At 40.5% G+C, this 124,180-nt stretch overlaps 3 long non-coding RNA genes and 1 pseudogene across 5 annotated transcripts; 2 read left to right on the top strand and 2 right to left on the bottom strand.

The window, feature by feature from the left end:
* The first annotated feature begins 2,566 nt into the window (after positions 1–2,566).
* On the top strand, positions 2,567–37,636 carry LOC140633683 (uncharacterized). 3 transcript variants are annotated; one of them, XR_012031270.1, is made up of 6 exons: positions 2,567–2,911; positions 2,997–3,085; positions 11,674–11,727; positions 15,394–15,473; positions 29,609–29,790; positions 32,331–37,636. It is a non-coding gene; the product is annotated as an uncharacterized lncRNA (long non-coding RNA). The 3 variants fall into 3 exon arrangements; XR_012031268.1 differs by lacking the exon at positions 29,609–29,790; XR_012031269.1 differs by lacking the exons at positions 11,674–11,727; positions 29,609–29,790.
* Positions 28,639–50,137, bottom strand: LOC140633684 (uncharacterized). The gene is made up of 3 exons (XR_012031271.1): positions 49,854–50,137; positions 30,937–32,511; positions 28,639–30,306 (listed from the first exon to the last, which is right to left on the bottom strand). It is a non-coding gene; the product is annotated as an uncharacterized lncRNA (long non-coding RNA).
* On the top strand, positions 49,688–59,198 carry LOC140633687 (uncharacterized). Its single transcript, XR_012031274.1, has 4 exons — positions 49,688–50,472; positions 51,755–51,952; positions 52,030–52,249; positions 55,696–59,198. It is a non-coding gene; the product is annotated as an uncharacterized lncRNA (long non-coding RNA).
* A 4,951-nt stretch (positions 59,199–64,149) lies between these two features.
* On the bottom strand, positions 64,150–65,484 carry LOC140633682 (nucleophosmin pseudogene; annotated as a pseudogene).
* Between the last annotated feature and the right edge of the window lie 58,696 nt (positions 65,485–124,180).

Below are 124,180 nucleotides of genomic sequence, written 5' to 3'. Positions count from 1 at the left end.
CCTTGCTTCAAACCAACTAAATTAACCTCTCTGCCTCAGTTTCCTCATCTGTAAAATGGGAACAACAATAGGAACCTTCCTCACAAGGTGGTTATAGGAATTTAATAAATTAATACACGTACAGTACTTAGAATACTACCTTGCTCATAGTAAGCATTCAGTGAGTGCAAGCTGCTATCACCACCCCCACCATCATCACAATCATTATCTTTATCTCATGTGTATCCTCCCTGGTATGAAAGTAAATTGAATTTTAATAACTATGACTCCATTTGACTTGTACTCCAACAGAATGAAGGAGTTCAGATCACCTAAAGTGATCAAGACTTCCCATAAATGATTTTTGTAATTATTAACCACTTTTCTTGTATACTTTTCTTAATACTATTCCTGAAAGAAGATTATGGGTTGAATTCCATCCTCAGAAAGATATGTTGGAAGTCTTGACTACTTTCATCTCAGAAGATAATCTTATTTAGAAATAGGGTCATTGCAGATGTAATTAGTTAACTGAAGTCATGCTGGAACAGAATGGACCCCTAATCCAATGTGACTGTGTCCTTATATATGTGTCCTTATAATTTCTTATGTCCTTAGAAATTTGGACATAAGAATGCGGAGGGATGCCTGTGTGGCTCAGTGGTTGAGCATCTGCCTTCAGCCCAGGGTGTGATCCTGGAGACCTGGGATTGAGTCCCACGTTTGGCTCCCTGCATGGAGCCTGCATCTCCCTCTGCCTGTGTGTGTGTCTCTCTCTCTCTCTCTGTCTCTCATGAATAACTAAATAAAATCTTAAAAAAAAAAAACCTCACAGGTGGAAGATAATATGAAGACACACTAGACAAGATGGCCATGTGATGATGGACACAGATTGAAATGATGCATCTCCAAGTCAGGGGATGCCAAGGATTGCTGGCAGGTACAGAAGCCTGGGAGGATTCTTTTCTACAAGTTTCAAGGTAGCATGAATTTTCTGATATCTTGATTTTGGACCTCAAGCCTCCAGAACTGTGGAACAATATATTTCTGTTGTGTTAAGCTACACAGTTTGTTGTACTTTGTTATGGTAGCCCTAGGAAATAAATACAGAAGGGAATGGGAAAAAATGCCACTGAGGGGATAACATATCATTTGGACTTAACCAAACAGGTCACTGGAAGTTTAAGGTGATGTTCAAATGTGTAAGTTGTCACGTTATGTACTCTCTGACTATTTTGACAAAATGCTACCAATCTAATCTTTTCACCCCTCTAATTCTAATCTATTTCCAAGATCTGCTTTCTGTAGGAAGATTTTCCTTGCCCTGTATAAGTGATAGGCTTATGGTCATATGTGCTTTCCTATCAGACATTTGAACACACCTCCTCAAATTCTGTGCCTTATCAGTTCATTTGTTCATTCTTTCATTCATGGGTTTTTGTTGTTTATACAAGACAGCTAAGTGCCAAAGGAACAAATACTCTGTTTAGATTGCCCAGAGTCATGACCATTCCCGCTTCTGTGGGTCTTTAGAAAAGGGGACATTCCTGGTCCTCTGTGATCTTTCCCCATCATGATTCTTCCCTTCTCTCCCTCACTCAACTCTAATATCATTTATCTTCAGAGCAAAGGCAGCCTCTCTTTGCTGTAGACATCAACTAGATTCTGCACCCCCCCCAATATAGATACTATTTTCCTACTTCTAAAAACAGCTATTGGACATATATCATTCGTCAGAGCAAGTCTAATCTTTCCACAGTTATCATCTCACATCCAGGGTAGCCAGGCCAAGATTTATTTTCAAATACTTTTGTCCTGATGACCTGGAAAATCCTTCCAGAATCACAAGTCCTATTTTTACTTTGCACAAATGACCATAGAGTCAAATTCAAAATTCCACAGATGCCTAACCTGAAAGTAATGGAAGAAAGAAGCAAAATTTATAAAAGTATCTAGAACTCATTAGCTAATTTTCTTCCCTTGAGCCATGATTGCTATCCCTCAGTTCTATAGGATGGTAAAGTTTTGTCCAAGTCAGCAGGCGTGTGTGTGTGTGTGTGTGTGTGTGTGTGTGTGTGTGTGTTTCATAACTGTTTCCAAAAATACATTCTTTAGAAAACTTGAGGTAAGCATTACATCATTTTCTTCAGTAAAAATGAATGACCACTTATCTTCCTTATTCCACTGTGCTGTTTCATAATGCATATTAAATACAAAAGTAGCTTTAAAAATATGCAGTGTGCTTTTTCAGAGGTCTCAAGCAAGGGCATGAACAAGCGTACATGCTTATGCATCAAGCAGGATCCTGCTTTGGATATTTTTAAAAAAGAGCTGTTAGAGTAGCTTTAGTTTCTTCTGGTCCTTGATTAAATCTTGATTAAAATCAGTGCTGCAGTTGTAGAATGGGAAGCAGTCTTCTCTTTCCTTTCCCCGCTGTAGGTAACATCACTTGATTGCTTGAGACAGTTAAAGGTGCTTTGGTAGTAGAAGGACAACAAGATTAATGGGCAGGCATTTCCATAGTAACAGCAAAGCACTCTGGGAGACAGAGCCATTTGGGGGCGGAGCTACATATGCCAGGATTTCGGCTCCCATGGCAACAGCAGAATGTGGGGTGGGGATGAACAGGCTACAAAACTTAGCAAAGGTCCATTTAGTGGAGACAATATATAATCAGAGTTGTCATCTATTTTAAAACCCAAAGTTAAATAAATCAAATTTGAGACCACAAGCTGATGCAAAACATTTAAAATACACTGTATATCCACTGAAAATTTCTGAAGCATAAGCACAAACAGTTCAAGAACTATCCAATTGTGACGACTTGTTAGTTTAAAAAAATCCAATTACCAAGATTTTTGTCCCAGAGTAGTTGCAGAAAATTACACAATTAGAGCAATTTTTCTCAGCTGCTCCACTACAGGAAACTCAAGTAATTATACAAAAATAGTGTAAAATAGTTTTCACAACTGTAACTTAGATTTCTGCTTTCTTTAGAATTCTGTTTTTCTCTGTAGATAACCATCTCAGTCCAAAGTGCAAGACAGACCGCAGTGAAAAGAGAAAGCAACAGCTAAAAGACGATGAGTAAAGAAACGAGCAAAAGGTGAGTGAATGACTAAATGACTGGGAGAAGCTGACAAAATTCAGAAAGACCTAAGACCCAACATTCCAACAAAATGAGTAAAAGAAGTTTGACACAAAATCGTATTACTCCTACTTTTTTTAACCTCACAGTTAGTGTTTGAAGGTCTCTTTTGACCTACACAAAATTATAATGTATTCAGGGAGCTCACCATCCACTTAGGAATAAGCATTATTTTCTATCTAGGCTGTTTGAGTCATTCTACACATGAGAGGGAAGATTGGAAATCTGGTGAATTGGGGATAGGTTAATTACTAATCAAGTCCATTAAAGTAAATCTTTGTTTGTATCTGCACTTTATTAAGAATACTTGTTACCTGGAAATATTTAGCCAAATTTTACTGAAGGGTAACTATGAATTTGGAAAACAGATACTAATGATTCAACCCAGTTCTATTCTCTAATTGAACTTTGAGTCCAGTAGGGTTTGGATGTCAGATGTCATTTAAGCTTGTGGAGGATCTGACCCCAGTGTCTCAGAAGGAGTGATGCCTATTGCTAAGCATCCTACATCTGGAAAAGCTTTGCTCGCAGGAACATCTAAGGGATAGTCTCCCTAGCATCAGCACCATTAATCTGGGAGCTATCCTCCTTCCCTATCATCCATACAGTTAGCGTTATTGTTCTGTGATCCTGATTTCCTGTCTAGAGTTGACTGATCTAAGAATTGACACCTGAGTCCAGTTTGGCTAGTCACATTCATTACCCAAGATTTTGAGATTCTGGATTCAGAGTCGATCTTTTACCGGTGACTACAGTTGCAAGATGTGGAACTCTGGAACTGTGAGTGGCTGTTTTTTTGTTTGTTTGGTTGGTTTTTTTTTTGTCATAAGAAGAAACCTCAAGAGAAAATAATAAAAGCACCAGAGAAGAGCAGAGACAAGAAGTGGAGACTTGATTGACATGATGTTCAAGCCCCAGTCTAGTTGTTTCTGAATTCTAGTAGAGTCTGCATGTCCTATAACTTGAATGTATCTGCTAAATAAATCTTCCTTCCCCACCTTTTTTGCTCAAGTTAGCTCAAACTGGTTTTCTACCTCTTGCAACTCAGACTCCTAACTAATATAACAGCCTGTCCCCAAATGCTCCGAAAAACACGATAAAAGGAAAAAAGTGGAACAATTACTTAGATAGAAAACATATTCTGGGAATAAAGCAGGGACTCAAGCAATTGCAAAGTTTTACTTTGCATGAAATTCAGTGGTTTGTGAAAAAGGAAAAGGGTCTCAGAAGCCACTATGACCAGAAAATCAGCGGAAGGAACAAGACCAGCTGGAGTAAAAATGCAATGAAAATCAGGTGGTGGCATCTTTTCTACTTGTAGAGGATTATAAGAATTTGAGCAGAAATCCTAATTAAAGGTTTTAGCTTTGTGTTGCCCACTATAAGATGTGCTAGATAGGCTCTTTAAAATTTCAAGGAACATTTACACAGGAGACTAGTCCAATGTCTAAATACTAAGAACTCTCAAAAAAAAAAAAAAAAAAACAGAACAAAGAACATAAAGGGGAAGCTATGATTCAGGATAATTCTTCTGGACCGAAAGACTTGAGTTTCCAGGTGGAATGGGCTGACTGAGAACCCAGCACAAAAGAAGAAAAATAGATCTTCACTGAAACGTGTTACTGGGAAATTCAGAACAATTGGGGACAAAGAAAGAATCTTAAATATTTCTAGAGAAAGGAACAGAAACAGATGTTATGCAAAGTATCAGGAATCAGAACTTCTTCTGCTAACTCAAGAGCAACTGTGTGGGAACAATGCCTTTAAAACTATTTCCAACCTAGAAATCTATATTGAGCTCAACTACCAATCACATAGAAGTGTGGAATGAATATATTTTAGATATGTAAGATCTTAAAAATGTAATTCCCACATATACTTTCTAAGGAAACTATTGAAGGAGGTATTACACTCAATGAGGGAATTAAACTAATTGAAAGAAATACACGGAAAAAGGGAAGAATATAGCAGAGGTGGGACTCTGGGGGAATCCCAAGCTGATAGCTGCACACCAGGTTGAGAGGGCCACTAGTCCATATCAAAGCATTTCCAAATTCTGTTACCTTTGTCCTGAGTCCATAGCTATCCTTCCCTCCATGTAAAGATAAGTATAGGGACAACAGTAGAAATGGATTAGTTATCTACTGCTATGTAACAAATTAACACAAACATGGAGTTCTAAAACAAAACACATTTATCATCTTCCAGTCTCCAAAGGTCCAGAGTCCAGATATAGCTTTGCCGGGTGCTCTGCTCAGTCTCACACAACTATAAGCAAGGTATCAGCTACAATTGGGTTCTTTTCTAGAACTAGGGGCCCTTTCTGATTATTGGCAGATTTTAGGTGCTTGGGGTTATAGTACTGAAGTCTAGTTTTTTTTTTTTGCTGGTTGTCATCTGGGGCCACTTTAAGCTCCTAGAGGCCACCTGCAGTTTCTTACCAGATGGTCCTCTCACAATACGGCAGCTTACTTCTTAAAAACCTATAGAAGACTCTCTCCAAGAGGAACACGAAGTCTTTTATAATGTTATCTTTTCAAGGGAGTGGCTATCCCATCACCTTTGCCATATTCTATTGGCTAGAAGCAAGTCACAATTTCTGTCTACCCTCAAGAAAAGAATTCGACAAGGACATGACTCATGATGGGCCACTTAGGGTGTGTCTGTCACAGGAACTATTATTTAACTTATTAGATACAAAGTGATGACAGAACATAACTGAGATTGAAAGATAGGTGATAAGGTATTTTCTAACATGAATAGTGACATTGAAATCTGGTGTTCTTCTAATTAACACATTGATAAGAATCTTCAGATGGCTGCAATGCAAGAAAAGAAAATCTACCCAAATATGAGGAATTATATAATTATATAATATGTCCTTTCACTGCATATTATGTTGTAAGAATCACCATGTTGTCTAGCATAGAAGTAAACAATCATTTGATATTGCTGTATAATATTCCACTGCATAGAATAAGTATGGATATGCCACACTTATCTATCCACTCTATGGCTGATGAATGTTTAGTTTGTTTCTAGTTTTTGGCTTTTATGAATACCACTGTTTGTGAACACCCTTGTCCGTGGGTTTTGGTACACCTATATAACTTCTTAATCTGATAGTAACATATACATAAAAATCTAATGAAAACATAATATTTAATCGTGAAATATTGAAAGCTTCTCCTCTGACAACAGAAATGAGATACGGCTGTATGATATTGCTTTGGCATTTTACTAGTGATTCTATGCAATACAAATGCCTAGAAAAATATTTCAAAGATAAAAGGATAAGAGAGGAAAAAAAATAAACTGTCATTATTTTCAGACTGCATAATTTCTATATGGAAATTTAAAAAGTACAGATAACCTATTATGAGTAATAAATGAATTTACCAAGGTCAATATGTGAGGTCGGTTGTACTTACGTTGGCAACTAATAATTAACGTGTTTAATGTTTAGAATTGGGTCAAACAAAGGGTGTATAAGACTTGTACACAAAACCTACTAAAACATACTGAGGTAAGACCAATTATCAATTCAGATATATATCTGTACACTTAAAGATTCAATATTGGGATCCCTGGGTGGCGCAGCGGTTTGGCGCCTGCCTTTGGCCCAGGGCGCGATCCTAGAGACCCGGGATCGAATCCCACGTCAGGCTCCCGGTGCATGGAGCCTGCTTCTCCCTCTGCCTGTGTCTCTGCCTCTCTCTCCGTGTGTGACTATCATAAATAAATAAAAATTAAAAAAAAAAAAGAAAGATTCAATATTGTTAGGATGTCAGTTTGACTATTTGACCTATAAATTCCATACAATCCCTACCACTGGTCCTTGGTCCCAGGTCCAACCCCTGGGATGTTGGGTTTGAGAAGCTTACAAGGTGATTCTGAAGCTGATATGGAAATTCAAAGGGTCAAGAATAGGAATGACATACTTATCAAAGAGCAAAGGTGGAGGACATATACTACCAGATTTCAAAACACATTAGGAAACTATAGTAATTAAGTTAACAGGTGATAAAGGCAGGAGGATAAACAGACCAGTAAAAGAGAATACAGAGCCCAGAAATAGACCCACACACTTTGAGTCACTTCATTTAAGACAAAGGTGCCACCACTATTCAGTGGGAGAAAACAATGTCCTTACAGTAAAAGGCATGAGAAACTAGATTTTCATATAGGGGAAAAGATGAAAATTGACCCCTTTCTCACACTGTGCACAAAAATTAATCCAAGGTGGATCATAGCTTGGAAAGTAAAAGCTAAAACAATTAAGCTTTCAGAAGAAAACAGGAGAGCATGGCGAGGGGGAGGCAGATGTCTTAGAACAAAATGCATTAAACATGAAAAAAATGGATAAATTGGACTTCATTAAAATTAAGAACTTCTGTTCATCAAAAGCCATCATTAAAAACATGAAAAAGCAAGCCAAGGAACGGGAGAAGATAACTGCAATCCATACATGCAACAAAAGACTCCTTTCTCCAATAATAAAAAGTGCTCCTGTGAATAAGTCACTGGTAATCCAATCGGAGAATGAGAAAGACCTGAACAGGCACTTCATCAAAAAGATGCCTTAATAGCTACTGAGCATATGAAAAGGAACTTATCATTACAAACTAAAAAGGTATTTAACAAAATTACAAATTAAAACTGCAAAACTACAACACATTCACCAGAAGCACTAAAACAAAGCAAAACAAAACAAACTAATAAGCCAACAAAATATCCCTGATGGTTCCAAGAACTGGTAAAGCGATAGAGCCACTGGAACTTTTTTTATACTCAGCTAGTGGGAGTGCAAACTTGTACACTCTTGAAAATTTACTGGGTAGTATCTAATAAAATATATGTGTGTCCAGTGACCCAGAAATTTCCCTCATAGGAATAAGCCCAATAAAAATACGTACAGATGCACACCAAAATATTCTGAATTTGATCAAACTGATAGAGGGTTTGTTTTTATCCACTAAATGAATAATCCATGGATCTAATCAATAAAATCAGGGCTTGCTAGAAGTGACGTGAGTAAAGGGCCATGGAGAGCCTTGTGTATATTCAGAGGAAATCCTGCTGGTAGGGGGGGCAGCTGGAAATGGGCAAAGGCCTTCCCTTCTAACACTCCCCTGCTGGTTAAAGCTGGCGGGGAGTCATCATACCTTCCTGCTTCTGCTTGTGTGTGCATGTGTTTGCTTTCCTACCTCATTTGCAGTTCCCTAGATTCAGTTCACTCTCAAGGGCCTCAGCTCGTCGTTCTCATGACCCCTTCCTAATTGTCAAGTGCTCAGTCATAAGTGTGGCTTTGATGCTGGGAGACACCACCTTCCCCTCAAAATATTTCCTCCCTCTGTGACTCCAAGGAGCAAACTTCCCATGCAGAAGTGAGCGCCTCCGTAGTGGAGGACAGAGTAAAGTGGATTAACAAGAACCTGCAGGGGCCCTAAGTAACTGCACTCCACTTCAAACACCGTTTGCCCACCGAGCCCTCCTTTTACCCGTGGCCTTGTATCTAAAGATTAGGCTCCCCTAGAATATTCTGAAGTGGCTACTGAAGAATCTTGTGAAGTCAAGACACAAAGAGCCATTCTGTTCTCAGAAATGCCTACATTTATACGACTGTGAGTCTCGCACTTACATATTCTATCTCCTGCTCCCTATCCTGCTGATTTCAATCCGGCGGGACCGCCACCTGTCTTTGTGCTCTGTACCGCACATGTGCATATGGCGCATGCTAAATATAAATGCTGTTTGGCAGGATCCTTTTTTCTCTTCCTTTGTTTCTGCAAATGTAGGGAAGAAAATGTGTAATGTGTGCCCTCTCCAAAAGGAGAGAGAGAGACTTTGAGGAAGTGGAAATATCTGGACGACAAGCTACACATTTAACTTATCATTTTGGCTGTGGCCGCAGGGGCAGCAGCGATGCCCACTGCTTTGTCGAAGTGGGGCCGAGGAGTTGGGAGGCACACTCTCCTTCACAGGCGTCAGGCAACTTCCTGAATTGCTAAACCATCTGATTGAACTTTCAGGGGCTGGTTTTCGAATCTTGCCAGTGCCTCCTTCTCCTCATGTACTCAAATTAGGTCAGTCTGTGCTGCAATAACTAACAACTTAAAGCTCTCAGTGGCACGATGTAATCCATCTTTTATTTTCTATCCATGCTACGTATCTGATGTCAGTTGGCTGTTGGGATCTGCTTATCACAGTCACCCCGGCCAAGGACAGGGGAGGTTTTCTCTTGAGATGTGTCTCCACCATCACTGTGGCCATTGGGCAAAGAATACGGCAAGTCACCCTCCAGCTGTGAGAGCTTCCCCTGGAAGTGACACACTTTACTGCTGCTCCCTCTTTATTGGGCAAAGCAAGTGCCAGGCTTTGCCTGACTTCAGAGAAGAGCGGGAGGTATATCTCACAGGTACCTGATGGCAGAGAGCTGTAAATGTTTTGCTACTAGCACGAATGACTACCACGTCTCCTGCCAGAAATATGAAAAGAGCTCACAACTGCTCACGCTATATTGTTGAGGTGCCCAGGTACTGTCTAGGTGCACCAATGGTGCTGTTGAGGGAAGAGAGCGAGATACACAGGGTTGAAGCTCTTCCACAAAATAGTGCTTAAATTTTTTGAAGAGGTGTCATAACATGAAGAGACTCGCATTAGGGATAGTAAGGCAAGAGACACAGAGCACACGGATGCTTGCTCCACTTTCAGTCTCAGGAGCTGGGCCGAGGTCAGACACACACACTGTCACCTCCCAAGTAGAACAAATGTGAAAACCAGTAAAATGTTACTAGAGCCTTTAGGAGCTGACCTGCTTCCTGCTCCCTCCGGCAGGCTTCCCAGCATCCCTGTGGGCTCTGCTCCTACCAGTTGAGCCCGCTCTACTCCTTTGGCTGGTAGCGGGGCCCTTAGCCAAGCTGTGATTGCAGGGAGTGTGGTTTGTTAGATCTGAAGGACTATGAAAAGTCCCAGAGCCACTTAGCAGGTGAAGAATCATGACTGTGTCTGTGCCAGCTTCGAGAGCCTAACATCTCTGGACTGATTGCAGTGAGCCTAGGAAAAACCCGAAGGAGGATTTCAGATTCAGAGGGCAGTTGAGAGGGCTTTGCCTAGTGACACTGATCATAGCTGGCAGGGGGCCACTTGAGGGGAGGAAGCTGGCTTGTTGCTTCTTATGGCCTGCCCCAGACAGATCACTTTATGTATCAGTGGAGGAGAGCTAAAGAGAAGAGCAGTTGGACTCTCTGGAGAAACCGAGGGGAGGTAGCAAGACTGATGTGACTGTCCAGCACTGCTTGGTGCAACGTGAATCTCAGCAATTTTTAGCAGGATTCTGCTAATGAATGTGGAACTGAGGGACTGGCAGCTCCATTTCCTCTGGTATTAACATTTTTTACTTTATTTTAATGAGGAAAATGAGATTCTTCTCAGTTTCCTATCACTGAACCCGGTTTGGGAGGGTATGACATTTAACAACAGTGCTTTGAAAAATATTAAGCATTATACAAATATGAGGAATTGTTGCCGTCATTATTCTGATGAAGCACACACGCAGCTTTGAATCAGCCTTAATATTGAGGGGATATTGAAGGGATTAGGAGGGGCTCTGTAACTACTGGGTAGCGATCAGGATGGCCTTCATAAAAAGGGCCAACTAATCTGGCCATATTAAATCCATTTTGAGAAGCTAAATACCCAAACTCTGAGTCAATAAACTGCAAACGCAGACGTAGATCAGAAAACTTGATCATTTCACATCAGATGCAACACTTTTATAAATTATAAAATATGCCAGGTGATTAATTCTAATTCCAGACCGTAACCCGATTATCTTATGGGTGAAAGGAGGAAATGGCTTTGGGTAGAAGTGCTCCCAAATATCTCGATACATATGCACAGCCAGTCAAGTGGAAGGGGGACTGCCATTCTATGGTGGACTCCGGGATGGGTGCAAATGATCCAGGAGAAAAAAGAGCGAGTATCCTTCAATCAGCCCCTAAAAGCTTTGAGAAACTGCAATTCAGCCTTACTTGTTGAGATGAATTGGGGGTTTCACATCAGCATGAACTAGCATAAATTTGTAATACAAATCGTTTGAAAGACATCCACTTGCACTATTTTCCAAGTATAAAGAAAGGCAAAACTAATGGATAGGAGATTGGAGACAAAAACAGGTCCACCCAAGCCTGCTGAATTACCCTGATTATTGTTTGCATGCAAATGATATTACTCTAAAACAGTTGAGTCTTATAATAAGTCTACTGTTGGCCTTTTATTTGGGAAGCCTTTTTTTTTTTTTTTTTTCAATTGTTCAGAAGAAAACACCAGTCCTGTTGAGGGAGGATACATGTGCAATTTGTGATGTGCTTGTACCGGATGGGAACCTTCAGGAGGCTTCCCTGTTTGTCTCATTGTCCTGTGTGCAGTGGGCAGAGACCACACAGCTTTGGGGAAAGCAAAACTATCCACTATTCTGGATAATAAAGCCAGATACTGATTCATTAAGGACAATTCCTTATAATTAACTAATAAATCTTTTACAGATATTGTTTCTTCCCCTGTTGGTAAGTTGAACCGGGGCAGTCCTAGGCAGCAAGGTAAGAGTAGATAAATCTCTTATAGAGATGACTTATCGTTCCAGCTTTTAGTTGCCTTGCTTGGCCCATCCTTTCCCTGTGTATTCTCTCTACTTTCTCTCAAACAAGTTCACAGCGAGACTTCAAGTCTCCTGAGGGCAAAGCTTAAGAGCGTATTATTCATCTCTGAGACTGTGTTGTCCTTTCGAGTGTCTGTGACAGAGTAATGCCTCAGTACACGATTGCTACATGAGTCAATCAATGCATCCATTGGTTAGCTATTAGGGCTGATAAATGCACATGAATAAATAAATATTGAGAGTAGATTAATGTCTTGGACATTAAAAAGGGAATCACCCTTAAACCCAGGGGAATGACTTCTGCTTTGGATTTTAGACAGTAGAAGGGGCAGGTGAATACCTACACCCTGCATAGGTGATGGTGATGGACTTCCACTCATGTTGGTACAAGCTTTCTCTAAAATTAACAGCAGTAGCAACTACTACTACCAGTTATTAAGGACCTACTATGTGCCAAATGTGTGATATACCAACACTTCATGTGATCATCACAGTAACAACTTGCAGTAGTTACTCTCTTTCCTTTATAGACTGGGAAACTGATGTCAAGGGAAATTAAGTACTTGCCCAAAGTCCTGGTGAGTAAATACGGGTTTAAAGAACCAAGTTCTAGGGCAGCCCTGGTGGCTCAGCAGTTTGGCGTCGCCTTCAGCCCAGGGCCTGATCCTGGAAACCTGGGATCGGGCTCCCTGCATGGAGCCTGCTTCTCCCTCTGCCTGTGTCTCTGCCTCTCTCTCTCTTTCTCTGTGTGTCTCTCATGAATAAATAAATAAAATCTTAAAAAAAAAAATAAAGAACCAAGTTCTGACTGATTCCAAACTGGCATTCTTTCCATGTCACTACTTCATCTACTCTTTCTATAAATGGAATTTAATAAACATTTGCTCAAAAAAGTACAACACCTTTAGCCTGCTCCATTTGAGATTGCAATGGAATTCCAAATATTCTAATTTCGTGGTACTCATTATCATCAACTTCCATCTACCTATTACATAAACAAGGCACTAAGTTCTCAAACAAACAGGTGTTTGTATTGACTTCATAACCCACTCCTGTCCCCCAAATCTGGATCCCATGTAAATTTTTTTCTTATCTGTGAATACTACCCTTTAAATGTATGACCCTTTTCATCTGAATAAACCTGGAAGTCAGAAACAAATGATTTTTCAGACCATATCCAGATGTTATGGTTATTGTAGCCACAGCCCATGGTCCTTGCTATCAAAGGATTTGCAACATTCACTTAGAGACACAGCATTTATGTTTATAAATAAACAACAATGTAAACGCATTTATGACATATCCAAATTAGGGTGCAAACAATAAATACCAGCAGAGTTCAGAGAAGGGAGAGCTTAATGGACTAGAGCAATTACAGAGGGTTTTCACAGAGGAAATGGTAATAGGAATGCAGAGTGGTTATGAAGACAATGAGCAGCCCTTGTTCCTCACACCTGCATTCAATGGACAGTTTTTACTTAATTGTGACTGCAGACCTGGCCACAAAAAGCCCTTTTATGGCAATTCTTTGTGTCTCAAATTCCCTTTGATGTTAAATATATAAGTCATTGTACATTTGCTTTTTAAAAAGCAGAGTATTTTCTCAGTCAGCAGAATTCATAATTTCAGGATACTAGAGAATTAAATGCTATGGTTAGTCAGACCAGAGGCCTGGATAGAATTTTCACTAATAATAAATTAGGAATAACACATCAATATAGAGAGAATCAAAGGTCAATCTTTCAGCTGAAACTGTTATGAGAACGTACTTTAGGAATAATTTTCTACCCATCTGTATACCTGGAATATTCACCAAAATATTGGTGTTTTCTTTTTAAAAGAATTACCTTGGGGTGCCTGGGTAGCTCAGTCCATTAAGCATCTGCCTTCAGCTCAGGTCATGATCCTAGAGTCCTGGGATCAATCCCCATGTCGAGCTCCCTGCTTTAGTGGTGAGCCTGCTTCTCACTCTCCCTCTGTCGTAATCACTGCTTGTGCTCTCACTCTCTGTCAAATAAGTAAGTAAAATCTTTAAAAAAAAAAAAAAAAAAGAGAGAGAGAGAGAGAAATGCCTCTATTGCTCACTTTGTTTTATCTATGGGGCCTGGACTGAAATGAATGTATTATAGATCCCCCAGATTTTTATTTTGTTTTAAATGAAGCACCTTCTATTGGGCAAGATAATACAGGGTGTCATGTATTTTGCTATTGATAATAGAGGTTTTTCTTTATTATTTATTATTTGGAGTCCAACATTTCCAAATAATAGGACCTATTATTTGAGTCTAGCATTTCTGAATGTGTGCTCTACAGAGCATTAAGCTCACGACATATTTCATACTTGAATGGGTTCCACGCTCAATTAAGTTTGGGAAATGTCCTTCACTTGAAAGTTTGCAATCAATGCACAGTAACATATGCATAGGCTCTGGTAAGTCCTGTTGTAGAGAAACCTTTTAAACTTTGCTTAGCTCAGTGTTTCCTAAAGTTATTTGACTACAAACAATCCCTGTTCCCTCCTCTACTCCCCTCCCCCCAAACACCTGTTACACTCAAGGATCAGTCAGGAAGATGGGAACCATGCTAGCTATTTTATTGGGGATAATATAAGAAATTGGTAACAGGTGTTGCAGTACTAAAAGAACCATGGAGAACATCGATGGATCCTAGAGGTAATAACCCTGAAAGAGGAAGAGTCTGGGTTTTCAAAAAGATGGAAATTCTTAAGAGGGGCCTTGCAGAGCTAGGAATGCACCTCTCAGTAGGAGCCATCACCCAACTGCTGCTTTAATTCAGGACCTCGAAGGGAGAGCCCCTGATACCCAGTTGCTTAGGAAGCTGGGGTTCAGCTGCTGGTCTTGCTGAGTGTGGTGTAATGAGGCTGGTACTGGAAGTGTAGAAAGAAGCCAGTCATAGAAAACACTGGCTGCTAGAACCAATCTCTGGTGCCTGGGGTAAAGGGTGACAGATAAAGCAATACTGTCAGAAATAGCCAAGACGCAAATGTCTCCCTCCTCCTACCTTTCAAGTTCTGGCTAGCACCCCCTATTGGCAGGATCTAGCATGGGGCCGGCTGGCAAAGGAGAAATGTGACCTGCAGAGTGAGAACCTCAGTATAACAATGGGGGTGTGGAACTCAAATAATAATACCTATTATACAATAATATGATGGCTTAATACTTGTCTCAGGTCTTTTCTTTAGCTACTCAGTAGACATGTACACCCTTCTACACATATTTGAACTCCAGTAGAGCAACAATAACAAAGTTATGTTTTGGCTCAATGAGATACAAATATCCTTTTTATGAATAAAAATGTTTCCACTCTCCCAAAGAGGGTGCCACAAAGTCCTGACAGTCACTGTTTCCACCTCTAGGAAATGTTAATTCTTGCTCAAATTCAGTCATGGACCCATCAGAATAGAATATCTCCTCACTAAAAACTAAATTATAAAGTTATCAACCACCAATAATCTTTATGAAAAATCATGAAGATAATGAAGCAGAAGGGAAAATATATACTCGCTTAAAAATATCCGAAAATTTGTTGGAAAGTTTGTTAAAAATAATATAGTTTTAACTACAACTTTTAAATTTTTTTTTTCCAGGTTAATTTAGACATCAAGCTTCTAGGTCTTATTTGGGCGTAGTTATTCATAGGATAAAGTGGAGAGCTGCCAATTCATTGGTGAGTTTAAACTGTGTAGATAATGGGTACACAAAATTTATTTTGGCCGCATTTTTTTCCCCTCATTCCAATCCTAACTTTTTAGGTTAGGAATTACCTCCTATTGATTAAATGCATTTAAAATCTAGTATTTCAGGGCACCTGGGTAGCTCAGTTGGTTAAGTATCCATTTTCAGCTCAGGTCATGATCTCAGGGTCCTGGGACTGAGTTCTACATCAGGCTCCCTGCTCAGTGGGGAGTCTGCTTCTCCCTCTCTCTCTGCCCCTCCCCATGCTTGTGCTTGCTTACTTCTTTATGTTCTCTCCTATATAAATAAATAATTTTTTTAAATACATAAAATCTAGTATCTCAGGCTCACGGTTATGGAATGAATATATTATGGGAAAAAAGGCCCAGCACAGAGAATATGATCAGTGACCTGATAGAACTGTACAATGCCGAATGGTAGCTGCACTTGTGGTGAGCGTAGCATACCATACAGAGAAGCTGAATCATATGTTCTCCATGTGAAACTAATATAACATTGTGTGTAAAATATACTCAAATTTTTTTAAAAAATGAACTATGTGTCTAAATACCTCACAGTTAACTCAGTAATGATTAGTCCTGAGTCTCAAGGTAGAGATTTCCAATGGTGGCACTAATGAGATGAAGAACCTTGGCAACAGACATTGTAAAATGGAGGCTGTTGCACTAGCTGGGTACCATGAGGTAGTTCCTAACATTGGCAATGGCAGCAGCTTTTAAAAATGTGAAGTGTGACCCTTCAAGCATACTCTATGCTTCCATGGTGTCCTACTTTTCTTGTAGGAGTTATAGGAGACTACATAGAACTCAGTGACCCATTAGCCTCTTATCACAGGTCATGACTATTGGCCAGGGAGCTTTGGTTTGGTTGTCTGAGCATCTAGAGTTGGACAGAACTGTATCACAGGTTCCTTTAGATTTTCTACCACAGATTGTCCACCATGAGTTCTTTTTTTTTTCTTTTTAAAGATTTTATTTATTTCTTCATAAGAGAGAGAGAGAGAGAGAGAGAGAGAGAGGCAGAGACACAGGCAGAGGGAGAAGCAGGCTCCCTGCAGGGAGCCCGACGTGGGACTCGATCCTGGGTTTCCAAGATCACGCCCCAGGCTGAAGGCAGCGCTAAACCACTAAGCCACCTGGGCTGCCCCTCCACCATGAGTTCTTGTCATCACTGAACCACTTTCCCAGGCACCACTGCCAAGTGGTTTGTTTCTCTCATTTGTGTGTATTCTTAGAGATTTCAGGATGGCTGAACAAACTGGTGAGAGAAAGAGTAAGTCGCTTTTTTTGAAACTGTGATCTTTCACTTTGAGAATTATTTCAGACTTCGTTCTCCCAACCATAAGTTCCTTTGGGGGTACCCAGTACTTTGGCCATGTTTGTGAAAGAAACTGATCTAAAGAAATGACATATCTACTTATTCATTAATTCAGCTCATGAGTCTCTGTTTTTTCCTTTTTTTCTTTTCATAGTTGTTGAATTAACAATGTACTGAGTACCCACTGCATGCCTAGCCCTTCGCAGGGCAATGGAAATACAGTGATGAACAGGGCAATGTCCCTACCTAGGGCGGGGAAGGGGGGGACAGACAATAGCTATGTGTGCATAGTGGTGAAGGATATGGACTAAATCAATAGGATGAGGTGACAGAGAGTGATTGTTGGGGATGAATGTGATTTCTCATATGGTGATAGGAAAGAATTCTCCGGAGGTGGCAAAGCTTGAGGTGAGATGTGGAGCATGGGAAGGAACCAGTCACATGAGGATATGGGATGAATGTCCCCACCCAGAGGGAAACAAATGCAAAGGCTCAAGGGAAGAGTGTGCTCCTCCCCCACAACAGACTCCATGCTCCAAGATGACACTCCTGAGAAGCTCCTCTATAAGCCCATGTGAGAAGGATGGATAGGGGAGGGCTAGGAAATAATCCTCCAGTCACCTGCACATGCCTGCAGATGTAATTGGTGCTTCTTACTGACAGATGTGCTTTAAGTGCTTTATATACATGCTGGGGTCTAGGAGATTTTCTGGAAATTTCCCCCCATAGTCAAATTTTTCAAGAACTAAAAATAACAAATTGGCTATCTACCCACACATGTTCTTTTGTAGCATCCAAGGACACAACCATAGCATGATGGATAATATTATGATCTGTCTCAGTTATTTGATGAGTTGTGTTATAAAAGTGAAGCAGGTTTCATCATGGTGAAATGCTTAGTGGAAGGAACAGTATTGCCAGGCTCACTATCTAGTTACATTTCTTTCCTGTTTTTTTCCTTTATCAACAAGTAAGTACAAACAATACACTCTCTTAGAAAGAACAAGGATCTCTGCCTTTTGCTGCCATATAAGAAGGAAGGCTGGGGGCAGAGGTTCTGACAGCCACTTTCTCAATCCTGGCACACAGGCTAATATGAAGAATGGATATTGATGGGACATATGTGGCTAGTGGAAAAACTAGCCTTGTTGCTTGGCCACAGCCACCTTCTCCTTGGCTCCACCCCCACACCATAAGGTCTCAAAGGCATAGACAAAGAGGCCAGGTGAATACGTGATCTTTATTACTCCTCGAGAGTTCAACTGAACACTGACAGGGTCCCCTGGAAACCTAGACTTGACCCCATGGTAGCCTTTTTTTTTTGCTTCTCGTTGCACTTTATTTCTATTCAGCTATAACAGGGCTATACTTCTAGTCCATTGGCTAAAGCTGGAGGCAGGCTTTGGGGCCTAGAGCACTGAGTTAGAGCAAATGGTCTCCTTGGAGTTTCTCCAAACCTCTGTAGTTTTTACTCTGTTGATGAGAAGAGTCCAAGTAATAGGGAAAGAGAAAGACCATTTCTACCTAAGGGCCTAGTGTAGAACTAGTCTGATCTGTTCAGTCCATGCCTCTTCCAGGTAGACCACATCCTGGTGGTGGGGCTGCTCAGCCTTACCATTCCAGCAGAGGTGGACTGACTTCGAGGTGAAAGCAGTTTGAGTTTTAGTGACTGTCCGTTGTTTGTGTCCTTTCTAAATAAATATTCACTTTTCTTTTAAAGGTTTTATTTATTTATGTATGAGACACACAGAGAGAGGCAGAGACATAGGCAGAGGGAAGAAGCAGGCTCCCTGTGGGAAGCCCAATGTGGTACTTGATCCTGGAACCCTGGGATCACACCCTGAGCCAAAGGCAGATGCTCAACCAATAAGCCACCCAGGTGTCTCAGTAAATATTCGCTTTCATATCTAATTTTATATTTCTTTTTCTTGAGGAATTGCCCCTCAAATTGTGTAAGATTTAGGTCCCATAAAGCTGGGGCCTGTTCTTACAATACCAGTGTGGCTGCCACAGAAAATCACTGAAGGCCACGCCTCTGTGGGCAGTGAGAGGAAAGAGTGAGTTGTGGGTACAGAATTAAACTATTGGCAATGCCAGGGCCTTGGAGGTAGGTGATTCTATTTTAGCATGTTTTAGAGAGCATAACAAAGGGAAGGATGAATAGTTGTAAAAAGAGGATAGAAAACTACTGTGTACCTTTCATCCATCCAGATTCCCTGATTATTAATATTCTACAACATTTGCCTTATCAATCTCCCTCTCTCCTTCCACACATTCACACACACACACACACGTTGTTTTTCCTCATCCACTTGAGAGTGGGTCAAATGACCCATCACCCCTAAACACTTCGGTGTATATTTATTAAACAAAACACATCCTCTAATAAAACTGCAATGTTCCCATCAAAGTCAGGAAATCAGTACTGATCACCCATTTCCACAACAATGTTCTTTATACCACGAGAGTCCAAACCAGAATCACAGGTTGTGTTGAGCTGCCATTTCTTTTTAGTTTACTTCCACTGGAGACAGTTCTTCAGGGTCTCCTCACTCTACAAGCCCTTCCTGACTTTGAAGTGTCCAAGCCAGTTACTTTGTAGAATGTCCCTAAATTTGGATTTATCTGATCCTTCCGCAGGACGAGATTAACATAATGAAGCTTTTCCAGGAATACCACAGAAGTGAGAGTACGCACAGGATGCTAATTTGTTCCATTATTGGTGATGTGAACTCTTTTCATTTGGTTAAGATATTATCTGCCAGACCTCTCTGCTGTAAAATTAATAAGGGCTTCGTGGGGTGCTACTTCGAGACCGTGTAAATATCTTGTTCCTTGTCAATTTCTCACTCACTAGTTAAAGCATTCATCCACAATTTGGGCCCAAACCAGTTATCACCAAATCACAATTTTTCTTGTTCCCTCATTCCTCCTACATTTACTAGTTGACAATATGCCATGGAGTTTTTTCTTTACCATATTTACTTATATATTCATTTATATTTGTATGGATCTATGGATTCCTATTTTATCCAATATTGGAATTATTTATTATGATGCTCAATTTGCCCTGTATTTGGCTAATGGAAGCTCCTTTAGCCTGGCTTCTGTATTCTATTAACATGTCCCTCTCATTCTTTGAGTGCTTCCTTACATTCTGGCCCAAGATGTCCCAGGCTTATCCATCCTGTCTTTGTTCCAGCACTGGAAGCAGCCATTTCTCCAAGGATGCTTGGTTCCTTTTAGTGGGAAATGGTATTTAAAAACCAAGTCATGGGGACTAGATGTCCTTGTTGCTATGGGAGTGTTGCTTTAGGCCCTCTCAACAGATAGCTAGAAAATAGATGGATCTATCTATCCTCTTTTTTTTTTTTTAAGATTTTATTTATTTAGTCATGAGAGACACACACACACACACAGAGGCAGAGACACAGGCAGAGGGAGAAGCAGGCTCCCTGCAGGGAGCCTGACATGGGACTCGATCTCCAGGGTCATGCCCTGGGCTGAAGGTGGCGCTAAACCGCTGAGCCACAGGGCTGCCCTCTATCTATCCTCTTGTCTCTGTCTTTCTCTCTCCCTCACACACATACACACAGCTATAGTCATTTTGATATTTTTCTATCCATATATACTGAAAAACACTAGTTTATACAGATACTTCCAGCTGTAATCTGACATGTAATAGTTTATTCTGGCCTCCTCCTTTTCCACATTTGAAGATAGTAAGGGTCCTGCTCTTGTTATTCTCAATCCATTTTTTTAGTCCCTTGTATGTAATTAATCTCCAGATCACAGGTACCATCTCCTTAGCCCTGTACTACCAACTCATGCCAGCTGAGAATTACCATCCCCACTATGTACCTGTTGAGAGTTCCCATGCTCCTGCCTTAGTGGTTCTTAGACCAGGAGCTACTCTTCTCCTGGCCCTGGTTGTTCACTGGTTTAGAGTTCTCCAATGGCCTACCATGTGACTGACACCAGCCCCCACTGGCTGAAAGCCCTTCCCCAGAGTGGTTGCATGTGGGCCAGAAGTTCCCTTTAGCTCCAATGATGCATCTGACAAGAATTGTGATTTCTGCTACCTATTTACCTCCTTGTATGCTGGCTAAGAATGCTCCATGGTGTTGTTAGGCTCTGATCAAGAATAACCCCCTAGACCCAGAAGTATGCCAAATCACTCTGCCTGGGCACTGGATAGAGGTTCATTAACTGAAACTGAATGGTAAAACTAGGAGAATCTAACCAAGATATTTTTAAGGTATCCATCTTTATGGGTCAGGAAAGGGAGATTCAACAGATGATGGTTGAAGGTGATTATGACAGAGAAATGTATTTTATGCTTAAATTCTGTGATGGTCACTTTTAGGCTTGCTTGCAGATATATTCTCTTACTCTTGCCCTGCTCTCTATCGTTGGCAAGTATATATCCCACTCTGCCTTGCCAACTGGCTTCGAGCTAGGTTTTTCCAGTGGGGGACACTGACAAGAGATGGGAGACCAAGTGGAAGAAGCCAGGCTAATTTTGCCTTTCCCTTCTACTGTTGGCAATGTTTCCATCAGTGGCTATTTCTTCTCAATGACTCTATTTTTTGTTTGGCAGACTTGTCATAGTTCTAAATTCTTCTAGTTCTACCCTATTGGTGGGTTCCAATACCACCACCTTCTTCCTTTGTCCCACCAGTCCCAAGAGTGGTAGTGGCTTCCTGTTATTTCTAATTTTTTGATCACCTCCTTTTTGATTCTCATTTCTTCCATCATCCATGTGACCAATTTCCTGAATTAAGTTCCTTCTGCTTTAAATATCTACAGTGTTTTATGTTTTTGTAATGACCCAGAAAATAGCCCAACAAGTTGACTCTCCTTAATCAACTAGTTATATAAGCCTGAGCTGTTGGAGGCAACTTTTCCCCATTTGGAGAAAGTTTGAGAATGAAACCAACACAAAAGAAATGGAGCCAAAGACATTAAGAAGTAGACTTTGGATAAGTCCTTAATTGATCATTACCTGAAACCAAAATGACCCCCGGACTTTAAACCACTTTTTGCTTTAGTCATAATTGTTATATATCTGCTAAGGTATCTTGACTGCCAAATTAATCACAAATTATAGGCCATGTTCTGCTTGATCCATGCAGGTGACTCAGGCTCCATAACAAACCTGCATTTCCTGAAGGAACATATCTCTTTGTATGACTTACTTATTTGTATTCTTAAAAGAATAGATTTTCTTAGAGCCTCTCCCTTTTATTGTCTTTCTGTCTTTTAGTGTGTGATTCTCCTTTTCTTTTCTGAGCTGCCACATTCTGACAGGATCTCATATATCTGCTACATCAGTGGAAGGGACAAAATAAAAAATTTATGTCATCCACATGACAGACCTGAAAAACTAGCCTCTCATTTAAATATTGCAAAAAATTGAGTTATATGCTACATAAGTGACAGGAGAATGGGGCTCTTAATCTATGTGAAAGGAAATTGGATTCAAGTTGTTTTATCTCTTGCAGATGTTCAACATTATTTTTGTCAGCTAGTAGTTAAGTTGAAGAGAGACATCTTTCTCAGAATAGAAACATAAAATAATAATGTCCTCCAGCATCATCTCATCATGTTAAGCCATGAGATGGATGATATCCTGATGTGAAAAGATGCAAATGATACTGAGTTTTGAAGTATTTGTTGGAAGTGGAAGGGAGGCTCAAGTTTTGTTCCACAGTATACTGCTTCTGCATGAAAAAGATAAGGAATCCCAGAGAATCTTTACTTAGAAAAGCAGGGGGGCAGGTAATCTAGGACATGATTTCTTAAGAGATTTATTTAGAACAAGAATTCAAAGATTTGGTTTTAAGATGTCCCTGCAGAAAGTTGGCACTAGCATGGGCAAGGACCCAAGGTCCTTGGAGGCCAAGCTCAGGGCGTGTTGCTTAGATCTGCTCCCATCTTGCAGATCTTGTACCTCTTGTACAAGGTGCACAGGTTTCTTAGTATGAGTTGGTCATGGGTATGTTGCGGCCTTAGGCCTTCTTCACACTTTACAGTAACTGCTCTGGCTTCTCTTTCCTGACAAAGGCCTATCCATCACCCTCTGTGGCTCTCAGTTCTCAGACCTGGCTTCCACCAGTAAATTCAGCCCTACCTTGAGTTAATCCAGACAAGTCAAGAAGGTATCTTAGCAGTCCAGGCCACTAACATCTGTAATGAGATATGCTGCTTAAGACATGCTGACTGGTAGGCTAGAGAAGCATTATAGAACACCTCTGAGCTCTGGAATGGTGGCTTCTCTTAAAGAGTGGATTGCTATCTCCATTTCCCTGACACTGCATTGCAAAACTAGCACTGGGACCACAATAAACTTAGCTAGATCCCTGAGATTTCAGGGGAGAGTGATGGATTCTGTTCTCTCCACCAGCCTCCACAGCTGTTTTCAGAGTACCAGGCATAGTTCTGGGTAGAAGTCTTAAGGCCCCTGGCTGCCTTGTCCAGCTTCCCCTGGTCACCCTGCTTCTCCATGTTTGGGCATTGCTGATCAATCAGGAAGCCACACTTCTGATTAATGACAGTTCTGACATGTGCCTCAGAATTGCGGATCCTCCCTGGATTATACATAGCATTAGAACATAATTAACATATGATTGCATTACTCTCTATTTTCATCCTCTTATTCATTAACACATTTTTAAATGTTATTATGGCTTGCTATATTATAAATGGCATTTTACAGTCACCATAATAAAACAATAATATTAATCTAACTTATGTACAAATTCTGCGCTAAAAACCTTACGGTCATTATTTAACTCAAAACCGCAAGAAGAGATTTCACAAGTTTTTAGAGGAGGAGAAAGTTTTCAGATCATATAGAACTAGGATTCTGATTCAAGTCTGTTTTATGTTAAAGTTTGTGCTTTTAGCCAGATATCATCCTGACTCACTTATACAATGGGCATGTAATTTATATTTGTCAACAATAATTCATAGTATGAAAGCAATCTCACTGTTGGCTAAAATGAGTATGTTGGGCTTCTGCTTTGTTTATAGGAAGGAATGGGACAGGAGGTGGGAATGAGAACAAAAAAAAATTTTTTTTATCGTACAGTGGCATTTTAAAGTCCTAAAAAATACAACAAAAGTATCTCATGTATTATCCAGTGCATGTGTGCTCATGCACACACACCCACCCACACTCCTCATATGTTTATACATATATAAAGTATTTTCGAGGGCTTGTTATACATTGAGGGTCTTATTTAAATTATCTGCTATCTTAGATTAGGTTTCCCAGAAAGCAGAACAGAGGCTAAGGAGGGAATAAAGTACTGATAATTTATTTTGAGGTATAAACCCAGAGCAGCAAAAGTGAGGACAAAGTAAAGGCCAGACAAGATGGGAAGCATTGCAAAGTTATGCACTGACTTGTGCTTTGTAAGGAGCACAGAAAGATTGGGCAGGCCACTTAGCAGGTGTGTTTGCAAAACTACTGGGGCTTTTCTGGAAAGACTATAGAGAAACTATGTCTCAAAGCAGTTGATTAGAGTGCAGAAGGTGGGGTGATGAATTTTCCTAGATCCCTCTTACCTCTTTTTCTACTGGCTAACATTTGTCCAATGGAGAGTTAATTTGTGCATACTTTGGTAGCTGCCAGAATGCAAGATCCTAGGCCTTGTGTTTTGTTTCATTCAAATCTGGAACTGGCAGGAAGAGTGAGCAACTTCGGGCATGTGGCTGGCTGGCCCAACTGTTGTAGAGGTAGCCAAGGAGGAGGCCCTCCCAGAACCAGTGATTGGTTAGCCCTCCACAGGAAGCTAGCAAGCAGACGGTGTCTAAGGAGGTGGATAATATTGTGGATGATATACCTACTTATAATTCACAACAACCCTGAGGGTGAGTGTTATTTTTCTCACTTTACAGCTGAAGAAACAGGCGAATTTGCTCAAGATCTCATAACAGTGAGCAGTCAAGCCAGAGTTTGAATCCAAATCAGTTTACTTTCAAATTCTATGTTCTGTCCAATGTGCTACTTGTATTTTCCCATGCTTTAATTTAAAATAGAAAAAAATAGCTGATGAAAGTAATACAAAATTCTTGTGGAAAACTGAAAATATAAATGACAAAATCATCATCTTCAACTTGTGGACCCAGAAATAATCATTACACTAAAATCTTTTTAGTTTCTTGTTTTTTTTTTTTTTTTTTTTTTATCTTTTAGTTATTCTGTTAGATCTCTGCACAGTTGAGGTGATGATGGAAATACTAAGCTTATCCTCTTGTCATTGATCAATATATCAGAAGTCCTTTCCTCTGTCAATATAAACTTTTATGATTCCATAAAGTACCTGGATATAGCATAATATACTCTGGAAGTGGCAGAGTGATCCACTCTTTCCATTTACTGGGGGAGAGGAGGTGTGCTTTCCTAAATAAGAAAGATGGCATGTAAACTAGTCTAATCTTGTAAACACACTAATGATAGTTCTCCTGACAAATGAAATTATTTTTGTTGGCAGGAGTGTCCTTACCCATGGAGTGCTTTTAGCAGAATGTACTTTGCAGTCTAGAATTTCTTGGGTAAACAAATCTGGAATCTATGGATTTATAGGGCAAAGCTCTCTGGAAAACATCATGTAAATTATGTAAATATCTGAGTATAAAATGGAGATGTTTCAGATGTTTCCAGAACTAAGCAGCTCCTTCTGGGTAAGTAGGAGGGTAAGGGTAAGGTGGCTGCATGTCTCTCTCAGTGACCTTATCTATTATCTTGGGCCAGAGAACCTCTGACACAGGAAGGTAAGGACTCAGGGAGTGTGACTAGGGGTTCTGGACCCCTCCCATTTGTACTTATATCTCTCCATTACTTGTATCTTTGAAACTGTTGGCAAAGCATGGAACTTGGTAAGATCTCTGATGTATGTCAGTATTATTTGGCAATGTGATCTTTGTTGTGTCTTTGCTATCTCTACTCATCATCATTGACTCGTTGATAGACATTTCAATCATATGGTAGAATTTTGTAATTTTAAATTTCACCATAATATAAAACCCTGATCAAATTATTGTCTGTGTTTCATGCCACTTCTTTTGAATGATTCTAAAAGGACTTTGCTATTCTATTCCTTTTTAATACAAGAGAAACAGAGAAAAAAGGGAAGGAAGTAGGAGCAGAAGGAATCTTATCACAAGGACATTCTGCAAGCCCAGGATCTTTCTTCACTTTTGGGTCACTGCTGCAATCTTTCCATTCCTAGTTCTTGCCCTAGAAATTCCACTTCTAGAAAGCCCACCCCTGGCCTCCTGGAAAGTCCAATCAGGCTCTTCCTGCTTCTTCTGGGTAGTGATTAACTCTTGCCCCAGCTACCTGAGAAATCTCTAACAGCATGTTTCTACAAAAAGATACATTCCCAGCATTCCAAATTGAAACTGGTGGTTTTAAAAGTTAACTAAGGTTCTTAACTCAGAGTTCCTGGAGAGAATGGGGGAAAGGGTCAGCAAATTTGGATGAGACAAATTTATCCTTTATATTCACTCATCTTTAACCAAAATTTATCATCAATTTAGATTTTAAATATAAGCAAAAAACAAAACAAAGCAAAACAACTCTTATAAAAGACACCTGATTGATGCAAGTCGCACTGGAATGAGCTTTCTCTTACTAAGAACTGTGTGTGGCTTCTCTGCTAATGTATTTTCCTATTATTTAAAAAGGATGGTTTTTTGTTCCCTTTCTCTATTCATATATTTTCTGTGGGGAGGAGTAGCATCTGAAGTGGTGGAAGGATACTTGGGGATCAGTCAGTAGAGGTTCTTACTTTTGCTCTGCTTATTGGTCAATTAAAGGGCTGCACTCAATGGTCTTTGCCCCTATCCACTCAGCCTTCTAGGAGTTTTTTTTTTTTTTTTTTTATGTTTGATGGGAAAGGCCATTCAATAACTCAAATGTTTTACTTCTAGTGAGAAAGTTGTAATACTTTTTTCACCTTCTACAATACCAATGCATTGATGAACTGAAAAACTAACCATGAGAAGCATGGCATATAATCCTTTTTCCTCCATGTTCCCCTTTCTGGAGTGTAACTGTTGGCAGTACAAGCTGGCCATGGTAAAATTCCACCTAGTTTGAATTGCAATAGCCAATGTTGAGCAAAGTGCCTGTAATGTAGTATGCAGAGGGGTCTAGTGTGGTTATCTTTTTTTTTTTTTTTTTAAGATTTTATTTATTTATTTAGAAAGTGTGTGAGCACAAAGTGGGGAAGGGGCAGAAGGAGAAGGAGAGAGAGAAGCCCAAGCAGACTTCATATCCAGCATAGAACTCAACACAGGGCTCGATCCCATGACTCTGAGATCATGAGCTAAGCAGAGATCAAGAGTCAATCACTTAACTGACTGAGCCACCCAGGCACCTCCTAGTATGGTTATCTTCCAGATCTCATACAGGGATACTGCTCTCACTCCTCCAATCTCAGATACTAGCTGATGTGGACAGAGTATTATCGGCACATATGAATTTCTCAGGGTTAGTCTGATTTTGCACTTTTTTACTCCTAAAAAAGAGGAGCTAAAACTGGGTAAAGATAGCTTTGTGTGTTGCTGAATTCTGTTAAGAATGCAACTTATTAACTGCAAGTTCAAGTCTAAAGCCCATAGGTATTCTCAATAATGTAAGTAATACAGTAGACAGGAGCCCGTAGAAAAAATAATGGGCTATAGTAATTGTTTCCACTACCTTCATACTTCTGTGTTATGTGCCTTGACTTTTAGGTTAGTCACCCACAAATAGAGTCCTCAGTATTCTCTTTAAAGACCTCGGGAAGCCTGGGTGGCTCAGCGGTTTAGCACTGCCGTCAGCCCAGGGCGTGATCCTGTAGTTCCGGGATCGAGTCCCACGTCGGACTCCCTGCATGGAGCCTGCTTCTCCCTCTGCCTGTCTCTCTGCCTGTCTCTCTCTCTCTCTCATGAATAAATAAAATCTTAAAAAAAAAAAAAAGACCTTCTATGAATGCTCTAAACTCCAGGTTGAGGGAAGATCTCAAAGTTAAGGTTTAAGAAGAGAGCAATGTGCAATGGAAGTTCCTGTCTGCCTAAAGCTAAGAGGAGAAGTGTTCCAAAGCACAGGAAATAAAGATTTGGTGTGTGTGATTCATACATTTTCTTAGTAAAATTGCATGTGATGTTTTCATACAGAAACAGCAAACTATTCAAAGATTCAAAGATGAGAAATAATCAGAATGGAGCCCTATGGACAGACCCTGAAATAATAATAATAATAATAATAATAATAATAATAATAATAATAATAATGAGAGTGGATTGGGAAATAGAGAAAAATTTTTAGAAAGTTCATGTAAAACATGTTATAAGAAGAGTTGCCTATAGAACTGGAGAAAGGGTCCAGAGAAACTGTTCCCAGAGTCTCAAAGATGTTTCCCATGACAAAAATTAAAGTCAGAGGAAAATATTTCAAAGAAGAAAGAGAAAGGTTCAGAAAAAATGAAAAGGCAACAGAAAAGGATGAGAAATGAACTAAGAGAAGTATGAGAGAAAAAAACAAGAAAGAACAAATGTGACTGAAAACACAGTTGTGTGTGTGTGTGTGTGTGTGTGTGTATATATATATATATACACATACATACAGGTTTGACAACATCACCCAGAATGAAATAGAAAAAAACAATAGCATAAAAAAAGATTATAGACAACGTACTGGATATGGAAGAAAAACAAAGGAGATCCAATATATACTAATTGACATTTCTGAAAAAGAGAACAGAACAGATGGAACAGAAATGATTTCAGTAATATAAAAGAAAACAGTTTCCATCAATTAAAGCTTGAATCAGCATACTGAAGAATAACAGCATGATCCAGTAAAGTTTGGCACAACACAGTCAACACCAAGCCATATCCTTAAAAAGTCACTGAATATGAGGTAAAGAAAGATTTATGTGGACATGAAGAAAAGAAATTAAGTCACAAACGGGAATATCTGCCTGACTTCAGACTTCTTCACAGCAATGCTCAATGCCAAAAGATGGTGAAGGAATGCCAACAAAATTCTGAATAAAACAAAGTGTTACTAAATAGTTTATTAACTGCAAATTCAAGTCTAAAGGCCATAGATATTCTTAATAATGTAAGCAATACAGTAAATAGGAGTCCTTGGAAAAAATAAATCCAATGGACCAAGAGATGATTCAAAACAACTTCTATCAGCTTATTAAACAGGGTTGATCTTTAAATATGCAAATTGAAAATCTTTATTCACAATCTCTAGTTTTCAAACCATCCCAGTCAAATCCTCCTTTCTTGTTATCTCAGCTTGATCTCATCACTTTTCTAGTAATTTCAAGTATTTAGACTCCAACAAAGCTTCTTCTATCTCCTATTCAATTTAACTCTTATTTTCTTTTCACTCCAAGGTTGGGCATCTATGGCAGATGAGGGGTACCAGAGTACACCACTCTCAAATATGTCCTGCTGGCCTATGAGTTACTTCAAGTGAAATACAACTGAGCACAAGTAGACTAGGAAAAACTCTTTACTTCCCCTTAACTATCTAAAAACAGCCCAAATTTTCCCTTTGGTAAAATAAATTTATACTTAAAAAGGAAATTTCCATTCATAAAGATGTCTCTATGCCAGGAAGAGAGCTACTTCCAGACATAGCTCTTATCACCTGTGTTCAATCTGCATAACACAACAAACCTTATTAATCATACATTTCCTTCTGAAAGAGGACCTCAACTCCCTTCATTTTGACCTCAGTCTGTACATTCTAATTGATTAAGTTCTTCTTTCCAGCTTATCTCTTAACTCAGGCAAAAGACCTTGCTGGCCAGGAGGTCAAAGCATCCCGTGATGGGAACTGAAAATACTTCCTCAAGCAACAAGGACTGCCCTGACGACAGCAAGACCCCATGTGATTGACCCCAAGACAATGATCAACCTGACCTATGCTGCCCACCTGCAGTATAAGCCTAGAGGTATTTTCAGCACTTGAGAAACAGTCTTTGAGACCTTAGTCGGCTATCTTCCTGGTGACAGCTTCACTGGAATACATTCCTTTCTTATTTCACCACCGCTCATTTCTCCACCTCTGAATTTTATCGCAGCAGGTGGCTGAACCTGGTGCATTTGGGACCCCAAGGACCAGCTGCTCTTGAGTCCCTATGCCTCAGTCATGCTCCTATAACTCCTCCCCATCAAAGATGCTCAAAACCCCTTATTTTTTGTTTAGCATAAGATAGTATGTAATCATCTGGCCACCTTGAGCCACATTTTACTTTGCAGGTTCTACATGTAGTACATAATTAAAACTTTTTTCACTTGTCAATTTGTCTTTGATCAGTTCCATTTGTGGGTTCCAGCCACTAAACCTAAGATGGTGGAGGAACAAAGATATTTCCTCCACTACAGGGGTGTCCTTCCTTCTTCTCTCTGCCTTCCCTTGTCTCCTCCACATACCCTCCTTTTTCTGAGTCCTTTTCTTCTCTGGTACACTGTGGGGAGAGGAGAGACGGGTAAAAAGGGGTGAACAGCACTTAGGTGGTAGCTTTGGTGTTTATTTTAGAGTGTTACTGCTTCTCATGCACTCTGCCTGACAGAAATCCACATGGAGGTGTTCTTAGGAGGGGCACGTTTGAATTCTTTGGGGTCCTTCCAGTACCACTTTCTTCCTAGACAAGCAACTGGTGCTTTGGTAATCAGTAAGACCAAAGGTAAGACCTCTTTGACTCCAACCCAGCTCCTACCTGCCTAAGTCTACTCCAGAGTCTGTCTCCCCACTGAGATTCTCTTGCCTGGGAGGCTGTCTCCTTAGATGCCATACTAATAAGACAGCTCAACCAAGCTAGCTTGTGGGCACCCAACCCTCAGGAAACTCATGCATCTGGTCATGAAACATCTGGAGTACATGCTGCTCCACCAACTTTGCACTGTCTGCCTTACTTTCTTTCTCCAGTTTGTTTTTTTTGCTTATTTTATTTTATTTTATTTTATTTTTTATTTTATTATTTTTGGTCAGTCTCAGCTATCCACAGAGTAGAAGATCAGCAAGTTGCTCAAAGACAAATGAGTGGCCTGTCTCAGATTTTTTTCAGGCACCACAAATTTCTACCAATGATTCTTACATCATCCTTTGTTTCATCTTGCTGTGTTTGTGGGGAAGTGCAGAGGAGGAGTAGCACAGCACAACTCTTCTTACTACCCCATAATCTTCTCTCAGTTATTATCTTCTGCATATGTAGGCTGGAGTGGAGGTGATAGCAGGGCTGGAACTGCCACGCATCTTGAAAGTTCTGTAGAGTGTGTCTGGGATTCCTTAGTACTTGTCTCTAGAATGTTGGGGTACTTTCTGTTCAATTTGGAGGCTTTATCTCCAATTCTGGAAGATTTCTATTGTACATCTACTTCATGAACTCAGGAAAGAATGGAGAAGCTGTGGTACAGGACATAGGGTGAAATGTGGATTTATTTTAATAGTTTACTAATTATCAGAATTTTGGCTACAGAATAAAATGTGCTTTAAATTTTTAAAACATAAAAATCAAGGCTAACCAATATCAGGAGATGGAAGGAGGAAATGTGGAAGAAATTGCCAATTTTAAAAAATCTTTCATGGCAAGGAGTAAATAAATACACTTCAAAATTTAATTGTATGGTTAAAAATTATGCTTTCAATCCATCAGTGTTTTTTCCCCCTTAATTCTATTTTTTTTTTAATCTTAAGAGTAACTGGTTTCACCTTGAGGCGATTTTCACCCACCTTCCCTGGGGCACTTGGCCCTGTCTGAGGACATTTCTGATTTCCTGCTGGAGATGGAAGATGTTTCTATTGGTGTCTAGTGGGTAAAGGCCGGGGATGTGGCTAAAATCCAGGAAGGGATTAAGAACTCAAGAACTCACCAAAGTGATTTCAGTTGAAATTCAAATTACTTTCAGTTGAAACCATCTGAACTATCAAAAGCCACAAAAAAGAACCATCACCTACCCTTAAGAAGAGTCTCCTGAAAATGGAGCTGCCATAGATCCTCCTCTGAAGGATTTTCCCATTTGGGAGAAGACTGACACTTAGCATCAGAAAGTTTAAACGTAGCTGTCCACGAGCATCAAAAAGTCCCAAGAGATTCTTTCATACTTTTCCAATGATGCCCAGCCCTCCCTGCCTTTTTGTTAAGTTTATTTACAAATTCTTATCTCTGGCTCTTCAGTGAGTTACTCTTTACTAGTGCTCCCAAGTGCCTCTAAATAAACCCAAACTCTTCTATCAATCTCTATTTTCAGTGATTTTGCAGGCTCCCAAAAGTATCAGTAACCAAGGCCAATAATGCATATGTCTGCATAGTAGAAGAATGTCTTGGGGGCTGCTTGAAGTTGCCTTTCTGGGCTGAAAGGGATAGGCCAGTTCTCTCTTAATCTCCATATTCTTCCTCTCCTCCACTTTTAAGAGTAAAAACTCATAAAAAAATAAGGCCTCTGAAAATTCTTTAATAAAACTTCTTTTTATTCATTCCTTGCCTTTCAGGTGATGGTGTGTGTCCAGGGGATTGTCTCATTGTCTGCTTCACTTTGTCGGTTCTAATCTGTCCTCTGCACATGCGATGGAGACGTGCCATGGAGTGGAGGGAGGGAAGAGGCCTCACTTGAAGTTAGTTCCTTCCTTCTTTCATGGAAGAACAAAGCTCTTTCATCCTCGAATCTTCTATCTGAACAAAAGTTGCGAGAATTATTTTATCCCTAAAAAATTTCCTTGAATAATTTCCACCTACTGCATGAAACAATGGTCCCTTTTCACTTCTAAAAGGACTAAAAGACTAAAAAGTACATATTTTTTTTTTTTTTTTTTTTTAATGGGCACCAAAGTAAAGCATATGTGCTCTATTTGGAGAATGCAGATGCCTCAAGCTGTGGCATTTCTTTCTCCAGCTCTCAGCAAGTGGCCATTTAGGCTTAATTGCTCCTCACAGCACAGTCCAATTAAGAACGGGCATCAGCAGGGTAAGGGCTATTTGTTAATCCATAAAAGGTATGAGAGACAGTACTTGTTTTGCCTGCGGTTTTTATTCACATGTTTGGGTGAAAATCTAAACAGCTGGAACTCTCAGCAAGTGATATGTGTGTGTATTTAATCTGTTGGTTATGGGCAAGATGAGGGTATGAACGTATTTCACAAAACCAAACTTTTCCTTCCCATACAAAGGAGAACTTTGTCAAGATATTGCTGAAGCCTACTAAAGTCTGAGATTTGAAAGTGTAGTGGGAGGCAGAGCTAACTTAGAGGAGAAACCTCTGAACCAAGGGGGTTTCTCTACAACACAAGGATGGCTTTCGTCCCTAGGAGAGTGATTTCCTTATTAAAGCATAAAATTCTAGTGGAACATATTGTGGGTTGTTGTTTTCAGCATTTGTTTTTAATTTTTTGAGAAATTGCTTTCTGTACATCACTTTGATGCAATACAGAGAGAAATGCCATTCTACACTGGGGACAGGAAAAACTGACAAGAAATGGGAAATGTGGGAGTGACAATGTGCCTCTTGCAATAGAATAATGCAAATAGGCAAATATGGGAAGAAGCATATATATCATGCCACAGTTAAATATTCTCCACTAGCTGAAAGGTATCTACACTTCCTTTCACGTGAAAAAGAATCTGAGGGGCAACAACCAGGCTGAGGGATGCCTACAGTCTCTCACAAGTCTAGAAGCTTCCATTTTCAGAGAAGGGGAAGATAGAAAACACCCTTGAGTGACCTGCCCTGTCGGGCAGCTCATGAAATCCTGGGGTCACGTCATAAGGGATGTTGTCTATAAAAGTCAGACATAAGTAGCTTTGGGAATTTGGGAAAGTAGGAAGAAAGGATATTTGATAGCTTTGCCTTCCCAGAACAGTGAGATTGGAAGCCAAAGACCTTTCATGATTTACATGTTGGTTGGCCTTTGAAGATAGAACTATCAGACCATTTCCTTGTTTTTTCCTTCCCAGTTTCTCATTTTCCTAACCCCAACCCCCTGGGGGATTCTCTTTCATTCATAGCATGTGTGACCTTGATCTTCCCTCTGCAAGCACAGAGAGAAAAGGAAGACCTGAGCAATTATTCACACATCTGGATGTTCAGCAGTCCATCAACCTGCATAGCAAGGGCTAGGGATTCTTTTTATGTTTTTCAACTAAATGAAAGCCCCCCTTTATTTTTTCTCCCTTTGGTTTTGTTTTTACCTTACTGTCAATTTTTAACTAACATAGCTCTTGCTGATTTCAAGACTGTATCTACCATCATATTAATGATTCCTCTCTGGAAAATGCCCTCACCCACCTGCCTCTCAGTCTGTATCCTGGTGGGTTGCTGGCTTCAGGTAATGATATTTACCAGGCTCATTGAAATGTCACACTTAGGACTGAGCCCTATAAATTATTATTGTGCTCATGTTATACTGTAAAGATAAAGGTCAGATCCGAGCTCCGATTTATTCACACCCATGAAGCACTTCTGAAAGGAGAAAAATAAGCTATTGGGTCTTTCAGTTGAAAGTACATACAAATGAGGGTAGGGTGGTTTTTGGTTTTGTTTTTCAACAAAGCAAAAGAAAGGATCAGGAAACCAGTAGGTTTTGGAACTAATAAAAGAAATTAGCTCATCTAAGGTATATAAGGACTACCTTCAATTTTTGGCACATATTCTGACAGGAAGACTAAGGGGAAACTACTGAGAATTAATCATTGCATAGTGATTGAGTAGGTCACCTTCTTTCTCCTAGGACAGAGATAGCCCTCTAGTTCCACAAGGAAAGCTGTTTTCTGGCTGGAAAGCCATCATTGGAGCTGAGCACCTTTATGCATAGTTGGTCATAAAGTACGTGGCTTTTACCTTCAACTGAAGATTCAAAGAGCAGGATTACTAACCAGTACTAGATCCCACTTGCCTTAAGACCAAAGAGGCAACTCAGTGAGGGGAGATGATGACTGGGGATATTCAAGTGGCCCTCAGGTGTGGATGGAAAGTCAGCACTGGGTAATGTGAAGTACACGTTATTGGTGTCAGCCACGTCCAGCTCTCTGAATAAGTCACAGGCTGAGTGTTGTTAGCTGTCAGCACTTAATAAAAAGTCCCAGACCATCTACATCAAATGATTTTTCTTCCCATAAAATGTGGCTTTTGAACTTTGAGAGAATCTACTGGGCTTACCCCATCAAAGAATTCACAATCCTTATCCAGATACTTGAGCTGTGAGTTGGAATCACAGCATTGTGACTTCTTTACCCAAGACTTTGAGGCTTACTTTCAAACCAGAGGCTAACAGATAAGCACTGCTAAATATAAGTCATTTTTAAATCATCTTTCCTTCAACAAGCATTTATTGAGTGATAACTTTTCCAGGCACTGTTTTAAGCACTGGGATATATGACTGAACAAAACAAACCAAGAGCCTTGCCCATGTGAGTCTTAGATTCTAGCAGGAAAGAGAAACAATATATAATAAATCTAATAAATAAGTTCATTATGCAACTGAAGGCAATTTTTAAAATTTCTTTATCTTCTATCCATCTTGGGTTCACTGGGCGGGGTTTTATAAATTAGACTGACAGAAGACAGATTAAGAAGAGGAAAAAATAAACAGAAGCTTATGAAAATGTGCATCACACATATACATGGAAGTATTTGTTGATGAGTAACTCAAAGGGATAGTTAGAACTCAGGCTTGTATAGTATCTTAGTAAGGAACAATACTTTTTGGGGAAGTGACAAGACAAAAGAAAAGGACTTTGAGATTTAGGGTAGCAAACAGTCAGAAGATAAATATAAAGGATAACTAATGAAAGATAAAGGCTAATTAGTGAAGTTTGTTAGGTAAGTTCCTCTGGTGCTGTCTCTGGGCTGAGAGGAGTATAGCATTATCTCTGGTGATTAACTTCTGTCCTTCCTGGTAGAGAAGGGAGGGGAGACATCTTTGCAAATGTATGCCCTGTTAAGGCAAATAGTGGGAGGACAGAGAGATTTTCTTATGTTTCTTTCTTCTTAAAATTGCCTTCAGCTCAAAATAATCCTTATACCAAAACTGCAAGCATTGGGGTGGCATTTTCTTCCCAGCTTCATGGTTTATTAGAAGGCTATGAGTACTATGGGAAAAAAGAAAGTGAAGAGCAAAATAAGGGGATCAAAAATGTGCCAGTATTGCAGTTTTAGGGTAAGTGTTGCAAAGCTGGCCTCACTGAGAAGATAACATCAGAAAGACTCCCTTCTTATCTAGACCCTACAAATGTTCCCAGCAATATCAGGAGAGCTGGGCTGCAATCAGCCTTGATATAGATTACATAGTGTGGGAGGAGCTGCTGTCTTATAAAAGGAGCTACTAAGAGAAGAGTGGGAACAGCACTACAGTTTTTATCTATTTCTTCCTGGTGCAGAAAAGGGTGATGTGGGTAAAGAGAGATTGGAGGCTTTAGAACATACCAGGGATGAAGTGCTCTCTATTTCTTGGCGTGACTTTTATACGATTTTTTTTGGTTGATACCTCATTTCTGAGCCACTAGATGGTATCCACAGAAAACCACAGTTTTAATTTAGAGATGCCAGTGCAAAAGTATGTTGCAGAGCTTCTATAGAGAGCTTTTGTTCAATCCACTTGAAGTCTGTGAGTGTTTGGTTCTTTGTGCGTGTATGTTGGCACATACATGAACAGAACTACTCTTTTCTTGTTAGTAAAAGATGCTATCTCTATGCAAGTTTATGTAGATTTATTTTATACAGATAATGATTTGTAATCATTGCCTTATTCATGTACTCAGTTCTGTTAATAATTAGAGTTTGTGATATTTCTAAACTGTGGAACTGATTCTACAACATGTCTCTTTTTTGTGCCACCTAGAGTAAGGCTCTTAAAATTGTTTGGTCGTTCAGAGCATTTCTAATGGAGACTGACTATTTAATTCCCTTCTTTGAGGGAACTTGGAGTCTGATAAGTAATACGTCAGAAATGATTATGGAAAAGCAAACCATGAATGTGTCCCAAAAGAATAAGTATGTCTTTGGGAAATGAAAAGAATCTTCTGAATTTCCATCCTGTCACATGTTAAATTGAGACCATTTAGATGAGATCATACCCTCTGCAGTGCCCAAGTTGGATGTTTGAAAACAGACTGTCCTCCCCATTTCTTCTGAGTGTGCAGGCAAGAGTGCCTACTGTTTTCTAATACACTTTCTGTTTTGTTTGGCTAGGGATAAGGTGGGTTGCTATAGGATTTGCAATAGGCTGGTAGTAACTTTTTGTTTTAGAGTAATGATACATCTTCTGGGGATCAGGCTGTGGGACAAAATGCAGAGCCACACTTTTGCTGAAAGGGAGCTAGAGTGGGGGCAGGAGGTGTGGGAGGGTGAGCAGACACCCTTCCTGCCAGAGGAAAAAGGAGGGCCTGGTATGGAAGATCTGAGCTCATTTCAAGTTCTCCAGGCATTAAATACGAAGGAAAAGTCATCAGAAGCTCCAAAGAAGAAGCAGGGATTGTACAGGTTCAGTTTCTCCCCCCAACACACTTCTTGCTGTCAGAAGCAAACACCAGCTTTGCTGAGTGTCTATCTGTGCTGTTTAGGTTAGCCAGCCAGCCTTGGACTCCAAACTCTAAATAGGAATTCCTGTTCCCTTCCTCACCATGTGGCTCTGGTTCAGGCCCTTGACTCACTAGGTCTCTGTTTCCATCAAGAAAGTAAAGATAATACTATATGTCCATAACAAGAAAGTGGGTGAGAGTTCTGTGCTTTGTAGGGAAAAGGAATTAATACTCTAATTCCTCTTGCTATAATGCAGGCATAGAAAAATAAGGACTCTTGAGAAGATTATGTTATTTATAAGGAAAAGTTTTTAAAAATTATATAGGATGGAATAAAAATATAACATATTCTCAGTTTTTGCTGTACATATATACTGAATTGCTTCAGACCAATAAAGTACTGCAAAAGTGATGGGTATCACTGTCATGATTAGGTTTCAAAGGCTGACTTTCCAATAGGCAGAATTTCTTCACTGCCTCCTCATCTTGCATGCTTTGGTGAAGCAAGCTGCCATGCGGGAGAGGACTAATGTGGCCAGAAACTGAGTGTGGTCTCTGGCCAACAGCCAGAGAATAACTGAGGTCCTGAATCCAACAATTTGTGAGGAAAAAATACAGCCAACAACTATGTGAACTAGGAAGTGGATCCTTCCCTAATCAAATCTTCAACTAGTCATAGGAAGACTCACAGATAAATAAGAAGAGTCTGATCTCTCTTGCCCTGGCAGGTGCATGAAATGTGAGTTCTGGAAGGTTGAGCAAAAGCAACCCAAACCCTTTTAGGATAAGCTAGGAGCAGACCTAGACACGAGACATTTGGGAGCTATGAAGGAAACTGCAAGAGTTTAAAATTCCAAAATAAAACTATTCGAGCTATGAATAAGCTTGAAGTTTCCCATATCAATATGAGGAAAGGAAGAGTCAGGAAGTCAGGAAGTAGAAGGAATGAGAGGCAAATGGAAAAAACCATAGAGGTCTCCCATACAGATGGCAAAGAATCTGCTCCATAGACTTGATCAAAATAAGCCCAGAAGGGTTAGGATGAAATACAAGAATGCACTTTCTCATGCTTAGAGACAGACCCTGATGAGATGAAGTCATGATTAAAAATTGGCAAATTCATGAGAAAAGAGTCCCAATTCAATTTAACTTATATATGTACCTAAATTGTACTCTAACTTGGGGGATCTTATATAACTATGATTCATTTTCTTTAAAAGATTGATGCTTAAAGGAAAGGAATAGGAAATGTTTTTTAAAATTCAAAAGTTATAATTCTACCTTCTATTCTTGTCCACTGGCATCCAGGTCACTTCCCCAGAGATCACCAAAATAAAGTTTCTTATATCCTTCTAGAGGTACTGTAAGTAGAGCCAAATAGATAAATGGACTAATCTTTTTAAATGCCCTTTAAAAACTGAAATGGTAGCTTACCACATACACTATTGTGTACTTTGACTTGTTCTGTCTCTTAGCGATATATTTTTGTACCTCGTATCAGTACATAAGAAGATTCTTTATTCTTGTTTATGGTCGTACAATATTCCAGCATATTAGCATTCCATATTCTACTTAATCATTTACCTACTGATAGATACATAGGTAATTTTCAATCCTTTTGCTACTCTAAGCAATTCTGTAACTAATACACTTTTTGTATGCATCATTTTGTGCATCTATATCTGTGGGATAAACTGATGGAGGTGATATGCTGGACCAAAGAGTATGTGTATGAATTATTTTGACAGATTCTGACAAATTATTCTCTGTAGAGTTTATACCAAGTTACACTCCAATGAGCAATGTATGGGAATGCCTATTTTTCCCACTCACACTAATACTGCACCAGTAAACTATTTGATCTTTATCTTACTGGTAAGTGAAAAATGATCTCCGTGTAGTTTAAATTTTTATTTCCCCTATTATAAGGATGTCCTATGTTTCAAAATCACATTTTTTTTTTCTGTGACTTGACTATTTATGTCCTTCCCCTTTTTATCTATTTGTTGACTTTTATCTGGTATTTGTAGCAGTTATGTGTTAGGAAAACTAGCTATAACCTCCAAAGAGTTCTCCTAGTTAGCTGCTTGTTATATCATTTTGCTTGCTGTGTGTTGTCCTGCCAAAAGTTTTTAATTGCTGTGGTTGAACTGAACAATCTTTTCTTGAAGGCATCTGGATTTTGTCATGCCTCTAAAAGCCTGCCCCAGGAAGATATGACAAAAATTCACCACATTTTCTTCTACTACTTTTACAGTTTTAATTTTTAACATCTAAATATTTATTCCATCTAGAATTTATCCTTAACATGTGAGGTGTAGATCCAGATTCATTTTATTTTTCCAGATGTCTATTCGGTTGTGCCAATACGATTTATTGTGCCTCTCAGAAGTACATGATTGTTTTTATATAGCTTTTACATGTTTTTTATTTTTGGCTGTGTGTGTGTTGCTATTTTAATGGGGTTGTTTTCTTTTTTCTTTTCTTTTCTTTTCTTTTTTCTTTTTCTTCTTTCTTCTTCTGATATTATTTGTGCATATAGAGACTATTTATTTCTCTACATTAGTTTTATACCTACAGACATTTTCCATTTCTTCAGATAAATTTTCAGTTGCTTCTCTTGGATTCTCCAGGTGGGGAATCATATACTTGTAATAATGAAAGTTTTTTCTCCTTCTTTTCCAATTATTATACATTTACCCTTCTGTGTTCATCAGCCCCCTCCAACAAAATAAATAGTTATGATCATAAAAAGGACTCCATTTGTGACATTTGGGACTGGGAATGTCCTTGGGTTTCCCATTAAGGAGGATGCTGGCTCTTGGATTAATAGTGATAAAAGATAACAAATTATCTATCCTATTTTATTAATCATTTTTTAAAATCCAGAATGAATGTTGACATGCTTTTTAAAAGAATTTATGCAATTATTTTCCCTTATATTTATTAACGTGAATTATACTGATAATATAATTAATATTTTAGATAAACAGAATAATGTCTCCCAACAATATCTACATTCTAATCCCTGGAAACTGTGAATGTTACTTTATATGGAACTGCAGATGTGATTCAACTCCTTGAGATGGAGAGATTATCCTGGGTTATCTGAGCAGCCCTCAATGTAATTACAAGTATTTTTATAAAAGGGAGGCTGAGGGAGATTTGACGCAAAACAAGGTCATGTGACACTGAAGCAAGATGCTATGCTTTGCAGATGGAGGCAGGGGCCAGGAGCCAAGGAATGCAAGGAATGGAGCTCTAGAAGGTGGGAAAGGTTAGGTACTGATTCTCCACTGGAACTTTCAGAGGGAGTCTGGACCTGCTGACAAATTGATTTTGCCCCAGTAAAACTGATTTCAGACTTGTGAGCTCCCAGACTGTAAGAGAGTATGTATGTTGTTTAAGCCACCATGTCTGTGGTGTTTTGTTACAACAACTACAGGGAACTAATACAATATTTTGGATCATTCAGTTACTGAGCCTATCTTACACTTCTAAAGGAAAGCCCATTTATTTATGATGGTTTATTCTTTCAATGTGCAGCTGGATTCTGTATTGAAAATTGAAATATGTCATCTTATGTTTTAATACATCTTAAAACATCAACCTGGCTGTCCTTACGAGAAGCAATAATTGCTTTGTGGTTGTAAGTATAACTTTTGGAGTTAGAAAGTCCAACTTATACATACTGGCTATGTTTTTTAATCTCTAGAGATTAAAAAATTTTAATCTCTCTGTGTATTAGTTTTCTAATCTGCAGAATGGAATGATAATAGAACCTTCCCTAACAGACTTTCTGTAGAGAATTAAGTGAAAAAAAAAAAAGTACACATAAAGCACTTAGAGCAGTGCCTGAAATATAATAGATGCTATTTAAGTGTTTGCTTTCATTGCTGTTCTGCTGTTATTTTAACATAATGCTCAGGTATTGTTGCAATCATGGTGAGAGAATACGTCCCTCTTCGGAAACAGACATTCTCATGAGTATCAGCTGCCCAGTGTGTTCTACAGGGTCCTCCCCTTGCACAGTCCCTTTGCACAGATCTGACATGCACTCTCTCCTCTCCTCTGGGCTGCTGCTCCACTTTTTGTTTCAGTGACTGTGAAACAAAGCACCCCAAAACTTAGTGGAGTAAAGCAACAGTAACTTATTATTTCCTAGAATTCTGTGGGTTGTCTGGACTCAGGTGGTGGCTTCTTGCTGGTATAGGCTGAGGCCACTCATACAGCTGCACTCTGCTGGGAGATTGGCTGAGATCCAATGTGCAAGATAACCTCTCATCCTCCAGAACCTCTCTCATTGTGGCCTCTCACTCTGCAGCAATCTAACTTGAGCTTTTTCAAGCCATTTCAAGACATCAAAAGCAGGAGCTCCCAGGATTCTTGAGGACGTATTACTTCTAACACAATCTCTTGGTCAGAGCAAGTCATAGGTCAGCCAAAATTCAACAGGAAAGGAAATAAACTATGCCCCTTGACAGGAGGTGCTTATGGAGATGGGAGGAATTACCAATGGCGGGGCTGGGTACTGTATACACATGGTACATCCCACTGTCTTGTGTATAGGATCCTTGGAAGGATAACAATCGGCTTGTAGTGCAGGCATCTTGCACAGTGTACACACCTACCAGGGGAAACACATGCATCCTTGCCAGAGTGAGTCCTGGGAATGCTGCCATTTATCCTCTCAAATTTTATATACTCCAGCAGCTTAAGGTGCTCTGCAGTGCCAGTGCTTTCAGAGAGAGATGCTCAACAGTCCCATGTGTAGAGGAAGGGGTTACTGTGTGGTCAACCCTCCCTGTTTAAATAGTTTGAGTGATTTTTCTTGGGGTTTCTCTCCTTCCCTTGACTTAGTGAAGGGAATCACTACTTCTCTCCTCTCCCTCACTGGTGAACCCAGTGGTGATGGACAATCACTGTCTAAAGACGAAATGACTAACTAAAGATTGGGGAAACTGTGTAACACTATGTAACTCTCCACTTATTTCTTGCCCTCTCTCCTGTTTAAGTCTCTTAAAAGAATTAAGCAGAATTATGAAATGTGAGAGCTGGATTAACCCAAGACAGATAGCCCAGTTCAGTGACTTCCAACTATGCTTCACAGACTATTTAAGATTTTATTAGGCTCCTCCTACAGTATAAGAGCAACAAGGAGGGAGGAAGAGGACTTCCAGCAACTCCCTCTCCTTCTCCAGCTTTTGTTTCACAGACTTGGTTTTCATGCAGTTTTGTTTAAACAAGAGTTTTACCATTAATACCAGTTTGAAATTTCTGAGAACAAGACTCAATGACGTTAAGCTCCCTGTTCAGGCAGAGCTGGATAGGGAAGCAGTGCCATCTGGGCATTTCCTGAGGAGACAGTGTACAGGTACTAACTACCTCCCTGGAGGTGTAAGATGATGCAGTGATCTATGTTTACCAGACCTCTGCAGGATTTATGGAATGTGAAGGTATATAAAGATAAGCTGCATGGGTGTGGGGTGTGGAAACCTCAAGGAAGACTTGTGATGTCAAAAGGAAGACTGGTGATCTCAAACAGGGTCACAAAACTGCTTTTAAGGAAGACAGAGCCAAGAAATTGCCCAAACTGCCCTACATGTTTTGATAACTAGGGTCTATACATTTTCTTCCTCTTTCCACACCTAGTTTTCAGCCTTCCCCCTAAATTTTGCACAAACATTTAGAGTCTAGGTTTGAAGGGGCATCAACATTTTCACTTTTCCTGTACCACTCACGGGAGGTCCTTGGTGCCCCCAGGAACTTGGATGGCTAGCAGCTAAGCCAGAGTGAGGAGCCAAGTCTCCAGAATCCTATTCCAGCACCTTCTCTCACTATGAAACTTCTCCTTTATAAAGAAGCCAGCATAATGATGCTTATCCGTATACAAAGGACAAACACAAGAAACTTGTCTTCCCACTGCCTCATTTTCTTTATTCAAATAAATCAAGAATATAGTTTCTCTTTCTTCCAGCTATTATGAGGCTTGCTGATATACTGTGCATGACCCTTTGGATAAAGGCATAATGTAAAACAAAATTGTATTAATAAGATATTGCTAATATTAATCAATATGAAATGCAATAGTGTTCTGGGGTGAGAAAGTCAGGAAAGAATGGTGTAAACTCTTCTGGGACCTGCAAGACCAGACACTTTCCAATGCTTCTTGGTAAATACTCAGCCTAGAAACGGTCCCCCAAAGTGCAGTAAAGCATGCAACTCTAATGTCTGTGTTACATGGAAATTATGGCTTAGAAAACTCTAGCAAATATCTTCCATCATGAAAACAGTGAGAAATGTTAAATTTCATGTAACTACCAGTTAGAATGGAAGCTATATCACATTCTGTGCTCTATGTGATAAGTACTTAAATAGGTCAGGGTCCTTATATCCCTAATCTATAGGGCATATTCTAATTGAACTTCTTAATGTGTCTGATAGATGGGAAATAGTTCATTTTGACCTTGATTCCAGTCTTTGGTTCATATAACCTAATGGCATGATATTACTAGTTGTGTTTCTTTTCTTTTTTTTTTTTTTATTCATGATAGTCACAGAGAGAGAGAGAGAGGCAGACACAGGCAGAGGGAGAAGCAGGCTCCATGCACTGGGAGCCCGATGTGGGATTCGATCCCGGGTCTCCAGGATCGTGCCCTGGGCCAAAGGCAGGCACCAAACCGCTGCGCCACCCAGGGATCCCTAGTTGTGTATTTTATACAAGTCTGTAATAAAGACCCTATTTCCAAGGAAAGCAATCAAAAATTTTTTTAAATTGTATTTATTTATTTGAGAGAGGGAGACAAGGAGGATAGGGGCAGAGGGAGAGAATCTTTTTTTTTTTTTTTTTTTAATTTTTTTTTTTTTTTATTTATTTATGATAGTCACAGAGAGAGAGAGAGAGAGGCAGAGACACAGGCAGAGGGAGAAGCAGGCTCCATGCACCGGGAGCCCGACGTGGGATTCGATCCCGGGTCTCCAGGATCGCGCCCTGGGCCAAAGGCAGGCGCCAAACCACTGCGCCACCCAGGGATCCCAGAGGGAGAGAATCTTAAGCAGACTCAGGGCTCTATCTCATGACTCTGAGATCATGACCTGAGCTTAACTGACTGAGCCACCAAGGTGCCCCTCAAAATTTTGTTTCTTATATTTTTCCATTTGGCTATTAGAAGCTTACATTGATAGACATCCACTCATTAAACCAAGAGAACATGGTTGTATTATTTTCATTTTGCAAAGTGAGCTGAGTTACATGCGGATTGAGCAACTTCTCTGAGTTTACATAAGCCATGGATAGAAATGTGAATCAAACCAATCATCCTGATTTGTTAGGCTTTCCAAAAAGTATAGAATTTATTTTATTTTATTTTATTTTATTTTATTTATTTTATTTTATTTTATTTTACTTTACTTTACTTTACTTTACTTTACTTTACTTTACTTTACTTTACTTTACTTTACTTTATGAGAGAGAATGCAAGCAGGGGGAAGGAGAGGGACAGGCAGACTGCACACTGAATGTGGAGCCTGATGGGGGGGCTCGACTGCACAACCAAATCATTACTTGAACCAAAACCAACAGTTAGATGCTTAACCAACTGAGCCACCAGACACCCCTAGAACATTTTAAAGTTTAATTCTGACCCCATCAAGCCCCAGTGACACATATATTCTATGTATCTCTCTCTCTTGCTCTCTTGTTTTATGTCTATCAGATATTATTCACTGGATATTCATTTTCTGAGGCTGGGAGCACAGGGTTAGAAAACCACTAAGCTAATTGAAACTGAAACCAAAGCCAAACAAGTGACTACGGGCTACCGAGGCCACATGTCAGCGTTAGATTCATAAATACAGCTGCTCTAAAGGCCTAAAGAGAACAACCAGCCCCTACCTCATAAGCATTCACACTTAAAGCAAAGCATAATACTCCATCTGATCCTAAAGATGAGTTAAACAAACATCTCAGGGTAAGGGGATGGAGCTGTGTTCTTTTTTTTTTTTTTTTTTTTAATTTATTTATGATAGGCACACAGTGAGAGAGAGAGAGAGGCAGAGACACAGGCAGAGGGAGAAGCAGGCTCCATGCACCAGGAGCCCGACGTGGGACTCGATCCTGGGTCTCCAGGATCGTACCCTGGGCCAAAGGCAGGCGCTAAACCGCTGCACCACCCAGGGATCCCGGAGCTGTGTTCTTTGTAGCTCTTCCCCTCTTTGATTTCTACTTCCCCTGGGGTCACTCCCCTTTTGTCTCCTTATAGGTGTGGTTGTCCTCCACCAGTTCTTCATATCCTGCTAGTCCTTGGGGTTATGCCCTAGTCCCTCCTCTCATCTCCACCTATACTCTCTCCCTGGGTGGTTTTGTCGATATCGTTGGGTCAGTTACCATAAACATGTCAATGATACCAAAAGGTGTGTTTCCTTGCTTTAAACATCTCCATAAAGCTGTTCCTTGGGCCGTTCAAATTGGATATATCTCACAGTGAGCACATTATATATTCCATTCCTCACCTCTTCCACCTACCCTTCGGTCCCATGCCATACTCTCTTACCTATTATAGTAAAAAGCATTGTCATTTGGTTCAATCAGCCAAAAACTGGAGGCCATGCTTAACTCTTTCTTCCCCATCAACGTGCCACATTTAATCCATTGCAAAGCCCTGCTAATTTTACTACATATCTCTACCATCTGCCCACCTTGATTCATCTCCACTGCTACCTTCCTAACCTAAGCTACTGGTCTTATACTTGCTGCCTCCAAACATAACGTGCATCCGTTACCCCTCCCTCACCTAAGGGTACCACACCACCTGAGAGAAGGATGTGAACACCCAAAAGATAAGAATTCTGGTGTTGGCTCTCCCTCTTACTGCCTGTGTGAGCTAAGGCAGGGCACATGAGCTCCCAAAGACCTACCTGCCTCCTCTGTTACAGTGGGAATAAATAACAATTTGCTTTCTAAGGAGGTGGGGGCTGAGACAGGTGATCTCCAGAAAGCAGTTAGTATTAAGAGCACTGATTCTATGCAAAAGCTCAAATGTACTCACACATTGAAGTAATAGCCATACACAGATGAAATCCAAACAGTATCACTAGAAATCCAGTGACAAGGGCATTTTGGGATAGACATTTTTCATACCTTTGGCCACTAAGTACCTTTTAAAGATTCTGTGTTGTGCCATTTCCCATCTTTTGATTCCCACAACTCAAAATAGATGGGACAAACTAAATTTCTCAGCCTTCTCAGCCTGGAACAAGGCTATGCTCATGTTATTCACTCCTGGCAAAACACACCTTTTCTGAGATTTAAGTTAATAAAAAGGTAACAGGAAGACAGAATGTCCATTCTGACAAGGAGGGCAGAGAGACATTCCTCTTTTAGAGGCAACATCAGTAAGAGTAGAGTGTCAGCACTGCCACGCCTCTGCTGTGCCGTTCCAGCACAGAGCCTCTGCCAGGGGCAGGAGGGTCCTTGCAAGAGGAGTGTCTGATGGTTTAATCTGGGCATGATTTATGGCTTCAGAGCCTCCAAGCTGATTCTCTGACCTTCCTGGAGATTGTGTAGGCTACCTAATGTTCTTTAATAAATTATATATTTGTTTAAACAAGCTATGAGGTCTCTTTTATTTGTAGCCACAGAGGAATGCTGCTCCTTGCCCTTCAAGTCTCAGTCAGAGCACCTTTTTCTCTGGGAAGTCTTCCCTGTACCCCAGATTACACTAAATGTGTCATGTGCTCTTAGGGTAGACACTACTTTTCTTCTTCTAACAGGTACCATGTCTATAGAGGTGTTTCAAATTGTTTGATTGTCTTTCCTGCTCTACTGTAAGCTCTGTAAGGGCTGGACTATGACCGCCTTCTTCCTTCTTGTCTCCCCAGCACCTAGTATATTGTGTAGCACATAGTAATCACTCAATACATGTTACCTTGAATCAAATTACTGACATCTAAATGATTCATGCTGTGGTTAAAGACTAATTTTCTTCATTTTTCTCTCATTAGAGGTGAAAAATAGCTGCTCATTGTCTTCATTTTTTTCATAAGACTGAAAGGTAACCTGGTAACCAATGTGGAGGTTACCAGAATTTTTGTATATGGGCCTGAATCATTACCAAGCCTCCTTGAATTCTTGAAGTTGCTGATTTCATGAAGTTTCTACTTCTAAAGACAAAGATAGGGGTTTTTAGATAAAGATAATTAGATTAATGATATATGCTCCACTCAAATAATAATTAACCCACAAGGACAAAGAGAAGGATGTCCCAAGCAAACAAAGGAAACTGCCAGATATGGCAGAGGAAGGGAAGTCGGAGACCAGGGTGTTTATGGAGGTAGGGGCCAGAAAGAGTCATCTTCCCTACCTACATCACGGCACAGTGTCAGGCACAACAGAACATGAGGATAAGGTGCAGGCAGTGGTGTGCTCAATTCTTACAAACATCTCTCTGAAAATAAAAGCACAAAAGAAAGAAAAGGAAAAGAAAAGAGAAAGAAAGAAAGAATAAAACAAGTCCAAGTTTACAGGATTTACTGATTTTTGTGGTGGAAGTGTACCACTATAGCCAATTTCAAGCTACCAACATGCCATCACTGAATGTGGGATTGATTGAGAAGAAATGTGCATGACTGGCTTTTTGTCTGGCAGGAGCTGGTTCTGACACATCATTGGGTGGGGGGCCAAAAATAGAAAGATTGATCCAACTTTAGTGTGAAGAGAGGTCAATGCTCAAAATCTATCCCCCATTCCATACAAAGAATGCCATAGCTTGGCGTCCACCATCTCCTCACTATACATACACACAGGACTTAGAAAACAGAATAGGCTTGGAGATGGAAATCCACATCTCTAGATAGGAATTAAGAGTACTAGAAAGTAATTATTTAGGAATATTTATAACAGCTTTTATTTTTTAGTGATTTTAAATATATATGTATATCTGTATGTGTGTATGTGTTGTTTTTATAAAATTTTAAATTGCTTTAAAGGTCTATTGATAGGTAAAGCAAAATATTTAAAATGCCTTCTGAGGAGTTAACATGAAGTATAAGAATAGCATTAGCCTGAAGGGCACAAGGGAAGAAATCAACCCATACTCTTGTTAAGTTTCCCATACTGTTCATGAAGAAATAAAGTTCTGTTTGAAGGGAGACTTTGAGAACTTAGCGATACATACTGTAATTTCTAGGTCAACTACTAAATAAATCAGAAAGAGTCAATACTAACATGTAACCAATTCACCTAAAAGAAGCCAGGAAATGAGAAATAAAGGAGCAAAGAACAAATGGGCTAAAACAAATACCAAGATGAAAGATTTTAACCCAATCATTTAAGTACTTAAATTAAATGCAAATGAATTCAACACACCAATTAAAATCTTTTAAAGTGAAAACTTCAGTGTTTCCGTTGCACTAGCTTAGCTGCATTTCAAGTGCTCAGTAACTAAAATCTTACTGAACAGCACTGGTCTAAAGAGTGACTAGCTCTGAATGAACCAGGAGGATGGAGCAATCCAGGAGAACAATTCAATAATGATAATATGTAGATTACAGATGGTGCTAGTAAACTAGTTAGACAATTGGAATTTCCAAGGAAAACAAAAAAAATTGATTAGGAAAGTAAATGCAGTCATAGTGTACTTGACCATGTAGTGAACAGTTATTTACATGAGCAGAATTGCGTCAACACTGGAAGTGATTTATTCTAAACCAGTGGATAACTATATTGGGAGGATGTGGAGAAAAGAGGGAGTTAGTGATGAGAGAGTGCTGACCCTCATCTATGTAAGAAGAGACCACTAGATAAAAAATAACATTGAAAAAAAACTGTATGTATATATTTCTGGGAACACGGAGGTGACCAACATGGTGAGAAATTGAGGGAGTTTCCCAGTAGAAAGAACAGGATGTGGGATGGAGTAAGGTAGGAAATTTCTGTTTGTCCTAAGCTTATGGGGGTGTATTTGATTTTTTAAATATACATGCATATATTAGCTGGATGAAATAAAATACCCGTACAGCTCAAGAAAGACATGTTTGCTCCCCAAAGAGAACAAACACAGAGGCTAGAGAATCTGCACTCCAGGCACTACATAGCAGGGAACCGTCTATCCCCACTTTACATACGGGGTTGCTCAGAGGCAGAGTGGTCTGCTGGGATGGGATTGAGGGTGAGGACTTACTACTTGATTTCCAATCTCTTTGTTCAGGCTGCTCTTACAAAGGCTGGAGTGTGGGGCAACATAGCTGAAGAGATTTAAGTCCAAAAATAAACCTGACCAAGTTGGTAACGATGACAATTTAGTCATTACTACTAAATAACATTTCCCAAAGGACACAAAGGTACCCAAAGTTTTACACTTTTAATATGAAAAGTTTACCCTGAGTAGAATGTCACTCTGAGTAGACGGTAGCCTGATGATTATATATATATATATATACCTCCAATCACAGAGCCAAGATTTTACATAATTCAGGACACGATCTTCCTTTTGGTGCTGACTCACCTATTTGCTCTCCTTCCTATCTAGTCTACTGTATGGCAAAATTGTTCCCAGTTTTACATCTTGCGATCCACTCAGCAGAATGCTCCATCAGGCAGTTAACTGTCTGAACTGCCTGCTCAGTAATACGTTGTAGCAAAAGGCAATTTTATACCTGGATCAAGATTTGGCAGACCACCAGGAAGATTTAAAGATTTAAAGTTCACAGAAATGACACAGCAAATGGTTGGAAACCACTGGTTCCACCTCTCTGGCCAATGTCATCTCTGACCCCAGAAGAGAATGGAGCACAGAGAGGCCCATTCCCCACGGCACTGCACACCCTCACAAGTCTCTGCAGGGTGTGTGTGTGTGTGAAGATAAACTGTTTTACTGAAGAGGAAACTGTTCTTTGAGAGGTTAAGCCACTGGTTGCATTTGATGGGAGGAGAATAAGGAGGAGCTCTTCTATTTCTATGTCCCTGTTTCTGCCTGCCTCCCTCAGTAACTCGTGTGCTAAACCTCCACTGGTCATGTATAGTGTCTAATCCCAACTGGATTCCTACAAGGGAGGGAGAACTGCCTACCGGAGTCATCTGAAGCCTACCACCCAACAGCTGAGAAGAGGAAACAACTATTATTGGTAAACAATATAACACAAAATGTATTGGAGGTTGTGAAACGTTACACCATTTGCCAATAGTCATAAGAAGTAAGCAAAAGAAATACAAATTTCAAGTGGCCAGCCACCGTGGCACCCACAAAGTTGTCTTTTCTTGGGTGGTTTTCCCTATTGGGATACTTGCAATGTTAGTCCCTTTCTTGCCTCATGACACTACCATCTATGATCTGATCATGAATCTGAGAATCAACTGTAGACTCTTACTCCATAATAACCTCCCCCTTTTCACTACCCTCATGTGATCCATCACACAGTGCTATTAATTGGAATTCTGAAGTATGTCTCAAGTCTATCTTCCTCTAGTCATGAGGGGGGCTCTAGGGTCGACTGTCCAGGCGGCCACCGGAGCTGTCTCTGGGTCCCTACTCTCCAGTAATGTATGGGAGCGCTCCTGCTACCCAGCCCACACCAACCAGCATCACACACCTTTGTATTGCAACTACTCCCAAACAGATGTGCTCTATGCCCTCCAGGTAGCCTCTTGCTTTTGGTTTTCAGGTGTTCTAGAAAGTAAGGTTTAACATTTTCATGTTGTTTACCCTATTTTCTTCTTCCTCTTTGTTCAAGTCCTTTGACCATTTTCAAACCTTGCATTATTTTTTTAATGTTTTACTTAATGATATCTATATTCATATTTGAACAATTCTCTTTAGAAGGAAATTATTTAATATTTCTTTTCATATTTCGAGTTACTTTTAGAAGTAAAAAAAGTGAGTGAAAATAATGAAATTATTCTGTCAAAGCATTAAATAATATCCCAAGGTGGAATTTCCCTAGAAATTATCTACATAAAATGAGTATACTTTGTCTTTAGGACGTTAGTGCTGAACCATATTATCATCAATGTGAATTATTATTGTTTGTAAATAACACTGAAAATAATCAAAGGACTAAAGTTTAGAAAGGAAGGTAGGAAAAAACAGCCAATCTCACACCTCACATCCAGACCCTGGTGTTAAACTTTACCAAAGAATGCCATGTTCTCTGAAATGTTTCTGTTATGCTTCCTCAATTATTGGTGTTAGAATAAAACTGATAACGTCATTATGATTATCACTCAAAATACATCACCGAGTATAGAAGGTGCTAATGCTATGTATTTTTATCTGAGCGAGGGGGAAGCGGGGGGGGGAAGAAGTTTCTAGGTCTTCCATTTGTATTTTTAAAAATTTCATTAGAAAATGAAAGGGACAAAGAAAATCCTTTGGTTAACTGCAAAAAAAATTGTTTTAACCCTTTGTAGTCTCTCCAATCTGTTTCATATAGCAAGCTACAAAAGTTGTACTGCCTTTCGAATTCGAGCCCATTTCCTCAGGACAGATAAAAATCATGGTGAATTAAACATCTACCACCTGGAAATACTCCAGATTCTTGATGCTCTGACTTTCCCCCTATTGCCTGTCAATTGCTCATCAGGATTAGAGACCAACTGCTCTAGAAGGTGGGTCTGCGTGTTTTATTCAAGTTCCTGCCTGTTCCGTTAGGTTAAAGCTAATCTGCATCACTTTCCATTTTCAGCCACCAACTCTATCTGTAGCTGCTGTGACATTTTTACACAAGGAAAGATGTATGCTGCCCATCTGTCATGTAAGGACATAATGTAGCTAAACCATCTACCCTGTCTCATACCACATGGGGAGTGATGAAGACACAAAGGGCCGGGTTCGGTTTCTCCTCGGGGAATTGGTGGCCAGAGTTACTAACTTGTATGCTGCACTCTCAAGAAAATGGCCATCAGGTGAGCCACCATCAACAGGCTGCAGAAGCACCTCTGCAAGTGGTGGGTCTGGGCTCTGTTTTCAAAGTCTGAGCGTCAACTGTCAGTTTTGTCCCTAACTTAGAGAATCAGGCTCACCTTCCCAGGTCAGTGGGCAGTGTAGCAGAGAGAGGGCTGGGCTTGGAGGTCTGGGGTGGTCACTTACTGACTAGAGGGGAAATGTCTTCACTTTATCACCTTTGGCTTATCACTAAAAACAAAAACAAAGTATTCTAAAAGGGGACTCACATACCATATCCCCCCCACCCCAAAGCCTGTTACTGTATATGGTACAGAAACGTGGTCCTTAGAAATTCAGCTATGGGCAAAGGAAACTGGCCTGAAGGATGAGAGCTCAGAGGTACCATCACCCATGCTAATCCATGTCCCTCCTCCACTGAGGGGGGGAAAGCTTTCTTTCACAGCAGGCTCTTGTATGTGCCTGCCACAGCGAATTACTAACATACCCAGGGAAATGAGTATTTCAATAGTAATTTTGTTTTCTAGTGGCTTCGCTTCCCATAACACCCTGGGCAGAGAAGTATTTATACAGTGGGATGCGTGCTGTAGGATGATGATGATGATGATTTTCAGGATCTGGTTTTTATATTAAATAATAGCTGAAGCAGTTTGTATCATGACTTTCTTTTATAGGTGAAAATGCCACATAATACAAGTTAAGGCTTCGTGAGCCAATATATTTCATCGCCCAGCACCATAATCTATTAAGCCAGAGATATTTTCAGGGAATTGCCTTAAATCCTTTGGTGGTTTAAAGTAGCTTCAGAGGGATTAGTGGCTTAGAGGTAATTGTTATTGCTAATATTTTATTTGAAATGTCCTGTTCAGCAAAGGTAATGTGACATTTTGCTCACTGGAAATGCTGTCTTTCTAGGGAAAGGCATGAGTCAAAAGGTCAGTGTCTCGGAGAAGAAGGGAAGGGAGCCCATGAAACAAAGGACAAGGGCCTAAGCTAGGTGATCAGCACAAGATAAGCGTGTCAGGGCTGACTTTTCTGTACGTGGACCTTGGGGAGCAAGAGTGTTAATTTTACATGAATTGTGAGATTAATCTAGATAGATAATCAGCTCTAAAGGGAAACCTTAGATGCATTTTTAATTTTTTTTAGTAAGTAAGGAAAATAAAACTCAAGGAGGTACGTCTTTGTAGGCCTACCCTCTTCCACCAAGGCAGTAAATGTTGGAGCTCGCTCTGCAGGGGCATCTCAGTCTCTAGGCTGGTGGATCTCAAATATAGAGTTTCTTAAGAAATCAGATAGGGTGCTTGTTGAGAAATAAAAATTCTTTGGGATCTACACCTACCAACTTTGATTCTATAGTTCTGAGATGGCTCTAAAAAACCTGCATTTTAACCAGAGAGCTCCAAGGGATTCTGATCCAGGGATTCATTATCTCTAGAGAAACACTGGGTTAACCAGTCCTTTACTTGACCATGGTACCATGTTCTCAAATTTCTATCTATGGCCCACATGCATCCTTGGAGTTCTATACACTTACATCAAAATGGCAAGCAAAATTCCCACTTGAATGCCCCAGTAATGGCACCATTGCCCATCCAATTCTACAACACAAAATGTAGATGGCACCTCCCTTTCTTGCACTATGCCCACTGCATCACTGCTCTGACACCGGTCCCAGCTCCCATTGGAACTTACCACATCTTGTCTGGACCACAACACTATGGCACTAACCAGTCTCCCTCCATCCACTCTTCAATTTGCTTCCTTCACTGAGCCAGAGGGGCTTTTGCAAGTTATGTTTTAATGTGGCACAACTTCCTGTGAAAATGCTTCAGTGACTTTTTATCACCTCTTGGATTAGGACCGAAGTCCTTTCTTTGGCTCCCAAAGCCCTACATGGTGGTGACCACCCAATCACCTCTGCAGTCTTGACTCACACAATTTTCTCTCTGGCTCTGTAGTCTAGCCACAGTGCACTTTCTTCTTTTTCCTCAAAGGAACCACATTCATTCTGGGACAGGGCATTCCTTCACCCAGAGCCAGCTTTTTCCTCTCCCCTTCCCTTGGACTAGTGACCACCTGCAGCTGTAGATGATATCTCACATTTTGCTTTGTGAACTTCTAACCTACCTCAGTTTTCCTTAAGATATATCTTCAAACAATGATATACTTTGTGTAATGACACCTTTAGTTCTGTGTTTGGTTAATGCCTGCCTTTCCCTAGACTGTGAGGCCCACAAAGGCAGCAATTAGGGCCTTTGTGGCTCACTCTTGTATCCCTAGGATCTGCCACAGTGCTAGGTGCATGGAGATACCATTTAATACTTGTTGAATGACTGAACTATGTAAGACATATTGAAAAAAACAATTTCATCTGAACTTCTTTAGATAGAGAAACCAAAGTAGACCTAGCAGAGACAGACACTGGGGATTTCAGGCAAAGTCCTTTACCAGTGGGCTGGATAATATAATTATTGTTTAAGCATCACCATTAAGTATATACAAACTGTACCCAGGCATATGACTTTAAGCTCAAGTTAATTTTCCAGTGATAAAGGGATATGACATTTTAAAAAAAGAATGGTGATCCTGATTAAGAAATCCTTAGTTTTTACTCAGCATTAAAGTATTTAGAATAATGAAAGCTCTTCAGGGGCACCTAAGAGCCACCTGGGTGGCTTAGTCGGTTAAGCATCTGCCTTCAGCTCAGGTCATGATCCCAGTGTTTTCTGGAATGAAGTCTTGCATCAGGCTCTCTGCTCAGTGGGAAGCCTGTGTCTCCCTCTCTCTCTCTCCACCTGTTGCTCTGCCTACTTGTGCATTCTTTCTCTGTCAAATAAATAAATAAATAATATCTTTTACAAAAATGAATGGTCTTTAGTTTATTATACAGAGTCAGAAGTTGGGTGTCATCTTGCTGGGCCATTTCCCTTAAAACAATATTAATCCAATAATATTAATCCAATTTATGGTGAGGGTTCTCAGGGGCTTGCTGGCTCACTCAGAAAATTCTTTATCCCAATTTTTACACTGATTCTGAAAAGAAAGATCAACTCCAGACGTCTTGAAACTGTTGGACTCTGCTGGACATATAGTTGAATGCACTTGTTACATGGATCAGCATTTTAGGTCAGCCAGATTCTGTGTGTCACTGGGGCCTATCATTTGCTAGTTACAATTCTTTCTTTATGATGTTTTCTTCAAAAAAGGCCAGAGCATTTTTCAAACAGAAATTACAAGCTCAAAAGAGATAGAAGAAGCAGACAAATAACAAAAAGACCTTTAGAGTTAAGACCAAAAGGGGAAGTCACTAAAAATTAACAAATGGAGAGGATGGCATGGGGGTAACATTATGTTTATAAAATAAATTATACATGTGACATTATTATAGATCCAGAATATGATAAAGCATTGGAGCTGCTATGAATCTCTATTTCTGATATTGCAGAACTCAACCCAAAAGGAGAAAATAATCCATTTAACATTCCTGCTTCATGGGAAGACATCTGCCCACTTCCACAGTGTCTGGAGGAGCTCCTAGTTCTTCGCTATTCCCCATCAGTATGTGACGGAACCAACTTTAAAACTGCACCAAAGCAGTGAGGAAAAAGGCTGGGTCGAACATTTTGGGTTTCTCTATCTGCTATACTAGACACTTTTATACAGGTTTAAGTTTGTGAACTGAAAAAAACAGAGAATTTGTATTCTGGAAGGTTGTTCTCTGGCAAATGTGAAACCCCAGCTCCCATGTGTAGGGATTTTAGGGAGAAAATCCCTAAAGAGAATGATATAGGGGGCTCCCCTCAAAATGCAGAGCTAAATGAGCCTATTCAGGATGATGGCTGCCACTGACAGGCTCTCCTTCATGTCCTGTGCCTCAGAGCAGCTCACAGTGGTCCACTGTGACTGTAAGAGGACAGATAAGGAGCACAAGACATCAGAAGACTGTAAGGTAAAAGAGAGAGGTCAAAACTATGGGAGAAAAGCAATGTGTAGGAAACAGAGACAACGCACAGATCTGAAAACCTGAAAAAATACCTAGTATCTTTAGAGAAATAAAAGAAGATATTGTATTTATGAAACAAGAATAACATGGTATAAAAAAGAAAAATATCAAAAAACAAAAAAGTTTCCTGGAAATAAAAAAAATATATATAATACCCAATTAAAAAAAAAAAACTCAACAGAAAGTTAAAAGAAAAAACTGAGGGTGCCTGACTGGCTCAGTCATTTAAGTGTCTGCCTTCAGCTCAGGTCATGATCCTAGGGTCCTGGGATCGAGTTTTGCATCAGGCTCCCTGCGCAGTGGAGAGTTTGCTTCTCCCTCTGTCCTTCCCCCTCTGCTCCTGCTCTCTCTCTCTCTCTCATTCTCTCTCAAAATAAATAAGTAAAATATTTTTAAAACATAAAAAATTGAGTAAGTCTCCCAGAAGTATTAAAAATATATGAAAAGAGTGGAGAGAAATTATAAGAGAACTAGAGGATCATTTCAGGATGTACAAATCCCAATAATTGAAATTCCAGAAAGAAAGAACAAGTAAAATAAGAGAAAATTATTTTTAGAGTCTCCAACAATTGCAGGACATAATTTTTCAGGACACAAGAGCACATCTAGTGCCTAGCATAAGATCCAAAATAAAGCATATTCTTGAAGTTTTTCAGAACACGGAAAACAAGAGAATAGACAAAGCTTTTAAGGAAAATAAAACAATTTATTTACAAAAGAATCAGAAGTCAAGGAATCTATCTATCTAGAGAGAGAGTGTGAGAGAGCATGAACAGGGAGGAGGTGCTGAGGGAGAGGGAGACTCAGGGCTCCATCGATCTCAGGACCCTGGGATCACAACCTGAGCCGAAAGTAGACACTTAACCAACTGAGTCACCCAGGCACTCCAAGAAGTCAAAGTAATCTTCAGAAAGAAGAATAAAGCTGGAAGTATTACAATCTCAAATTTCCAGGTATACTATAAAGCTATAGCAATCAAAACAGTATGGTACTAGTACAAAGATAAACACAGATCACTGAACAGAATAGAGAACCCAGAAATAAACTCACATTTATTTGATCAATTAATCTACAATAAAGGAAGCAAGAATATACAATGGGGGAAAAGACAGTCTCTTCAGTAAATGATGCTGGGAACCCGGGTGGCTACATGCATAAAAAGAACAAAAGTGGACAATTTTCTTATACTCTATAAAAAAAATAAACTCAAAATTACTTAAAGACCTAACGTGAGACCTGAAACCATAAAACTCCTAGAAGAAAACACAGGCAGGCTCTAATATCTTTGACATCAGCCTTAGAAGTAGATATGTCTAGATATGTCTCTTCAGGGAAACAAAAGCAAAATTAAACTGCTGAGAGTACACTAAAATAAAAAGCTTTTGCACAATGAGGGAAACCATGAACAAAACAAAAAGACAACCTACTGAAGGGGAGAAGATATTTACAAGCTACATACCCAGTTAAGGGTTAGTATACAAAATATAGAAAGAAATTATATAATTCAACACCAAAAACCCAAATAATTTATCCAATTTTAAAAATGGCAGAAGACATAAATAGACATTTCTCCAAAGAAGACATAGAGATGGCCAATAGACACATGAAAAGATGCTCAGCATCACTTATCATCAAGGAAATACAAATCAAAACAACAGTAAGATATGACCTCACATCTGTCAGACTAGCTGAAATCAAAAACACTAGAAATAAGAAGTACGGGATCCCTAGGTGGCGCAGCGGTTTGGCACCTGCCTTCGGCCTAGGGCGCGATCCTGGAGACCCGGGATCGAATCCCACATCGGGCTCCCGGTTCATGGAGCCTGCTTCTCCCTCTGCCTGTGTCTCTGCCTCTCTCTCTCTCTCTCTCTCTCTCTCTCTCTCTGTGACTATCATAAATAAATAAAAATTAAAAAAAAAAAAAAAAAGAAATAAGAAGTACTGGTAAGGATATTGAAAAAAAAGAACCTTCATGCACTGTTGGTAGGAATGTAAATTGGTACAGCCACTGTCGAAAACAGTATGGAGGTTTCTCAAAAAATTAAAATTAAAAATATATGATCCAGTATTTGCATTATTGGGTATTTACCAAAAGAAAATGAAACACTAATATGAAAGATACATGCACCCATGTTTATTGCAGCATTATAAAAAGAATGAGATCTTGCCATTTGCAACAACATGGATAGATCTAGATGGTTAATACTAAGTGAAATGTTGGGGAAAGACAAATACCCTATGATTTTACTTGTATGTGGAATTTATGAAAAAACAAATGAATAAAGAAAAAAAAAAGGCAAAAAAACAGACTTTGTTTTTAAGTAGGCTCCATGCTCAACATAGGGCTTGAACTCATGATCCCGAGATTAAGAGTTGTGTGTTCTACTGACTAAGCTAGCCAGGCACCCCAAGTAATAGACTTTCAGACAAAGAGAATGAACTGATGGTTACCAGAGGGGAGGTGAGTGGGAGAATTTTAAAAATCCTCAGAGTGGCATCAGAAGTCTCAATAGTTACACTAGAAGCTAGCAGAAAATTAAAAAAAAACAACAAAACAAGACAGAAAAAACCTTCAAATTCTGAGGGAAATTATTTTGAACCTAAAATTATCTACCCAGATGAGTCACTCATCAATAATGAAAGCAGTTGGGCACCTGAGTGGCTCAATTAAGTGTCTGCCCTTGGCTTGGGTCATGACCCCCACGTCCTGGGATCCAGTCTCTCATACAGCTCCCTGCTTAGTGGGGAGCCTGCTTCTCCTCTTCTTCTGCCCCTCCCCTCACTCATGCTCTTTCTCTCTCTCAAATAAACCAATAAAAACCTTTTTTAAAAAAAGAATGAAGGTAGAATAAAAACATTTTTTTATGGCCTCAATTTTCCTCTCATGTATCAAATTTCTAGGAAGTCATTCAACATGGTATAACTCTAAATTGAAGGAGTAACCAAGACAGAAAAGACAGGACTTGAAAACCAGACCAACATAACATGGAAGAAAAGGACATTTTCACAGCTGCCATGGAAGGCAATTCCAGGGAAAAACTAGGCACTAGGAGTAGAGGACAACAAATGGGGGAGGAGTGGGTCAGGAGGTGCCAAGAGAGATGTCTGCAAGATGGGGAAACTGAGAGATGACCCACAACCTGCCATATTTGAACATTCTGGGGGAGATCTGGACTCTGGGAAGAGTTTGGGACTGATTTAGTGGTAAATACATAAAGAATAGAATACACACACAGAGTGTGTATTCCTTTGAGGTTAGAGAGTTTTGCAAGGAATGAGATCAAGGTCCAGAAGTGTTATAGGTACGATAATGTCAACATTAAAGCTGTTCCAACAGAAACTGTGGTACAGCTCTATAACTGAGATGGGTGGGTTGGGAGATGGAAAGGGTACCTGGTAGGTGGGGAGGAGGGGAGCAGTGCAAGACTGGGAAGTGTATAGATAATGCCTAAAAGAGAAGACTCCAGAAGAAATATTATTAACATGCGTCTTAATGATGGAGGTGTAAATATAAGTAAAGCGTTCACAATGACGGTCTTACAGAACCATGCATGTCTTTACTGTGTGTTTGTGTGTGTGTGTGTCTGCCCATTTCTTTCATGAAAAGTGAGAACTAAGTTAAAAAATATAAGGAAAGCATTTTGGAAAGCAAATTGATCAGAGGGTGAAAACATTTACTTGTTGAGCAAATGATCTTTATTCCAAAAGGTCAAGGCTGGGTATGTGTGTACATGGCTGGATGGCTCCTCCTCTGTGAAGTACCTGATTAGACAACTCTCTGAAGACATATTTCTAAATCATCTTTGAGACTCAGGGTGGTTTAATAATTCTATAGTCTTAATCATGGCAGAGGCACTTCATCACCAGGGAATGATGCCTAGAGCTTTAATGATAAGAAAGTAATGGATATGCTCATTGCTCAAGGCCTCCTTCCTCCATCCACCAAGAAATCGTACTGAAAGCCAGATACATGTTAAATTCTTTGCAGATTAAAAAAAAGTAATAATAGGCCTCTGTGTTGTGCTACAGAGTTACCTTTGGCTAAAATCATCTCCTTGGCCATTTATCACTTTGCTCCCCAAGCCTTGGACTCAGGTGGGAAGCAGATTGAGTCATTTGTAAACCCCATTAATTACAGATATACAAGACATAGCTTCTTTTATCCTCCTTTCTCCAAAAGGCAAACTGTGATTTGTTCCCTTTTCTATGACCTACACAAAGTAATCTTCCCAAGTAATATTAACATTTAGAATACACAGTCCCTCCAATGATCACTGGACCCATTGGTTACTCATCCTGAGCACCAGATATTAATGACATTTTAAAAACATCCATGCCTGGCTTCCTGAGGTCCCTCTAGAGACTCGAGAACACACTGAAAGTACAGAAAACTTACTTTGTTCTTGAGGAGACTTTGTAAGAGCAATTTTTTCAAAGATGAGAGGATTCTTGAGTATTTCTGCCATATAGATTTGTGGATGTACTGAACTACAGTTATTTTCATGAACTATATGCTTTATTTGACCACATTCATATAGAAGGCATTCCCCAAATACCCATGGACATGATAGAAACATAAACAAACTGAAATGAAAAGATATGCCCACATATCTGGCTAACAGAGGGGAATATTCTGAGCCTCTTACTGTACTTTTTCTCTGTTGTCTGGGTTCCCATCCTACTCATTACTCCAGGCTGTTGTGTATCATTGTAAAGAAACAAAAAAATGAATAGTACTGACCGTAGGTAAAATGATCAAGTGTGGCTCCTGGCTCTCGACTTCCATTACCTGTATCTTTCCTGGTTCTTGAAAGGTCATTTTGGCTCCACAGCGGCTGACACCATTATAACGTGGGCTGGGGCAACTGGCAGAATTCAGAGGGTTGGTATTAAGAGATTGGCTTCTCAGACTTGAAGTAGCTTTTGGCTGCACATACATAGAATTGACTGGGAGCAAAAAGCCAGATGCCTACTAAGTTTTTAGAGGGCTCTATTGCTTAAGAAATCCCAAATCTGGCTACCAACAGCTGGTGATGGCTTTTAGGTATTCCTCAGGACCCGGAAATGGAACCAATAAGAAATATGTTTATTTGTCTTTGATGGTGTGGGTTCAACACTTTTTCCTGGGGTATAAATGGGAAGCTCATAGTTTTAGGTGCAGCAGGAGGAACCCTGCCGCCATTAGAAATAGGTAAGTTAAAAAAAAAAAAAAAAGAAATACGTAAGTTCACCCATCTCTTTCACCATGCTCAAAATTCAACTCCTCCAGGAAAATATTTGGAGAATCAGCCTTGTTAAAAGTCACAAGAGCAGCCTTTGGCCAGGGAGAAGCAGAGTTTGGCCTCCTTAGATCTAAGTGGGAGATGTGTACCTGGATTCACTAACCCACCCAACACCTCAATGCCAAAGGAGCGATTCTACAAAAGGGAATCCATGTGGTACTAGGAAGAGGAGAAACTACTGAAAGACCACATATACAAACACATACCCCTTTCCTCCCAACCTCAGACCTCTATATATCCAACAATACACCATTAAAAAGTGTTAGTTGATAAAGGCTTAAAGAGCCTTAAATGTTTGTAACAAACAATTATTAAGAATAACTCCATCTTTGTGATAATCCAATAAAGTAAAAATTATACCGCCGTTTAAGATGACAAAACTGAGGTTCATACAGATAAAAATTATCTTCCCACAGTCAACCAAGTAATAAATGAAGAAGCTGGAATTCAATCTCAGTTCTATTTGACTTCACATGGATGCTAGTGCTACAATACTGGGGAAATCCCAGATGCAAGCAGGGCAAATTAACAGACCTGATGTTGGAGGGAAAAAAACTATCACATTTATTAGCACACTGTAACTGTGAGGGCTTATAAGACATTTAAAAATTGACACTAAACTTGGAAAAATGAGATCTACTTGCCACAGATCAGGGGAAAAACAAAGAATCAGTTTACTTAAGACTAAAGAGAAGGTAGGTTTCTTTAGCATCTTCCATGAGGACAATCAGAAGAGTGTGGTCAGAGAATTTTCAAGTTTGCTGCATGACATGAACAAAGAGGTGACCAACCTTTCAGGACTCTTCAGGTTTCTGGCTGCTAACCACTGACAGTTTAGGTCATGAGCAGGGAGCCCTCAAGAATGGGATGGGTACTTCTATAGAAGAGAACTCTTCTGCTGTTGGAGGATACAATTAGAAGAGGGCCCTACAAAGAACCTGGCCATGCTGGCACCATGATCTCAGACTTTGAGCCTTGAGAAGTTTTTTATAAGCCAGCCAATCTGTGGTACTCTGTTATAAAGCTTGACCCAAGACACAGTATCCCTGATTCAAGTAGACTCATCATTAATTATACTGCTTAGATGAGATCTGGTGAACAGGGAGATGGGCTTCTCACTAACCCTCACTGTACTCTGCATCCTCATTGATAAAACAAAGACGTTGAACACAATGATCTGTAAGTTTTCCTTGTATCACTAATATTTTGTGAGTTGGCAAGTACACAATTGCATTTTATGGTGTTAGGTTTGACAACAGGTAATTTGTACTCTTCCCAGGCAGCATGTGACAACTTAGGAGCTCTCCTGCTGGTCACCGAGCTGCAGAATAAGTTGCCCGACTATAAAGGGGGCCATCTTCCCAGGGGATCTCCCTTTTTTCTGATGTAATTTTCTGATTCTCATGTCCTTTCTTCCACCTTGTTTAGCTTGTATTTTAATGACTTTTTACCAGCCAAGGATAAACCGGCAGTTGTCCTTGGGCACAGTACTCACCCCAGGGAGCATTCTGGAAATGTGTGGACTTTTTGGTCTTTTAGTATAGTAAAATCTGAACATTTAAATGTTAAAACACATGGAAAAAAACCATTAAAACACATGGATTTTCTTTTCGCCCATTACTTAAAAAGTTTTTTTTGTATAACAAGGCATTATACATATAATAAATATTATATATGTTAATTATGTGGACAGGTAGGTTATGTATCTGTGATTTTCACTTTAGGATAGCATAGAGAACATTATATAATACTTATTATAAGAAGGATATGGTATGGTTAAGGATCACCACTATAAACATACGATGAGGCTAACGTGGATTGTAATAGGAAGAAAGGAAAGAAAATGTTTTCCATTTGCTTAATAATAGGTACTTTGCTTTGCTCTGTATGCTATCTCATTTATGTATGCTAGCTCATCCTTCTAAGGTAGGTGGTCTTATTACTCCCCTTCCACATTTGAAGGTACTGATGCTTAAGGAAATATATTAACTTCTTCATTCCTTCATCAAATCTTCATCAAATATTTTGGTGACTGCTACGTGCATTACAGGGGCTTGGGAGAGAGTTGGGGACAGAAAAGACACAATTTCTGCCCTCAAGGAACTCACACTTTAGTAGAGAGATGATTAAGCAAAGCAATAATAAGGCAAGTCACATCACATTGGGTGTCATGACATGTGAATGAAATGCCTTGAGAAAACTTGCCCATAGCTAATCTGTGGATTCGATTAGATTGGGAGTGGGGGTGGGGGGTCCACATGAAAACAGACATTGCTTTTTTGACTGAAGTAACCACTGTACTACCATTACTAGTATCATATTACAAGGTTGTCACCTCTTCTAAGGTTGTCTAGAAAGGTGCCTGAATGTGTGAATGAGAAACCAAGGAGAAAAAGCTGTTGCAAGCAACTATTACCAGACATTTTTTTCCTGTTCCCTTCTGGTCAGATGCAGCTTTTTTCTCTCTGCACACCTAACACTAGTACTGTACAACAGTTTCTAGTTCTGTACTTCATTACCTTAGTTTGTAATATTACTAATACTTATTAAAATGCACTTCTAAAATGTTAAGTATCAAATACTGTTAAATGTTTTCCTGGTTTCTCAAGTGTGGTTTTCTTTTTCTTTTCTTTTCTTTTTTTTTTTTTTTTTTACTTTATTAAAATACTGAGTTTATTTCACATGTATATTTTTGTCTCCCCACCATTTCCATTTGTCTGACCACCACTACTACTATGTCCTATCATAACATTCCATACATACTTAAAACCAAGCAAAGGGTGGAGTTCCATCTTTAAAAACTAAACAGGCATTTTGGACAACACATTCTTGGCAATGGAACCTGGACAACATTTATCAGACACGGTAGGGAAAGTTCTCACTCTGCATTATAAAAAGGACAGCCAGATATCAACTGTTACAGAAATGAAAGAAGACGGAAAATTTTAACAAACTGTTTAAACTATTTTCTTAAAGAGACTTCCTCCACTGCCAGAGATCTTGAATAGCCTCTTGGTCAGTCATCCGGAAGCAATTCTTCACATAATTGATGAACTTGGCTTCCACTTTGGGAAGAGAACCACCTTTTTCTATACTTGCTTGCATTTTTGCTTTAATGTCTTCTACAGAACTAGGTCCTTTCGGTGTTTTGGGAGTCTTTTCCTGTTTTTTGAAAGATTCTTGACCTTTTGTTCTTGGTGTTGATGGTTTTGAGTCTTTTCCATTCTGGTTTGATTTTTGTGCATTTTTGGCTGGAATATCTCGTATAGATTTCTTTACTGGAGCCTTTTCTTCAGCTTCCTCATCATCAAAATCATCATCATCATCATCATCTTCATCATCGTCGTCGTCATCGCCGTCGTCATCATCATCTTCATCAGCAGCAAGTTTTACTTTTTTCTGTGGAACCTTGCTACCACTTCCAGGGGCAGAACGCTTTCCAGATATACTAAGAAGTTTCACATCCTCTTCTTCTTCATCTTCTGACTCTGCATCTTCCTCTACAGCTACTAAGTGCTGTCCACTAATATGCACAGGACCGGAACCACACTTCAACCGTAAGACCACAGGTGGTGTTATTTCAAAGCCCCCAAGGGACACCGTTGGCTGTACAGACATTTTCAAAGTTGCCAGAGTGACTTTAATTGGACTGCCTTCATAATTCATTGCCTCTGCTTCAACAATGTGCAATTCATCCTTTGCACCAGCTCCCAAACTGACTGTTCTTAAAGATAACTGGTGCTCATTTTCATCATTATCCACCTTAAAGTGGTAATCTTTGTCAGCCTTTAGTTCACAACCAAAAAGATAGTTCTGGGGCCGCAGGGGGCTGATGTCCATGTCCATTGAATCTTCCATGGGGCGGTGGCACACACTTAGGTGGGAGAGAAGGTGGACGGAGACACACGACTACCGTTCCTCAGAACAGCCGCGCAGGAAGGAATCACAGCAGGGTCAAGTGTGGTTTTCAGAAACAGCCTCAGTTTTATTCCCCTGTGGAAATCTAGCTGTCATACCCAACTTCTGATAAGTGCACCCACTCTATGAGGTAAGAAATATGTGTGCTAAAAACCCGGATGTAGACACTCTTAAAGATGAAACAGCAGGGGCTTTGGGCCAGACATCTGGAAAAGTGATGAGACCCATTCCATGGATAAGTGGTAGAGAGGTTCCCAAGCCTTCTGTTAAAAAAGGGAAAAAAATAGCCAACAGGTAGAAAGAGCTGACCTACAAGCCTAAAATATAGTCTGTGAGAATGCTTGGGAAAAATTTAGGAAACTAAAAAACTTGGAAAGTTATGTTCTATCCAGTGTTGGAATATCTAATGACTTCTACAGTGAGATAAAGATTAGAGAAAAAGATCTGCAGGTCTTTTTAGATCTTAAAACTCTGTTCAAGTTGTATATTCCTTTAAACAGAGTAGCAGGCAAAGCTTATGTTTGGTCTTTTAATCATGATTTCTACTCTCCAGAAAGAAAAAAAAAAAGAATGATCTAGAAGAGACAGCTCTTCTCTAGGGGTCCTGGTGACAGCTGCGAACGAAGTCATCCTCCTGGTGCTCTTAACTACAGATCCAGCAAGACTTGTGATACTGTGGCTATTTTCCTTAAAAATATTTCTCCCCAGAGAAATAAAAAGCTTCAGGAGGACACACCCGGTAAACTCCAGCTTCTAACATGATGACATCCCCACCTAGGCACCATGCAGAGCTCTCATAAATTCTTAAAGTAATGTGGACTTTTTGGTAAAAAAAAAAAAGTAAACTGAAAACACATCAAACACTGAGTTATCTTTTTCACTCATTCTTTCTCTTTTATGGGATGTTCTTCAAGATCCTCAGAGATAAACAATATTCTAACCCTGTGTTTACTATTCAAAACGGCTATGGCAAATAAAAGGTAATTTTACATATATTCTATAGAAATTGTCCTAGTGTTATTCTTTCTTTTTTTAAGATTTTATTTATTTATTCATGAGAGAGGCAGAGACACAAGCAGAGGGAGGAAACAAGCTCTCTGCAAGGAGCCCGATGTGGGACTCGATTCCAGACACCGGGATCACGCCATGAGCTGAAGGCAGACGCTCAACTGCTGAGCCACCCAGGCGTCCTGTCCGACTGTTTTCATAACTATTCCTTTTAATGCTATAGATGCTCAATATTTTGACAGAACCCAATCTACCATTCCTGCTTTAAGTATATCTCTTTAAAGGCACACTTCTCCCTAACAGTAATTAGCAATCTTACAAAGAACAGCACGGTTAATTTCTCAAGCTGCATAACTTGAACTCATTTCCTAAATTTGAGGGTTAGCTTTAAATTGTTTCTGTAATATTTTTTTAGTATTCACCACCAAGTCAGCACTGGTCAGCTCAGGCCCTGGGGAATTCAGTATCTATCTTGTACAGTCAGTTCATCTTTTGCAACTATATTGGCTAACTTGCAAATTTATCTGTAGCATGCCTGGATGGTTATGTAGAGAGAGCAGCTATTCTCTGGGGGCTAATGTCTCTTCTCCACCAATCAGAATGCAGTGCATGATTCATTAGGTTTGTTGGCTAGATTATTTAATTCAATATAAATTATTTAATTCCTATGGCCTTCCTGGTATTCAATATGAATGAAACAATTATTCCTGGACACAATCATCCAAATACCACCACACGGTTTTACCAAACCCCAAGATAGTCGTTAAATCCCATCTATCTACTGCTTTACATAAACTACTCATGCTGAGTTTTTGAGGGTTATAACATTACTGAAATTGTTTGGATTCAATAAGGGATTATACATTATTCTACATTTAATGAGAGAATATCCCAATTACATAGCAATGTGAAAAATCATAAACTATTTCTAGGTAACAGTGGTGCCCATGTTTTGATAGCTTCCTTCCTTTTGTCATCTCTCTCCTGGGGAAAGGAACAACTCTATTTTTTCCAAATGTAATTCTGCAGCTTAGAAGCATTCCTTTAGGCTAACCATCTCTCGACATCATGACTATCCAGTCAATGGCTAGTTGAAATAGCACATATGGCTGGTCTACTCTCTCTCCTATTGGAATCTATGTGACATGTGTCCTTAAACATGGTATGCCTTGTCTTAGATTGGGCTCTCTGGAAACAGACTCTGAGGCAGACAGACTTCCTGCAGGGAAGTGAGGAAGTCAGGAATGGTGGAGGATTTGCATTGCTTTTGCAGTTCAGCTTATCCTACGGGGCATTTGAGACTGAGATGACCTCTGTGTCTCTGTACCATCCAGTCATTGGCTTATGGATGCTCTCTGGGAGGGGACATGGCCCTGCAGCCAAAAGCAATTTCGATCAGTAGCTAATACTCCCCGCAGCTGGGGAAATGAGGGGTTAGTCCTAAGGAGAGCTCTTGGAGCACCATCTACCCCTTAGCCTCATTCTTAGGAAGTCCTGGGTAAGGGATATTGACAAAGACTGAGATATGAGGGAATAGCATTATTTCTTTCTACAGTCCTGTTTTTTTTTTTCTCTCAATAAAGCTTAATCGAAATCTGTAAAAAATCATTACCCTTTTTCCTCCTTTTCCTTCTCTCCCTCTTTTGTCCTAAACAAGGCCATGGATGGAACGGAATAAGGGAGACCCCAGAGATTTTCACCCCTGGAGAATAACAAACAGTGTAGCAGTGTCATGCAGATCCCATGAGACCTAGTTGGAACCATGGGAGCTGGAGTTACAAAGGTTTGCTTGGAGACCTGTGAATAAAAGGGCACTTGGAAGATGTCTAGGTTTAGGAGATAAAGGTTGTAAGTGACTATTTGGTTTTTTCCCTCATTACTCCTTGCTGAAGCAAGCACGACGCACTGGGTACTCACACTGGCACTCCCCTAGCCAGCCACACTTAAGCACCCTTCCAGTCTTAAAGGAGGCTCCTGCCACTCTCAGGTAGAGGCAAAAGAGCGTTATCAAGGGTCCCCTTTTCTTTCCCCTCACAGCTTATACCTGTCCTCCTGCTTGCTTTTCCATGACCCTTTCTTTCATTCATTCATTCACAGTCATTAATTTGCTCATTCATTTAGTGACCTTCTACTGTGCGCCAGTTCTGTTCTGGGTAGCCTGGTTCTTGATAGGTTGCCTGAAACTACTGACACTTGTTTAGTGTCCCTTTCGGTTCTTGCCCATCCCTTCACTTTACTCATAGCTGGTCCCGATCTTTGCTCTCTGTGCAGTTGGTAGATGTGGCTGGTTCTGTTGTTTCTTGTGATCAGAAACCCTGATACCTGCTTGAGGACCCTGGTCAGAGGTCCTCATCTCCACATTACACCTACTAAGTGGTTTCTCAGAATGGCTTTGACCTTCAAAGTCAGACCCATTTCCTCCAATCACAGATATGCTGCTGCATCATCTGTAACCCATTGCTACCAAATCCACTGTGAACAAAAGGCAAATACATGGCTATGGCTGGGACACCTGGGTGGCTCAGCAGTTGAGTGTCTGTCTGCCTTTGGCTCAGGGCCTGATCCTGGAGTTCTGGGACAGAGTTCCACATTGGGCTTTCTGCACGGAGCCTGCTTCTCCCTCTGCCTATGTCTCTGCTTCTCTCTTTCTGTCTCTCTCATGAATGAATAGATAAATAAATCTTAAAAAAAAATACATGGCCATGGCTATGGCAAAGGCCAAATGGGAAAGCCAGATCACAGAGGCAGAGGACAATAGGTACACATATAGGTACACAAAGGGAAAGATGAACCACAAAACTAGGCTCACACTCTCTTATGACAAATTAATCCTTTGACTTTGTGGGCACAGTTATTTGCCTCTTTTTTTTTTTTTTAATCATTTCTCTCCCAGGGACTGAACCTAACTAAACAATTGTTCGACTTTTCATTTGGAAAACACTTTGATATTCTGATTTTATTCTGGTCCAATAGTCCTATGTCCATTTACTTATGGCTTCAAGTGTTCGACTTGGTGGGTTTTAAGATCTTTTCCTATTTTCTTGCTCAAAAATGTTGCATTTTTATTTTATGACTTGCTTCAATATAAGTTCCTTTTCAAAGAGAATAAGTCAAGAGATTGAGTGTGCTCATTCTGAAGCCTAATACCTATTTAGGATTTTCAGTGTCTCAATCTGCCTCAATGCCAACACGAAGGACGCTAGGGTAGCAACAGGTGTCCTATGTGTGTTATGTACATTAGCTCCTTTAACCCCACAACAGCCCTATGATGTAGGCACTGTTATTTCCAATTTATAGATAAGGAAACAGAGGAACAGAGAGTAACCTGCCCTCTATCACCAGGAAATCCAACTCCAAAGACTATGCTCTTCTCCATTAAGATATACCACCTGGCTGGAAAGGCATTCAAAGATAATTGCAAAATCCACTTATAATGCCCATTTTGTTTTGAATGCTTTCCTGCTACTCCCTCATGCAGACTTTTCCCATGATCTCTGTGCTATTTATTCAAGCCAGTAGGCCACAGCTGGCAAAAATTCACTTACTATGCAGCTTAAACATAGGAGCCTGCTTTTCTGTCTCACTTCTTTATTGACTTTCCATATATTTCCTATTTTCACTTGAAGATGTATCTGGAGTCCCCTGGCTACCTCTGTTAATTTTTTCTCCTTGCCATGTTTCGTTTTTCATTTAAATTTTGTAACAGTGTTATCTGAGTTAGTCAAGATAGAACTTTTATGAAAGACTCAATATCAAAATTAAGTTGCACTGCAAGGTATTATGGGTAAAATTGGAGGGAAGGGCATTAAAAAATCTCCATTGCGGTTCTCTGACTGAGTCTATTTGAGGCTAATGCAATAATCTCGACTTGATTTATGATTATATATTCTGACGTATAAAAAGCTATTTGTAAATAGTTTAATAAAAGGCTATTGCTCCAAATTTCAAATTAGCAGTGAAAGTGATTTCTATTAGAGAAGACATTTGTGGAGGATTTTGTTCTTGATGCTTAATAAAGTGAGTTCTTTTTCTCAATGCAATACACACTGTTGACTTGTAGCACAGCTCTAGGGACCTGATGTTGTATTCAAAGAGTAAAAACATATCTCTGCTCATTGTTTATTTACTACATTTTGGGGTACATATGGCAAAATTATTTTCCTTACCGTTCCCAGTTCAGTTCTTTCTCTTGATTATGTGTTAAAAATATGTGCATGAGGTTCTTCAGTATCTCAGTTTAACAATGTGAATCTCCAAGCTTCTTTTATTAAATGACATTTCCAGTATTTTAATGAGGGTTTGACATTTTCACATGTTACAATTTTGTTTTATTTTTATATTCATTGAAGTGACTTTCATGCTGCCTTTGTGTGCTGTCGATTTATAATTTCTAAAGGTACTTGGAGACACCTTTTCAGAAAGAAGAAGTACATCAGGAAATCATTCAGGATTCTCAGTGTTAGTATTCAGAGGAGTGCATTTTTAAAAAATGACTTGCAAGCTTTAAGTGTAGAGTTTTTGTTCTGAGCAACATCGCAATGGTAGGTTCTTTGGAAATGGCAAAAGCCACACATGATTTAGACCAGGGCCTACAAATTTGAACAACCAGAGGACCTGGTGGGGACACAGGTAAAAGAGGCAGGCCCAGGGGTCTGTGGAAGACTGAAGCAGACATGCTTTCCCCAAAGAGGGCAGCTGCAAAATTGCGTTTTCTGATGGTCGCTGTGAGGGAAAGTCCAAGGTCATCAGATTTTTCAATATTCTAATGGAATATAGGACTCTGGATGTGTAAGTAAACTCTTCTATCAACTTTGGCTGTTTCTGGTCCAGGTTTATCCAGCACATAACATGCATTATGTACATTGTGAATGACCAATGCTCCAAATAGTCAAGAAGGAAAGGTATGGTTGGAGATTGCTTTCAAATGATTCAGCAAAGCATGACCTCATTCTGGGACTCTTTAATTGCCTACTAATAGCCGAGCACTGTGTGACAATGTGGGGGTCATTCTGAGGAGGCAAAAGTGACCAAATTGCACCCTCATTTTTTTTTAATTTTTTTTTTAAATTTTTATTTATTTATGATAGGCACACAGTGAGAGAGAGAGGCAGAGACACAGGCAGAGGGAGAAGCAGGCTCCATGCACCGGGAGCCTGACGTGGGATTCGATCCCGGGTCTCCAGGATCGCGCCCTGGGCCAAAGGCAGGCGCTAAACCGCTGCGCCACCCAGGGATCCCCTGCACCCTCATTTTTTAAAGAACCCAAAGTCTAGCAGAAGGTCTGAGACACTACAAACATAACTAAATGGAAGTAAGGTAAATTCCCAAAGGGATGTTCAAATGAAATTCAAGGGATGGAGAAGTCACATGTGGTTGGTGAGATCAGGAACAGGTTCATGGCTATTCAGATGAGCCTTGATAGTGAATAAAGGATTGTGGTAAATACAGGCAAGAGGAAATTCCAGAGGGAAGAAACAGAGAGCCGAGGTATGGAGGCAGAAAAACAGGAGCATGGGGATGCTTAGAAAGCAGCAAATCTCCCTTGTAAAGGCGGGGAGCTCTCAGTGAGAAAGCAAGCAAGGGAGGTATGAGTGTATGTTACAGACGACTGGCCAGAGGAGTCAATACAAGGATTTTAGTAAACAGAGACAAGCTGTCAATGTTTTTTGACTTAGTACTGTATCTCACATTTTTTTAGGTATGAGAAGTTAAAAAACAAGAACGCAAAACAGGAGAGAGGGTACTGGAAGTTAGGACTTCAATGTACACATTCGGAGCAGACCACAAACAGTCCATAACAAATAAGCATGTTAAGAATGCAAGAGTTTGTTCCTGTTCTTGTAAAGCTACTGAAGCAATATTGGAGTAATATTATTAATGCCTTAGTGTATTGATGATGAAAATGAACTTAGCTGCAGAATGAGAGCATTGTGATGGAATGCTAATGCAGCCTGTGATACATATTATATATTATAGAGAAAACCAAGTACTTTGTGCTTCCTTCTATAATAAAACTGACCAGGTTGCCAATTAAGTCACAACCTTGTACCCTGTTTCTAGCAAAGAATCTAGCTCATAAGTAGGTGCTCAAAAAATACTGGGAGAATGAATGAAGAATGGTACTAGATGGTGCTTCATTAAAAAAAAAAAAAAAAAAAAAGCCAGGTATTTGGAGCCTCAGATAACCCTTTCATCAACTCTGAGTTTCTTGCCACTCTATACACCTTGTGGCTTTGGACCTGAAGAGCACAAAGTGAGATATTTTATGGAAAGATAAAAGAAGCAGAAGGGAGTTCTCCATAATAGTTTGAACAAAGAGTGGACTTACATCTTACTGGAGGTGAGGTTTTAAAGGCAGAATGCACAGAAAATGTGTCATGCAGTGCAAATCATCCTTGAAAATTTTTTAGGAAGGTACTGCATTGGAGATGTATAAAACACACCTCTTTTTCTTCCAGCATTGAACAGCCCACTCCTTTTTTTTTTTTTTTTTTTCTGTTTAGCATGGGTTGAAGTTGCTCTGAATTGAAGGGTTATATTATATGAAAAAGGTATTTTTAATGCTAGAATTAACTCCATGTGGTGATATGCTGTCACCATGAAAAGCACCCCAGGACTGAGATGACCCGAGGATGGCAATTTTCTATCTCCTCTCTGAGTCCCACGTTAGGATGTATGACTGTTGATGACTATTGAGTGGAATGGTAGAAGGAAATCTCATTCTATCTCTCATGCCCAGCCCTCTCAAATCTCATTTGACCCAGCACATGAGGGACTGATTCCCATCAAGGTACAATACATGTATGATTTCTCTCTGTCCAGAAGTGGGAGAGATGAACTGTATCTGGCCAAAGCACAGGAGCTTGCTGCTTGTGCTCATCAAAGTAAGGATCACCTATGGCCAGGGTGATGTTCACAGAGATATCATAAGGAAGTAAGCTAGTAAGCAGGTGTGGATCAGGAGCTAGGCAGGAGATGAGGATGGGAATATGATAAACAAAAAAACAACAAACAGAAAGCCACCATGGCTAACACCACTTAGGTGCCATACAATTTGACATAATTAATGGAGCAGCAGAGTGGGTAATCGCTGTACAGAGCCCTGGACTGTGGGTCAAGAGACCTGGCCTCTAGTTCTGGGTGCACCTTGGCCAAGTCCTCTCTCTTCTCTGTTCCCTTAAAAGACATCCCTTCCAGTTTTAAGATAGTAAACACTCTCTGGAATACCTTTCCTCAAAAAATTTTAATGACACTTTAATGTCTTACGGATTAAACCTATTTCTTTGGCTGGTCTCAAAGGTTCACCATAAAGTAGCTCCAGTCTGCCTTTGCAGTATTTTTTTTTCCTCTCTCAACTTAGAAAACCCAACATGATCATTTCTTTCTTGAATTTTCCCTGTATTTTCAACTCTTCCTTTGTTCTTTTCTCTGACTGCAACCTCTGCCCCTCTTTATCCGTGAATATTCTTCTCATCCTTCACTGCATGCCATGCAACATCATTCCTGTGAAGCAACTCTGTATTTCCTCAAGATGACTAGGCTGTATTCTTCTGTAGGGTCCCAGTCACTGCTCTTTAAGTACCAAGTGGCAATGGGGGATAGGAAGCTCCCTGTCACCTTTTAACAACACATCTGACCTCGCCTGGCAGTTCAACCATTATAGGGGCCTATGTGGTGTTAGATCTGTAGGAAAATGAATAGACTTGGCTGGTAATTGAGGGAAAGACCTTTAAAATGATGCTTTTGCGCAGCTCTGGAAACACTGCTATTCACAGTGAGGTTCTGGAAACAGTGAGGCATAGATGACATTTCTTTTAAGCAATATGCAAAGTTTTCCCCAGAGGAAAGAGATTAGAAGACAACATTAATTATTCTCAAGACTGTGAGTCCTGATTTTCACTAATTACTTAAATTTGCCACCTGCCTATTCTGACTGGTGACATTCCACTGGTGGGAATCTGGACCTGCAGAGAGAAAAATCTTCCTTCTGAACAGGCCTGCTGGGTCTCTCCAACATGTCGAATGTGCAAGAAGCAGAGCAACAACTCAACCATCCTAGGGAGGAAGTCTGGGTCTAGGACTCTCAACCACCATTTGTCACCAATGGAAAAAATTCAGGAAATTCATCTTATCATGAAGTGTACTGGTTAAAAGCATGGACCCTAGAGCCACACTTCCTGGGATCCAATCTCAGCCTCCACCCTCCCACCTGGTTGACTTCATGGCATTGGGCCAATCATCTAACCTCTCAGTGTTCAGGGCTTTGGCTAGATTTGAATACCGTTGGATAAAAAGACTACCTCTGGCCCTCCCTGGGGATATTGACAGCAGGGCCAGAGCTACACTGGCTCTAGAAATACCTGTTCTGGAGACTCCCCAAAATTCTTCTACCCTTTCCTCAAGGTTTTCAACCCTCTTCTCAGCAGGCCCATTTGACTAGATGACTTCCAGGAATCCTCCCATCTTGTACTCTGCAGTCTTATAATTTCTCTGGGTGAGGATGGGTAAAATGGGTCAGATGAAGAAATTACTGGTGAAGCAAAGGCAGCTACAATATGCAGCCTCCTCCTGCTTTCTGATACCAATTATTAACTTGGTTTTTCACTCATTTGGCTAGTATTTATTAAGCATCTACATGGAACAATGGACTAGTCAGATTAACAAATGTCTGTGAAATCTGAAGCAGTGCATATGGTACCTCTTTAAAATATACATAACAGCGAATGAAAACTCTCTGAAACATACATAATTCCCTCACCTTTTATTTATTAGGCATGAGAAAATCCTGGTGTTTGCCCTTATCCAGTTTATGGCCCATTGGAGTCTCAATTACAATATAATTCAATGAGCACTAAATGGGAGAAATACAAGGAGAATTTAGGGGGGAAAAAAAACCAACTCCCAGCTAATCCACAATTTGGGCTCTTGGAAGAAGTAATCTTTAAAAAAGACCAATGGTCCTGAAAACTGAACAAGGGCTTACTATTCAAGGAGCAGGGAGTGAGGACAGGTGGAGAATGCTCTGGACAGAAGGACAGCAACATGAAGAGGTATGGATGGAAGAGAGCATAGCCCTTTTTGGGAACCTGAAATAATGACTTTCAAGATGAGCAGACTCATGGAGGAGTCTGAATTTGAACCTGTGGACAAAGAATGGCTACTGAGATTGTGACTGAGAGAGTTATAGAATGATATTTGGGTTTTAGGAAGACTATCCTGGTCATCGCAGAAGCATGGGTGGAGTAGTCCTAGCATGAGGCAGCCATTCAAGCCTGCCCCCATCAAGGCCCTGAGGGGTATGGTTGAGAAAGAGGGCCCAAGGTCACTGGTAGATCTGAGTTCCAACATTAGCAGGAGAAAAAACTGATTATGACTTTTTGTAGTAATTCTGCTCTCTCTGGACTTTAGTTTTCTTTTTTGTAAAATGATTATTTCTGAGGTCAAGGAAGTTTATTTCTATGTCATTTTTAGGACCTACTATTAATTGGGTTTACAATTAATGCTGCTGCTTCTTCCTTTCCTTCTTCTTGATATTTTAAATTTTCTTTTATTCTTTCTCTTTCCCTCTCTCCCACCCTCTGCTGTCTGTATTAGTTTGCTAGGGCTGCCATAACACATACCATTGACTAGGTGGCTGAAACAGAAATTGATTTTCTCTCAGTTCTGAAGGCTGGAGGTCTGAGGTCAAGGTGTCAGCAGGTTAGGTTTCCGGTGAGGCCTCTCTCCTTGACTTGCAGACAGCTGCTTTCTCACTATCTTCACACTGTCTTTCCTGTGTGTGCGTACATCTCTGGCATCTCTGTGGGTCCAAATCTCCTCTTCTTATGAGGACACCAGTAAGAATGGACTATGACCCATTGAATGTCCTTATTTTAACCCACTCCCTTCCTTAAAGGTGCTATCTCCAAATACAGTCACATTCTGAGGTCCTGGGGGTTAGGGCTTCAACATATAAGTTTGGGCAGGGGGCACAATCAGTCCATAATTCTCTCTAAGGTTTCTCTGGAATTGAATTTGTTGCAACCAGAAATATCTGGGCTGGTATGGAGGCACAACCCTAATCTGGAATTCTCTTTTCTATGTCCTTTCAACCTCTGTTTGATCCTCATCTCACTTATTGATGGTGATGACATAGACCATCCATCTGTGGGAAAAGCTAGAAGGGCTTTTCTTCTTTCTTACACTAGCCAAGATGTTTTTTTCTATAGGAAAAGAACTTCTGAATTTCAACCTCTACAATATCAGGCCTTGGTCCTTCCTTCATTTGGCTTTGGTCTTTCCACTCCAGTGATATTCTTACTTTTTGGCTGGGTCTTGTTTTCTTTCCCTTTGCTTGGGCCGCTCACAATAACTTCCAAATGAATCTATATCCTGTCCTTCCTACCCTCTTTCAAAATCAGTGCTAAAACCCACAACGATCTGCAGAAGCTTACTGCATTAATGTTTTTTCTGTGCTTCTTGTCATCAGCCAAACTGAACTTGCTTACACATTTCAATTGCAGTCTCTTTAAGGCCAGGATTTCATTTCATTTTCTGGCTTTTGTCCACTGTGTTTTAGCAGCACAAAAGGGCCACGCATCCCTGGCACCCCATGAATAAATGAAATCGCACACTGTAATAATGACAATAGGGCATGCACTCCTCTACCTGCCTACCGAGCAAACTGTTCTTTTGACTATTTTGCAAAATCATAACGACTCACAGGAGGTTTCTTCCCACCTACCTGATTCTGAGCCCAGTGAATTATAAACATATTTTATTTAACAAATTCACTTTTATTACTACAGTCAGCTCCTATCACAATAGTTAAGGTTCCTGTTTGTAGGTTCATAACTTGGCCATAAAATTTTGCTTCAGGCAGATACTTTGGTCTAATGACTCTCGGTACAAAATATGATTATTAGAATCTTTCTCTTTTTACACAGAAAGTAAAAAAGAAAAAAGAACACCTTGACTTAAAAATAAAACAATTTTCAAACTGTTGTTCTGTTAAAGAAATGCTCCTTTCCTCCCCCAACAACAAAAAAATGCCAAATCTCTGCCATCAAGATTTGTAAAAGCAAAATGGCATTGAAGTTCCTTCTCAATGTTTCTTCTTATTTTTTAAATGCTTTTGGCATTTTGGATGGGACAATTTTCCTGGTGTAGGCCTGCCTGTGCAAAGCATGGCATACATTTGGCATTCCTGGCACCTATGCACCTGCTACCTGCCATATTCTCTTTCCCCATAAACAAGAGGGGCTGTGCTGACCAACAAAGACTTCACGCTTTGTGTCTACTCTGTTTCACTCACATCCTGCAGGAGGATTGTGACATCTTGGCTCGGTACAACTTTAACTGACCCAGAACAAAGTGTCAAAGTAGGGGGCATCTAAGTTGACCCAGTTATCTGGAGGGCCATTGGTAAAATTATGTAATTGGAGAGGGGAAGTCTGAGGAATCCTCAATATTCCATTTTCCTCATCTTTTTCTTTTTGTGAAGGCTTTTTGTATAGATCAGGAACTACCTGCTTGCCCTTTGGATGCCCGAGTCACACTCTTAGCAGCCTTCTTGCTGAGACCTGCTGTTTTACTCTACATCCATCAAAACATATCTGACTTTTCACCTATGCTCACGGGGCCCTATTTTCTGTCCAACGTGGCAGTTACTACATCAACCAAACCTTGATAATGACCCATTTGTCACACCTCTTAGCAGGGGAGAATATTTTAAACATGTAACAAATGACTTGGCATAGGCACTTGTGGATCAGAAGGGGACACAGGTGGAGGTTCTGCAGCCTGACAGCCCTTTCAGGCCAGACATGGCTCCCCTAGTTGCTAGTTCTTGGGGGTGGTTAGGATGATCCTGTGGATAGGTCAGGGTGGCTGAGGTGGTGAAGCAAAGGCACTGGAGGGGGCTCAGGGAAGTTGCTATTTACAAGTGAGAACCGAAGTGCCTCAATATAGTCACAACTGCCATGTGGTATATGCTCATCTCCATTTCATCCCTGACTCTTGAGGATTTTATATTTTAACAAAAGGCTCCTGGGTTATCAATGCCTGACTTTGAAACACAGAATGGAGTTTTAGGCAGCATGGCACAGCAATGAGGAGTAACTTTTGACCTCCAAAATTTTTAAATTTGTATATAGTCAAAATTACCATTCTTCTTAATTTCATACTTTTTTTTTTTTTTGGTATTCAAAATTTCTTCTTTGGGATGCCTCAGTTGGTTGAGTGTCTAACTCTCAGTTTTGGCTCAGGTTGTGATCTTGTGGTTCTGGGACTGACCCTCCATGCTCAGTGTGGAGTCTGTTTCAGATTCTCTCTCCCTCTCCCTCACATGTGTTCTCTCAAATAAATAAAAAGAATCTTAAAAAAAAAAAAAATCCCTCCTTTATCAGTTAAATGGTATTGTGAGGGACGCCTTTGACCCGGGATCGAGTCCCACATTGGGCTCCCTGCATGGAGCCTGCTCCTCCCTCTGCTTGTGTCTCTGTCTCTCTCTCTGCGTCTTTCATGGATGAATGAATGAAATCTTTAAAAAATAAAAAATAAATGGTATTGTGAGATTCTGGTATTTAAGGAGATAGGATAGAACTTGATTTTTGTTTTTGGATAGTCAACTCTCACAAAACCATTTATTGAAAAATGTACTTAGATTGGCCTCAGATTTAGGGTTGTGCCATTTTCTGTATGCCGTTTCTTGTATTCACCTGCGGTTCTGATTCTTATAACTTCATCAACAATTTGGTACTGGATAAGAATTCTTTCAAATTTCCACAGCTATTTTTATGAGTCAACTTTTGTATAGCTTTGTCAAGTTCCTTTCTCCCCTAAGCTCCACTGCAATAGTAAATTTTATGTGTCAACTTGACTAGGTTAAGGGATACCCAGAGAAATGATAAAAGATGATTTCTGAGTATCTGTGAGAGTGTTTCTGAAAGAGACTAGTAGAATTGGTAGAATGAAGAAGCTTACCCTCACTAGTGTTGGTGGCCATCACCTAATCCACTGAAGGCCCAACGAGAACAAAAAAGCGGAGAAAGGGCAAATGCGCTCCTTCTGGATGGGACATCCATCTTGTCCTGCCCTTGGATATTGATACTTCTTGTTCTTTGGCCTTCAGACTTGGACTGAGACTTATACTATCAGCTGTTGGTTTTCAGGCCCTCAAATTCATTCTGACTTAACACCTCCAACTTTCCTGGTTTTCCAGCTTGCAGAATGCCAATCATGTGGCTTCTTGGCCCCCATAATTACACGAGCCAATTCCTATAATAAATCTCCATGTCTGTGTGTGTATATGTGTACCTGTATTTATCCTATTGATCCTGTCTCTCTGGAGAGTGGTAATATACACACCAATCTCATCAAATTTTTTATTAGAATGTTATTAATTGTATATATTTGTTTTGTAATAACACTCCTGTGCATTTCTCTTCTATGCTCAATACTTTTATACTTAAAGGTCACTCCATGTGGGTTTTCCCTCCTTTCTAAGCAATTCTGTGACACCAGGTAGACATCCCACAATTTACCTCAATTCTAATACTATGTACCTAGAAATCATGTCAGATTGAGGGCTCAGTTCAAAAGATTCTTTTTCCTAATTCAGATGCCAATCACTAGTCCAGACTGTCATCTGTATTGCTGACTGGCTATACATCAGATGTTCCCATGACTCCCTGCTCAGATTCCATTAATTTGCTAAAGTGGCTCACAGAACTGAGGAGAGTTTACTGCTTTATTCTAAAAGGATACAATTCAGGAACAGCCAGATAGAAGAGATGCACAAGGCACAGTGTGTGGGAGAAGGGGCACAACTTCCATACCCTCTGTGGATGTGCCATCCTCCTGATATCACATGTTCACCAACCCAGAAGCTCTCTGCATCCCATCCTTTTGGGTTTTTATGGAGACTTCATTCCATCACCTTGGTTGATTAAATCACTGACCATTGGTGACTGAGCCCTTTTTCTCTCCCTGGAGGCTGAGGAGCAGGGCTGAAAGTTTCAACCCTCTGAGCACAGGGTTGGTTCCCGTGGCAACCAGCCCCTAACCTCAGTGGCTTTCCAAAAGTTAGCCTATTAGGATAAATTCGAAATGGCTGAAAGAAGCCTGTTATGAATAACAAAAGATGCTTTATTGTCCTTATTAGTTAGGAAATTTAAAGGCTTTTAGGAGCTCTGTGCCTGGAACTGGAGGAAGACCTCGTATTTATTTCTCATTATAAATCATAATGTTAAAGAGGAAAGAATTGATATTTTTACTCTAGTCTTTTCACTTAGAAACATTATATATTTAGCCTTATATAAAACCTTCATTTACATTTCTCAGTAAAACTTTTATAGTTTTCTTAATGTAGGTCCTATATATTTCTTTTCTTTTTGGGTCCCTTATAAGTTTTTAGTTTTGGTCACTTTTGTTAATGATATAACTCTTCCCTTGGTACCAACTAACTGATTATAGCAGAGGTAAGTGTTTTCATTCTTCAAACTTTATTAACTGTTCTAGTGTGCACTGGCAGGTGCTACCAGCTGGTCCCTTCAGGAGGCCCTCTGGACCACCTTCCCTCACACATGGATCCCAAGAGGAGTACTCAAAGCCTGAAATGGACTATGGGCTTACACATGCGTTTTGGTATTATTTTCAGCTTGCTTCTGGTGAAATAAAAATAATTGCCTATTTTGACTAAATATGACTTTTTCTTAAATATTCACAATGGGATCTATCTTCTGGAAAGACAGGAGCTCTTGTCTCTTAGGAGTAGTTCTTGTGAACACTTACAAAGGGGCTCAGAAGGCATGCTCAGTAACGGTTTCTTTTAAATGCCAGTTACTTAGTAAAAGGGAGAGTAGCTGTAGACGGATTAAAAGATTTATTTTCTTTTGAAATCTGTGGCTTCTTTAAAGTTCATGGATAAAGGTGCAATTGCCTGTGCCTTACCTGCATCCTTCTAAACAACCAACAAACATGCTCCGGAAGAAATTCAATTCTGCCCTCCATCCCCACCCTCACGGAGTGTAAGTGAAGAGAGGCTTACTCAAATTTAGAGGAGGATTGCCTTGACAAGCTTCTCCAACAGGGAATGAAGCCAGATGGGGATTGAAATAGCTTATGAGCCACCAATCCATGCCCAGTTAATTGTGTTAGCTGTGCTCAGGATACAAGGAGGAAAGAAATTGTGGCTAAGGGAGAGATACTCAGACTCAGGCTCCTATAGCATCCTAAGGATGGATGTCACTGCCTGAATAATCCCACAACTAAAATAAGAGGTTTTAATATTTGGTATTCTCTTTTCAGCCAAATGGAGAGAAAATGGAGACAAAGTCTTACTTTTTTTGCAGGGGCAGGGGGGTAATTAACACTATTTCTAAGCTTTAGGTTAAAAAACTATGGAACTAGAACACTGGATTATTGGCAAAAACACCAAAGGTTAAACACACCAGTGGCTGCAAATGTTTATCAATATGTGTTTCCTACAGTCACCTGAACTAGGAGATAGTCTAAGTGCCTGGGATGCTGGCTGACAGGAGACAGCAGGTGTTACCTGACACGGGGCATTAAATGAAGTCACTCTAATGACTTCTGACCTAACTCAAGTACATAGTAAGGGCAGCATAAGTGGCTGGAGACAAAGATTTTGAGACCTCTGTCCTTTCATTTGTTCCCTTTCTGCCCCTGACCAGACTGCAGCCCTCCATATAAAGCAGCCACATTTACTTTTTAGCCTCTCCAGGGAACTTGTTAGAAATACAAATTATCGGCCATGCCTTGAATCTACTAGAACTGAAATTCTGTGTGTGGGGCAATCTGAGTTTGAACAAATTGTCCACATGATTCTGAGGCTTTAAAGATTAAGAATCCCTAGCTCAGGGAATTGTGTCAGTCCCCACCTTTCACCGGGGCTTTGACTTTCCTTTGATGCTTGTCTCTGATGACTTTCTGTGCTGACCGATCATCTGTAGCTGTCCTCAGTGCCTACCTAGCTCCTTTGGATAGATGACACCTTTAGATGGTCAACCTTCCTTTCTCTACAGACTTCTTCATAGGACTGATGAAGGACTTCTTTGTAGCACTGATCTTTGCAGATCCCTATGTGAAAATACATAGGGATCTCTCTCTGATGCCTGACTTATGTGCCATCCTGGCCCTCAGAACACAGGTCCTCCTGCATTTTAGCTAGACCACCATCCACATCTCCAAGGCTGATAAAGTCAGCATGGCCAGCTATAAAAGCAGCTTGATTTGTGATAGGAAAAAAGTAGCCTGAGATCAAACACACCAGATTCAAGTCCTAGCTTTACCATTTACTAAGTACATGAATGTGTGAAGCAACTAACAGATAATAGTATTTATCTCCAAGTACTATTTTGAAGAATGAATGAAATATTCTATCAGAGCCATGACCTACTTTTATACTATGAAAGGGATAAGGTGGGCTGAGATAGTGTCCCCTCAATCATCAGGATTCCTGCCTAGAACAGCTGGAGCTCTAAGCTTCCAGGTCCAGACAGCCTCATCCATTTAAACCAATGTGCTACTCAAGTTTTACTTGATATATAGGCCATGATGTGAAAATGATGGGAGCCACAGTTCTATATAAGTACCTGTAGAGCTTGTGGCACCCAACAAGGCCTCAATAAATGACAGTAGTGGGCAGCCCGGGTGGCTCAGCGGTTCAGAGCCTGCCTTCAGCCCAGGGTGTGATCCTGGAGACCTGGGATTGAGTCCCACGTCAGGCTCCCTGCATGGAGCCTGCTTCTCCCTCTGCCTATGTCTCTGCCTCTCTCTCTCTCTCTGTCTCTCATGAATAAATAAAATCTTTAAAAAAATGACAGTAGTTGTTCTATCTCTGAATATAATTGAGGACCACCAAGAGGAATGGTGACAAGTAGTACAATGGCTTGATAACTAGAAGTCTAAATTCTAAGATGAAAAGGGAGGCAGAATGAAAAGAAAGCAAGCCTGCATATTTGGTAATGTGTAAGAGTTTATTCTCAGGTCAATTATAAATCCAGTATTATAAACCATGTAGATGTCTCTATGACAGAGACAATGGTAAATTGTGGAGATCAAGCTAAAGCTTCCCACATAAGGAATTATCATTTGTGTGTGTGTGTGAGAGAGAGAGAGAGAGAGATCAACAATGATATTGATTAGAACTCTGAGGAAAATCCAGCCTCTCCTGAAACAATATCCATCATTTATAGCAGAGCAAACATACACTTTCCAAAGACAAAGACAGGACATATAAGGGGCCTGTACAATGTCTAAGGACTCAGCTATGGTTTTGAAATGTGCAGACCACCTGCTTGGAGCTCCAGGTAGTCTAAGTCTAGGGTCAAATCCAAGTCACTGGCAGCACCACAAGATGCACCCACATGCCATCAGTAGGCAGGTGTTTGAGCTAAGGCACAAGAGCAGGTGAGAGCACGAGAGGTGAAGAAGTTACAGGTAACCGTAATGGCAGCCAAAAAAATCCAGGTGAAACTTTGTCTACAATGGATCTGATGAACAATTTCCTTAAAATGACATCTAATATTCAGGCACACACTTCCTGCTCTACAGATGCTATCAAAGTATAAACAGAACACAAGAATAATACTTAAGGGATTCAAAACATCACACAAATTGCTTGATGAAAAGTGGCAAAATAGCATGTTATTATTGTCTGCGTCTTGGCAGAGTTCTTCTTTGGTTGAACATTAGAATAAAATGACATCAGTTGTCACTTAGCAAATGGCCCTCTGCTTTCTAAGCCATCCAACAGATGGCTGAGGTGATAAAGTGCAGCACCAGCTTGATCTTGTTTTTGCTAGCAGCCTCTACTTGCCACCACGGCAATCATTCAGGGTTCTACCGCCAGCCGACTGCACAACGTGTCGCTGTGCAGTGTCTCTCACACCAGGTCCCATGCATCACAGTTGAGCCACGTAGCTCTGAAGCTAAATTACCCACCTTCTTAGTGTCAGCTCCTTCACTGTTTTTTTCTGCCCAATCATTCCTTGCAACCTTGGCCCCTCCATGTTCCAGCACTAATTTAAAAGCTCCAGGTCCTGGGGTTTCGAAAAAAAAAAATTCAAGTTTTGCTGTGCAGAGCACACCCCTCATCTTTCTCTTTACTCTCAGATTAAAAGAACATAAAATCTGAGAAGGAGGAAAAATTAAGGACCCCTTGGTTGGCCCATACCTTAATAGAAAGGGAAAGTACACCAATGTGAATGTACAACTGACCACAACTCCCTAGCAACTGGTTGTGTCTTGGCTCCTTCCCTTCCTGTGTGTACAGATGAAAACAGGGGTGGGGGGGTAGGGGGTGTGAGGGGTGTGGTTTCAGCACAAGGGAGTTTTACAATTAGCTGGGTTAACACTGGCCCTGAATCTTTGGTATATACTTTTGAACAGTTTTCCTCTAAGATATAGATTTTTTTGTTAATTTTTATGAAGTTAAAATTTTTCCCCATTCATCTACTAACTATAACTTTCTCCTCATGGTTCATCTATATACTAGGTCATGTTGAAATAAGAACCAAGAGTTGACTACACTCTAGAGGCCAGGAAAAGTAGTATTCACCCCAGGAAGGGAAAGAAGTGATTGCCTTTGAAAGGTGATGCCACATGGACCTGTGGCAATTTCAGTCACCTCCACATTGAAGGAAACATCCCTTGTGTGTTTGTGTCCAGAAAGATAATGCTCGAACATGTGCCTTTCAATTCTGAGTGCTCATGAGTAACTCTGGAATAAGTGTATGTAGTATGCCAGTGTTAACACACATTTAAGTCATACTGATACATAAAAGATGTGATTCCATTATAGTTTATTTCAGAATTATTACAAGGTCAGGAGTGGAGTGCTAATATAACTGTAACCCACACAGTATGCTCATTAACAGGACCTGTAAGTAGAACCTAATAAGTTAGCTCCTTACATTTCATGCTGAGGGACAAATATACACAGATCAAGAAGAACAGAAAATATAGGTAGAATATATTTTAACTTTGGTATATGTGTGAATTTCCTATCCTTTCCAAAACTTTATGATGCAGGGTTTTTTTTTTAATTTTTAATTTTACATTGGGTGGGAATTAAGAGGAGGCAAGTTGTGATGATTTATTTTATGTGTCAATTTGACTGGGCTAAGGGATGCCCATATAGCTATAAAATATTATTGCTGAGTGTGTCTGTGAGGGTGTTTCTGGAAGAGATTCACATTTGAATCTGTAGGCTGAGTAAAGATCACCCTCATCAATGTAGGTGGGCATTCAATCTACTAAAGGCCTGAAGAGAACAAAAAGGCAGAGGAAGGATGAATCTGCTTTTTTAAAGATGCTGGCACTCCTAATTCATAGGCCTTCAGACTTGGACTGTAGGACACCGCCAGCTTTCCTGGGTCTCCAGCTTGCCAATAGCAGATTGCCAGACTTTTTGGCCTCCATAAACATATGAGCCAATTCCTGTAATAAATTCTATTTATCTCCTATTGGTTCTGTTTCTCTGGAGAATCCTACCACTGAAAGGAGATTATTTAATATTTACGGTGTTTTAAAATTCTAAACTTTCTCTAAAAATTCCCAAGTCTGTTCCTGGTGATTGATTATCAAGAAAAATCCATGAGACCATCAGGATTAAGACAGGGCCTGGTTTCCTGAGTGGGGGTAGGAGGAGAACCTTGGTCTTAGGAACAGGGCAGGAGCCAAGCTGCAAACAGAGCTTGGGATGAAAGCCTAGGGATTAACAGTGAGATGGGCTCATGTGCTACCAAGCTGTGTGTGTGTGTGTGTGTGTGAGAGAGAGAGAGATCTAGAGTCCCCACATCTGCCCAGAGGAAGCAGTCTGTTTCACAGCCTGAGATGGGCAGGTCCTTCTTAATGGAGCAGTCAGAGGCTCCAGAAGAGTAGGAGGTGTGAGCCACGAGCTGGGCAGGGCCCCAGGTCCAAGCAGCATCTTTTCCACTGCTGAAAGATGAGGAGCTCATACCAAGGGCTAAGGAGGGATGTGTGTTAAGTACCTGGTGAGGGCCACTGTGGCTGTTGGTTATTAGAGGTTTTTGTCCTTGCTTCTGGATAGACACTTTACTTCAATAGGGTGGAATTAGCCCAGAATTATTAATGGCAATGAAGTACTATGTTCTTTATTGAAAGTTGACTTCTCTATGCCTGCTGGCCACTGCCATCCAATGTTATAACCAACGAGGAATGGCCAGAGCAGTCAGAATGAGGGAGAAAGATTGGAGGAAAAGGAGAAAAAGGAATTTCTTCCAGAATAAAAACATTCTAAGCACTTCTAAGCCAGATGGTGAAGCACAGGGTCCCAACATCTAATGTTGCAGGTGGTTACCCCACCTTCACACTGAGCAGAGGGAACAGCTTCTGACTGGTCAGCAGCATGGACGCAGCACCCCAGAGGGGCCTGGGATGCCTGGCTATCTCTGAATTTTTTCTAGCTTGGGTCTTTTAGGGCAGCCAGAAATTGCATTCCCTAGAGACAGCTGCAAAACTCTGTTAAGGATGTGTGATCTCTTTCCTCAGCCCTTTCTTTGGTAGGCTGCACTCCTCTGCCAGGGCACAGTGGGAACATGAAGGGTGGGGAGGCCACTGGCTCTGCAGTCGAAATTCTGCCGCTCAGGAAAATGCAGACACAACTCCAGGACAGACATCCACAGACAGGAATGCACTCTATCACACCACATACAGGTGGCACTGCTCAGAACCACAGGCTTAATTCTAAACTTCACAGTTGTGCCGTAGCCTATAAAACATTTACATCGTTTTCCTGAATATGTAGTACTTACATAGCCTATAAAATATTTACATGGAAACCTTTTTTTCTGAAGAGACTGTATCCCAAATGTTATGTCTACACCACAGCATCATGGGAAGCAGGAGACCTGGGTACTGGTTCTGGCTTTTGACAGCAAGGCTGTGTGACCTTGAGCAAGTCAATTCACTCCCTTGGTTATCTCATGTATAAAACGAGGGGAATGGACTGTGGTCCAAAATATCCAAGATCTTTTCTTTTTTTTTTAAAGATTTATTTATTTATTTGTTTGTTTGTTTGTTTATTTATTTATTTAGAGAGAGGCAGAGACACAGGCAGAGGGAGAAGCAGGCTCCTTGCTGGAAGCCTGACGTGGAACTCAATCACAGATCTCCAGGATCACACCCCAAGCTGCAGGCGGCGCTAAACCACTGCACCACCGGGGCTGCCCTCCAAGATCTTTTTCAAATGTAATATTGACTCACCTCCTCCAGGCAGGGGGCCACAAGACAAGAGGCCCTCATCCTGCAGCAACCCTTGAGCATTATGCCAGAAATATCCCTGTAACTGTTCCATCACAGCACCGAAAGGAGCACCTTGCAGAATGGAAGGAGAGCATCCCAAGGGGGAACAAGAGTAGAGTCTGATGTCCACCTAAATGGTAAGAAGAAAAGGAAGTTAGGTAAACAAATGAGGCAAACAAGAATACAGGCTTTGGGAAGGGCCCATCTGGGGGTTAGCCTGGCTTTGCTGCTCACTAGTTTGTGATCTTGGGCAATGTGTTTAGACTTGTGAACCTGTTTCCTTACGTGTAATACAAGGAGATTAATACTAAGTATTCCCTGGTGCTCTTCTGAGGATCCCTTCAGTTAGAAATGTAAAGTGCGTTTTACATTTGATAAGGTATATAAGGGCTCAATACACATTAACTATTATTTTTATTATCGATTTATCAAAAAGTCATCTATCAAGAGACTGTGATTCCCCTTTGAGTATCTTCTCAGAGATGCCTATCAAATTCTCCCAGAAGAAACCCTCCGGGGGGGCACCTGGGTGGCTCAGTGGTTGAGCATCGGCCTTCAGCTCAGGTCATGATCCCAGTGTCCTGGGATTGAGTGTCACATCAGGCTCCCCGCAGGGAACTTACTTCTCTCTCTGCCTATGTCTCTGCCTCTCTCTGTGTGTCTCTCATGAATAAATAAATAAAATTGAAAGAAAAGAAAGAAAAAGAAATCAATCCTCTGGATTCCCACCTATTTGTAACTATGTTATCTTACATACTAATTTTGTTGTAATACAAAATAGATCATAATCACAGAGAAAATAGTAAAAATTTTTGTGGGGTAAGCTATTAGTACATATCATTGAAATATAATATTATGATTAACCGGTAGGTTAACTTGGTTAATTGCAAGCCTTAAGGAAGATGTGAGCCACACAGTAAAGGACGATGCCTTTTCTTTTTTTTTTTTTTAAGATTTTATTTATTTGAGAGAAAGAGAGTGCAAGTCCGTGGGGGGCGGAGGGGGTAGAGGGAGAGGGAGAAGCAGACTCCCCACTGAGCAGGCAGCCTGCCATAGGACTGGATCCCAGGACCCTGACATAATGACCTGAGCCAAAGGCACATGCTTAACTGACTGAGCCATCCAGGCACCCCAGTGATGTCTTTTAATGTTAGGGCATCTTCTCCTGATTTGCTTGGGACAGTCCTAATTTATGCTTCTTGTCCTTGAGTTATTATTTCAAGCATACCTTTTTATTCTCAGAAGCACCTCGGTTTAGACAATAAATTATATAGTTGCCCTATTTAAATTAATTAAATGCTGGGTTGATGGTTGTCTCCATAAAGAGTTATTTGGGAGCAGTGTTTTCATGAAGAAGTCAAATCAGGCATACATGATTTTAACTTCAGACATTTTCTGTGATACCAAATTCTATATGAATGTGGCCGATGAGAGACTTGAAGCTACCCAAGATGGCCACTGAGAGGTTCCTACAGGGATAGAGGTCTCAAGTCTGTCCAAAGTCTTTTTTTTTTTTTTTTTTTTTTTTAAGATTTTACTTATTCACGAGAGACACAGAGAAAGAGGCAGAGACATAGACAGAGGGAGAAGCAGGCTCCTTGCAGGAAGCCTGATGTGGGACTCAATTCCGGGACCCTCGGATCATGACCTGAGCTGAACACAGATGCTCAACCACTGTGACACCAAGATGGCCCTGTCCAAAGTCTTAAAATCACACTGCAACTCCAATTTGAGGAAAAGGACTACAAAACTCTTACCAGTATTACTGAGATTCAAATTCTTCATTTATTCATTTGCATTGTGCTAAGCAGCGAGAATACAGTGGGAACAAGTTAGACAGGATCCATTCTTGCCTTTGTTGAGCTCACAATTTGCTGAAGGACACAGGTGAAACCAAAGTTCCATCAGAAACTTTTCCAATAGAAAAAAAAATTACTATGAGGACAAGGTTAATAAAGGAACAAATAAAGAGTTAAGGTAGAAAGAAATGGAAGCATTGTGAGGTAAACTGTCTTTATAGAGGTTTGCTGGAGAAGCCTCTTGAGGATATGGCATTTAAAGTGAAATGCACAAGAGTAAAAGAGACCAGCGCTACGGTATGCAGGGAAAACTGCATTCGAAGACCCTGAATCAGAGTAGAGTTGGGGGGTCTTTGAGACTCAGAGAAGGTCAGTGTGGCTGGAAATCACTGAGCAAGGGTAGAACCTGGCATAGCTGAGGGGGGACAGATGGACAGAACCCAATAGTGTGTAGTGCAGAATGAAATTTTTTGTTCCAGGGGAAACAATGCCACTAACGAGTGTTGAGTGGAGAAAAGGCAGGATACAATTTATGCCTCCTGTTGATCTGATTTACTTTATAATTTACTCCCCTGCTGTGCGGAAGAGGAATTGAGTTGGGGGGTAGGATAAAAGTACAAGTAGAGAGGCCAGTGGAGATGGACAGATTCAGGACACATTTCTTCAAGTTCATTCTATAGAATTTGTAGGTTGGGTGGTGAGAGTGTAGGGAAGTGGAGAATCAAGACTGACCTCACAGTTTTGTCTCCACAGGCTGGGTGAGGAGATAGTGAGGTGCAAAGTCACTGGGGGACCCAGAAATGAAGACTTCTGATTTGAAAATGTTAAAACTATTACAACTGAGATGTTTCTTCCCGTGAGGAACATCAGAAGAGTAGTTGCATATAAAAACATGGTTTCTGAGAGGTATAAGATGCAGTTATATATTTGGTACTATTATATCCATGGAATTCAAGTCTGGAAATGATGAGAGCATGTTGAGTAAGAGGACAGAGAGAAAAAGCAAGCAAGATAAAGAAAGAAAGAGGGAAGGAGGTGGAGCTCTGAGGAATATCAACAGGTGGAATAGGAAGTGGAAACAGCAGGAGAAGGAAAAGAGCCACTGAGGTAAACCAAGAGGCAGCAGTGTGACAAAAGCCGAGAAGGAAGTGTTCCAGGTAAAAGGAAGTGGTCAAATTAGTTGAACAGTCCCAACAGACTGAGAATGGAGAAGTGTCCACTGGAGCTGGTCACATGGAAGGAGTCGGTCCAAGACTTGACAGGAGCAGCTGCACCACTGCCTTCGTCTGTGAATATGGTATTTGGGGGTATATTGCTCTGCACAGATACACTTGTATTCATGAAGATTGAACATTTAAGAGAATGCCTTGAAAATTGATGATCCATTCTTAAGTTCACAAAGGCCTCAGCCCCGAATCCTGCTGGGACCTTAGCCGCAGGCCCCTGAGGGGGGGGGGTAGGGCCTGGAAGGAGTGGGGGCCGGAGGCAGGGCATTCCGTGCCTTCGCAGACTGCAGTTTACATGGGGCGGGTTGAATACACCACAGAATATCCAGAAATGTTTATGGATTGATTTAAAGAGAGAAAGAAAGGATACCCTACAGTTTCAGTTCCTTTTCCAATCACTTTCTGAGAGGCAAAGTAAAATGAGCCTCAAATGCCGAACAGAGGTTTCATATGTTTCTTTCAAAAATAATTCATGAAATGATTTCATCTTCTCAATTATTCTGAATAAAGCAGGGATGTTATGGTATTACTATCCTAGTTTTAGAGTTCCAGAAAGCCAGGCTGAAAGGCTAAGCAAATTGGGCAGAACCAAATCGTTCTTGGGGCAAGCCAGGAGTCCTGTCCCACCCTCCTGCACCCTTCCCGATCCTCCCCTTTGGCCAAGTCCCAAATGTTGGTCTACAGACCGCTCCAGAGGAAAGAACTTCAAGATTTGTGACCCTCAGGCCACACCAGCTCTCAGAGCAATGGCCAGGAGGAAGGTCATTTTGTGTTTTTCTCTTCTCAATTCTTTCTCCCTTTCCTTGGGTAAACTTTCATTTGCTCCATTTCCTGTTTTGGCCATTCCCTGGCATAGAGGCTGGGAACCAGGGAGGTATTGGGACCCCTCCTCCACCCCCTTTCTCATGCCTTTTACTTCTGTGAATGGTTCATTGTCAAAGGGCAAAAGGAACATGGCAAAGGTAAATAAATGGATGGCTTATTAGGTTGGAGACAGGGAGGCAGGGACTGCACACAGGGCAGGCCATTATGTAGGAGGTGGTGAGGGCTGTGCACGTATGATTTAATTTTCAGCAAGAGTCTTAATATCATATTCATGTACGGGGCTGATAACCTTTCTCTTAAATCTTTTGAATGATTAAGATCAGGTGGCCATAAGTACACAGTATAGTCATTATTCCCAAACTGGAGCCTGAACAGACACATACACAACACAGTTCACACAGCTGTCCAAACCTTACTAAGGGACCTTCAAGCACTGAGCCACGCCTGCCGGGCTGGGGCCCCTAGCGATGTGACATCACCACCCAGGGGCTTGTGTTGTGCACAAGACTGGGCCAGCAGGATTTCAGAAGCTAAAAGGACAGAAATCTTGAGAGGATTTCTAGTCACTGTCCTCGATGGATCATTTAAAAATATCCCTCTCAAAAAAAAAAAAAAAAAAAACAATCCCTCTCAGAGTAGGACATTCTTTTGCTTTTTTTTTTTTTTAAGATTTTTTAAAAAAAATTTATTCACGACACACACACACACACACACACACACACACGGGGTGGGGGGCAGAGACACAGGTAGAAGGAGAAGCAGGCTCCATGCTGGGGACCCAACGTGGACTTGATCCTAGGTCTCTAGGATCACATCCTGGGCTAAAGGTGGCAATAAATCGCTGAGCCACCCGGGCTGCCCATCAGAGCAGGACATTCTGAACCTACCTTCCTTGTTCACTCACTCTCCTGCTTCCAAGATGCTCCGTGACCATAGTCACAAAGAGATGGCTTTACAAAAATTCCTTACAATGGTACTTTAATTAAAACAAAATCCTTCTATGTTCTGTAGCATTTAAAAGCTTCATTGTGACAAATATTTGCAGAAATAAAGCGTTGCTTTGTGTTCCTTTACAACACAGGGAAAGCTAGCCACACTTCCAGAGCAGTGTGGGATGCTCAAGAGAGAGGGCCCCTTCAACACACTATGTAAATTTAGGAAAACAACATGCACATCAGTATAGTTCTAGTGATTCAATACAAATAAACAAACAAATGTTGGGAAAGACTTTGATTACTGTGCCTGAAGGAGGACCCCTGACTTTACTTGTAGGGATGCGGGGGTGGGGTTGGGCATGCACATGTGCATGTGTGTGTGTGCCAAGGTGCCTGCAGGATGACAGAAGGACAAACAATGAAATCTGAATGTTCCAAGGAAATTAGCACTTCAGCTTTTTGTTGTTGTTATTTCCTAAGACCCAAGAACTTCCCCCGTCAGGAATTAATTATTATCATGGTAAAACGGGGTTATATGTCCATTAAATCGTGCATAAAGAAGTGTCGTGGCAGAGAAATAACATGCAGGACTGAGAGTCAGGCTGGAGGAACTAAATGCTGGTAATGGAGTCCTACTGGCCTGTGCTTCAGAGCATCCAGCTCTGGCACTCCTCTGGGCTCCCACTCTGCAGGGAAAAGCAATCCACAGGGCCAATGGCACATGCCCTTCCAGAGCTTGCATCTCCTTTCTGGGTCCCGTTCTGGGTATCCAGAGAAGCCTAACAATCACATCCTGGAGCCTAAACTGCTGGGCCACTAGGAAGGTGTGTTTGACAAGGGAGGGGCACAGACTTGTTTGCTGACCTGACTTGTGACATTTCCGTGTCCAGTCCTAGAGTATGTGAGCCTCCCCTAGGTCTTGAGGCCCTGAGACCACCCTGTGAGGAGAGGGCCTGGCTGGGGGTATTTGAGTCCTGCGGTCGTCACCAGTGGTTATGTTATCTCGGACAAACCATTTTCTCTCTGGGTCTTACATCCTTCATTGCTCAATCTGGGTCAGGGTGAGATTGGAGCAGGTGAGCACTAAGTGCTTTGAAAGATAAACATCTCTAAGAAAGGTGGGACATTTAAAAATAGTCTCCTCTACTTGGTGACCCATGGGGCTGTCATGTCAGAAGGAGAGGCCTCCAGTTCCATGTAGTCTGCATATTCATGGTTTCTGAGTTTAAGTGACATTTAAAGGTTTATAATTCTGTTATATGTGTCAAATGCATTAATCTTCAAATATCAGATTTGCACACAATTGTAGGGTGTTGCACTAATTAATTTAATTGTGCATAGAGTTACAGCCTTCTGAAGTTCATAAGCTTATGCAAGCAAGAATTCAAGTGCTTTCAGTAACCCAGCCCAGACTATAGCACCATAACCTAGAATTCACAACTATCAATATTCATCAACAATTAAACTCTGTACCAGATAGTACAGTTTATGAATGAATTCTTACAAGTCCTCTTCAAGACAAATTCAAGACCAGTAGGTGCCCTGCAAGCCAAGCATGTGGTGAATTCTGAGGCCAGTATCACAGAAGTCACCCTAACAAGCACTTCCTTTTTCCACTGCAAGGTCAGCCCCGCTCAGGCCTGCTCCTGCCCCCTTTCCTCACAAATAATTAGCTGGCAGTAAGATAGGTGCCTACCAAAATGCTGAAGGATAATCACATGGTTTGCTTCCTCTGCCTTTTACAGATAAGCAGCCTAAATATCAAACCTCTTTCTATTACTAAGTGTCTGGTGCCCACAAAGGTGGTCATCCTGGGGTGGCTGAGGGTTGCCTGCCTCCTTGGTTCACCACCATCCTTCCCAACATTGAGAAATAGCCTCAGCTTATCTCCCTTGTTTCACAGGCAGGTGAGTCAGAGCAGCAGGATGTGGCCTAGGGAGCCCTGGTGGTGCTCTCCTCTCTCTCTCTCTCTCTCTCTCTCTCTGCCTTGCTTTGCCTTGCAAACAGATTCAATAGCCCTGAGCAGCAGAATCCAATAAAAATGTGCTTCAACTCCCTTACCCTGAAATGGGCAATATATCACAATTCCAAGGAAAAACATGATTTCTGTTTCATGTAACCTAAAAATGACCTAGTTTAATAGTGACATTTGCTAAAACAGGTGTACTTTGTATTTTGTAGGAGGAAGTTTACATTTTCTTACTGGTTTGGTACTGGCAACCTGAACTATTTTGTGGGGATGTTTCTCAAATTCCAAGTCAGTTTCCTAGGATGCCCTAAGCAAACCTGTCCTGTGCCCACTGGAGCATGTTTGGGGTCTGATCACTTTAAGAGTGTGTCCTTCAGCAGAGCTAGTCTCAAGAGGAAATGGGGTGCCCGGGGTCCCCAGGAGCTCTGCCCCAGCCTGACATGAACCAAGGTGGCATCAGGGGCTCCCAGCCCAATGTAGGTGTTGCTGGTCCCTGGGGCACCTGGTGAGGGACCCCAAGCCTGGCTGCAGGGGATGCACCAAGGTGGGCTGGCTCCCATTAGGGGCTGTCACCAGGAGGCAGCTATTCAGGTGCTCAGCATGTCCTGAGCACACTGCCATCAATCCAGGGCACACAACAGTGGGAAAGGGGAGGTGTGTGCCCTGGATTGATGGCAGTCCTATAAGCGCTCGCTTGCTCCACTGCCCTTCCAGGTGGCACTTCTCTGTGTCTGACCTTCCTCTCTGCCTGCAACTGCAACTAAGGTTCCTCTGGGTATGGCTGAGGCATTGAGTTTTATAAAATTTTATTAAATAAAATGGCCTGGATTAAAAATAAACACAAACCATACTTCAAGCCTCAAGCTTGAGCCACAAATATAATTTTTTAATTTTTTAGTGGCCATGTTAAACAAGTAAAAACAACAGGTAAAGTAAAACTTAATTCCAGCTATCCAAAATATTACTCCCACTTGTAATCAATATAAAAATTATTAAGGGGACACTTTACATTGTCTTTGTCTCTTTTTTTTCCCCTCCCCACACTCAGCCTTCTAAATCTGGTGTCTGTCTTATATGTGCAGCACATCTCATCTGGGACTAGCAACATCTGAAGTGCTCATCAGCCACATGTGGCTAGTGGCTGTCAGGGTGGACAGTGGAGGAGCAGAGGCCTCACCTTCCTGATGGTAGCTACCCACTGCAGGAGGCTGAAGAAAGGAGGCAGGAGGGAGCCAGGTTCTCAAAAGACTGCACTGCCTGCTTGCCTGTTTCTCTTTGCAGTAATATGAATAACCATCCCATCCAGTATGCCTGCTTCTGTAATTAATCAGCATTTATATAGTAATTTATGTTTGCAAGTGTTTTATTGATACAGTTGCCAGTATATTTATCTGCTTGCATGTTACACTTTCATGTGTGCCTACCTGTGCTAATTACTGCTATAATTATTGAAGGTATTTAAGAACACAGCTCACAGTTACCTTCAAGAACCCCAGCAACCATTTTAATAGCAGTTATAAATTCTATCTTCTACCTCCAAGTTCTGTCTATTTCACCAAGAATTTTTACACCTCCACTCCAAATCCTCCAAGTTCGTGGTCGGCCTCAGAGTGAAAATGCGTTTAAAAGCAATCTCATCTTTTCCCCTTTGTCAGCTTAAATTTCACATGAACGAGATAGAAATTTAATGACGTATCTTGCAGCAGCAACAGCAGCCTCCATACCCAGCATTTCAACATGAAAAGGCTAATTACGAATAATGACCACTACCATCAAACGATGCCTTCTCTAATACCAAATGGCATTTCCTACTCTCCATTCAAAACTACTTTCTGACCAACAGCAGAGCTCATGAGCAGGAGGAAGCAAGAGCACAGGCAGGCCGAGGCTGGTGCCCTGCACTCTGGTTACTAAGGATCCTGGCACCCCTCTCCCCCCGCCTGCCCCCAACCATCCACTGGGTCTCTGAAGACTCCAGTTTTTCAAGGGAAGAAGCAGTGTGGGCCAGCTAAGGAGACTGGCGGAAGACAGGCAAATACAAGAGAGAAAGCTTGTATAAGCAGTTCCGTGGTACAGTGGTACAAGTAACATAGGATGGTGCTGCGGTTGGGAAATTTGAAAGACCATTCCACCTTCCTGGTGCCCCTCCTCGCCCCCTCCCTCCCTTCCCCCAAATCAATGAGGGGGAGAAATTACAGTGCTCCAATTCATTCCGTGGTTCTGCTGCTCTCAGTGATTGGAAATGCCAGCGAGGGGAATGATATACATCATGTGATGAAAGGAGAGTACGAAAATATTCACCAACAGCTATGAAATGCAGCTGCCTCCGTAGCAGAACCAGGCGGCTCTTGAATAGAACACAGCAACACCACCCAAGAGACTGAAGGCCAACTCTGCTCCGAAGCAATTTTGTGAGCCCAATATTGGGGATTAGAGACAAATAGGGAGAGATCTTATGCCACAAATCACTGCATACCCAATGCTGTTGCTACCTACTCTGGGTCTCCCCTGGGGCAAATCATTAAGCTTCTTTCTGTCTCTCCTTAAAATGGGAGCTAAATTGGCAACTTACCACAAAGGAGTGTTTTCTTAATTACTTGCGTACAAATTGCTTGATATTACTGAATGAAAGGTATCAAGGAGAAGGCAAGCTATTACCATGATTATTTTTGTTCTAATATAAAGCAGTAGGCCAAAGCCTTTTCTATCTTTTGGATTATGTTTCAGTTCAGTGATACTTCAGGGAATGGCCTCCTAAGGCTCTGACCACCATTAGTACAAGCAGCATTTCAAAGACTCATCCAGAGAGCCCTGCGTCCCCAGGCCAGACTTGATTGATGTAGAAGTGCAGTGGAAGTCAAGAGCAGTTTGGGAGTGGGAGTGAGGGCATGAGTGGTAGCCTCATCCTGGGCAGCCACGACATGAAAATATTCGTCTTTGTAACCCACCGCTTCCTCTCCCCATGCATGTCTGACTCCGACTTGGTTGTGAGGGCCAGCCTGGTGGGGCAGAGGGAAGACTGATTACTGTCAGAAGCATACTCTGACACCCACTCGCTCTGAGGCACAGACCTGATCACAGACTTCATAAATAAATATGGGTTGACACAGCATTTCCTTGCTAGAAAAGATGAGAGACATTTTTTCTGTGTATTTCTAACGGCATGAAGAAGGAGGGATGTGGGAGGGAACTTTCCAGACAAATGCAAGAACTATAGTTTCCTGGAAATCTTACCAGAGCCAGGGGCTTGTCCCTTTACCAGCAGTCTTGCCTGAGGGCCACTACCAGAGTGAGTACCACTCATTCAATGGGTGATTGTCTAGGATCAGTCTCTGAGTCATACCTGCCTGCCACTTTGTAGAGATAGTGATTGCCCTGATTTACTACTGCATCCTTGAATCACGCTGTGATTGGGTCTTCAGTAGGAATGTAGGGCAAAGAGAAAGTGACACGTAGAGTAATTATGCTAAAAAAAAAATTGGGTGGCATTAGAATAAGGGTTTGGAGCGGCTGCTATAGAATTCTTTTGATTAAAACATTTGCTCTTTTGGAGAGAATACTATAGGATCCTTCTGAGACAAGTTCTATAGACCAACTGGATGGGAGAAGTCTATCACTTGCTGGATCTGTTACAGAGTTGTTTGTCCATTTTACTAAAAAACTTTCTTATGAATTTTAGTATATTATTTTTGCTATTACTGTGTTAATGATAGTGACAGGAGAAAGTTTAAATCCTTTTTAGCTTCTCTCTATGTAGAAAAACTATTTCTCCTCCCATATGCAATTTTCTGTCCATTCATTAATTGTACTGCTGCTTTCCTAAGTTTATTTACTGCCTTCTAAATATGTATCTTAATTTATACTCCTAGTCTCATGGGGAGCTGATAAAATGTAAAATTTTATATAATAGCAGGGGCAGCCATAGATATTTTAATATCCAGGGCCGCTTCTGAATCCTAATTTTGCAGATGGCGTGAAGTTCATTTTATAGCAGCTATTGAAAACTAATAAATGCCAACCACATCACTCAGCATTGTCAATAATCTACCAGATTGTGTGCCCAGGGATGCTGGGAACCAGAACCAGCTCCCAGCCCTTCCCTTACCAGCCTCCAGCTGCAGACCCCATAGATGCCTTGCCTTATCAGCTGCCACAATTCTATTCAGGTCAGCAATGAGCGGAGTTTTTTTGAACTTCTAATCTGCTAGTGGAGAGATACTCTCAAGAAGGTAATTGCTGCACAGAGCATGCAGGGGAGGGAGGTGCGCTAGCCCCTCCCCACGTATTCTATTTGCACTCCTCAAATGCAAGAGATGAGCAGTGGGGGAGCAAAAGAAGGGAAGTGGCAATGAGGCTAGAGGCTACTACTACTACATATGGCGGAGGCTAGCTGGGACGTTAAAAACAGAGTATCTATGTGTGTGGTACATCGCTCCCCTCTGGAAAATTCATATATTGAAGTCCTAACTGCCAACATGATGGTATTTGGAGATGGAGTCTTTGGGAGGCAATTAGGTTTGAAGAGTCATGAGGGTGGAGCCCCCCCATCATGGGATTAGTGCACCTTCTAAGAAGAGATTCAAACCAGCTCTGTTTCCCACCGAAGGCAGACAGGGAACGGCCTGTGAGCACGTAGCAAGGTGGCCCTCTCTAAACCCGGAAGAGGAACTTCACCACAACCCAACCATGCTGGCACAGTGATTGTGGACTGCCAGCTTCCAAAATGGTGAGAAAATCATTGTCCATGTTGAAGCCCCCAGTCTCAGGTATTTTGTTATGCCAGCCTGAGCTGATGAGACTTTAGGATTTTTTCCTTTCAAATAAATGGAATAATATTATTCTTTTCAATAATAAGGAAAAACAAAAGCACATAGAATGGGAGAATAGCAAGGAGCTCAGAAACTGAGTGCATGTTTCACTTATCCCTCCATTTTTTGTTTTACCAAATAGTGATCAAGTCCTTACTGTGTTCCAGGCACTAGGCAATTATACATATTAATATGTAGATACATTTTTAAAAAAATTATACATGTCTATATTAACTTATATTTAGTTAGTAGTTATCTGGGGATTCCCAATCTCTGTTCTCAAGGAACTTACAGTCCAGAAGAGGCTGTTGTAATAGCTGTGAGTCTACCAGTAGGCAGTGCCCTGGAAGAGTGGGAGCAGGGAGAAAGAGAAAGGATTTTCAGCCTCTAAGAGGTTGAGAAAGGAGAGAGGCATCCAGAAGGATCATGGGGGGAGTTGCCAGGGCAACTGGACACTGTGTGCAGCAGGTGGCTGACTGGCCTCTTAGTCCTGAGGAGTCACTTAGAGTCCGTCAAAGCAGTGGCCAAATCCCTCCTTTTCTCCTCTGCTCCTTATAGAGCTGGTTGCTCTCTGGTAAAATCTCTTTACTTTTCCCTTTTAAAGCGAGCTGCCCTGCTGTTTTCTTGAACTAGATTTCATCTGGATGCAAAAGGAGCATGAGGGTAATCTGCTTTTAGGCAGTCCCAGGAGATGGTCTGCTAACGGCTGGGGAAAGCCACACATCAAGTCAGTTTGATGAAATGTGTTAGTTCAGAGAAGTCAGAAAACATCTGGTCCCAGAGTAGCTTGAATGCAAAGATCAAGTAAATGGTCCTATCAAGTTTTGTTTTCAGATTCACCCACGTTCCCCGGGTGTGAGTTACAGAAGAGGAAGCCCACATGCAAGAGCTCTGTGTGTGGTACCCCTTGCCTCAAGTAGTCTGAGTTTTTTACAGATGAAATGTTAGACACATCTATCATAATTTTTCCATTGTGAAGCTCTCTTATACCCAGAAGCAAACTCAAACTGACCTTCTGTAACATTTAATCTTTCTGTGGTATGACTTCTTTTCCTCCCTCTTTCTCTCTTTTGGATTTATGTAAAGAGATGTGAAATAAATGAATCAAAATATACAAAAACACATGCCACTGTGCTTGACAGGGAAGAGGTCATTTTCTTCAGTGACGCCCACTAAAGCTTTCATTCCAGACAGGGCTCGCTACAGTGTGGGAGACCCCTGATGTTACCAGGAGCACAGGAGGATGTGGTGTGGAACCACCACCAAGGCTGGCTGGAAGACTTCCCCAACAAGTCATGCACTAAAGCTCTCTAGAAAGCGTTTGGCCTGAGTTAGGGCAAGGACAGAAGCCAGATGCCTAGTGGAAAAAATTGTTTTGTGGAAAGAACTACAAGGTGTTAGACCTGAAAGGGACAAGAAAGATCCTCTGGTTCAACCACCTCAGTACACAGGAATGGAAAATGAGTTCTAGAAAGGTTAGGTGATTTGCTCAAACTCATGACAATTAGTTCTAGGTGTAGCTAGGATAAGAATCTAGAACAGAATGAAGTTAGGAGTCATTAATATTCTGGATCTCCCGGGATGCTTGGGGGGCTCAGTGGTTGCGTGTCTTCCTTCAGCTCAGAGTGTGACCCCAGAGGCTTGGGATGGAGTCCCACATCGGGCTCCCTGCACGGAGCCTGCTTCTCTCTCTGCCTGTGTCTCTGCCTCTCTCTCTGTCTTTTGTGAATAAATAAATAAAATCCTAAAAATAATAAAAAAAAATGTCTGGATCTCCATGTAAAGCATTCAAATAGTGCCTGTTTATAGTTAGCTGCAAAATTCTGACCATTTCCCTCTGCTTAGAGCCACTTAAAAAGGTGGTGTCTAACTGATCTAAGTATCTTTCACCACTTTACTTGGAGGATCAAATAAGATGATGGTCTTGCTGGTATATGGTCATCTGGTTCCTCAGCCATCATGCAACCATCATGCTATGAATTTGGTAGGAAAATATATGAGCAAGAACTTGAGGATATTTGCCTGGTGGCCCAGGTTAAGTGGGGTGGGGTCTTGACATAGCTCAGTAGACAGTCCAAAAAGGCTGCCTAGAAATGCAGGAGTTATTTAGGAATAGTTAGTACTAGGCCTATGGTTTTAATATAACGGAATACATGTTTATAAATATATAATACAAAGAATACATCAAAGTACATAGAGTTAATAGAATATTTAAGAATTATGTACAGAACATGAGAGACTCCTAACTCTGGGAAACGAACTAGGGGTGGGGAAAGGGGAGGTGGGCAGGGGGTGGGGGTGACTGGGTGACGGGCACTGAAGGGGGCACCTGATGGGATGAGCATTGGGTGTTATTCTATATGTTGGCAAATTGAACACCAATAAATAAATTTACAAAAAAAATTATGTACAGATAATGTCTTCTTATATATTTTAGTTTTTGAGAGAGCATGTATACTTGAATTAGCCTAAATTAAATGCACAGAGGACACCACCTGACCGCAATATTACTTATATTTAAGGTACGTTAAGATTAAAACCAACACACATGGGACCCTCTGTTACCAACAGAACAAATTCTATGGTATGTACATTCAGCAAATATCAACTATTGTCCTTCTTATACCAATTGAGGTTCCATACCTAAAAGACTGGGCCATTGTTCTTTGGGAATCTGTGTTTGAGTGGCATGACTCCAGCCTTAGAACATTGACAGGAAAAAGCATCCTGGTTTTCTAACAAGGGAAGGTTTCAGTATGGTCCTATCTTACAGGGGACCAGGGACTAAATAGAAAAACTAAGGAGAAGACCCAAAGCTAGAGGCCTATTCCTAGGGTTGGACCACTATGGTAAGTTGAACTAGAAAATGAGCAACCAGAGAAAGTCAGTACCCCAAGATCCTTGGCAAGAACACATCACTTTGTGTCATTCTACAAGAAAAAGCCACAATGGAAGCCAGCAGTCATGGGGGGACTTGGGTCCCAAGCCTGGGATGAGGGGGTCTTAACTCCCAGCTCACCTGATCTGGGATGTATGTAATCTCATGAACTGGCATACATGATCTTGAAGCATGTAAGCTCTATGGTCTATAAAGATGCTTTCTTGCTTGCATCATTATTCATGGTGGATGAAGCAATGCACTTTCTAGTATATCTGAAACTCAGGAGACAGGAGGTTCTAAGGCATTCCAGAGCTAGGGTGTTTCATCAATAACACATCAGAAACAAATATCTATGCTCTGGAATAAGAAAGACAGGGCTATTGAAAAGGACTTATTTCTGTCTGGATGCTGAGCTCTTTACTCAAATATACTCTTATTCAGACGAAATGAATTCAGTGGGAGGAACAATTCGGTTTTTGTGTGTGTGGGTTTTTTGTTTTTTTGTGTTTTTTTTCTGGTAGCAAATTTTACTGTATTTAAAATAATCATCCTAGGTAAGTGAAGAGTTGATAAATGATCTCAATCTGCATACTGCCTTGTAAGAGCAGAGCTGTGTATAATTACAAGATTGCCCTGGGGGGCTGTTGCTTAACTCTGCTGAGTGAGAAAGGCAAGGCTTTGTGAAATGGCAGGCCAGGGCTCTGGTTGGTGAAGCAGGAGGAATTTCTTCTCACCCACTGCTCCTCTGCTTTGTCACTGGGGCTGCCCGAGAAACTCCCCCCAAAAGGAACACAACATTCTCGACTCTGAATGATTCCAGAGGACACATCATTAAGATTTTTTTATACATGTACACACACATACAAAGTTGCCATGAAAGGGGTACCAGGAAAGACCTATTGAAAAGATGCAAGGTGAGATTATTCAATGTATTCTGAATAGAAGACAGCAATTGCAATGAGAGGGGGAGTGAATTTAAGTTGAACTGAGAGAAACTAAAATCCTGCAGAAAGGTGAAAGAAACCCGGGGAAAAAAATGTCATATCATCCATCATGGTGAGCTGTGCACTTCCCCTCCTTGTGCTCAGTTCTTTCACAAAATAGATTCTTTCCTCAGCTTCCACCTTTCTTGGCCCCTCATCATTCATTAGGCATTCTCTTTGGGCCTCCTGAATTTCTCTTTCAAAACTGCCCTACCAATGGAAGAATGTTGAAGGTCCTCTGATACACCTTTGTTTCCCAGTGAGTACCAAGAGCAAGAGCTTCAAGATCCAACATTGTGGGGGAACAGGAGATCAGAGGTATGAAAAAATGTTAGAGAACTAAAGCTCTTGATTTTGTTCTGAAATGGATATGGGCACAACGTCCACTTCTTCGCCTGGCCCTGCCCCTCCCAGTAATATGAACCTGTTCATTCTATATTAAAATCAGATCATGTGCTTCACTTAAATGTTTATGGAATGTTTGGGATATATAATTTTTTAAATTCCAAATAGCTATACAACCGTGTATACTAAAATTCTTTGGAAACCGAGTAGTTCAGGAAAGCAATTGCCTGGTCTTTCCAGGAATCATTTAGAAGACCTCATACAAATCCCAGAAAACACTACTCTTAAAATTCTATCACACCAGATTAGACTCACCAGGAGGCCATTTTCGCTTGGCATTCTCTTTGGATACTGTGTAACAGACTCTTAATTTTTTTCCTCAAACTTATTCTTCTTCTAATAGACTCCCCTGAATTTTAGCAGGGCCCATGGCTGTACACACACACACACACACACGGTACATTTTATGGGTTACCTAACTGCTGTGTGGCCAGGTAGCTGAATTTTAACCTATGGAAGGTAAGCAGATCTACCCTGCTTTTATGGCTGAGAAGCAAATGAGAAGGCAGGAGCTGGGGCAGCCATTTTGGACCAAGAGGAACTATTAAGTGAGATTTGCTTAATGTTACAGGACAGAAAATGCAATATTGTGGTGAAGTATTGGGTGAAGAGTGAGAACACCTAGAAGGAGTTCTAATTATTTTGCATACAAACAAGGCATAGGACTTTGAGAAAGTCATTTAATTTCTCAAGCCTTTCAGTATCTTCATATACTGAATCATGACAGTAAAAAGTGCTCTCACAGGGTTATTGTGGAGACTCAATGAGATCATTCCTGTAGGAGCTACTTGGAAAGCTCTTTTAAAACTACAGTTGGTTATGGCTGATAAAATCATAAGAAAAATAAGTTCTATCCTTTTGAGCAAAAGCAGGTATTTTGAAACACATATTTTATGGGAAAAGGTTCTCAATTCAGTCCTCTAGAGACTTACCTGCTCAAGAATAATACTATCAGTAGGACAAATAATTTGTTTCAAAGGTCCTAAACTTGCCCAGATTATTAGTGGTCTTCTGGTGAGCCCATACTTTTCCACGCAAAGGCAGGTTCTACTGTCACCAGCAACAGATTATTTACTATTCTGACAAATCTGATGAAGAAATTATTCTGCCTGACATCTGACAGATGTGTAACAGCTGTACCAATGTGACAAGTTGATCGTCATGGTGGATGTCTATGTGCCAGTATTTGTGAAGTTGAAATAAAAGATCCATAATATTTAAGAGCTTGATGGCAGTTGTCTGTGATTCTGCTCCCTAAATGTCATCTACTTTCACTTCAGAATGATCTAGTTCAGCCTTCATTATAGCCAACAAGATGCACATACTACACATACTTATAAAGGTTTGTCCTGAATATGGCATCTAAAGGATGAACGCATTACCAGATCTTCTGCAAAGTTCTCAATGCAAAATTGATGATTACTTAATTTTGACCCAAAGAACATTTCCCACAGAATAAGAGGAAGGAGAAATCAAATTTAATATCTGATCATATACCATTGCTGTAACCTCAAAACTAGGCATAGAGTCCTAAAATCTCAGTCTATAATATGGATGATGTTTTCCTCAAATTTGCCATAGGCTGAAGATGGCTCACATTCTTCTTACTCTAGCCAGACATATGCTAGAAGCACCATTCTGCTAAAAGCAGAGGACCTACCTGGCCAATTGTTCCCTTGTCTTGTAGATAATTTCATAGTTTAGAAGTTAAAGGCACCAACAAGGGAAATTTCTACTTAACTCCCAATTTTAACCAACAAAGACTGGCTAGTGACATTAAAATGATAGAAATTTTGGCAGAAATTGATCCTATCATCTTAAAATTGGTGATACCAAAGGAAGATTTAACCAGGGACATATCCTAATGTTTAGCAAAGCAAGTTTGTATAAATGAAGAGAAATAAAATATATAATCTACTCATAGATATGTTGACATTTCCCCCTTCAACAATGGTCCATTTTTCTAAGAACTTTATGTGTTAATGATTCCATTAATAACTGGATCCATTAATGACTTTGGATCAAGAGATCAGCCTGGGCTACCAACACTTGTACCTCATAACCTTGATCAAGGATGACCTCCAGTCCAAAGCCAGCTAATCCATGAAATAGCTAATTATAATGTTTTAGTTGGTACACTCTACAAGCTGAAAGTAATCAACAATCAGAAGCAGATTCTGTAATACAGTAAGCCAAAGTCCATTCCTGTTGAAGATATAGGGTACTTGAGATTAAATCAGGGAAGTTCATCTGTTAAGACATGGAACAGCAGATGGCAGTGAGGTTTAGAGATGTGGGAGAAAAAGAGACAGACTAGAATGCCAGATTCTACAGGAATGGAACCCTTTTATGTTTGATTCTTGGATAGGTTTCCATAAATATATACTGATTGGGAAAGACAGGGAGAGAGATCTTGGGATCTCAGTTTCTGACTCTTGGATCCCAAGCTTCCAGCCCCATGAAGCCCAATTGGGCTTCACTTTATGCCTATGGGTATCTGTGATTGCCAGATGACACCTATCAACATTGAATGGTCTTTCTGATTTCTGTTTTTGTCTTTTATTTTGAGCTGGTTAGAGTGGTATTTGTACTATTAGTACTCAAGTAATCTTTCGTGTATCTACATATGTTCAAAGACTCTCAAGTAGAATACAAGATCTCAATTGTCACTTTAAGGGCCCTCTATTTTTTGCTAACCACCATCATTCTCTCCTATGGCTGAAACTTCAGGAAATCTTCTTCCAATATGGAATCATTTGCAACCTGCTAACCAAGATATTCTTGGCAGCCAGTAGCCTAATCATAGTTTCTTTAGAAAATTTTCCCATGTCTCTTCCCAACTGAGGTTCTGCTCTTCAGAATACATTCATGTAATATCATTCTCCCAAATATCTGGTCACAAACTATACCCCTCAACTTTTTAAAAAAGACTTTCTCTAGTTCAGATGTAAGAATCCAGAAAACCACAAGTTTCCCACCACAAGGATTCAAAGTCTAAATGAGTCAGTCTAACTATGTCACTATGGACATCAGGGAAAAGCAGAGCGAGGCAATCTAGAATCTCCTATTTCCACAAAACAAATGGGAAGGTCATTTTATCACTGAAGATTCCATACCCACTCCTGGAATGTACCAAGAGGGGAAGCCAATGTAATTACATTATTCCTATCTTTTCACCAAGCTCTTAGATCATGTATTTGTTGATACCAAACTTGGAGATATTGCTTTACTGTTAAAAATGTCAAAGAAACTGACTCTATTAGGTCTTCTTACTCTAGGCCTTAAACTTGCACTCACTTAGAAGATGTCAACTGGAAAATGGGCGTATCTGTATCTTTAAATTGGGGTTATCAGCCTCATTGAGGATTTCTAAGATTCCTTCATTTCTATTTAAATGATGTACTAAAACCAAGTAAGATTAAATAGCAAGTGGAAAATTAAGGGTATAGCCCCCAGTGGATATGGCTTACCTAGGTCTACTATGATTGGAACCATATGAATTAAATTTACTTGGGAAGGAAACAGCCTGCTCATCAGAGCAGCTCACATTTTCTTCATGGGATTTTTTTCAAACGCTAAAGAAGGGACAAAACTGAAATGTCTAAATTTGGCCTGACAAGTTTAGAGATTTTGAAGCTGAACCATATTACAAGTCTGTCAATTGCAGGCAGATGCTGGGAAAGCCAATGGAAAGAGAATCAACCTATTTGTATTGATCAACAATTCCTATTCAGATTCTTGTTTCTTTAGTGAAAGCTCTGCTTCTTCATAGCCAACCTGGAAGGTGTGCTTAAAGGAGTTCTGTTATTTGATTGGTCCAGCTCCACGCTTATCATTGCACAGCTACTACTTAAAAAGGAATCTATTTCTTAACAGTAACATGCAGCTGCTGCTGTCACCATATGATCTACTGTCCTTTCAAAATCCCTGTTTGCCCTCCCGTTTCTGGAAACTGATAATAGAAGAGGTAGTATCACTATGACCCTTGAGTTGTCTCAACAAAAGATAATCAAGTCTGACTCTTCCCTCCCTTTGCTCTTCCTTCCTCCTTCACTTGCTACCTTCCTTCCTCTTTTTCTACTTTTCATCAGCTTATATAGCTCAAAACTCCTTGTATTCTTTTAAAAAAGAAATTCAACCTTCTAAGGCATTTTAAAAGAGAAATTGGATAATTAAAAGCTTAAGACTGTTTACCAAGTTGAATTATAATGGAATACGTTGCCATACTCTGGCTGGCCCAGTCCCCTACAGTTAGCAAGGCTATGTACTAAAAACAGAGATCTGGGGGTGTTGAGTAGGTTAATCTTGGTATAAATTCAATAGAAGAAGGTACATGGGCATTTGCTCTTCAGAAAAATCCTATAGGCTACTCCCACTCAGGACACCACAGACAGGGTACCCAAACCTGACAGCAACTCCTCCAACACAGCTCATTTTAAATGCATCCACTTCCCCTTACCAAGCCCCAAAGTCTCTGGGTACCAAAGAAGCCAATGCCAAGGCAAGGGTGGTCAGCCTGGATTGAAACCCTAGGAGGCGATTGGAACCCTGCACACTTGTGACCGACATAATGAGCCACTGGATGGCACTGTGGATCCATGCAAATATGTATGGAAGGACATTTATCTTTCTTTTAAAAAGGCTGTTTAGCCTTGACAGGTAATTTGGCACATTTTGAGTTGGTATGTGCCAAATGATTTGGCAAATATTTCACTTACCTCTGAAAATAGGCACACCTGCTGTTCTGGTCTTCAGGGAATGGAGTAGGGTAGCTTTCTTCTTGTCTTCCTGTTTTTGCTAATTTCAGAACCTAAAACAAAATTTTGGTCAAGGATATACCAACTCCATCCGAAGTGTAGTGCCATGTTTCAAGTGAATAGAAAAGAAGTTCAGTTTACTTATACAACTAATCTCTTCAGTCTAAAGAAAGCATCTTTTCATCTTACCAGTGTGGTCCAATCTGCTAGTAGCTGGCTCATGGCCAGATGCTTGGGATTTGGTTGAAAAGCTTTGTCTCTTACTGGTCTTCCAAACAAGAATATCTAGGAAAATTGGTTTCTAAACTTTGTGGCGTAGAAAAATTCTCTGCCAATATTTAATTTGCTTACTAGAAAAGCTAAGCAATATGAGAATGTGTCTTAAGAAACATCTAAGTTGCCTCTTGTACATCAATAAACTACTGTGTTGTGGAATATTATGATGACATTGACAGGCACACATTCCACTTCCACTGGGGAAGACAAATGGCAGGCCAGCCATCACTAAAACACGCTACATGTTAGGCCAAATTCCTGGTACATTAGCTTTAATTCCACCTGCCATTTATTTGCTAGCTACTCATGAGAGCCTATTGGGATGCAGTTGAATAAAAGTGGTTATTAATGGTATAACCTTGAGTTAATCTAATTTTTAAGACGGTAAAACATTTGCAAACCCAATTACTGTAGTTTACCTATCTAAAAAAGGACTGGGGACTACTTTCCAAGTGGCCAAAACATATGCTGGGTTGGGAATAGGTGAGTTAGAGATTTAAATTTCTCCTTTTTAAGCATTATCTTGTTATCACTAACTGACTTATAAAAAGCATATCTCATTGTCAAATCCACTCCTGTTTTGAAATATATCAAAGCATCATGATATTACAGAAGGACTCTGGCTTTGAACTCTGAAACTTGGCTTCTAGTTCCAGGTCTACCAAGACCAGCTGTGTAACAGCAGGTGAATCATTAACGCTCTAACCTGTTTTCCTACCTGAGTCTGAGGAGATAAGACAATTTAGATGAGCTCCATGGCTACAAAATGTTGGAATCTTATTTAGCTTAGGTAGCCTTGACAAATTTAATATAACCTCAGTAAATATTAGACTGATCGGTACCAACAGTTAAACTGGAGGGTGCATTTGTTTAAATAAAATCCAAACTACCCATACTCCTTAACACAGTAAGTATAAGGCAAAGAAACTTCTGTGGTAATAAGAGTTTATGGAAAATAATGTGCATCTATTTAAAGAATGTGTATGTCTCATGATGTGCATTTGTCTTTTGCACTTAGCTTAAGAGATTCAGTAAAGATAGTTCATAAATTGTTGTTCTGATTTACAGATTCTGCTTTTTCTTACCTGTTCTTCTGTCTCATGGTGCTATAGGTTTTTTTCAGGCCTGACCAGATGAAGAATATCAAGGAGGTTGTGGGTGACCTTGACAAAGAAATTTCTTTGGATTGATGGGGTCAAAGTCAAATTAGAGTAGGCTGAGAAACAAATGGGAGACAACAGTGGTAGCAAGTTGAGACCACTCATCTAAGGAGTCCTGTTCCAAGGGGCAAAGAAAGACAGGGCTTGTAGCTGGCACATAGAATCTAGGGAGGAGTTCTTGTTTTGAGATAGCAAGGCAGATATTCTAAGATTTATCAGATATATGAGAAGTTCATGGATATACTGATTCAAATACATCTGGAGTTCAAACCACAAGATTGAGATCTGGTTGTAGATCTTAAACTCCCACTTAATGGAGATTAGAGCTGTCTGCTGCTGTTCCACATCTTGGAATTGTCGGGGTTTTCAGTAAGCTGATGGGAAAGGGCTCAGGAGCACCCTTTTCTCCCCACTAAGTTAGCAGGGCTTGATCAAATCATTTCAGAACTGGGTAATGATATCATCCAATCTCCTTGTTAAACTGAAGAATCTGATGATCAGATAAAGTAGGTCTTCAGATATGCTCTGAGAGCAGTGTTGGGTAAGGATTAATGGTTTTAGAACTAGAAATCTTAGGATTGAGTCCCCACTATACCATCACTTACTGGCTAAAACGTGACATAGAGGCAGTCATCCTCAGTTTTCTTACCAGTTAAACAAAGGGATTGGATATTTCACCAATAAGCAGCCTCAGAAAACATTTTCTTATAGTACTGTTGTGAAAATAGAGATAAGGCAAGTAAAATGCTTAGTAAAATACCAAGTAAGTAGGCACATAAGCACCGATACTATTCTTGCCATTATCTGAGCAGGGTGGAGAGCTTCTACCACCAAGCAAGGTTCCAGACCTAGCTGGGCAGGCTCAAAATGCCACAAGCTCTCTAACCTGAAAACTCTCCAAACCCAGCCCTTTTGTGTTTTTATGGAGGCTTCGTTACATAGGCCAGATTCATTAAATCGTTAGCCATTGATGCTTGAACTCCATCCCTGGAGGTCAGGGTGTAAGGCTGAAATCACCTAATTGGCTCCACTGGCAATCCAGCTCCATCCTCAGGTGCTTTCCAAAAGTCACCTCATTAACATAGCAAGAGATACCTTTAGGGCTCTCAACACTTAGGAAGTTTCAAGGGTTTGGGGAACTGCTAGCTAGGGACCAGCTAGGGACCGTGAATGAAGACCAAGTATCTATGAGAAATATATCTTGGTCGTCTGAAGAATCAAATATTTATATTTCTTATAAATCATCACATCAGAGCGTGGATGGAAAAATTATAAACTTCCATGCATACAAAATAATTTTTTTAATGTAATGAGGATTTCTACAAAAGAAATGTAATAAACATGAAAGAAGTCAGAGGCTACATCGTTTAAGACTTGCTAAAGTACATGCCCAGGTGTAGTTGTTCCACTACTCATGATTGACTCAAGCCTGGGTCTCCTTTAGAGTACCTGTTCAGCTGGCTGCTGGGGAATCAATCTCCCATTGTAAAAACTTCCAAGTTGCCTACCTACTGTCTGCGTGCTGTTTAATGCTTTTCCTTGTTCTTTCTCGCCCCTCTTGGCTTTCCCTTTTGAAGCCAGCTGTGGATTTAAATAAAGCTGATTGTGGCTAAGGATGACCAGGTGTCTGATGGAAACAAAAGTCAATCCTCTTTCAGCAGCTTCAGAGTTGACTTCATAGGATAGAAATGAGAAAAAAATGTGAATACAAGGCAGAAAAAGGGGACAGGGTGGCAGTAAAGAAAACCAGCCCTCCCAAGTTCTTCTTCAGTCCCTGGACGTGTGCTGTAAAAGACTGTTTGCCTCTAGCAGGCCTGCCAAGCATGATCCCTGATTCCATCAAAGCCACCGGGTGAACGTTTACTGTTCTTGTCACACCTGAGCACAGGCACTGTGCGATTATCAGATTCTGCTTGTAATAGTCAAAGAAACTTAGAATGTTTTAACTTTCTTGTGGGGACCTTTCTGGTTGGTTGGTTTTTTTTTTTTTTTTTTTTTTTTTTTTAAACAAATTCCCAGCCACCACTTTATTTAACCTCACTTCCTATGTTGATTTTCTTCTTGCTGGGAGATGAGCAACACAGACTTGAATTAAAACCGATATAACAGCACAAGTTAATTGGAGTCTGAACGGATCAGGACACTTGAAACCCAGCTTGATAAACCCCTACGGGGTTTGGAAATGAGTCTGATGGGAGCCAAAAAAAATCTGGTTTCTGTGGTCCCAGAGATCCATTTACCAACTTTCGATCGTAATCCCTGGACTATAACGAAATGCTTAGTTTTAAACAAGCCATATATGTTTATGCCTGTTTTACATAATACTATTGTAAGGGTGGTTACATAAAGAAATGCAAAAGAAAAATGTTACAGTCTTTCTAGCTAGTGATGTAAGCTGTAACAGAGAAAAAGTATCTAAGGTTGTTTAGTTTTTTTCCTGTTGGAACTGCCATATATTTATGTTTTTATTTTCCTCATTTAAATATATCAAAAATGTTATATTATCTTTTAGCCTTGCTCTGGAGTACCCTCCTCTTTTGTTTAACCCATTCTAAAACTTATTTTCCTGGTGGGGGGGGGGCGGGGGGCTGCTGTTTCTCACTGAAGAGAAAGACTTCCAAGCTTCAAGCAGGAAATTTGACACAGAACTTATTTGAGACTACCACAACATGAATAGGAACTACAAGCCTGGGCTGCTGGGTAATGGGAAGTAGAACTGTTAACCTTTAGTCTATCAGCTGAATTTTGGCTCTGGATATAATGACACAAAGTCATTACCCCCTGAAGGTCCATGGTCTTTGGGGAAATGAGTGTATAGTGGTTTCAGCTCCATCCCTAACAGCCCAGAGTCTCCATCAGACTGGCTGCCATTACAATTAGAGTTAATTGTCACCAGTGCCAGAGAGAGCAGGGATTGAACGAGATGGGAGAGTGAACTACTTCGCTGGTACCGCTAATGGTGGTCCCTGGGCAGCTAAGGACTGTTCTTCTCCTAGGCTGTGGAAAATCTGTTTTTGGAAATTTAAAGAAAATGAATGGAAGGCCTGAAGATGACTGTTCATATGTTCAGTCACAAAGTCTTGCTTTCACACAGAGCAACGTTTTAATAGCTGGTGTCACTTAAAATTATATTTGATTAAAGTCCCATCTGTGTTCAGTCTACAGAAGGAGGAATGGTAAATCAGCTACTCCACTTTCAATGAGTATCTTCTTTGGAGGGTACTGTTGAGTTTGAGTTCCTTCAGATGGTAGGCTTATTTTTAAAATTGCTTATCCAGGCAACAAAAAGTCAACGATTCTCCCTCTGTGGAAGAACCTCCATTGGAGAGTTTTTGAAATCAACTTCAGTAGGACAGTTTAGAGGCGGGGTTTGTTCATTTCCTTGTTTATCATAGGTTGCAGTTAAGCCTCAAATAGCAACAATAGTGTAGTGTTAGAATAAAAGAGGCAATTAAATATAAACAGTGGACAGAAATAACCCTAGCCTCCTTTCTTCACATATTTATAAAACGTGTTTCCTTCTCTTTAACCTTATCCTAAATACCATGAGGGAGCTTGGATAACTTCTCTTCCAATTGATGTTTCTAAATTGGTGACATACAATTACCTTCTCCATATTCACACTGCTGAATAAGCTGAATTTTTAAATTATACACTTGTAGCTGGTTGAAATCTTCCTGGAGTATAAAACGGATGTTAAGTGTCTTGAGAGTTGATTTTAAGATGTTTTATTCTTTGGTTTCCTGACAGGAAAACTAGTCTTACTTCAAAACTCTTAAGAAAGATGACTGCCATGCTATTTCCTGACCTTGGGAATGATTATATCTTCTGCTCTTGCTCCAGTGCCACCAGGTAAACTCTAGCCCAAAAATTCTGGCTAAGTTCACATTCTGAGAACAAAAAGCCTTAAGAGTTTCAAAGTTACCAGGTAATAGGGGTGGAATGGGAGACATCTATATGCTCGGTGAGCTAATTAATTTTTAGCTTATTTGTAAAACAGCCTGATTTAATTGGGGGCAATTCTAATATGTTCTTCTATAAGGGCTTGACAAATAGCAGAAATTGAGTCACTCAGGTTGTTTTTGTCTTTCATTTTTTTATCTGCCTGGTTGTGAACAATGATACTATCACTTGGAGAGCTGTTTACAAGAGCCATGAGCTCCCATATCTTAGCTCCACACGTCAGCCAGGGCAGGACCGGCTGGGACTTAAGAAGGGGTGGTGATGTCAACGAGAGCAGCCGTGCTGATCCCGAGATACACGAACACACAAACAGAAGGGAGGAAGGCAGAGGCTTGGCAGACAGGCTGGAACAAAGCCTTGGATTTGGAAGCTACAAAGATACAAGAAATAGAGAAGCCATAGATTTGAGCAAGATCATTCACAAAGCACACAGAAAGAAAGAGAACCAGATGGCTGACAATGGAACCCTGGGGCCCAGCAGCATTTTAGGGGAGAGCAAAAAGACCAACAAAGGAAACTGAGAAGAACAGCCAGATGAATGCAAAGAATATAGAGGGGAAGCAAAAGAAACAGCTTCAAGCAGGAAGAAGCAGTGCGCAGTATCATTCCTGCAGAGAAGTAAGATAACGATGGAAGCTTGAAGCACGTTCATTAGATATGAACACTAAGGCCATTTGTGACTCTCAGGTCGGGAAAGCAGTTTCTGCGGGATGGTGGGGCCAAAACCACAGAGTGTCAGAAATTAGTGGGAGGAGAGGAAGTTAGGCTGTGAAGGGCAGAGGTAATCTGAGTGACATTTGGGATTAAAACCAGTTAAATATGTGTTTGTTATTACGTTTTAAGGAATTGAGAGGACTGATCTTGTGTATACTCAGAAGTCCAGCTGGCTTAGCAGAAGGGAGGTGGAATGTTCTGGAAGGAGAGTCAGGGGTTTGATGGAGTAAGCCTTGGAGGTGGTGCAGTAGTTGAGACTGACCACATGGACAGAGGAACCCCAGAGGCAAGAAGGAGCCCCAACCCCTTGCCTGGACTGGTGGGGAGTGAGCAGGGCAGAGAAGAAAGGAATAGATTAAGACACATTTGTGGGAAGCTGTAGCACAAGAAATCCTATGATGACTTTTTTTTCCTTTCTGCAAAGAGAAGTTATGGTTTTCTGAAGAGAACAGGGAGAAACTGGAAAGGAGAAGGTTTTAAAGAGGGTTAAAATCTGCAATAACCACTGAGGGGCATGGGAGATGCGAACTAGACAGGTAGAGGTAAGGGCCTCTATCTGAGTTAAATGTCTGTGGCTCAGTAAACTAATTTGATTGCAGATACTGAAGTCAACTAACTTTTTTGTCTCCCAGACATAGAATGCACCCCCAACTAATGTCACAGATATGTGCTGTTGAGTGTAAGAGAGAAGCAAGTCGAAGATCTTCGAAAGGTTTAAGTACCTGAGAGGGAGAGCCAGCAGGTTAAAGTTTGAGAAAGAGCTTAAGATGGCATTTTCTAACCTAATGGTGGTCAGTATACATATCTTCCCCTGGCAAATCAGTTTCATCTCATATTTGAAGCACAGTCTGTGGTCATTACTACCTTGGACTTTCACTTAGAATAAGGACTGGTCTCTTAACAAAGCAAAAATGTCATATTACCCCAAATGGAATAGTTTTCCACTATTTTAAGCACCCCCTTCCAATCCCACATTAAAATAAATCACTTTTGGGACGCCTGGGTGGCTTAATGGTTGAGTGTCTGCCTTTGGATCAGGGTGCAATCCTGGAGTTCCGGGATCAAGTCCTACATCAGGCTTCCTGCATGGAGCCTGCTTCTTTCCTCTGCCTCTCTCTCTGTGTCTCTCTCATGAATAAATAAATAAAATTAAAAAAAAATAAATAACTTTTACCAGTTTGATTTTGGTGGCCAAGTGAACTTGATTATTACATGATTCTTCAAAATGACTTTGCCACTTTGGAGATTATAGTACTCAGAGGATATTTTTACACTTGGGGCTAATTTTGAGTCTTAGAATTTTGTGTACTTTCTTGTGTGTGTGTACTTTTCAACTGTTAGGCCTTTAAAAAAAATTTAACATAATTACGAAGGAGGGATTTGTATTTCCTTTACTTAGGAAAAAAAGTGACTCATGATGAATTCTTTTTCTTCCTAAAGGTCTTGCCGCCTGACTCATATGACTTCAGTTATTTTTATTTTTTTTTTAAAGATTTTATTTATTTATTCATGAGAGAGGCAGAGACACAGGCAGAGGGAGAAGCAGGCTCCCTGCAGGAAGTCTGATGTGGGACTCAATCCCAGGACCCCAGGATCACCACCGGAGCCAAAGGCAGATGCTCAACTGCTGAGCCACCCAGGTGCCCTGACCTCAGTTATTTTTAAAATTCGTTTTTGCAGGTTGTCTGTAAAATTTCCGGGAGGTCAACACATCTTTAAAAAAACAAAAGCAGAGGCACCTGGGTGGCTCAGCAGTTTAGCATCTGCCTTTGGCTCAGGTGGTGATCCCAGGGTCCTAGGATCTAGTCCCATATAAGCTCTGGAGCCTACTTTTCCCTCTGCCTATGTCTCTGCCTCTCTCTCTCTCTCTCTCTCTCATGAATAAATAAAATCTTAAAAAAGGAAAAGCGAAACCAAAGACAAAACCGATTTCCCTACTTTCTACTCTTTATACCATCTTTGTGCTAGAAACATGTTCCCACCGATGCCTGGTGCAGTCTCCTGTTTAAGTTCTTAATCTGAAGATAAAGTAGGGAGAGTGGCATTGAACTAATCCATTCTTGAAAACATCTTAACATTATAAGCAGAACAAAGTGGTACAAAATGTATTCAAGCTCACGGATTTCTCTAGATTGTAGCCAGAAGAGAAAATGGCAGAATGTATTAATTCCTAAGATAAAATTATAATGAGAACAGAAAATGGTTCGAGATGAATTAATGTAGCGGCAGGCTTCTGTCTGCAGAGCTCGGCGTTCTCTAAATACCACACTGCCGCGCTTTGTAGTCGGCCTCTGTCTTGTCATCTGTATTTTAAAGATGCTCTAAAGATAAAGCCAGACCCTCTTCTCATCTCCAGGAGCACTGCCACAGCACTCTGGACACCAAAGGGCCCTGGGGAAGTGGCGGACAGACTTACCTTGAGGGGACAAAGCAGATTTAAGTTAGAGAATGGGAAGATTTTTATTACTGCAAACATACCCTGCCTGACATGCTTCCTTCAACCACAGATCATCTTAAATCTGGAACCCCAAGGAAATCTTAGTTTGAAGTGGTTGTGATTATAAAAGAAACATTTGCTCTTTGTAAAAAAAAAAAAAAGGGGGGGGGGTCACATTTCACAGTGCGTTAACTACTTGGTAGTTTCTGTCATTGCCACTTGGGGGTCCCACGATGAGCGCCTCTTGTCTGGGGTGATTTTCAAACAGATGCTGCCCCAAGTGTGTGTCTGAAGCTAGACTGCCTTTTATGGTATCTTTCATCCATATTATAAATAAACTTCATTAACAGGCCCAGTGTGAATTTGGGGACAGAGTTGGTAAATGTAGGTGAACATTAGAGTAATGCACCTGCAGTGTAATTCAGATGTGTATCTTTACAAGCTTTGTACTGTTCAATGAAGTCAGATGTGTCCCCACAATTAGCAACTGAGACTCACAGCTTCAAATACTTCAAAGGTGACTGTGGTTCCAGAAGCCACAGTGGAAAATATCAAGTGGCGATTCGAGAACTTTGAAATGTTTAATAATGCTTGTTCCACATAGCTTTGCATCCTCCAAGACCTGATCTGATTGCGAATTTTTAATCCAGAAATCTGGACTTTGAATCAGGACAGGTTTGCCAATTTGATTGGCAGCAATATTGCTCTTGTTTTGAATTTTCATGATGCAGGAAATTTGAATCCAAATTTTTCCCTCTCTGCATTAATATTGTGACATGGGGTATGGCTAGGTCACCCAAACTATGACTTAGAGTTTTTAATACTTCAGAGCAAGGCATCAGCAGTACCATCTTATCATGACTGGTTGTTATTTCAGAAGAAGTCTGCTAACTCGATGATACTAAGCAAGAGTGGATTGTGAATTACCAGAATGCACTAACTCCAGATGATGTTGTAACTTAGGCTTATGTACTTTTAATTGTCTTTGTTCACATATCACTGGCCAAGACAGTTCTGAGACATAACCTCCTTAAACAAACTTGGTGACTTGTGACTGTACCTTTCCTAGGACAAATTCTTGTTCCCTGCTCCCCTCCATCTGCCCCTTTGGTCCTGTCCTTACACAGTCAGTCATTATTGCCTTGGAAGTACAACTGTTTATTTCTTCTCAGCTCTCTGACCTGACTCTACAGATGCAACCAATGGTATTGTAGGCCCTCTTATGTTTCACTAAAAGAGAGAGAGAAAAAGAGAGAGACACACACACAAAGGATGAAAACCCAAATTGCCTTACACTTTAAGTTCTAAGAAATCAAAACCTTTGAGAAAATAGTACTTTTGAGCTTGTATTTTGGAAACTGGAGTTAATAAAGCAGTCTTTTTTTCTGGAGAAATTTAATCTAACATATATTCTCCCCACTGTTTGCACACCCAGTAGATGTAACATTTGCATTTTCTCTTAAAATCATAATAAGGAGAATCAAAACCCTATGATTAAGCATTTAACATAAAATTAAAAGGCCATGGCTATTCATTAGGAAAGTATTACATACCTAGAATTCAATCAGATCTCAAATAGATTTTTCTTTCTATACAAAGTACCTTTCATAGATGATATTTCCACCTATCTTTTTCAGGCACAGTTTATAATATTCATACCATACAGCATTTTAGGGGTGGGATGACAAATTTTGGCGAGTTTACCATGGACTGGACTTTTACTTCCCTGCAGAAATTCCAACTATCTTCTGCTTGACTAACTTTCATTAGGCCAAATAGAGGGGGGTACATAGTAGGCATGACTACAATAAATTGGCCTGCCTCCATAAACCACCCAGTCTAGAAGGGAAGGCATAATTCCGAAACACACTTTTATACATAGAAGAACTTTATATATGCTTAAAAACAAAACAAAACAAAACAAAAACCTATAATAATGTGACAGGAAAGATTGAATATTTGGAAAGAGAGTTCAATGTAGATCCTAACCTTCTGCTGTATGCCATGACCAAGCCCAGGTACGTTAAAATAAAAACTCTAAAGAGGAAACAAAAGTCAAATATTTACCTGTTCTCTGTCTGTGGAGGGATTGTCTGCATCTGAAAGCAAGAGAAAAGTATTACGTGGTAAGAAAATGAATTCGAATAAATTTTAAAAGCCCAATTAAAAAAATAAATAAAATTAAGAGACAAAGAAGAAAAAAGGCAAAGAATTTGCCACAATAATGAAAAAGGTCCAAACGACTTATTAGATCAAGAGCTCATACCAATTGATATGCACACGAGACTGCACAAGGGGCAAAATGGTAACAAATGACAAAAGAGGGAACTTGAGTCCAAAGGGACAAAGACCGTGAACTTCACACATGTGCAAATAAATACGAAGGAAAGCTATAATAAGTTACCATCCAGTAGCAAAGCGTGTGGCAGAGACCATATTTGGTGATGGTGCTGGTAGAATGAGCTGGTCATGTCTACCCCACAGATGAGAGTGGCACTGATTGGGCCTCTCTGGACATCAGTTTTACCAAAAGCCCTAGAAATATTATGTTGTGTCCACAGTATATTGCTAGAGGAGAAAAAAAAATTACTAAACCATTTTACCATTTTTTTTTTTCCAAATCCACCTGCTTTATTTTCTTAAAAAAAGAAAAAAACAACCAAACAACAAAAACAAGGCAGCCGCCTGGCTCCCCTGGGCTCTGGGCATGCATCTTGGCTGGCAGGCCTGTTCTCCATACCGGCTCCTGCTGTGGCTGTGGTTTGAACACATCACTAGGTGTGGGAGGCACTAACGTGGAGCAGAGTAAAAAGAAGTCAGGGGTGGGGCGAGAACCAGTAGTCTGAACATAAAGTGCATGGCAAGGGCTTCCCACAGGGCCCACTCGCCGGCTCTCTCCCTCCTCCCTGGGCCCGGGGAAGGGGCTCGGCCCAGGGCTGCAAAGTCAACAGGAGGTCGTGTCCACTGGCCATGAGGAGGCGGCCAGACCTCAGTCCCTGCTGTCCCCCAGCCACGGCCCTCCAGGGCCCCCGGCTTCCCGAGGGGCGGTCGGCAAGGAGGGTGCGGTGGTGGCCTTCCTGGGCAGCAGGCCTGGGCCAGCGGTCAGCGGGAAGGCTGAGAACCTGGGCTGTGGCACCTGGCTGGGGGTCCATGAGACGGGCTGTGCAGGCTGACAGCGGCGGATCTTGCTGCTGAGCAGGCCTTGCGGGCGGGGTTATAAAAATATGATTCTGTTGCTTTTCCATGGAAAAAGGGGAAGGAAAGAAGGAAGGAAGAAAAAAGGGAAGGAGGGAAGGAAGGAATTACTGCAGAGAGAGTGGTAATTTTGTTTTCTTCTTTAAGTGTCATGGTTTTTGTTTTTTGCAATAAGTCTGTATTACAATAATATTCTCTTTAAAAAGAGAAAGAGGGGCACCTGGGTGGCTCAGTGGTTGAGAATCTGCCTTTGCCTCATGTCGTGATCCTGGGGTCCTGGGATCGAGTCCCACATCAGGTTTCCTGCAGGGAGCCTGCTTCTCCCTCTGCCTATGTCTCTGCCTTTCTGTGTCTCTCATGAATAAATAAATAAAATCTTTAAAAAAAATAAAAAGAGAAAGAAACTTGCAAAAAAATGCTCATGCCCTTTGCCCCACTCGCTCCCCATTTAAAAAATTATCCAAAGGAAATGGCAAAAATGTAGAAAAAGATTTATGTACAAATATGTGGTTAAAAATGAAGACAACATCAGGAGATTGTTTAAATAAATTCTCGAACATCCAAAATATAGACTATTAGGCAGTTGTTATAAATTATATGTCAGGATTTTCAACGACATGGTAAAATACAGTTCACAAATTTTAAGCAAGCAGAATAAAACAAAACAGGGTATAAGCTGTATAAAAAAGAATGATCCCAACCTCAAAAAATGCAAAAAAGGACTAGGAAAAAAAAATCCAAAATGTTAATAATAGTTATCCCTGGGTAATTATTAAGAATTTTTCTTTGTCTTTTGCCACGCTTTAAAAAATTATGTACTTCTGTATTGTGTACTTTTATATTATACACTGTTTTGTACATGTTCTTTTTGTATTATGCCCTTTTACAAGCAGGAAAAAAAAATCTAGATCTTCCAACTCTCCAAATTAAGTTCTTTCCATTATATCAGGGTATAACAGTTTTCTTCAATAAAGAGATTTGCCTCAGACCAAAAATGATAAAGTATTTGAAAGGGGCCATAAAATCTGCACACCATTGGGAAAATAAAATTTCTCCCACTAAGCAGCAGGCATTACTGTCCTCTACCTACTTTGCCCAATGACACACCAGCTAGCTAACGTCCATTATTTAGAATGACATACTATACTGCTAAACACAGGCAGCCAATAATCCATACTCGGGGGGACATCATTTCTAGAAACACAACCTCCAGAAGGTCTGCTTTCCATTAATGACGTGCTAACTCTCAGAAGCAAGGATCGGTGCCATTGCCACGTGCAGTACCTCGGATGGTTGCATTGCTGGGTGCACTGAATAATCACTAGATAAACATCTGAGCGCCAATTGCAAAAAGATACTCCTGTGGGTAGTAAAAAATGTTCTCTGTTTGCTAGTCGAGGCTTACCCCTGTGTTTTGGAGATACCTGAATTGGTTTGGCTCTTTTCCAATTACAATCTGTTCGTAATCACCCAGGGTCTGTAACATCAAGCAGTGTTATGAGGGAATTAATTCTTTCTATGTGACAGTTGTTAGTGTAATTCATGTCCTTGTTTTTAATTGCTGGATCAAATTACTTTGTAGATTATTTCATATTTCATCCCAAGAGAAAGGAATAGAAAAAATGTACAGTGCCTGTGGTGACTTATTTGTTTAGTCTACCCAGAAACAAAACAAAACAAAACAAAACCAGAATTAAAAAGATTGACTTTCTAAACAAAATGGCTCTTCTCTATCCTTAGAGTATATTTTGGATGACTTTAGATGGAAAGTTAGCCTGAATATATTCTTTCTGTTTAAACATTCTAGGAACTAAGTTTATTTTCATAACGGTTCTGCCAAAATAATGGCCATAAAGGTCACAAAGCAATATCTCCTAATAAATACCTTGAAAAGGATTTACAATTCAATGCTCTTTCGTTAAAAGAAGCACCTTGTAGATAAGAAATTAATGAGATTTAGAATAATTTATTAAGGAACACCTAATAGACTCTCGTGAGATTCAAATGTCAAGATGTTAAAAAAAAAAAAAAAACACAAAAGAAACTTAGCAAATGCAAATTATATTTGGGGAAAAAGACAAAGCATATTTGAAAAATCTTATAAATGTTTGTTTTTGCAGCACTGAAATTTAATTCTTGTATTTGAATACTTACCCAGTAGACATTTCTTCCACTTTTGAGTCAAACCCATCAAATGCTTCTCACCCTAATGTTTGGAATCTCAGAAAGAAATTGCCTATTTCTTAGGTGTCTTATGAGTTGAGAGTTTACTTGTAGGCTGACGGGGAGGTGAAAGCCCAGATGAGACAAGCTCACATAACTAAAAAGCTATAGAGAAAAATTCATTGTTCTATTTATTTCCACTCTGTGATGAGTTGAGTGGAGAGCAAAATGTATTTATAACAATGGGACACTTGAAATGAACTGTTGCTGTAACTGTCCAAGGCCAGCCAACATTCATATTGCCTCGTAAATAGTCATCTTATAAAGTAGACCTGAGTGATAAACCAAAGAGGAATTATAGATCAGTGATCACTTAAAAGCAAGCGGCAGGGAAACTGATAAATACTGCCTGGGCTGCCTGGCAAATAAAAAACCCAGTTATCATTAGAGAGGGAGCGGCAACTTGCTGATTGCTGGGAAATTACGCCAATAGACAAATGAACAGACCCACTCACTTAGGGCAAAGGTACCTTGTAGTTCAGGTAACGAAGTACTGTCAGCACAGAAAGGTCCTTGAAATAGGAGCTGAACCTGCTATCCTGAAAACAGAAGACATACATACAGACGCAGTGTTAAAAAGCTGGCAGCCCTGAATCCGTTTTCTCAGCCAAAGTGCTGCATGTATTATCGTCACTGTCATCTATGAAAAGGGAAAATAGATATTTGTAAAAATAGTTGTCTTTTCCGCCCCTGGCACTATCAAATGATTACAAAGAAATTTCTGTGGTCACTTTTGTCTCTCCTTATAAATCCAGTACAGTCTAGTCTATTAGAAGAAACCAAGATGGTTATGTTGGTTCAAAGGCTGGTTGTAGAGTTCTCTATTTTAAATATTTGTCTGCTTATATGTTGATCAAAAGACACAAGTAACCTGGCTAAGCTGATTGATGGTGTAGGTTTTCTAGCTATACTTGAGCCACTGCAAAGCAAATTTCTGATGTAACTAGCTCAGATCCAGCCAAATAAGTCTCTTTAGGAAGACGAAGAGAAGGCATGGGGCAACAAGGGCTCCACTGGGGACGATGCCACGTCACCTTTGTGCTTCATACTGATTTCATTTTGACTAGAAAGAGAAAACCATTTGAGGACTTAACAGCTGCTCATTTGTTATAATAATTTACCCATGTGCAGTGCATTAACATTTACAAGGTTAACTGACATACTCGGAACAGCTCTGTGAAGTGTTATCTCCCTTACAAAAGGATACCGAGGCCCAGAAAGATCTGGGACTCATCCACAGAATGAGAGACGGAATCTTATTTCCACCACCTACCATCTCAGATGCTCTGATTCTAACTTCCAAAGCTCTGCCCTCAATTTAGCTATAGTTAAAACATTATTTCCCCCTAGGTTGATTCAAATAAAGACCTGTAGAAGAAAATCAAAAGCAGACATGCTATTTTTCTATTGCTGTTTTTATCATACATATTCATGGTTCAAATAAACAAAAGAATTAAATTAAGAATGATCAAATGGCAACAATACAAAGAGAAAACTTGCATACTCGACAAGCAATTATGAAGCCAGAACCAAAAGTATCCAAGAGGATGTTAATATTCCTAGATCATCACCTTATAAAATATAAAATCATTAGGATATGTAACAGGTGGCCAACATTATACTGATTTCAGTTTATCTTCATATACTTGCTCCAAAAGATTTTTTTAAAGTACAATATGATGAGTATTTCAAGATATTTACTATAAGATTTCACATAAAGATCGACTGTTGTATTGATGATCTTTTGCTGTATAACCAACCACCTAACACTTGTTAGTTTGTAACATCTATTTAATTTAGCTCACAATTTTATGAGTTGGCTAGGATAACTGGAATATCTGAAGTGGCTTTTTTGGGGAGGGTCAGCACAGCTAGAGCTGGATGGTCTGGAAT

This window comes from Canis lupus, chromosome 5 (assembly GCF_048164855.1).
Source record: "Canis lupus baileyi chromosome 5, mCanLup2.hap1, whole genome shotgun sequence".
Classification (NCBI taxonomy): domain Eukaryota; kingdom Metazoa; phylum Chordata; class Mammalia; order Carnivora; family Canidae; genus Canis; species Canis lupus.
Note: the sequence above shows the minus strand (reverse complement) of the source record. Positions and strands in the feature narration are given on the sequence as shown.